At 39.0% G+C, this 144,179-nt stretch overlaps 1 long non-coding RNA gene across 1 annotated transcript; it reads right to left on the reverse strand.

Annotated features, from left to right (window-relative positions):
- Window positions 1-8,999: 8,999 nt before the first annotated feature.
- Window positions 9,000-68,681, reverse strand: LOC129658748 (uncharacterized). The gene is made up of 3 exons (XR_008717505.1): window positions 68,558-68,681; window positions 49,552-49,651; window positions 9,000-9,891 (listed from the first exon to the last, which is right to left on the reverse strand). It is a non-coding gene; the product is annotated as an uncharacterized LOC129658748 (long non-coding RNA).
- Window positions 68,682-144,179: the final 75,498 nt, after the last annotated feature.

Genomic DNA, 144,179 nt, shown 5'->3' on the forward strand with positions numbered 1-144,179 from the left:
AGTGAACAACACAAACCAGGTCTTCACTGTGCAAAAGCTTTTAAGTCTCATTAGGTTCCATTTGTTTATTTTTGCTTTTACTTCTTTTGCTTCAGGAAATAGATCCCCAAAAATCATTGGCAAATCAATGGAGGATTTTGAGCAGAAGGGTGCATAATCTGATTTATGTTTCAACTGGATTATTTTTGATACTGTATTGAGAATAGATTGTGGAAAAATAAGGGCAAAAGCAGAGGTCTCTTGGAGACTACTGCGGTTATTTCCCATGAGCTATGATGGTGGTTCACATCCTCTGACAGTGGCCATGGTTGTGATGGGGCTGTAGGTAGTGAGGATGGGAGAAATTTTGAATATATACTAAACTGAGACTTCTCCGGTGGCTCAGATGGTAAAATAGCCATCTGCAACACAGGAGACCTGGGTTCCATCTGTGGGTCAGGAAAATCCCCTGGAGAAGTAAATGGCAATCCAGTCCAGTATTCTTGCCTGGAGAATTCTATGGACGAAGGAGCCAAGCTACAGTCCATGGGGTTGCAATGAGCTGGACACGACTGAGCGACTAATATTTTCCCGTTCACTTTCAAGAGGGCTATAATAAAACTCTGGAAATTTCCAGTATCTTCACTGGGGTGTGGTTTACAGAGGTATTGGAGAAGGCGATGGCACCCAACTCCAGTATTCTTGCCTGGAAAATTCCATGGACAGAGGAGCCTGGTAGGCTGCAGTCCATGGAGTCTCGAAGAGTCGGACACGACTGAGTGACTTCACTTTCACTTTTCACTTTCCGGCATTGGAGAAGGAAATGGCGACCCACTCCAGTGTTCTTGCCTGGAGAATCCCAGGGATGGGGGAGCCTGGTGGGCTGCCGTCTGTGGGGTCGCAGAGAGTCGGACATGACTGAAGCAACTTAGTAGTAGTAGTAGTATACATATACAAACATTCACTGAAGATCTGGGCACTACTTTGGATCATACTTTGATTTCGAAAAAGCAGAAATAAAGAAATGAGCAATAACAAAAAAGAAAAGAAAAAAAAAAACAGAAAAATGAAAAGGAGAAAGAAACATTTTGTTGGGAGACAATAAAACCATCTGTAGATAGCCTTCTGCCCAGAGATAGCCACTTTACTCTCCTTGGGTTTTGTGGTCTCTACAGACCTCTTCAGCTATAATTGTCAATGATTGTTTGAATAAGAGAAAAAAATCAGGTGAAAATTTGGGAATGGCAAAGTAAAGTTAACACCAACTTTTATGGCCCAAGATTATGATTACCAATGGACCCATTAACAAGAAAATGATATTAAGTATAAAAATTCTAAATTGCTGTGTCAAGTCCCCACTTTCCTTATCTGAAAGCTACGGTTACCTTGTGCATCATAACACTGACTATAAATTAGAATCCTCACTTTTACTTCCTACATCTGCAGAGACCAGCACTTAAAGAAGGAGTGCTTGAGATGGATTTTACAATTCAAATTTGGTTGCACAAAACCTTACCACTCTTGAGTAAAAATAAAAAGCTCTCCCCTGCAATTATAATCAGGACAATACCTTGAGTTTACAGATTAGCTCTTTGTGGCTAATTGTAAGTAGAGTGATTTGGCTTAAATTCTGATTCAAACATGGAAGAAATTTCAGAGCAGCTACTTCACTAGCATGTTGTGTGGGAGGGAAGGAGTTGTCGCCCACCTGCAGCCCAGCATCACCTTCTTTCACAGATTCACACAGGGACAGAAATCACAAAGTCATGTTTTATAAGAAGTTATAGGATTGAGTCATTAGACCTTGGCATGATTATGCTTTCTTTTAGATAAATACAGCCTCTAAATTAAGATGAAAAACTAACAGTTGTTGAGCTTGTAACATGTATCCAGGATTTTAACTTCAGTTGTTTTGTTGTTTAATTGCTAAGTTGTGTCCAACTCTTTGCGACCTCACAGTCTGTAGCCTGCCAGGCTCCTCTGTCCGTGGGATTTCCTAGGCTAGAATACTGGAGTGGGTTGCCATTTCCTTTTCCAGGGGATCATCTTGAGCCAGGGATTGAATCTGCATCTCTTCCGTTGGCAGGTGGATTCTTTACCGCTGAGCCTGGGGAAGGCCCTTTTAACATCTCTCTTAACTCTAAAACACCATCTTCAGTTTATAAATGATGAAAGTGTGCCTTGGTGAATATAAACACCTAGCTATTGGAGGAAACCAGGATTCACCCTGGGTGTATTGGACTCCAAAGCCTGTTTTCCTTCCCTGCATCTTTCTACAGGTTCCTTTAAGGGAAGGGACACTGCAATTTTCTCTGCTTTTGAAGTCTCCCACAACTTTAGGTAAATGCTAAAGCACTGGCATAAATACCATACCACAAATCCAGCTATGCAAGAGGCATATTTTGCTTTTAATTTCTATAAATAGAAGTTATTTTATTTTTGCCCTCATTTTTCTATTTGGCAGACATTTGCCTTCAGTCAATTCAAGATGTCCTCTCTTCAGAGTCCACAACCCACCCAAACCTGAGGATGCCCATAGTCTTGGGAGACTGCTGAGTTTGATAACTTGTTATTACCTACTCAGACCGGCTTTTTTTTTTTTCTAGTTTTTTTCTCTAATGTATATATTTTTAATTAAAGGATAATTGCTTTACAGAATTTTACTGGCTTCTGCCAAACATCAACATGAATCAGTCAGGCTAGCTTTTGTTCCATCTTATTGAACCATATAGGTTATAGTTTTGTCATCCAAAGATTAGGACATTCTCAGGTCTGGCTCAATACCTGATAATTCCTTGATCCTTTCTGCTGCTGCTGCTGCTAGGTTGCTTCAGTTGTGTCCGACTCTGTGCGACCCCATAGACAGCAGCCCACCAGGCTCCACTGTCCCTGGGATTCTCCAGGCAAGAACTCTGGAGTGGGTTGCCATTTCCTTCTCCAATGCAGAAAAGTGAAAAAGGGAAGTTGCTCAGTCGTGTCCAACTCTTAGTGACCCCATGGACTGCAGCCCACCAGGCTCTTCCATCCATGGGATTTTCCAGGCAAGAGTGCTGGAGTGGGGTGCCATTGCCTTGAGAAAATTTGCTTTGTTTTCTACATAGAACTGGGCTTCCAAAGCAGTGCCAGTGGTAAAGAACCCACCTGCCAATGCTGGAGACACAAGAGCTCTGGGTTTCATCCCTGGGTTGGGAAGATTTCCTGGAGGAGGGAACAGCTACTCACTTCAATATTCTTGCCTAGAGAATATCATGGATAGAAAAGTCTGGCAGGTTACAGTCCATAGGGTCACATAGAGCAGAATATGACTGAAGTGACTTAGCAGCAGCTACTATGTATCAGCTCAAGGGAAAGCCTGAAGGCTGTCTCTGGCCATGCTGCCATTTTCCCTCTAACAATTCTAATACTATAAGGATGCATATGTGTGCTTTTCTGATGGGGGTTGTTAAGCACAGAAAGATAACTTTGGATCTTGCTTTTATTCCAAGCCCTCTTTTCTTGACTATTTAAACATACCTGGGTGTTCTGTCACTTTTCCCTCCTCACCCTCAGTACAGAAAGTTTATCACCTGAGAAATGGTGGGTGGACAAAGGTAAAGGGAAAGGAAATATATTTGTCAAACAACACATTCCTTCAAATCATTTTTGCCTTCTATGGAGACTGCCATCAGCTCTCTTAAACTGGTTTACCCATAACAACTCTCCTAGAGGCAATGAATGCCCAGTAATGGAAGGTACTAGGGGTACAGGGGTCACCACTGGGTGGGAAGGTGAGGGAGTTTGCATACACTATGAAATAATACATATATATTATCTCCCTATGCTAAACATGTAATCAACACTCAGTGAATACTTAATTAATTGATGTTAATGAAATGCAAAAGAGGCTACATATTTGCCAGGCTAGAGTTTCCAAACCTGAATGAGCTTGAAAATCACCTAGAATACTTTAAAAAATTCATGTATCTAGGCCTGGCTTCCCTGGTGGCTCAGATAGTAAAGAATCTGCATGCAATGTGGGCCCTGGTTTGATCTGTGGTTGGGAAGATCCCCTGGAGAAGGAAATGGCAACCCACTCCAGTATTCTCACCTGGAGAATCCCATGGACAGACGAGCCTGGAGGGGCTACAGTCCATGGGTTGCAAAGCGTCAGACACGACTGAGCGACTAACACTTTCACTTTCATACTTGGAGTTTTAAGCTTAAACTTTGAGGAAGGATTGAGAAATTCTTAAAGAAAATACTCTTCCTCAGGTATGGAAGAGTCCATACTCTTACAAGTCCATACTCATACAAGTGTACGTATCCATGAGTATGGACAAATATGAGACCTACTGGTTTAACAATCTGATTACTTAAGTTTATCTGGTATTACCCTGGGAAGTACAGAGCAAGGGCCTAAGGAAATGAGACATTAATAGACACATTTTGGTAGTAGAAGAAAGAACATGAGTTTAGCAGAACATTTATGGAAATGGGTTGGCCAAAAAGTTTGTTGAGGTTTTCTGAACTATCTTATGGGTAACTCAAAGAAACTTTTTGGCTAACCCAATATAATATAAAACTTCTTATACAGACACAGCTCATTTGTACAAAAGAATGGATTCATCCTAGTGGTAGCCCTACTTCTTCAGAGACTCATTGCTTCTTGGTTTTTAATCCTCTCCGCACACTGAAACTGGAAATAATTCACTTTAGCAATAAAACTAATTTACATACATTGTTAATTCCCAAGTCATTTGCATTCTAGCATTTTTTTTGGTCTAATACTGAAGTAAAAGGTTTGCAAAAAAGTTTTAGTAAAAAGTTTTACAATTAAATGTATTTCAGTAATTTTGGTTTATATATGGTGGTGGAGAGGAAGAGGATACAAGGGTTGGGAAAGCAAAAGCCTAGAACAATCCCACTTGCTTCTTTCCTTTCATGTCAGTTAATTTCAATTCCTGTCATTCATTTCTTTATCCAGCTGCTAGATATTATTGCCAGTATTTAGAATCAAGAAGATCAGTAAGTTATGGTCTTGACATGGGAGAACTCAGAGTCTAGTGAAGGAGAAAGATACATAAATGTTAATTTCAATAAATCGTGAGTGGTATGATAGAGATCTGAATAAAGTAAGACATTGAGCCCTGTTCAGGAAAAATAAGGAATGTTTTCTAGAGATGATGCATCTGAATGGGCTCTTGAAGAATAAATGAGTTTCCAGGGGAGCGAAAGAGGGAAGGGCACTCCATGAAGAAAAAACTGTGTGTGCAAAGGCAAAGGTTATGAAAGTAAATGGTGTTTGTTTAGGGAGAGTATCATTAATTCAATGATAAATTGAATTAACTAATGGGAAACCACGGGGAGCTTGGCAGGATGTAAGACGGAAAAGGTAGGTTGGTGCAAATTTAGGAAGGGCCTAGTATCCCATATCACTGACATTAACTTCATTCACGGACAAGAAGGCAGACATCAAATATTTTAAGCAAAGGAATGACATAGAAGGTTTGTATCTTAGAAAAAACGTACTCAAAGCATATAAGCGATGGTTTAGAGGAAGAAGGTGGTAGAGTCAGTGAGACGAGTTAGTACAGGAACCAGAAGATGAGTGCTGAAAACACAGCAATTACAGAAAGGGGTCGGGGGAGGAAAGAGTATTTGGGAAGAAAGTAAAGAAAGAGAATTGACAGAACGTGGCTTGAAAAAGTTTCTTCTTAATTTAGGTTCTCTCAGAAGCAGACGCTGAGGCGAAGACTCGGGTCGATAATGTTTAGATGACGTAGGTCGGGCAGTGGGATGTGGCCAGTGAAGTGGATGCAGCCAGGGAGCAGTGTCCACCATGGGTGACCACAGCCTAACCTGGGGCAACTCTGGGAATCTGAGGAAAATACTTTCCTTGGACTGTACTTGTGGAGTGAAAGACTGGGGTATTGATCCCTCCCTTTCTCTTCAAGTGGAACAATGGAGAGGCAGAAGCCATACTGTATATTGTTTTGCAGAGTAAATAGGATGCATGGAAGAGATAAAATCTGTTAAAGCTATTGCTGAGGACAGACAGAAAGCAGAGCTTGAGGAAGGTGCAAGACCAAAAAATTAAAAAAAAATATTTTGGAGATTTTTTGGCCAAAGGGAATGATCAGTTGAGAAGAAAATACTGAAGATGAGAAGATTGTGATAATGGATAGAAAAAGTTTCCAGAAATGTTGGGGGTACAGGGATCCAGAACCAGTTTTGGCAGTTGGCAGTCGATCCAAGAGGAGAGAATGGACGTTCCTTCCTCTGAAGTGGAATGGAGAGAAGTAAAGATGGAAAGGGAACAAATACATTCTGAGGAAGAGAGAAGGTTTTTTTGGGGAGCTCATGTCTGACAGCTTCATTTTCTGTGCAGCAAAGAAAAGAACATGGATGAACTGAAGAGTTTTGTCTTCCTTACAGATATTAAGATGTGAGAGACCTGAAAATTTGTTTGTTCATCACTATGTCTCCAGCATCCAGCAGTATGTTGCAACATAGGAGACTATAAAAATTAGTTTTTAAGTTGAATCAATTAATTAAAAGAGCATGGTATAACAGCGGAAAAAGAGTCAGAAGTAACTGGGTTCAAATCCCACTTCACTGCATCACACTATATTACTTAACTGTTCATTCTCAGGATTCTTGTGAGGATTACATGAACGAATGAATGCTTAATATTCAATGCACATAAAAATAAAATCAAAAGTAATTAAACATTAATTTTATACTGCATATTATCACAACTCCCAAACACTACATATATCTTGATTTTAGGATATAAACTTTTTATTTTGTCCCATTGTAAAGGATGGCTAATATTAAAGCTTCACTTTTTAGTAGATTATTCTTAAATGTTATAATTTTCTCCAATGAAGCAAGAGCAAATTATTGGAACACAAGAATTTTCCATCCTAAGGTAAAATATGCATTCACATGTTTTCTCATATAATTCAAATTAAATATAGCATCCAAAATTTGAAAGGGAGGTTATTCAATGTTGCTGGAGATTAAAACTTTCCTAAATGTTACCCAGTGCCAGGAGGGACAGTTAATACCACAGAAAACAGAATTAATATACAGCAGGTTTCTGAGAAGTTAGAGAAAGGACAGGAATCAATAGAGTGAGGTTTAATCAAGATAAATGAAAAGTAATTCACTAGGGAAAGACCAAATTTGAAGGAAAAAAAAAGTGAAAGCCAGAAAATTGTAGGTTTAGAGTCACTAATATAAAAAAGTGCTAAGGTGGTAGTTGTCAATAAATTTTATATGAATTTATAATAAGATAATATTGCAAACAAGGGTGAGTATTTTATCAGAAATTATTAACTGGTATATATATACATATATATATATATGACTAGGGAATAACAATTCTCTTTTCTTCTAACTACATGGATGAATCCATATGTAAAATACAATACATATTCAGTTATTCTATGGCCCTTAATTTGTGTTCCTTGAAATGGCTCTAAGGTTAGAAAAATAAAAACAGACAAGCAAACAAAAATAATCCATTTAACTGAAGAATTATAAAGCTTGTCACATACACTGGATCATCACTCCTCCTCAAACTTCATCCTTCTGTAACCTTCACTATTTTTACTACATCTACATGGATCAACTTCCTCCATTCTGTGGTCATATAAATTCAATCCATTCATCTGGGCCCACCTCAGATGTAATCTCACACTGGTGAAGTCTTGATTTCTGCTGCTAAATCCAAATGTTATACAGCCCCTGTCTGATTTCCCTCCCATGAGAAGCAGGATATGGGTTGGGAAAGTTCTAGTATGAGAGGGAAAATAGAGGGGGCTATGGGTGTGACCTGGATAAGACTGGGTCCAGAAATTGAGATTTCAGAAACATCTACATCTAAGTATGGATATGATTTCAAAGCAGTGAGAACATGCTTTGAGAGATGTTATGGAGGTTAGAAAGAGATGGTTTTTAGCAGAGATGGTTTCAGGCATTAATGACCTGAACAGACCTCACTGGAAGTATATTACTAGGCCTTTTCACCAACTATCAATGTATTTACTGTCTGTCAGCTCAAATTCTTGAAAAAGGGGGCCAGATAGTGAGACCAGATAAGCAAAATTCATTTGCTTAGTGACTCCTTCTTGGAGCGTGAGGTTAATATTTCATCAATGACCTCAGGAGATGGGGTGCACTCTTTTCTTTTTCCTTTTCCTGCAGTATTCTCATTCCAGTTTACTTATCACAAGTTGTACATATTTCCTAGAACTATATTGGCTTTAGGTAGCAGAAATTCATATAGGTACCTTAAGTTAAGCAAAACAAGGTTTGATATGAAGATGCTGAATGGTATCTTGGAAACTAAAGAGCACTGAGAACCATTGGTCCAAGGATAAAATTCTAGTAACACTTTCTCTAGATTTCATCTTTCCTTCTGTGATCACTTTCCATCTCTCATCCTTCTCTTTTTTCTTCCCTCCCTCCTCTTCTCTTTCTGACCAGCCCCCTTCGAGTCATTCTGTTCTGAAATTGCAGACGGTAGAGTCTAAAACAAAACTCTCATTAGTTCTCAAATAGCATCTCTTCTATGGTGAAACTAACCTGACCGATCTGAAAGTTTGTCCAAGTCTACATTAACTGGGTAACAAGTTTATTAGCCCAGCTATTTTTTCACCCATGGTCCAGTCATCTGTGACCCATGCTGGAGTCATATAGTAGCATAATCATGGTTACCACATAGATTAGAGTAGAAAAATGTTTCTCTCCTCTAGAGAATGAGAGAAGTGAATGCTTGTATGGTGTCAGGATGGGGCAGGTAGTGAGCAGTAGGGAGGAGATGGATGGACAGGCAGTTCAGTTACCAGATTTGGACTTATTTTCATCTAGTATGGATATTTCTATTTGTAATACCTGGCTCTTTAAAAATGTAAACAAACCACTGGGGTGCATGTATCTTTTGTAATTATGGTTTTTCTGGATATATGCCCAGGAGTGGGATTACTGGATCATATGGTAGTTTTATTTTCAGTTAAGTTTATTGCAGCACTATTGGCAGTATCCTGGAAGAATTACAGGACCTGGAAGCATTAACAGATGAGTGGATAAAGCAGATGTGGTACATACAAAGAATGAAATACTATTCAGTCACAAAAAAGAACAAAATAATGCCATTTGCAACAACATGCATGGACCTATAAATTATCATATTAAGAGAATTGTCAGACAGAGAAATCAAATATCATATTATATCACTCATATGTGGAATCTAATTTTTAAAATGATACAAATGTACCTATTTACAAAGCAGAAACAGACTCAGAAATATAAAAAATAAATTTATGGTTACCAAAGGAGAAACATAGTGGGGAAGCATAAACCTGGAGCTTCGGATTAACATACACACACTGCTGCTGCTGCTGCTGCTGCTGCTAAGTCGCTTTAGTCGTGTCTGACTTGTGCGACCCCATGGACTGCAGCCTACCAGGCTCCTCCGTCCATAGGATTTTCCAGGCAAGAGTACTGGAGTGGGGTGCCATTGCCTTCTCCGAACATACACACACTACTATATTTAAAATATTAGTAAATAATCTAGGAGGACTTACTGTTCTGTAATAACTACTCAATATTCAGGAATAATTTATATGAGAAAATATAAAAAAGAATGGATATATGTACAACTGAATCACCTTGCTATACACATGAAACTAACACAACATTGTAAATCAACTGTAATCCAATAAAATTAAGAAAATATATGAACAGAGCAGAAAAGTAGAGAGTTCAGTCTTCAAGAAACACTGCTGACCAGGTTCTTCCTGTTTCTCATTGCCGGCTTCCCGCCTCTCCACGTTGTAGAAATGACAGCTTCCAGTTTCCCTCCTGCCATTGCCAATTCCCTCCACTCTCTCTGCACATGTATTGATTGGAATTTGGGGTTTCTAACTGAAAATAGGGGATGAGTTACTGGTGGGTAAGAGTATATCCTAGGTCACTTCAGATATTTGCAGGACTTGGAACAAAATTTTGGTTGTTTCAAGGCATAGACAAAGGGTACGATAAGGAGGGGTATTTCTACTTGTATTATTTTTGGGGAGGTGGTGGCATAGCACACACGGCTCCTGGGTGTTTTTCTATCTAGTTCTAGTGGTCTTGTTATTGATGGACATTTATTACTGACTTAGTTAACTTTCACCCCTTTTTTACAATATTGTACATTTTCACCTTTTTATTTTCTTCATATTGTGAAAGTGGTAATGAAGCTTGTCTATACCAAAAAAGACAATGAAATAATGATTACAGTAAAAATCTATGCTTGCTCCTTTTGACAATGGAGTTTCTTTTCTCTCTAATTTACATCTGTTGGAAATCCTTAGCTAATTGGGAAGGACTGTTTATTTTTCTATTAACTTGATTTGATTTTTCCTCATATTCAATTTCTAAATAGCAGAGTATTTTTAAACATTATAATTAAAAATAAAATAGGTTAAATAATTCAAAAATCTATGTATTATTAAAAATAACCAGGATATCTATCTGTGCTAGTTAAATACATAATTTGTTTTAAAATGTGAGCATGAAAAACATAGTAATTTAGAAAATCAGCATGGGAAATAACTGAAAAAAAATTTTAAATAGGCTTTCCCATTTGATTACTATTTTTGAAACCCTAGCAGGATATAAAAGGAAATTAGTATTTAATAAAGAATTAGAAACAGTGGGTAGAGATTTAGTTAAGTAAATCAAAGAGAGGATTTTGAAATATGAATGAAATAGCATCAGTAGTATTTTGTGGAATATTAATAAAATCTACTAAGCGATTTCTGAAACATTTTGTGCACTTTAAGGGCTGTTGATTCTTTTAGGTAATAATGCTCCATTATATGAAGAGTCAGTATTTGGATGATACATGATGAAATAGTAGATTGTCTGAATTGGCCTTGCTTATTTGACTTGCAGGATAATATCCCCTGAATTGAGAAGCTGTATTATTATTCATTTTGAGTTGAAGTGCTAAATTAGGCTAAAAACCCAAACTCAAATGTAGCAATGCAAATTTGGAAGCACAAGAACCATTTACAGGGTCAAGAAACAATAGTAAAATCCATGCTAGCCAGTAAGTTTTTAACTTGAACTTCTCTAGTGGGGCAAAACTGGAACACCGAGATGAGAAATTCATAATTGAGGAAAGATATGTAATAAAAGAAGAAATCGGAGAAAGCTTTGGCAGATATATTTGAAACTGGTACTAGGAGGGAGGTGGGAGGGGGATTCAGGATGGGGAACACGTGTACGCCTGTGGCGGATTCATGTTGATGTATGGCAAAACCAATATAATATTGTAAAGTAATTAGCCTCCAATTAAAATAAATAAATTAAAAAATAATAATAAAACAAACGTATCTGCAGCCATCACCATTGTAACCTAAAAACTTAGCAAAAGACTTCTCAATGCCATTGCAATTCCAAATATTTCTACCAGTAAGAGCCCCCCATTGTCCTCCATCCCAGTGGACTGAACTGAATTTTGCTACTATTCTCTTGTTTCTCCTTAAAATTTTACAACATACACATTCTTAAAACAATGCATTATTAGGTTTTGTAGTTTCTGAATTTTTAAAATTGAATTCATAATAAATGAGACGTTTGAAATTTGCATCTTTCACTCCACTCCACATTTTAAAGATTCAGTCATGTGGATGTATAAACCTATAGTCCATTAACTTTCACTGTAGTATAAGAATCTACTTTGTGGATATGTCATAATTTATTCATTCCTCTGTTGACAGAACTTGTTTAGCTTTTATCATTTTTAAAAATCAGAAGCAATGCTCTTGTGAAGATTCCTGTATATATTTACTGGTGCACACCTGAAACAGTTTCTCCAGAGCGGCACTCTAACCAGACTTGCTGTACTGAAGGAAATGTGCTGTGTACACTTCGTAACATCACAGGCAATACCTCTATAGGGCTTCTGAGCACTTTCAATGTGTGGTTAGTACCACTGAGGAACTGAATTTTTAATCTAACTTAATTTTTTAAAATGGACTTTATGCATTTAATTTCCTGTCCCAACTCTAGAATCAGCCATTTCTCCAAGGAGCCTGGTTCCTTTATTTAGTAAATGGTGTTAGAGACAAGTATTTGGGTACTAGGTCTGCTTGTTACTATTGGGTACTCTAATTTTCCAATAGTCGTGTACGGATGTGAGAGTTGGACCATAAAGAAGGCTGAGTGATGAAGAATTGATGCTTTCCAATTGCGGTGCTGGAGAAGACTCTTGAGAGTCCTTGGACTGCAAAGAGATCAAACCAATCCATCTTAAAGGAGATCAACCCTGAATATTCATTGGAAGGACTGTTGCTGAAGCTGAAGCTCTAATGCTTTGGCCACCTGATGTGAAAAGCTGATTCACTGGAAAAGACCCTGGGAAACATTGAGAACAGGAGGAGAAGCGGGCAACAGAGGATGAGATGGTTGGATGGCATCACTGCCTCAGTGGTTATGAGTCTGAGCAAACTCTGGGAGATAGCGAAGGACAGAGAAGCCTGGTGTGCTGTAGTCCATGGGGTCGAAAGAGTCAGACAGGACTGAGAGACTGAACAGAGAACAACTGTTTCTGAAGTATATGTACTCACTTACACTCCCAGTAGCAAAGTTCAAGTCTTGGGAGCTCCACATTTCACCAATATTTTGTAATTTCAGATTTTCAAGCTTTTCCAGTATGGTGACATCTTTATTTTTAGCACTACTGCTTTCCTTCTAGAAAGCAATTTAGGGGGGAAGTCTTTCTGGATTTTTTTTTTTAACTTTTATAAAGATTTGTACATTAGTATTATAAACAGATAAATTTTTAACTGCATATTCATATACTGGCTTTATTTTGAAAAGGCTTGAAAGCAATTTTGTTGTTGTTCAGTTGCTCAGTTAGTCCAACTCTTTGTGACCCCATGGAGTGCAGCATGCCAGGCTTCCCTGTCCATCACCAACTGCCAGAGTTTGCTCAAACCCATGTCCATTGAATCAGTGGTGCCATCCAACCATCTCATCCTGTTTCATCCCTTTCTCCTCCCGCCTTCAATCTTTCCCAGCATCAGGGTCTTTTCTAATGAGTCGGCTCTTCACATCAGGTAGCCAAAGGAACTTCAGTTTCAGCATCAGTCCTTCTAATGAATATCCAGGAAAGCAATTACAAGACAGTATAAAATAGGAAAGTACTTATTTTGGCCCAATCTACCTCCAGAAAGAGCTCTCTTTTATCCAGAGAAGTAATTATTTACTATAATTGTCTTACATCAGTGGTATTTTGAAGAAAAGGAAAAAATCAAAGCAGTGTCCTTAATTAAGTATAGAAAGTGCCTGCATTACAGGAAAGCAAGGTCATCTATTGACTGAATTAATTGGTCCAAAACAGAAATTTTAGAAGCATTCTTGCCTTAGAAATATAAGTTCTTACATATACATCCATTTCATTTTCTCTAAAATTTGGAAAGAGTAGAAAGAATTGTTTCCTGCAGCAGGCTAGGCTGGATTCTGAGGGAATAGCATTTGAAATTCACATGATGGGATGATGTCAGCCATCATCAGCTTAAAACGTTCATGATAGCAACATAAAACAACATTGAAAATAAATTGTTGATAAAGTAGGGAAAAAGTGAAAGTTGGAGTGGGAAAAATAAAATGAAGCAAATGTGAGTATAAATCAATGAAGTATTTGTACCCCTCCCACCCATAAAATCACCTGGGAGTTGTGTGTGTGTGTGTGTGTGTGTGTGAGCTCAGTCATGTCTGACTCTTTGGGACCCCATGGACTGAACTGCTGGGCTCCTCTGTCCATGGAATTTTCCAGGCAAGAATACTGGAGTGGTTGCCATTACCTACTCCAGGGAATCTTCCCAACCCAGGGATCGAACCTGAGTCTCTGTCTCCTGCATTGGCAGGTGGATTCTTTACCAGCTGTGCCACTTAGAAGTTGGGAGGTGTTTCTCCTCACCTTTCTCAAAATTATCCTCTAAGTTATTGCTATGGTTCATCCAATCCCTTTATTATTTGAAATTCTGAACCTACCTTATGAAACACAGTTCTAAGGGAAAATGATTTAGCCCTGCTCGGTTGATACAAAGGAAGGGGGTGATATAAGTTTTGAAAATAAGTATTCAACAGATAAAAATTCAAATTCTTTATGAATCTCTGCTCTGCTCAAGGCATTACTACATGAAAAGATATTGCACTTAAGAAGGAAATCAATATCAGCCTGTAGAAAACCCAAGTGAAAACATCTTGAAGGAAGTCTGGCATTCAGTAGAAAGTTCACATTTAAAGCCTTCTAATTGTCCAGTGAAAAGAAATACTGATACTTGACCTTCTTTAGATCATAGCCCATTAGAAGGGTTTTATAACTGTGATCACAACAGTAAGGATAAAATAAGAAAGTGTTTCCTAAAGTTAATCTGTATTATATAATGCTATAAGAGACTAGTAATTGACATGAAAGTGTGTACAATGTACAAAACACATCTATGCATTAAAGAACTTCATCTTGGAGAATCTTTTTGGTTTGAATTTGCAAAGGGAATTCACAGTTCTACTTATGCTAAAGTCCTTAAAGTGAAGGTTTAATATTTCCTCATTTTTATATTTAGAAGTCTTTCAAAGTTTTATCATTATGTTGTTCTTATCCCAATTATGTCCAATTTCCTTTTCCGTCTCTTTTAACCTGATGTTATCTGAAAAATATACTGGAAAAAACAAAACAAAATTCATTGACATAATTTTTTTTCTTTTTTTCCCTGTTTATTTATTTATTTATTTTACTTTACAATATTGTATTGGTTTTGTCATACATTGACTTGAATCTGCCATGGGTGTACATGTGTTCCCCATCCTGAACCCCCCTTCCACCTCCCTCCCCACCCCATCCCTCTGGGTCATCCCAGTGCACCAGCCCCGAGCACCCTGTATCATGCATCGAACCTGGACTGGCGATTCGTTTCACATATGATAATTTACATGTTTCAATGCCATTCTCCCATATCATCCCGCCCTTGCCCTCTCCCACAGAGTCTAAAAGACTGTTCTATACATCTGTGTCTCTTTTGCTGTATCACATACAGGGTTATCGTTTCCATCTTACTAAATTCCATATATATGCATTAGTATACTGTATTGATGTTTTTCTTTCTGGCTTGTTATAATATTTTTTTAAAAAGAAAACTTTAAAAAAATTATAAAGTTTGACCTTACCTACTATGTATTATTGAGGATGTTAGAATGACAAAAAATCTCTTATGTATATGATAGAGGTATAAATCAGTAAAAGAGTTTGAGGAATAATTTGGCTATATCTAGCAAGGCTGAAAATAACCCTATAACCAGGAATTACATCATTCCTGCCCATGAATTGAAGGATATATATAGAATATTCATTACTATGCTGTTTGCAATAAAGCTGAAAACACCAAAAATACCCAACAATAGAAGAATAGGTACATTGTAGTATATTCTTATAAGTGATTAATACTAATAGCAGTTAAAGTGAATAAACCAGATGTATATCAATATGTATAAATCTCAAAAAACAACTTTGAACAAAGAACACAAGTTGTATAAGGCCACATAAAAAATGAGACAATTTATACATAATTTGGATAGTTTGAAACAACACTATATAGTTTAAGAACATCCAGTTTTTGGTGGTGTGTGTGCTCAGTCCTGTCTGACTCTTTTGCAACCTCATGGACAGTAGCTCACCAGGCTCTTCTGTCCATGGAATTTTCCAGGTGAGAATGCAGGAGTGGGTTGCCATTTCCTACTCCAGGGGATCTTCCCAACTCAGGGATAGAACCTGCATCTCCTGCATTGGCAGGTGATTCTTTACCAGTGAGTCGCCTAGGAAGTCCCACCCACTTTATTGTCAAAGTAGAAAAACATGAAAGGAAAGAATATGTCAAATAAGGGAAGTAATTATCAACAGAAAGGAGAAAGGTGCAACATTTATATTTGTAAATTTTTTTTATTATTTTAGTACACCTAGTTCAGTGTATTATAACTTTCTACATATATTTTGTACGACTGAAAATATTTCATAATAGGAAAAAAATCTTTTTTGGGGTTATTCTTCTATAGTGTTTGTTGCCCAAAGTAAACCTGTTCACTTCACAGAGAGTTAATTCTCTGGTCTTTAAATATGAAAAACCTACTTTTTAAAGATGTTTACCCTAATTGTCTTTTTTTTTTTTTTTGCAGTGAAATACTGTGTGTTTTGAGCTCATGAACTCCAAATGTTATACTCCCCATCTCACTCACTCATCCTAAACTTACTTAACTTTCCTGTTCTTTCCCTCCCTTCCTCCTTCCTTCCTTCCTCTTTTGTGAAAGTTTTTTTGTTTTTATTTTCTTTTTTTACTGCTTTGAGGTATGCTTTCTTGCTGTTTTATGTCTGAATGTCTCCAATTATTTAAAAATTACCTGATGAGTTGCAACTTCAGAATTTTTTGTCATTATTATGTAAACAATACTCAACAATGAAAATTATTTTAAACTATTTATCTCATGGGCATTATGGATAACTGATAAATTAGAATTTTCCCTTGGTATACAAATTATACAATATGCACTGGTAGAGATAAGTTTCTTTCTTTGAAGTCATAGAATTTTAGAAATGATTTGGAAATTAAAGAGAAAGAACACAGTGGAAGTAATGGAAACAAAGTGGATTTCTGCATCAGATTTGTTTGAATTTCAGCTCTTCCACTCATTTGTTGTATGTTTTTTGGCAAAACAGCTTATTGTTTTACTATTCTGCCTTGCCTTGTGGGCATGCTAAGTCATGTCTGACTCTGTGAGACTATTTAAAGTGTATATACCAAGGGAATATTTCATGCAAAGATGGGCATAATAAAGGACAGAAAAAGTATATGGACCTAAGAGAAGCAGAAGATATTAAGAAGAGGTGGCAAGAATACACAGAAAAGCTATACAAAAAAGATCTTAATGACCCAGATAAATGGAGAAGGCAATGGCACCCCACTCCAGTACCCTTGCCTGGAAAATCCCATGGATGGAGGAACCTGGTGGGCTGCAGTCCATGGGGTCGCTAAGAGTCAAATACGACTGAGCGTCTTCACTTTCACTTTTCACTTTCATGCATTGGAGAAGGAAATGGCAACCCACTTCAGTGTTTTTGCCTGGAGAATCCCAGGGACGGCAGAGCCTGGTGGGCTGCCGTCTATGGGGTCGGACACGATTGAAGCGACTTAGCAGCAGCAGCAGACCCAGATAACTACAATGGTGTGATCACTCACCTAGAACCAGACATTCTGGAATGTGAAGTCAAGTGGGCCTTGGAAAGCATCACTACGAACAAAGCAGTGGAGATGATGGAAGTCCAGTTGAACTATTTCAAATCCTAAAAGATGATGCTGTGGAAGTGCTGCACTCAATATGCTGGAAAATCTGGAAAACTCAGCAGTGGCCACAGGACTGGAAAAGGTTAGTTTTAGTTCCAATCCCAAAGAAAGGCAATGCCAAAGAATGATAAAATTACCTTACAAATGCACTCATTTCATATGCTAGCAAAATAATGCTCCAAATTCTCCAAGCCAGGCTTCAACAGTACATGAACAGAGAATTTCCAGATGTTCAAGATGGATTTAGAAAAGGCAGAGGAACCAGAGATCAAATTGCCAGCATTCCTTGGATCATAGAAAGAGCAGGAGAGTTTCAGAAAAACATCTACTTCAGCTTTATTGACTATGCCAAAGCCTTTGCGTGGATCATAGCAAACTGGAAAATTTTTAAAGACATGGGAATACCAGATCACCTGACCTGCCTCCTGAGAAATCTGTATGCAGGTCAAGAAGCAACAGTTAGAACTGGACATGGAACAATGGACTGGTTCCAAATTGGGAAAGGAGTACTTCAAGGCTGTATATTGTCACCATGATTATTTTAACATATGTGAAGGGTATATCATGCAAAATGCCGGGCTGGAAGAAGCACAAGCTGGAATCAAGATTGCCAGGAGGAATATCAATAACCTCAGATATGCAAATGACACCACCTTAATAGCAGAAAGTGAAAAAGAACTAGTCTCTTGGTGAAAGTGAAAGAGGAGAGTGAAAAAGTTGGCTTAAAACTCAACATTCAAAATTGAAGATCATGGCATCCAGTCCCATCACTTCATGGCAAATAGATGGGGAAACAATGGAAACAATGACAGACGTTATTTTCTTGGGTTCCCAAATCACTGCAGATGGTGACTGCAGCCATGAAATTAAAATCCACTTGCTCTTTGGAAGAAAAGCTATGACAAACATAGACAGGATAAAGCAGAGACATTACTTCCTGACAAAGGTTTGTCTAGTCAAAGCTGTGGTTTTTCCTGTAGTCATGTATGGATGTGAGAGTTCGACCACAAAGCAAGCTAAGCACCAAAAAATTGATGCTTTTGAATTGTGGTGTTGGAGCAGACTCTTGAGATTCCCTTGGACTGCAAGGAGATCAAGCCAGTCATTTGTAAAGAAAATTTGTCCTGAATATTCATTGGAAGGACTGAAGCTGAACATAACACTCCAATACTTTGGCCACCTGATGCAAAGAACTGAGTCATTGGAAAAGACCTTGATGCTGGGAAAGATTGAAGGTGGGAGGAGAAGGGGATGACAGAGGATGAAATGGTTGGATGGTATCACTGACTCTATGAACACGAGTTTGAGTAAGTTCCAGGGGTTGGTGATGGCCAGGGAAGCCTGGCGTGCTGCAGTTCATGGAGTCACAAAAGCCAGACACAACTGAGCAACTGAACGAAACTGAATAAAAATAATAAGTGTTTTTCAAATTTGATCTAACGCAGCATTTTCCAAAGTGACTTCACTTAAATCTAAAAAGAAATAGTTTCATTGTCAAATTAACGTAAGAAACTTTAGGATGACTAGTTTTGCAGGTTTAATTTTCACTGTAGATTTTCTTAGATGTTTTAATATCTGAATGTGTTTTGAGAATCCTTCAGTCAGGGAACAGTTTGAAGCAGTTCCCAAATCATCTAATTCCCCAATCTTGTTTTTTGAAAAGAACCTTTTGGAAACTTCAGCTCCAAGAATATATTTTTGGAATATACCTATTTAAAATTTAAAAATAATACATTCAAAATTTTTGTACTGATTTAGGTACATAGTAGTAGTTTCTATTGCTATTATAATCAACTTAAAAATATAAAATAAAGGGCTTTGTAGGAGAACTAAAGGGTGTCAGAGAAGAGGGAAGGCAAACAATAAGTAATTAATAAAGAAACCTTTTCCCAATTGGTTTTAGGAAAAAACCTTACTCAATACATGGGCTTTAAATTGTAGCAAAGATTTAGAGAGTTTAAAAAGTGAATGTCAGAGGTATTAGCTTTCAACACAGATATATTGAATTTCTCCTGTCTTTTCCATCAAGGTCCCATGTGCGAGTGTATTAGCTTGAGAGTAAAGAGCTCTAAATAGTCTGTAAGCACAAAGAACAAAGTGATAGAACGAGGGCCTCAATGACAAGGAAGAGGGCAGGCATTATGAAAGCAGGCATGTTGAGAATGGGATACTGAAAAAAAGATATTGGTAGGTGCTATTTATCCCTCGAATTTGATATATTTGGTTTTGTTTTTCCCCCACACATGGACAAATTCTGGTGAAAATAATGATCTCTGCTGATAATTTTTTAATTCAGGACATTTGCTTTAAAAACAGTAGGAGACTTGGATTATTTCTGGTATCTTCTAATTGTCTGGTGCTTCTGATATTATTCTATTGATTGCATTTTTCCATTGTGTGTCCCAAAGGTAGAGAAGGGCAAACAGCAATCATGAAATATGAATGAGATGCCTCATTAACCTTTGGGCTTTTGAGTACTTGGAAGCGTCTAATCTATGTCCTAGAGAAGAGAAGCCTGGAAGCACTGCAGGGGGTTGAGGGGAGAGAGGAAGGACAGCTCACTCTGTGGCTGGCAAACTCCTCTATGCCAAGTGCTGGCGTGGTGCCTGCCCTGACACCGCGGGATCCTGCATTACACTAGAGATGCTGACATTTTAGTGAACATAAATGTACTACAGGAAGCTTGTTGAAGTTCAGAATATCAGGCTCGTCTCCAAAGATTCTGATTCAGCAGCCTAAGGTAGATTTCAGGAATCTGCATTTAACAAACTCCCAGGTGATGTGTATGCAAGTGATCTGTGGACCACACTTGGAAGAACATTATCTGGCTGTTGCTCAGTCACTAAGTTGTGTCCGACTTTTTGCGACCCCATGGACTGCAGCACATCAGGCTTCCCTGTCTTTCACTATCTCTCAGAGTTTGCTCAAACTCATATCCATTGAGTCAGTGATGCCACCCAACCATCTCATCCTCTGTTGCTCCCTTCTTCTCTGGCCTTCAATCTTTCCCAGCATCAGGTCTTTTCCAACAGTCAGTTCTTCACATCAGGTGGCCAAAGTATTTGAGCTTCAGCTTCAGCATCAGTCCTTCCAATGAATATTCAGGGTTGATTTCCTTTGGGATTGACTGTTTGATCTCCCTGCAGTCCAAGGGACTCTCGAGAGTTTTTTCCAACACTAAAATTCAAAGGCATCAATTCTTCAGCTCCCAGTCTTCTTTACCTTAGATTCCCTTCAAAGGAGGAATTAAACTAACTAAATTTAGATTTCTTGTGGTTTTTACCAGGACATGAAGAACTGTTTTTATTTTCGTTTGAAATAAATTTCCAACCGACTTATGTAACATTTGGGTTATGGCTATTATTTTCATATCATCAGAAGCTGCTGTATCAACAGAGGTTGTCATTCAGACTGTTTAGGGCTCTTCCCCCCAGAATTCAGTGTAGACTTGCAGTTGTATTTGATGTTCACAGTCACTCTCTCCTATCCGACTCTTTGCAACCCCAGGGACTGCAGCATGCCAGGCTTCCCAGTCCTTCACTATCTCCTGGAGTTTGCTCAAACTCATGTCCATTGAGTCAGCGATGCCATCCAACCATCTCATCCTCTGCTGCCCCCTTCTCCTCCTGCCCTCAATCTTTCCCAGCATCAGGGTCTTTTCCAATGAGTTGGCTCTTCACATCAGGTGGCCAAAGTACTGGAGCTTCAGCATCAGCCCTTCTAATAATTATTCAGGGTTGATTTCCTTTAGGATTGACTGCTTTGATCTCTTTTCTGTCCAAAGGACTCTCAAGAGTCTTCTCCAGCACCACAGTTCAAAAGCATCAATTCTTTGGCGCTCAGCCTTCTTTATGGTTCAACTCTCACATCAGTATATGACTACGGCCATAGTAGTCTTGACTATATGGTCCTTGGTTGGCAAAGTGTTGCCTCTGCTTTTTAATACACTGTCTAGGTTTGTCATAGTTTTTCTTCCAGGGGCAAGCATCTTTTAATTTCATGGCTGCAGTCACCATCTACAGTGGTTTTGGAACCCGAGAAAATAAAATCTGCCACTATTTCCATTTTTCCCATCTATTTGCCATGAAGTGATGGGATCGACGCCATGATCTCTGTTTTTTGAATGTTGAATTTTAAGCCAGTTGTGTAGCCATAATTGTAAGAGACAATTCAAGAAGTTAAAAATTTCAATCCATTACAGGAAGAAAATTCAAGAAGCTAAAATTTTCAAATGTTAACAAAATTGCTGTATGACTCTGGTAGTTGACTATCAGATCAGATCAGATCACATCAGTCGCTCAGTTGTGTCCAACTCTTTGTGATCCCATGAATCGCAGCACGCCAGGCCTCCCTGCCCATCACCAACTCCCGGAGTTCACTCAGACTCACGTCCATCTGTCATCCCCTTCTCCTCCTGCCCCCAATCCCTCCCAGCATCAGAGTCTTTTCCAATGAGTCAACTCTTCACATGAGGTGGCCAAAGTACTGGAGTGTCAGCTTTAGCATCATTCCTTCCAAAGAAATCCCAGGGCTAATCTCCTTTAGGATGGACTGGTTGGATCTCCCTGAGGAGAGAGTCCAAGGGACTCTCAAGAGTCTTCTCCAACACCACAGTTCAAAAGCATCAATTCTTCGGCACTCAGCTTCTTCACAGTCCAACTCTCACATCCATACATGACCACAGGAAAAACCATAGCTTTGACTAGATGGACCTTTGTTGGCAAAGTAATGTCTCTGCTTTTGAATATGCTATCTAGGTTGGTCATAACTTTCCTTCCAAGGAGTAAGCGTCTTAATTTCATGGCTGCAGTCACCATCTGCAGTGATTTTGGAGCCCAGAAAAATAAAGTCTGACACTGTTTCCACTGTTTCCCCATCTATTTCCCAGGAAGTGATGGGACCGGATGCCATGATCTTCGTTTTCTGAATGTTTGAGCTTTAAGCCAACTTTTTCACTCTCCTCTTTCACTTTCATCAAGAGGCTTTTTAGTTCCTCTTCACTTTCTGCCATAAGGGTGGTGTTATCTGCATATCTGAGGTTATTGATATTTCTCTCGGCATTCTTGATTCCAGCTTGTGTTTCTTCCAGTCCAGCGTTTCTCATGATGTACTCTGCATATAAGTTAAATAAGCATGGTGACAATATACAGCCTTGACGAACTCCTTTTCCTATTTGGAACCAGTCTGTTGTTCCATGTCCAGTTCTAACTGTTGCTTCCTGACCTGCATACAAATTTCTCAAGAGGCAGATCAGGTGGTCTGATATACCTATCTCTTTCAGAATTTTCCACAGTTTATTGTGATCCACACAGTCAAAGGCTTTGGCATAATCAATAAAGCAGAAATAGACTATATATGATATCAAAGTGAGTGAGTGAGTGAAAGCCGCTCAGCTGTGTCCAACTCTTTGCAACCCCATGGACTGTAGCCTGGCAGGCTCCTCTGTCCACAGAATTTTCCAGGAAAGAATATTGGAGTGGGTAGCCATTCCCTTTCTCCAGGGATAGAAAAGTGAATAGTACAATAGATCAGACTATTAGGATTCTATGGAGAAGGCAATGGCACCCCACTCCAGTACTCTTGCCAGGAAAATCCCATGGACGGAGGAGCCTGGTAGGCTGCAGTCCATGGGGTTGCTAAGAGTCGGACACGACTGAGCGACTTCACTTTCACTTTTCACCTTCATGCATTGGAGAAGGCAATGGCAACCCACTCCAGTGTTCTTGCCTGGAGAATCCCAGGGACGGAAGAGCCTGGTGGGCTGCCGTCGATGGGGTCGCACAGAGTTGGACACAACTGAAGTGACTTAGCAACAACATTATGATTCTATAATGTGACAAATAGACCATAATAACAACACAAGAAGACAAGAAGACGGGAAGCTCAGTTTCGTAGGGATCCCATGAAAATGCTTAATATACAAGAAAGAGGGAATTGCTTCCAATCACTTGTCCTGAAACAGGGCTATAATCTCCTCTGATTCCCTCAGAAACCACCCATAGTATCTTGAACTGATGGTGGCTGGGGTTTGACTCAATGTCTTCTTCCTACTGTAACTGAGCAAGACACTATGGGACTTTCCCAAGACAGACCCCTCTCCCAAGTCCTCTGCTTTAGCTCCTCTCTGAAGTACCCAGATAACAGTATCTAATACACATTTTAAGAGTTGTTTTTACAGATGCTAAAAACCCCACCAAATGGGAAGAAATAACTACTTGATGACCATGAGCACACAACCCCCAGACCTGCTGGAGTCTAAGGATTGATAATGTTATCTCTGTGACACCTTCCTGTTATCTCATAATCAACCAATCAGAGAATTGTGCACAGGCTCATCACACACCCTGGGATGCCCCTCCCTCACCTTCCCTTTAAAAATGTCTTGCTAAAACCCACTGCGGGGTTTGGGTTTTTTGAGCACTAGCTGTGCTAGGCTTCTTGTTTGGCACCTGTACTAACCACCACACTTTCCTTCACTACAACCTGGTGTCAGTAGACTGGCTTTACTGTGCATGGGTGAGTGGACCCAAGTTTGGGTCGGTAACACTGCCTTCTCTTTTCTTTGTCTTTAGCAATCCCTGTGATCCCATTGATTTTCCTGTTATAGCCAAATGTTTAGTCAATTCCCTGTAAACAGTTACTTTCCTGTAACATGAACACATGCTGCTACTGTCATCTGTACTCCCTTCTTCCTTGCTTTCCTTGCACTCCTGTCTCATGCTTTGGCAAAATTTATAAACACCTTTGTCTTTCTTTCTTCACTTGAGAAGGTCAAAGAATAACACAATTGTCAAGCACAAAATTTATGACAGAGAGGCATATTATAACAAGAAAACAGAAAGTCGTACATTTTGAAATATTAGATATAATAATAATAAGAGGAAGTACATCTGTCATCAGGATACAAAAGGTCTTGGAAAACCTCAGAACATTTTCAGAATTCCTAAAATAGTTTTCACCTACTAACTCATTTTCCACTAATTAAAATTACTTTGCCTCAAGGAGCTGCTTCAAGATAAACTATTAATATGTTTGATTAGATAAGCTAAGTTCAATTCTATTGTTTTCAGTTTTATTCAGTTCTCGAGTTGGGCTGCTTTGTTTTTGTCTCCCTCTCTCACACACACATTTTGATTTGTTTTAACACATTAAATTCAGGAAAAAATAGGTTTTATTTGGGAGTAGTTGAGATTTTGCTTCATTTGAAAACATTGACTCTGCAGGGATAAAACTTTCTAGCTCTAAATGCTATCTTTAATGGATTTCTGCACACAACATAGAAAAAAAAATCTCAGAGGTTAGAGAAGGACATAAAAAGTCATCTAACTCAGCTCCTTCATTTTACAGAAATTGAGGTTCAGAAAGGTTAAAGTCACATCAATAATTAGTGGCAGAGCAGGCATTGGAAACCATCTCTTCTAACATAATTTCTTTATATTATGCCTTCAGTTCAGTTCAGTTCAGTCACTCAGTCATGACCGACTCTTTGTGACCCCATGAATCGCAGCATGCCAGGCCTCCCTGTCCATCACCAACTCCCGGAGTTCACTCAAACTCATGTCCATTGAGTCGGTGATGCCATCCAGCCATCTCATCCTCTGTCGTCCCCTTCTCCTCCTGCCCCCAATCCCTCCCAGCATTAAAGTCTTTTCCGATGAATCAACTCTTTGCATGAGGTGGCCAAAGTACTGGAGTTTCAGCTTTGGCATCATTCCTTCCAAAGAAATCCCAGGGCTGATCTCCTTCAGAATGGACTGGTTGGATCTCCTTACAGTCCAAGGGACTCTCAACAGCCTTCTCCAACACCACAGTTCAAAAGCATCAATTCTTCGGTGCTCAGCTTTCTTCACAGTCCAACACTCACATCCATACGTGACCACAGGAAAAACCATAGCTTCGACTAGACGGACCTTTGTTGGCAAAGTAATGTCTCTGCTTTTGAATATGGTATGTGGGTTGGTCATAGCTTTCCTTCCAAGGAGAAAGCGTCTTTTAATTTCATGGCTGCAGTCACCATCTGCAGTGATTTTGGAGCCCCCAAAAATAAAGTCTGCCACTGTTTCCGCTGTTTCCCCATCTATTTCCCATGAAGTGATGGGACCAGATGCCATGATCTTTGTTTTCTGAATGTTGAGCTTTAAGCCAACTTTTTCACTCTCCAGTTTCACTTTCATCAAGAGGCTTTTTAGTTCCTCTTCACTTTCTTTTAGTTCTTCTTCACTTTCTGCCATACCTTTGTACATTAGGCTTGTCTATAGAGAGATTGTGTTAATTACTTGATGCAGAGAGCAAACATTTATCATGCTCTTATTATGTGCATGAGTCTGTGCTAAACATCTGAAATACCAAGATGGGGAAAACAAAATAGTTTCTGCTCTCATGTTTCTCACAATGATATTTATATTATTATTATTTTTTCAGATAAAAAGTGATCTGTATCTGAATGTATTTGTTCTCAAGCAACCACTGCCAGAGTCTAATAATGAATAAATCCATGTTCAGACAAAATTACAATAGAACCCTGTGCCTTTAGGATACTGCATAGATTTTTTTTCTTGCCCATATCGTTTTTTTTTTTAATTTTATTTTTAAACTTTACAATATTGTATTGGTTTTGCCAAATATCAAAATGAATCTGCCACAGGTATACATGAGTTCCCCATCCTGAACCCTCCTCCCTCCTCCCTCCCAAACCATCCCTCTGGGTCGTCCCAGTTCACCAGCCCCAAGCATCCAGTATCGTGCATCGAACCTGGACTGGCGACTTGTTTCATACATGATATTATACATGTTTCAGTGCCATTCTCCCAAATCATCCCACCCTCTCCCTCTCCCACAGAGTCCATAAGACTGTTCTATACATCAGTGTCTCTTTTGCTGTCTTGTATACAGGGTTATTGTTACCATTTTTCTAAATTCCATATATATGCATTAGTATACTGTATTGGTGTTTTTATATCATTTTTTAAACATGATTTGATCAATTAATTAATTGTCTACCCTTTTCTAGAAATGCTGTAGTTACATACAAGCCATTTCTTCTTCATTTTTATAAAAGTCTAATGTTGCCAAAGAGACATTTGGAAGAAAGTTTAACATAACTGGGGGCTTTCCTGGTGGCTCAGACAGTAAAGAATCTGCCTGCAATGCAGGAGATCCGAGTTCAATCCCTGGATTGGGGAATGGCTACCCACTCCAATATTCTTGCCTAGAGAATTCCATGGACAGAGGAACTTGGCAGGCTGCAGTCCATGGGGTTGCAGAGTCAGACAGGACTGACTAACACTTCACACTTAACATAACTGTGTTAAAATTCAGTCATTCACTTTACAAATACATATCAAGCACCTATTATATTCCAGGGATTCTCTGTTTGTAAAAAAGACAAAGAACCCCCCTTTTTCTGGAGCTTGTACTCCAGAGGTAGAAACATATGACAACATACTTAAACAAAGAAGATACTCTCAGACTCTAATTGTGTGATTTAAGTAAGAAATGTAATGTAGTGAAGACAAGGAGAAATAAATGAAAAATCTCTTTAGATAGCACGTCGAGGGAGGATATCTGAGAATCGACATTAAAATTGAGATGTGCAGGATAAGAAGGAACCAACCAGATGAAGGCCTGAGACAAAGGACGATCTGGGAGTATGATGGCAAGTGTGACAACATGAAATGGGGAAGGATGCAGTTTACTAGGAATCCTGTGGCTCCAGCTTACTGAACTATGAGATGAAGTTGGAGACAGAGGCAGAGGAAATCCCATGTAAAACTTTATAGGACGTGGAGATGAACTTATATTTTAACTGAAGTGCTGTAGAGGCTATTGGAAAGTTATTTAAAATTTAGGTACTGTAAAATATACTGTTTGTGGTGTACAGTCCTATGGATTTTGGCAAATACATGAAGTCATGTGCTCACCTTCCCAGTCATAAAACAAACCACTTCATTATCCCCCCAATCCCTCACACTGTCCATTTGTGGTCAACTCCTTCCATCTCTTTTAACCTCTGACAACCATTGATCTGTTTTCCTTCCTATAGTTTGTCTTTTGCAGAATGCCATGTAAATTTGTTTTTGTTCAGTTAGTTGTGTCCTACTGTTTGAGACCCTAGGGGGTGCAGCATGCCAGGCTTCCCCATCCTTCACTATCTCCTGGAATTTGCTCAAATTCATGTCTGCTTTCTAATGCTGTCTAGGTTTGTCAGACTTTATTTTTTGGGGCTCCAGAATCACTGCAGAGGGTGATTGCAGCCATGAAATTAAAAGATGCTTACTCCTTGGAAGGAAAGTTATGACCAACCTAGATAGCATATTTAAAAGCAGAGACATTACTTTGCCAACAAAAGTCCGTCTAGTCAAGGCTATGGTTTTTCCGGTAGTCATGTATGGATGTGAGAGTTGGACGGTGAAGAAAGCTGAGCACCGAAGAACTGATGCTTTTGAACTGTGGTGTTGGAGAAGACTCTTGAGAGTCCCTTGGACTGCAAGAAGATCCAACCAGTCCACCCTAAAGGAAATCAGCCCTGGGTGTTCATTGGAAGGTCTGATGTTGAAGCTGAAACTCCAATACTTTGGCCACCTGATGAGAAGAACTGACTTGTTAGAAAAAACCCTAATGCTGGGAAGGATTGGGGGCAGGAGGAGAAGGGGATGACAGAGGATGAGATCGCTAGATGGCATCACTGACTCGATGGACATGGATTTGGGTAGACTCCAGGAGTTGGTGATGGACAGGGAGGCCTGGTGTGCTACAATTCATGGGGTCGCAAAGAGTTGGACACGACTGAGCGACTGAACTGAAGTGAACTGAGGTTTGTCATAGCTTTTCTTCCAAGGAACAAGTGTCTTAACTTCACAGTTGCAGTGACCATCTGCAGTGACTTTGCAGCCCAAGAAAATAAAGTCTGTTGTTTCCATTTTTACCCCATCTATTGCCATGAAGTGTTGGGACCAGATGCCATGATCTTAATTTTTTGAATGTTGAGTTTTAAGCCAGCTTTTTTACTCTCTTTCACTTTCATCAAGAGGCTCTTTAGCACCTCTACACTTTCTGCCATTAGGGTGGTGTCATATGCATGTCTGAGGTTATTGATATTTTTCCCGGCAATCTTGATTCCAGTTTGTGCTTCATTCAGCCTGGCAATTTGCATGATGTACTCTGCATATAAGGTAAATAAGCAGGGTGGCAATATACAGCCTTGACATACTCCTTTCCCAATTTTGAACCAGTCCGTTCTTCCATGTCCAGTTCTAACTGTTGCCTCTTGATCTGCATACAGGTTTCTCAGGAGGCAGGTCAGGTGGTCTGGTATTCCCATCTCTGTAAGAATTTTCCACTGCTGCTGCTAAGTCACTTCAGTCGTGTCCGACTCTGTGAGACCCCATAGACGGCAGCCCACCAGGCTCCGCCATCCCTGGGATTCTCCAGGCAAGAACACTGGAGTGCGTTGCCATTTCCTTCTCCAATGCATGAAAGTGAAAAGTGAAAGTGAAGTCACTCAGTCGTGTCCTACTCTTCGAGACCCCATGGACTGCATCCTACCAGGCTCCTCCATCCATGAGATTTTCCAGGCCAGAGTACTGGAGTGGGGTGCCATTGCCTTCTCCAAATTCATTGTTAGGGAGATTCAAGAAAGAGGGGACATATATACACCTATGGTTAATTCATGTTGATACATGACAGAAATCAAACCAATATTGTAAAGCAATCATCAATCAATTTAAAATAAATCAATATTAAAAAATTCATTGTTAGGAAAGTTGATCACTTTTAGAGCTATGTAAATGTCAAAAGAAAGGAAATAATTATGATGGAATCTAGAATAAGTACAACTGTTGAGTATGATTATTTTTTAGCATTATTGCACATAGTTTCTTTTCTTCTTCCCTTCTTTCCTCCCATCCTTCTTTCCTTCAACCTTCTCTTCCCTCTTTAACATTCATTAAGAGCCAACTACATGCCTTACCACATTTACATAAATGATAGTGTCTTTACCTTCAGAGACCTCATAACTTAGCTAGAAAAGACAAATTAATGGAAAATGGTAAAATAAAATATGATAAAAATAAACACTCAGAGATGGGCAGGAAGAATATTGGGTAAGGAGGCTTTGGGAAGGTCATATTCCAATGCAGCTTTGAAGGACATGTAGGAAATATGCAGGAAGGAAAGGTAAGTCTGATCCTTATTATTCTGCCTTGCTCAGAAGACAAGTATCACTTTCATGATAAGAAAACTAAATTAAAATAATCTTCCTTATTTTCCTGTGTTTTTATTCCCTGGTTAGTTTTATTATTATTATTATTATTATTTTTAACATTTTCTTTCTATTTTGGGCAAAGAGATAGAACTAGGATGACTGATCTGAGATGAGGGGACAGAGACTTTTTTTTATTACCAATTAATGTGTTCAGCTTTTAATTTATAATTTTTGTTTTGTTTTGTTGAGTCAGTGAGTCTTTGAGGTCTAAATTTTTTATGGATTAAAATATGGTTTCTATATGAGGAAAACTTCAGGTGAAATTTGGGTACAGATTCAATTTTTGATGGCCAAATGATTCTTTATATCCCACAAAACCAGCTACTTCATAGGCTCTAGCATGATTGCAGAAACCCTTGAGGAAAACATGCCTCCTGCACAGAAGAAGAGAACATTTGATCAGCTTGGGTTAAGACACTCTGATATTCCATCTGTAACAGACAAAAAGAAAATGTAATCTTTGCTGAAGAAAGAGAATTGAGAGTTACAGGCTGAAAAAGTCTTGAGGGAGGAAAAAATCTTGTAAACTGAAAATAATTCTATTTTAAGTCCCATGTTGAACAAGTGAACAGATGTGGGAAAGGGAAGTGTTGAACAGAGAGGTTATGAGAATGAATACTTCATAAGCTTTACTGATTAAAAAGGTAACTCTTCATTTCAACCTACTGGCAGAGCTGAGAATACTATAATTCAAAAAAACTTTTTCAAGACATTTGGACTTGAGTAAAATATTAAAAACTTTTCCCATTACAGTCCTTCATAAGGGCAAATCGATTCACTGGAATACAACCTCGTATTCCTTGAAGTTTTGATGTCCATTTTATTGGACAAGTGGTCCTCATTTTCCAAGTCCAAAAGAACAAATAGCAATCTATCTCCTGTGTGAGGAAAGGCTACATTGTGAAAGAGGCACGCATGAATGCTTCAGTATTTTTTTTCTTCTTAAAGCTATGATGAACTATACAAGCATAATTAGTAATTAACATAATCCAGAAGAGTGCTTGGTTTACAGTGGCATTCAAAGGTTTCTAAAGTGCACAAATATGCAAATAAATGCCAACAAAGCAGGTTCATTTCTTTGGATTAATTATCATTTTTATCTCCAAAAACTATCTTTTTATTTAGGTTCATAAACTATTGTTACTTTACAAAAAGTCCAATGTAATATCCTGGGGACTTTATTAGACATTTCAGATTATTTAGGTCCTATTGTTTACAATTATCTTGCATCTTAAATAATTGTTTAAAAAATAAAATATTTTTACTGAAATCCAAAAAAAGGAATATATGTATTATATATGGATAGCTGATTCACTCTGCTGTACAGCAGAAACACATTTAAAACAACTATACTCCAATAAAATTAATTATGTAGATGACTGATTATCATCTTTTCTTAAAGCTCTTTTAGTATATGATATATCTGTTTTAATTTTGATATATAAAATAATTTTCTACAAATTTTAACATACAAAATGAAATGGTTTTAATCCTTTTATATTTTATTATCTGTTATTGCTTGGATTCACTTCTCATTAGATAATTATTGACTGATTCATGTTTTCTACTGCAAATTCTGTTACAGGTTGGCCAAGAGTCTGTTTCTTACAAGTGGAAGCAATAGTATTCCATTTACTCAGCTGGTCTGAAGATATTCGTACTAGGAGTTCTAATGACTCTTCTTTTCTCCTATCTATCTTATCCTTTTATTTTTAAATTGTAGTTGCTATACAATATTACAGAAGTTACAGGTGTACAGTACAGTGATTCATAATTTTTAAAAAATATACTCCATTTATGTTGGTGTTTTAGTGGCTAAGTTGTGTTCAACTCTTTTGTGACCCCCATGGAATGTAGCTCCCCATGGAATGTTCCTCTGTCCCTGGGATTTCCCAGGCAAGAATACTGCAGTGGGTTGCCATTTCCTTCTCCAGGGGATCCTCCTGACCCAGGAATGAACCCCAGTCTCTTGCATTGGCAGGCAGATTCTTTATCACTTAGTCACCAGGGAAGCCCACATTTATAGTTAGTATAAAATATTGGCTATGTGTTTTATATAGTTAGTATAAAATATGGCTATTTTACATATTGTAAAATATGTCCTTGAAGCTTAATTTGCAGCTAACAGCTTGCACCTTCTCAACCCCTACCCCTGGCATTACCCCTCCCATCTTCCATCTCCTGACTCATAACCACTGTTAATTCTCTACATCTGTGAGTAATGACTCTTTTTTAAAAAGCATTATTGAGTTACAATTCACATGCTATAAAATTAATTCTTTTACAGTGTACCATTCAACGGTTTAGAATATATTCACGAAATTGTGGATTCCAGAACATAGTTATTCCTTCTCTGCACTGCCAAAAATTCATAGCCCTGAACTGTAGCCTGCCAGTATCTTCTGTTCATGGAATTCTCCAGGCAAGAATACTAGAGTGAATATTCTAGGGGATTTTCCCATCCTATGGAAGGAACTTGGGTCTCCTGCATTGCAGGTGGATTCTTTGCCATCTGAGCCCCCAGGCAAGCCCTTTTTCACTTACCACAAAAAAAATCATACCAATTAGTAGTCACTTTCCATTTCTCCCTACCTCTAACCCTTGGTAACCATTTTGTCTCAATGGATTTGCCTATTCTTGAAATTTCAGAGAAAGAGAATTTTACAATATGTGGTATCTTTTGTGTCTGGCTTCTTTCACTGAGAACAAAGGTTTCAAGATTTATCCATGTTGTAGCATGTGTCAGTACTTTACTGCTCTTTATAGCTGAATGATATTTTGTGACGTGGCATTGCTGCTGCTGCTGCTGCTAAGTCGCTTCAGTTATGTCCAACTCTGTGCGACCCCATAGACGGCAGCCCACCAGGCTCCCCCGTCCCTGGGATTCTCCAGGCAAGAACACTGGAGTGGGTTGCCATTTCCTTCTCCAATGGATGAAAGTGAAAAGTGATAGAGAAGCCGCTCAGTCATGTCCAACTTTTAGCGACCCCATGGACTGCCGCCTACCAGGCTCCTCCATCCCTGGGATTTTCCAGGCAAGAGTGGGGTGCCATTGCCTTCTCTGGATGTGGCATTAACAAGGTACTAAAGGGATTTGTATGAAATTATAATCTTTTTTCCAAGATGAGAGATATTGGCTATGTTTATGTACTATATAATTTTCCCTTGGGGTGGAAGGGGACAATGATATTATGAGGTTTACAAAGAATCAAAAGTGGTGTGGCACAGAGCACAGTAGGAGAAATGAGAAAATACTTCATCTGCAAGAGGGTAAACATATCGTGAGGGTGGGAGGGAAACAGCAGAAAATTGAAGTGGCTGTGCTTGATGGTCTTTACATCTCTGTGATATGGGAAGCGTGATGCTTCTCAGAGGATGCAAAAAGGAGAGTTGAATATATGAGCTTCCAAATAGTCTTCAAGGGGGAACTTGGAGGGGCTACTCAAGGCTATAATCCATACATTTAGAACAAAACGAATCTGCCTAGTTTTGAGTTTTTATTCAGCAAAGCTCAGCAGCCAAGTATTGGGGCAGAGAAGGAATGTTACTGGGTTGATTCTATTTTTGTGTCCTGTAGATTTAGAAATAGTTCTGTGGGAAGACTTGATTACAAGAATTTGAGATCCTTGGCAAACAATAATTCTGTAGAACTTTATGGGACATAGGCTAAAAGAGAAAGAATGGAATACAATGGAGAGATGCTGATTGGGGAAAAAATGGACAGTTGATGCACTGGACATGTCAATGACTCTAAGAACACATGAAGGGAAGGGAAGGTGATCCAAGCTCTGAAAGGATCAGAAGTTGCGATAATGGGGCTGGTATAGGATTAAAGCTTTTCTTCCAAGAAAGCTATGACCAACATAGACAGTATATTAAAATGCAGAGACACTACTTTGCCCACAAAGGTCTGTCTAGTCAAAGCTATGGTTTTTCCAGTATTCAGGTATGGATATGAGAGTTGGACTATAAAGAAAGCTGAGTGCCGAAGAATTGATGCTTTTGAACTTTGATGTTGGAGAAGACTCTTGAGAGTTCCTTGGACTGCAAGGAGATCAAACCAGTCAATCCTAAAGGAAATCAGTCCTGAATATTCATTGAAAGGACTGATGCTGAAGCTGAAACTCCAATATTTGGCCAACTAATGTGAAAAACTGACTCATTTGAAAAGACCTTGATGTTGGGAAAGATTGAAGGTGGAAGGAGAAGGGGATGACTGAGGATGAGACAGTTAGATGGCTTCACTGACTCAATGGACATGAGTTTGAGCAAGCTCTCAGAGTTGGTGATGGACAGGGAAGCCTGGCGTGCTGCAGTCCATGTAACATGTGCAAAGAGTGCAAAGAGTCAGACATTACTGAGCAACTGAACTGAACTGATAGGATTAAAGGATTCAGAGGAGTCTGGAGTGATGGCAAGGTCAACTTGGAATCATGGGAATGAATGGAGGGCAAAGTGAATTCTGTTCAGTTAAGAAAACTGAGAGTCATCCAAATGAATCTTGAATTTTGGCCAACTCAATAGATGAACAGGATGAATCAGCTGCCAAAGTTATCCTCTATAGGTTAAGTTCATCAGTTCAGTCACTCAGCTGTGTCCGACTAGTCATGACCCCATGGACTGCAGCATGCCAGGCTTCCCTGTCTATCACCAACTCCCAGAGCTTACTCAAACTCATGTCCATTGCATAAGTGACACTATCCAACCATCTCATCTTCTGTCATTCCCTTCTCCTCCTGCCTTCAATCTTTCCCAGCATCAGGGTCTTTTCCAATGAGTCAGTTCTTTGCATCAGGTGGCCAAAGTATTGGAGTTTCAGCTTCAGCATCAGTCCTTCCAATGAATATTCAGGACTGATTTCCTTTAGGATTGACTGGTTTGATTTCCTTGCAGTCCAAGGGACTCTCAAGAGTCTTCTCCAACACCACAGTTCAAAAGCATCAGTTCTTCGGCACTCAGTTTTCTTTATAGTCCAACCCTCAGATTCATACATGACTACTGGAAAAACCATAGTTTGACTAGACAGACCTTTGTTGGCAAAGTAATGTCTCTGCTTTTTAATATGCTGTCTAAGTTGGTCATAGCTTTTCTTCCAAGGAGCACGTGTCTTTTAATTTCATGGCTGCAGTCACCATCTGCAGGGATTTGGGAGCCCAAGAAAATAAAACCTGCCATTGTTTCCATTGTTTTCCCCATCTATTTGCTATGAAGTGATGAGACAGGATGCCATTATCTTAGTTTTCTGAATGTTGAGTTTTAAGCCAACTTTTTCACTCTCCTCTTTCACTTTCATCAAGAGGCTCTTTAGTTCTTTCCAAGTGTTAGACAAGAGCCCACTTTTGGGCCCTGGAAGGGGTCCCCGTTCCTGCAACATATCCATCTAGTCTACCAAGAAATCAGTGAGACATATGAAATGATGTGTTTGATTGTTCAATTAATGTGAAATAATTTAAAATTCCTGCTGGGTGGTTGAAAGAAGAGAAAGGTCACATGACATCTGCTCCAAACTCAGAGCAACAAGATCCTGATAACTGTTTATTTCAATCTGAAAATTCCCAAAGTCTGGAAGTTGAAATTTCCATTGAACTGAGGTAGGCAATAAATTTCAGAGTTTAATTTCTTCAAGACTTTGCTGACTCTTAGGACACTGAATCAGTCATTGGTAAATCCAGTTTCACCACTAGATATTATGTATCTTTGTGAACTTTACTGCAGTTCTATAAACATCACCTACCTCTCTTTTAAATGAGTAACTTAAACCATCTTATTTGTGGGGTCATTGTGTTCTAAATGTTTAAATTCTTTATGCTTAAACTTTCTTCAAGCTCAGTAATGAAAGCTAGTGAATCTCTGTATGTGGATGGCCTGTAAAAGCAACTACTAGAACTGTGTGGCATTTAATAGGATGTGGACCAAGAAGAAAAAAGATTGGTCTGCAGAGATAGAAAATAATCAAACAGATGAAAAATAAGCCAAGATGAAGGACTTCAATATCTTTTTTTTAAGCACAAATTTAATCTGAAAATGGCTATGTTCATGCCCTTACTATTTTTATAATTATTCTTTAAAATATGCTGGAGTTGTTTTCTGATACTGCAATTAAAAAGTCTCAAATAATACATACTTAGATTAAGGGCTTGTCCTGGTTGGAGAAGACAGCAAAAGGGACACTCTGTCAATTTAAAAGGAGTGAGAGATGAGAGAAGGGAAAGACTTCATTGATGGTAGCTGAGTTTTGAATGATGATAGTGTTAATCCATTGGATAGACTGGGAAGTTAGGAAGAGAATTGTAGACACAGTTGGATAGAAAAGCAAAAACCCAGAACTTGACTTAGTGATTCTGCACTCTTCTATCTGCTAATCCTTAATAATCTTAGACTGAATTTTAAAGTTCCTGGGTATATAGACAGCATTGAAAACAATGTCTTTAAAAGAAAAAGAAAGTGCCACTCTTTCATTACATGAAAGTGCTTGCTGGAACCTGAATGATGGGTTCTGGTAAGGAACAAAATCCAGCAATTAAATCAAATCACCACAATGAGTTGAAAGGAGAGTGCATTTTATATCTATGGGAGTAAAAAAATGAAAGAAAGCCCACAGAAGTGTTTTCCATTCATGTCCTCTGCAGATATAATTTTTAAGCTTTGAAATATCTTGTTTCATTTCAGTAGTTATAAAAAGCCATGCATTTTAAAATGAAAGAATTTCCAGTTTACCCCACCATTGTCCTAATTGTTGGAACTTGAAGTTCTTCTGGAGGGGTGGTCTTTGACTCAAAGAGTGAGCACTGCGGCTTTTGTTAACCAGGTCCTCTGCTGGACCCTGCCTGACTTTCCATCTCTTATCATCTAATGAGTTGTTTCCAGATGAGAAGAAATCATGGCAACCCTTCAACCGTCAGCAATACTCTAGCTCACAGGAGGTCTTATCATGTACAAGCTATTGCTCTTCCAGTGATTACCAGATTCTGGTCTCTAGCATCATACATTACTACACGTCACAGAGTATGATGTGGCAAGATAAGATTTATGTTCACTTATCTTTTTCTGATTCATGTTCATTCCTGAATGAGGAGCATTTTTGGAATAAATATGAATAATGTAGTTAATTTATGCTGTGAAAGGCTACCAGTCTTTATTTTATGTCCTATAGATTTTCTACTCTTGAAGAGTCTCAATATCTCATCTTATTCAGTAACTCAATGAATAGATCCAGCTGTAGACTCTCTTATGTAACTTACAAAAGATGGAGCCTTGATTCCTATCATCAAGGAAAAATAGAAAGACTCAAGGAACATAAAACAAGGAGAGAAGATGGAGAATGATCTGAGTGAAGTAAGTACCATTTAATCATCAGAGGTGCATTTCTATGGACTTGAGATGTTATCTGCACATTCTTATAATCTGTGTTTCCATCACTATTTAATAGCAAAGGTGTTTGCTCTTCATTGCAGGTCCCTCCACAATTTTTAGCACTAAAAAGGGATTAGATTTCTGTTCTTATGTTATAGATCTCATTCCTGCCTGTCTTCAATCTTATGTTTTACTCCTGCCTTGTTGGAATGGTCAAGATCTGATCAAACTGATTGGCAACCAAATAGGTAGCATCAGTAGATATTAAGTTTAATTTAAACTGATTTTATCATTAAGAATGCCCATGAGGATATCACAGTTTTATTGCCATTTTTAAAGCTATGCACTTGCAAACTATAAAATGTTAACCAATCTGATAGTAACTTATTTTAATTTGCATTTCTATAAAGTTAAGATTTTTCACATCTTTTCAAAGGTGTATAGGCCATTTATTTTTCTCTGTGTTTAGTTTTTCATGTTCTTGATAATATTTCCTGTTGCTTTTTTTGTTTTTTTTCATTTGTTTGTAAGTCTTTTATATATTAAGAAATGTATCTATACCTGTCATTTTTGTTACAAATTATTTTTATAAGTTGTTTTGTCTTTTGACTTATTATGGATATACACTCAGATATAAATCAGTAAAGATTAATATGAAAAGATGGTAAGCTAACTGGATAAAATAACCTTATAAAATTAATTAGGCTTTATCTACATTGGAAATGATTTGTTTGTATTGAAAATTAAAAAATAAAACAGTGAAAAAACTATATAATGCTGTGGGATAAACTTAAAAAGATAATTCAGTATTACTGTATAGAAATCTACACATTATACTAAGGGATGGAAGGTGATCTGAACAAAGTTCAAAGCATACCAAGTTGCAGGTTGTAAAAAATCAATTTTTGATTCCTAAATATATATATTTAACAAATTGCCTTTTCATATTATTTTGTTTGTTTGTTCTTGAAATGGGATACCAAATCTAAAATTCAAATGGACAAATACATATTGGATAATAGCACCCAAAATTATGAAACAGTCAAATGCTGAAAGGCCTATCATATGTCCCAAAATTCTCTGAAATAAGTAGAGTGAGAGCAAAGAAATAGATAAATAGGCCAGGAGATAAGAGCAATATCCATAAATACATCCAGTATATACAGAAAGGATATATGTGACTAAACATGGTGTTTTAATTCTGTTCTGGAACAGGGTGATTCATTCAATGTACTGCTGGTGAAAATGGCTCTCCATTTGGAAAAGTACAAGTATAGACTTCTCATCACATTATGGAGAAAGGGAAATGTAGCATAGATAATAACAAACATTAAAGCAAAAAGTTTGGAAGAAAACACAGACAAACATTTAAAAGTCATAGAGTGATTCAAGCAAGCAGGAAAAGCCAAAAACTTTACAATGAGAGGCATATTTGACTATATAATGATTGAAATGTGTGCAAATCCAAAGAAATTATAAGTAAAGTTAAAAACAATAGTGTGGGGGAAATGTCTACAATATTATGTCAGATAAAGGTTAATATACAGAATTTACAAAGACCTCCTATGTACTAATAAGAAAAATAGAAGTCAGTCCATTAAAAAGAGGCTATATATATATATATATATATATATATGTATATATAAAAACAGGCAGCTCTGAGGAAGTCCAAATGCCAGTAAAAAGATTAGTGAAAAGAAGCTTGACTTCCATTGTAGCAAGTGTAAATTAAAAAATATAGATTCTACTTTCTCCTTTTTAGATTGTCAAAAAATAGAGATAAAAATTACTGCTGTCAAAAATGTGGGCAAAGGCACTTACATAGTACTAGTAGTAGCTGTGGGTTGTCATGCTGTAACAATTAAAATTAGTAAGAAATATGCATATATATATACCCTTACATGATATATATATATACACACATGCACACACACACACACACCCTTATGTATCTGTGTATGTATGTATGCATGTATGGGTGTGTATGTATATATACATATACATTCATTTATATAATGACTATCAGAGATGGGATTGCTATATAAAAGGGTGTATATATATATATATATATATGACATATACATATGTGTATACACACACACACACACACATATCCTTTTATATAGCAATCCCATTTCTGGTAGTCATTATATAAATGAAAATGCTAATATGTAAATATGTTACCCTATAATATTTATTGCACTATTTTTGTGGTGACAGAAAACTGGAAACAATATCCATTTATATGGAAATAGCTAGAAAACTGCTCAGCATATTTGAGAATCAATTAGAATTAACCAGTTTTCTTTTCTGTTTTTGATTTTTGCTTTTGTTTGCAGAAGATCATTCTAACACATCAATATCGAGGCCAAAACAATTGCTTTTCATCCCCCATTATTATATTGAGATATAATAATTGACACTTAATTTCTAAGTATTTCAAATGTTGTTAGCAATTCTATGGGCTATTACATAGCTATCATAAAATAAGTTTGATCGGTATTTATTGATCTGAAAGGATGCCCATAACATGTTTTTGAATAGGAAAAGTTAATTTGTTATGGTAAAAACATAACTAATTTGTTATGGTAAAAACAAAAGATAGAAAGAAAACTAGACAGAATTGGAGATGGAGGCTAGGAAAAGACAAGAGAAGGTGAAGAAAGGGAAAATGCTTTAGCCAACTGGAAAAAAAGGGTAGAATATTAAGAAGTGGAAAGTCTACCTATGTTTACTCCCTTATGTGCCTTTGGACAAAGACTAGAAGGTATACAATGAGGAAATGGAGAAAGAATGTTAGCATGTTTAAAACTCTTGAGTTTTTGCACACTGAAGATGACAAGTCCATTTGATTTAATCCAACACTTCTCAAACTTATTTTACCATAGCATCTTTCAAAAAAAGTCAAATAACATTTGACATCCAGTTGAAGAGCATGCTGCTGAATATGGTGCCCTGGAAAGTGGGCACCATATGATGCTTTCCCACATGCCCAAATTCCAAGGAGAAATCCTCCAACCAGCAGGCATTCATTAGTGTTTTTCAGTGACAAGCTTGTGTACACCTTTCAGCCTCAGAGTGACTCTGAGCCCTAACACAAGCCATACATCAGTCATCTCCAGCAACAGCAGTGCAGCCTGGGAGCCAAGAGCACAGCGTTCGGCTCTTAATCTCTCTAAATGTTAGCGTATCTGTAAAATCAGGATGACAGTATCTCAGTGTTGTTGTAGGGTTTCAATAAAGCAATGAAACCCTTCACTGACACACAGGAAGTTGTCAGAAAATAACAGCAATTGTTGAGATATATTTATTATGTCTCCTTGGTTGTATTTGCAACAGTTTCTGAGAGGAGAACTCAGGGAAAGTTCCTGTCAGTATTTATCAACTCCCCTCTCCATGGCACCAGTTTTAATGGCCAGGTATCACACGACAGATGGAGAAGGGAATGGCAACCCACTCCAGTACTCTGGCCTGGAGAATCCCATGGACAGAGGAGCCTGGCGGGCTACAGTCCATGGGGTCACAAAGAGTCGGACAGGACTGAAATGACTAGGCATCACATGACTGAGAATAAACTGAATAGCTGGGTTGGGCCTCTTGTTGTGATGGGATCATTAACAATACTTTATTGATAACGAGCTGAGTCTGACTGCTGTTTGCTCAGTAATATTTGCTATCCTTTATCCTTATTAAACAATTCCAGTCTTACTCTGCAATGCAACAGGCCCAGCTGTATGGCCACTCTGCCCAACCCCTCCTTCACCATCAGGGCCTTGCAATTCTGTCGAACTGTTATGAATGACTTCTTTAAGTCTACCTAAAGGGAACTGGCTCATCTGGAAGAAACATTTCTCCTGCTTTCTCCTCCTATCTTTTCAAATAACAAAAGTGCTTATACAAATGCTGTAACTCCAATGATCTCATGAGATAATTTTATAAATAAAAACCACCCATGGAATGGTATGACAAAATTTCAAGGACTCTATGCTCTTTATTGCAAGGAAGCTGCCATATTAACTCTGCAATGTTTATCTCTGGATGCCTTTCATACAAAGAACAAATAATCTGTATTACTTAGGCTGTTCTTTTCTTGGGGTTCTTGTTATATGTAACCATACATAATGTAACTGATATTTTCACTTCCTTAAGTTCTACAGTTTAAAGGCTTGTCAGGAGTGAAGAAGATGTTTAAAAAATGGTATTTAAATTTGTTAGCTATTTTCTAAGATAAGTAAAATAAAATTTTAAAATTATGATATCATCCTCAATAACTCATGGCACAGTTTTGATAAAAGTGTTGGATATATCAAGGTTGTCAGTAGAGCAAGGTTTTGACTAATTTTGTCACAAAATTCCTAGGAATGTTCAATTTCAGGTCAAGGCTTTCAAGCCAATTGCAAAGCCACAAAGGTTACTGCATACTCAACTTCAATAGCCAATGCCATAATGTTACCCAAAGCTTCCAAGTGCTTAGGGGGCAGAAAGAGAAAGGGAGAAGAATATAAGAAAGTGAAAGCTTTGGGGGTGAATTAGCCTAAACAGACAATCAGACTGATTCACGTCTAAGAACAACTGAGAACAGTTACAATGAATAAATGGAAACTTGGAACCTAAATAACAATAGAAGAAATTTTATTAAGCTAATTGGTTAACACACCAGAACTTCTAAGAGTTTAAGAATACAGATTCTTGGGCTTCAAGCTATATCTATTTAATCATTTTCTCTGAAAAGAGAGTCTATGAATTTTAAAGGAGTTGAGCTATTTCAAATCCTGAAAGATGATGCTGTGAAAGTGTTACACTCAAAATGTCAGCAAATTTGGAAAACTCAGCAGTGGCCACAGGACTGGAAAAGGTCAGTTTTCATTCCAATCCCAAAAAAAGGCAATGCCAAAGAATGCTCAAACTACCACACAATTGCACTCATCTCACACACTAGTCAAGTAATGCTTAAAATTCTTCAAGCCAGGCTTCAGCAATACGTGAACCGTGAACTTCCAGATGTTCAAGCTGATTTTAGAAAAGGCAGAGGAACCAGAGATCAAATTGCCAACATCCGGTGGATCATCAAAAAAGCAAGAGAGTTCCAGAAAAACATCTACTTCTGCTTTATTGACTATGCCAAAGCCTTTGACCGTGTGGATCACAATCAACTGTGGACAATTCTGAAAGAGATGGGAATACCAGACCACCTGACCTGCCTCTTGAGAAACCTATATGCAGGTCAGGAAGCAACAGTTCGAACTGGACATGGAACAACAGACTGGTTCCAAATAGGAAAAGGAGTACGTCAAGGCTGTATATTGTCACCCTGCTTATTTAACTTCTATGCAGAGTACATCATGAGAAGCGCTGGGCTGGAAGAAGCACAAGCTGGAATCAAGATTGCCGGGAGAAATACCAATCACCTCAGATATGCAGATGACACCACCCTTATGGCAGAAAGTGAAGAGAAACTAAAATGCCTCTTGATAAGAGTGAAAGAGGAGAGTGAAAAAGTTGGCTTAAAGCTCAACATTCAGAAAACAAAGATCATGGCATCTGGTCCCCTCACTTCATGGCAAATAGATGGGGAAACAGTGGAAACAGTGTCAGACTTTATTTTTTTGGGCTCAAAATCACTGCAGATGGTGACTGCAGCCATGAAATTAAAAGACGCTTACTCCTTGGAAGGAAAGTTATGACCAACCTAGATAGCATATTCAAAAGCAGAGGCATTACTTTGCCAACAAAGGTCCATCTAGTCAAGGCTATGGTTTTTCCAGTAGTCATGTATGGATGTGAGAGTTGGACTGTGAAGAAGGCTGAGCGCCGAAGAATTGTTGCTTTTGAACTGTGGTGTTGGAGAAGACTCTTGAGAGTCCCTTGGACTGCAAGGAGATCCAACCAGTCCATCCTAAAGGAGATCAGCCCTGGGATTTCTTTGGAAGGAATGATGCTAAAGCTGAAAGTCCAGTACTTTGGCCACCTCATGCGAAGAGTTGACTCATCGGAAGACTCTGATGCTGGGAGGGATTGGGGGCAGGAGGAGAAGGGGATGACAGAGGGTGAGATGGCTGGATGGCATCACTGACTTGATGGACATGAGTCTGAGTGAACTCTGGGAGTTGGTGATGGACAGGGAGGCCTGGCGTGCTGTGATTCATGGGGTCGCAAAGAGTCAGACATGACTCAGTGACTGAACTGAACTAAAAGATTTTGAAGCACAGCCAGTAGAGAGTCACTTAGTTAATTCGATTTGTTACTGATTATTTTCTCTTATTTAAGTCTTACAAAAACCACTGTAGCTGCTTTATTTTGTCCATTTTAGAGATAAGAAAAATGGGCCCCAAAGAAATTAAGTGACATATCTAACAATCCATAAAAAGTGACTTTTTGCTGTTTTTTTTTTTTTTTTTTTTAAACATGGGTTGTTTGTCTCGAATTTTTTTCAAGGGGAGCAGGTTACACTCAGGTTCAATCTCTGGGTTGGGAAGATCTCCTGCAGAAAGAAATGGCAACCCACTCAGTGTTCTTGCCTGGGAAATCCCATGGACAGAGGAGCCTGTTGGGCTATAGTCCATGGGGCCACAAAGAGGACAAGACTGAGCAGCTGAGCACAGCACACGTTTATGAAGTGTTATATCAATTTATTAGATATTTAGGGGAGAGAAGATGCTGGATTTGTTGTGGAAAGTCAAGAGTAAAAATGCAGTTTTACCAACTTTGGCATTTTTTTTCAATGAGGGTTATCTCTTGTATCACCTTTTGGTAGGTGCCCAGATCTGATGAGGGGCTATGATAAAAGAGGACAAGGAAAGAATACAATTTATGGAAGACTGCTTTGTTGTATCCTATTTGTTAACGGAAATTACAAAGCAAAGAAATTTTAATTTAACAGAAAAATTTTACTTTGTCTTATGGCTTGTAATCTAGTAAAGACGGTGGAAACAATACACACACAAATGTGCACAAGAAAATAAGGCTGATATCACTAAACATCCAAGTGAGGCTATAAAGAAGAATTACACTTACAAATACATAATGGATACTTGTAACTAAGAATGGACAGTGATGAGAAAGATTTCAACCAGACAGGTTCAGTTCTCACCCTCAGTGAGTAAATCAGGTAACAGTTTTCTACCTCAGATATGCAGATGACACCACGCATATGGTAGAAAGTGAAGAGGAACTAAAGAGCCTCTTGATGAAAGTGAAAGAGGAGAGTGAAAAAGTTGGCCTAAAGCTCAACATTCAGAAAACTAAGATCATGGCATCTGGTCCCATCACTTCATGGCAAATAGATGGGGAAACAGTGGCTGACTTTATTTTTCTGGGCTCCAAAATCACTGCAGCCATGAAATTAAAAGATGCTTACTCCTTGGAAGGAAAGTTATGACCAACCTAGATAGCATATTCAAAAGCAGAGGCATTACTTTGCCAACAAAGGTTTGTCTAGTCAAGGCTATGGTTTTTCCTGTGGTCATGTATGGATGTGAGAGTTGGACTATAAAGAAAACTGAGTGCTGAAGAATTGATGCTTTTGAACTGTGGTGTTGGAGAAGACTCTTGAGAGTCCCTTGGACTGCAAGGAGATCCAACCAGTCCATCCTAAAGGAGATCCAGTCCTGGGTGTTCATTGGAGGGACTGATGTTGAAGCTGAAACTCCAATACTTTGGCCACCTGATGTGGAGAGCTGACTCATTTGAAAAGACTCTGATGCTGGGAAAGATTGAGGGCAGGAGAAGGGGACGACAGAGTATGAGATGGTTGGATGGCATCACCGACACAATAGACATGGGTTTGGGTGGACTCCGGGAATTGGTGATGGACAGGGAGCCCTTGCGTGCTGCAGTTCATGGGGTCACAAAGAGTTGGACATGACTGAGCGACTGAACTGAACTGAACTGAATGCCCAAGTGTGTTAGCTATTTTCATCAGGGAGATCATCTCCTACACATGTCAGTAACAAAACCTCTCTCCATCTGAGGATGAATATTCCATTGTCTGAAAGTCTCAGCTCATATTGAGTTACATTTTAACTATTTTCATAAAATATCTTTAGTAATCTATTTATACATGAGGACTTTGACCTCCATGGAGAAGAGGCTACAAGTAAAGTTGTAGCTTTAGCTTTGGTGTTCCAAATGCTATGGAATGACTTTCCATATTCAAGGTTAACCAAAGCACAAAAACCTAGTCTTCTTAAATGTGAGTCATTTAATTGGCAAAATCAAATATTAGGTCAAAGATAAACTTGCACTTGTTATTTTTTAAAACATACATTGACCATTAAGCAATCCAAAGGCTTTAAGTAATAAGAGGAAAAAAAAATCTATTGAGAGCATGTTTCTATAAAGAGAAATTCAAATATGTAGAATTCTCCTGTTTGTTATACACAATAAGAGCAAATAGCAGAAGAGTACAAAATTACAAATTGATATAAATTCAAGAAACAAAACACTCTCATGTAAACATATCTCTATATCAAACTAGAAGTCATTAAAATGAGAAATAAATACATTTTAGAAATAAAATATTCTTTATGATATAATTAATTCCTTATCTTCTTTTGTTTCCTTCTTTTATTATATGCATTTCTATTTACTAGTACAGTTTAAGAGAAACTTCCCTCTGGCATTTTAAGCAAATAGAGGTCTTTTTTCTGATTATGACTCTTGAGTTATTGCTTTCCATTCATAGTACCAGTTTCTTAACTTGCTCTGTTTATTTTATGCAATATTCTCCAAATCAAGATCTTCAAAGAATTCTTCATGTAAATCAATTAAAATATATTTTCTGATTTCTTTGGTCCAATCAAAACGTAGTATTATTTTACATTTAATGATAGATGAGATTATTTTACACAGTTTTCAGAGGGGGTTGTATGACAATTATATATACCAGAAGTCACTGAAAGTTTTAGTGTAATGAAAGTCAATTAAGTTAGTCCTTTCTTTTTCCAGCTTTATTGAGATATAATTGACATATAATATTGTGTAAGTTTCAGAGAAGGCGATGGCACCCAACTCCAGTATTCTTGCCTGGAAAATCCCATGGATGGAGGAGCCTGGTAGGCTGCAGTCCATGGGGTCGCAAAGAGTTGGACACGACTGAGCGACTTCACTTTCACTTTTCACTTTCATGCATTGGAGAAGGAAATGGCAACCCACTCCAGTGTTCTTGCCTGAAGAATCCTGGGGGAGCCTAGTGGGTTGCAGTCTATGGGGTCACACCGAGTTGGACAGGACTGAAGTGACGCAGCAGCATTGTGTAAGTTTAAGTTGTACAATGTGATAATTTGATAAATGTATATATTGTGAAATGATTACTGCAATAAAGTCAGTTAACACATCCATCATCTGACAAAAATGCCCTTTCTTCTTGGTGGGGATATTTGAGATCTACTCTCTCAGTAACTTTCAAAAATAAAATACAATATTATTAACTATAGTCATCATTTTATACATTAGATCTTAAGAACTTATTCATCTTAAACTTGGAAGTTTGTACATTTTCCCCTAATATCTCCTCATTCCCCACACCCCCAGCCTCTGGCAACCACCAAGAAAATCTTTATTTCTATGAGTTTGGCTTTTTAAGATTCCACAAAAAAGGGATTTCATACAGTATTTGTCTTCCTCTCAGTTCAGTCACTCAGTCGTATCCACCTCTTTGCAATCCCATGGACAGCAGCATGCCAGGCCTCCCTGTCCATCATCAACTCCCGGAGTTTACCTAAACTCATGTCCATTGAGTCGGTGATGCCATCCAACCATCTCATCCTCTATCTTCCCATTCTCCTCTCACCTTCAATCTTTTCTGGCATCAGGGTCTTTTCCAATGAGTCAGCTCTTCACATAAGGGGGCCAAAGTATTGGAGTTTCAGTTTCAACATCAATCCTTCCATGGAACACTCAGGACTGATCTACTTTAGGATGGACTGGTTGGATCTCCTTGCAGTCCAAGGGATTCTCAAGAGTCTTCTCCAACACAGCAGTTCAAAAGCATCAATTCTTTGGCACTCAGCTTTCTTTATAGTCCAATGCTCACATCATGACTACTGGAAAAACCATAGCCTTGACTAGACACATGATGCCCTCAAGGTTCATCTATGTTGCTGCAAATGGCAGTATCCTTCTATTTACAAATACACTCAGTTATGTGTAAATCACATTTTCCTTATTTCTTTATTCACCTGTCAATGTACACTTAGGTTTCCACATCTTGGCTACTGAGAATAATGTTGCAGTGAACGTGTGTGCCAACATTTTTTACAGATAGTGAGATTTCAATTATACCCAGAAGTAGGATTGTTGGATCATACGGCAATTGTATTTTTAATTTTTGAAGAACTTCCATACTATTTTCTATAATGGCTAAAACAATTTACTTTCCTAGTAATGGTAAAATGAGGGTTCCCTTTCCTTCCCAACCTTGCTAAAACTGGTTTTTCTATTTTTTTTTTTTTTTTTTGGTTTTGATAAAACCATCCTCATAGGTATGAGGGGATACCTCACTGTGGTTTTGACTTGCATTTCTCAGATCATTATGATGTTGACCACTTTTCATGTACCTACTGGCAATTTGTATGTCTTCTTTGGAAAAATGTCCAGTTCTTCTGCGCCTTTTTAAAAACTTTAAAAAAAACTATTGGAATATGGTTGGTTAACAATGTTGTGATAATTTCAGGTGTACAGCATTATTTTTTACTATACTGTTGTAAATGGGATTGTTTTTCTATTTCTTTTTGAGATAGTTTGTTAACAGTATACAAAAGTGTAACTTATTTTTGTATATTGATTTTGTATCTTTCAACTTTACTGGTTTATTGGTTTTAACATTTTGTATGTGGAGTCTTTAGGACTTTTTACATATTCTATCACATTTTCTGCAAATACAGACAGTTTTCCTTCTTCCTAATTTAGACTCTTTCAATGTGATTTGACTGTGCATGTCAATGTTAAAAGTGGAAGTAAGTAGGAGGGTACCAGGTTGATCTCAAGAATGGCATGATTTACTATGGCTTGCAAATGCAAACTCAAGAATGCTCTCCACAGTGACATAGCTTATGTTCACCTGAATGATATAATTTTAAGGCCTTGGTCATACCCCTTTCACAGAAATAGTCCTCCAAGAGCTTATCACGGATGCCTGACATTCCATTGTTGTCAGATAACCCCTGTAGTTACTAAAATAACAGTTTCTGTTTGAAATACATACACTCTTGAGAAGTCATTTGAATAACTGTAAGACATTTTTAAATGAGAGACATAAAGATGATAGGTATGGAAAATATAGGAAGGAGGAAAAGAAAGGCCGTTTGTACTTGAGAAAGAAGAATCAATAGTAATGCTGTGTGCTACCAGATTCTGTAGCTTTAAGAGACCTCAGTCTATGAGTTACCTCACTAAATGTGACCCTTGATGCTTACCATACTACTAACTATTCATATTGTTTAAAGCATTTGGAATGCAAAAGAGATGTGTTAATACATGGTGGTCACTCACAAATCCAAAGATTGGAACGGTTCAAACTTTCTCCTAAATTCTGTAACTGCGTTTCCATACGTCTTCAGACACCTCTACCAGGATGATGTACAGATACATTAAACTGAAATTTCCTTTCTCAAACTTTGCATTTCAAATGTCTATTACAACATTTTTTACATAATACTTGGTTTATATTTCTTGAATTAATGAGTATAAAACTTTTGTTGAAATTAATTTGCTTGCACCAGAGGTTATTATTGAATGACATGTGGACCTGGTTAATCACAGAGGGTCAGATGTATAGAAGATCCTCTCCATTGTCTAGTTCAACCCACAGTTTTTCTTTGAGGAGAAGATGGCACACTTGGAAGCAAAATAAATTTCACCAGGGAGCAGAGGTAGGAATAGAACTCAGGTCTTCTTGACTCTCAGTCACACGTACTCTCAAGTTTCAATTCTACATAGGAAATTGGATCATTTGTTGCCTAATTACTTTCTGGTTTAATCCTCCTTTCATACCCAAAGGCATTCTTTAGCTTCATAGCTAATTTATATCAATATCAACTTATTAATCCCTTTGCTGATTTTAGATTCAATTAATGGCATGGAGTTTTATTTTTTTGCACTATTTCCCATTTCAGAAAAAGCACAATTGAAACTGTTCAGAATACTCCTTATTTAACACAACACAATTTTTGAATACCTTGCAGTCAACCGTCTCCCTAGGAAATATGCTCAATTTAAATGGTACTGATTTAATCTCAATGCACAGAAGTCCTTGTCACTTTGTAAAATATCTTGTGCAGTGGGAATCACTTTTTAAAAAGGTCAAAAATCTTTAGGGTTTAGTGAATCAATACCATCTATTCAAGGATGAACTCGTGCCCACCTATTCATGACAGAAGATGTACACATTTATAAAAGCAATAGAAGATGCCTGTAGCAGAAGGGTGACACATTTTAATTTCATGTAGAGTCAAATACAAACTTGCCACACTTGAACAGATGAAGAGATAAAATGTCATTGCCAAAGAATTTTGGAGAACAGGAAGCTTTAGCCGGTAGAAAAAGAGGGATAAATATTACAAAAGAAAATGGATTACAACTCACCTCTGAAACTGTGATCACATCTTCTCTTGCAGTAATCTTAGGTTCTAAGCATATGCTGGTGCTGTGCTTCATAAACTCTAAAGTGGGTCATCAATGAACTCTGAAAAATATGTTGATGTAATAGAAAATAAAGTTACAACATAAATGATTTATGATTAGTTGGTATCCAATTCTTTGAACTAATATAAGGTTTAACTTTTAGCTGTTTGTCTCAAAAAGAGGTAATGAAATTATTTGTTAATAAATAAAGTGTTAAACTTAATAGTATTTTGGAAGTAAAATATTTAATTTTTGTAGTCTATTGCACACATTGACTGCTATTTTAAAATTCTTAAATAAATTCTCTTTAAATTCCTCAAGGGGTTACAAAGAGAATTTTCTTCAGAGTTAAATTCATGTTTCTATGTCCTATCATAAAACTTCATCCTGTTAGGTCTAACACAGAACAATATTTAGAGGTCAATGTCAAAATTCAGGGGTAGGTATTCCTCTTTGCTTTACAATTTTTGGTGCATTGCCTTCTCAGATCACCTAGTGTTTTCTGAGTGTCTACTCCACGTACATGAATTATATTTTGATTAAAGGACTTAGGCTGACTCTTAGCAAAAAAAAATTAACCTATTAAAAATCTTTGCTACATAAATAGTAAATTTAAATTATAGGTTAAAATATAACTCAATGAACTACATTTTTTTTTTTTTTAATGTCTAAATTTCCCCCAGCTTTTAGAATCATGGGCCACACGGACGGACAAGAACTCTGTGGTTTGCATCCTTTCTATAAATTTCAGATTAGTTGTTGTCCAGCTTCTGCATGGACACCCTAAGTGGTGGGAAACTGAGGAGTTCTTAAACAGGCTCTTTGTTCTTCACACAATTGGTATTTTGGATATGTCTTTAAAAAAGCAATCATTGACCAAATAGTGGTCTAATTGGGATTTTGTTTAATCTCTGAAACATATCAGAGGTTATTTTTCTTGTTTGAGGCTGAAATGAGATACAAAAAAAGAAAATTTGGATTTACCTAGGGATTGGAATTACTGTAACACTTCAGTTCAGTTCAGTCGCTCAGTCGTGTCCGACTCTGCGACCCCATGGACTGCAGCGCTCCAGGCCTCCCTGTCCATCACCAACTCCCAGAATTTACTCAAACTCATGTCCATTGAGTCGGTGATGCCATCCAACCATCTCATCCTCTGTCATTCCCTTCTCCTCCTACCCTCAATCTTTCCCAGCATCAGGGTCTTTTCAAATGAGTCAGTTCTTCGCATCAGGTGGCCAAAGTATTGGAGTTTCAGCTTCAGCAACAGTTCTTCCAATGAACACCCAGGACTGATCTCCTTTAGGATGGACTAGTTGGATCTCCTTTCAGTCCAAGGGATTCTCAAGAGTCTTCTCCAACATCACAGTTCAAAAGCATCAATTCTTCAGCGCTCAGCTTTCTTTATAGTCCAACTCTCTCATCCATACATGACTATTGGAGAAACCATAGCCTTGAGTAGACAAATCTTTGTTGGCAAAGTAATGTCTCTGCTTTTGAATATGCTATCTAGGTTGGTCATAACTTTCCTTCCAAGGAGTAAGCATCTTTTAATTTCATGGCTGCAGTCACCATCTGCAGTGATTTTGGAGCCCCCCAAAATAAAGTCAGCCACTGTTTCCCCATCTATTTGCCATGAAGTGATGGGACCAGATGCCATGATCTTAGTTTTCTGAATGTTGAGCTTTAAGCCAACTTTTTCACTCTCCTCTTTCACTTTCATCAAGAGGCTTTTTAGTTCCTCTTCACTTTCTACCATAAGGGTGGTGTCATCTGCATATCTGAGGTTATTGATATTTCTCCTGGCAATCTTGATGTCAGCTTGTGTTCATCCAACCCAGTGTTTCTCATGATGTACTCTGCGTATAAGTTAAATAAGCAGATTTACAATATACATCCTTGACATACTCCTTTTCCTATTTGGAACCAGTCTGTTGTTCCATGTCCAGTTCTAACTGTTGCTTCCTGACCTGCATATAGTTTTCTCAAGAGGTAGGTCAGGTGGTCTGGTATTCCCATCTCTTTCAGAATTTTCCACAGGTTATTGTGATCCACACAGTCAAAGGTTTGGCATAGTCAATAAAGCAGAAATAGATGTTTTTCTGGAACTCTCTTGCTTTTCTTGATGATCCAGCAGATGCTGGCAATTTGATCTCTGGTTCCTCTGCCTTTTCTAAAACCAGCTTGAACATCTGGAACTTCAGAGTTCATGTATTGCTGAAGCATTACTATATAAATAATGCTAAAGGAATCTAACAGATTTGATCAAATACAGCTTCTTTTCCTTCAAATATGCATGCACTCTGCTGCTGCTGCTGCTAAGTTGCTTCAGTCATATCTGACTCTGTGCGACCCCTCCTCCATCCATGGGATTTTCCAGGCAAGAGTACTGGAGTCGGGTGCCATTGCCTTCCCCTATACATGCACTCTAGACATTTATAATTTACAGATAAATATTGCTCTAGTGAGTTCAAGAACATTCTCTGGAGACCAGAGCGGCATCAATACTTCCTGGAAGACTTTCCATCTTCCCTTCCCTAAAGACACTACTACCTCTTCACTGGCTGCTCGACAGGCTATCTAGAGGCCAACCAGGCAGTCCAGTAGAGCTCTCACATCTCAGCCCATGCTGTCTCCCTGTTTGAGTCTCCTTTTCCTAGTTAAAAGCAATTCCTTTGTTCTTGAGCAGAAAGAATGGAATAACTTTTGTACATATACGTCAGCACCACCCTACATTTAGAATTAACCTCTTCTTTAGGCTTAGTGTCTTCTTCATTTTCCCCATTGTTTGTCCCCTTCTCCATCCTAGGATAGTAGGGAAGTTCACAGCTTCCCAGCAGGAGCTTAGAAAGTGCCAACCTCTAGAGTGCCGGCAGGGAGCAGGTGATAAGCAAGTGGTGGCAGCCTGGATGCAGAGAAGTGGGATTCCAGAGGCTGACCTCCCAGGTACAAGAAGGGCGTGAGGATGGAGGTGCTCCAGAGGGAACTGGGGTGTGAGGCTTTTGGGGTGCTCTTGCTGGTGGGAAGCTTTTGAGGCGTGCAGGTTTCTATGGTAAGCTCCTACTAGGTGGAGGTTGCAAGGTGGCCCAGGCTCTGGAATGGCATCTCAGGCCTAGCTCTGTCCCATGTCCTGACATCTACACCATGGCAATGCCAAGCTGCAGCCAGAGATTGAAGAAGGGCCTTTCCCTTTACAATGTCCCTCCCAGGTCCTGGAAACACTGCTCACTCTACAGGAGAAATGTTCCAAGGGATTCCATCATTTATTATGGAACAGCTGCTGACATTTGCATTTTGAGCTGAGCCAACGGTTTGATAATCAGCAAGGAAGAACCAGGTGCGAGTCAACCTCTGGCCTTGCCCCGTGGCCTTGTACAGATTCAGGGCTTCTGACTACAAGCCTCGCCTTCCTTGGAGGCCAGCACAAGGCCAGAATTGGGCAAAATGTGAGCAAGACAGGAACATATTTGAAAGTCTGAGGACAGAACATGAGAAAATATGAGAGAGAATTTGCTGGTTTGAATGCATCTTAGCGAAAGAAATGTACATTTCTTTGATTTTTGAAACATCAACAGAAGACCTTAATGATAGTGGCTAGGTCCATGACAGTTCCGGTTGTAAAACAACAGCCTATGCCCTTAAATCTGACTTTGTGGCTTAAGATGTGAGTCAACTCACAATAGAAGTAACAGTGTTACTATGAGGAAAGTTTCATGTTTAAAAATAAGTTTATAAGTAGAATACAGTCAAGTTTTTAGGCTGGGGGATGCTTTTAGTTATCAATTAGACATACAATTGATGTGGTTCAAGTTTAAATAAAAGCTACCAAAATAACAATGCAATAAATATCAAGTTGTTATTCATTAAAATTTGATTTGGGAAAATATCATGCATTGTTTTATGGTGGTACAGGTTCAAACAATAACATAATTATAATGATTTATAGGGGCATCATTAAAACTTCAGAATGACTTTCCTTCATGAAATAAAGGTTCCAAACTTCTCCATAACATGTTGTTATTATTCTGAATGACTTCTTGCTGCCATTTTTAAGCAGTCTTTATCCCAAAACAATGTAAGAAAGAAAACAATCTTTCAAGAAGTAATAAAGCTGTATGATGAGTAATATATAAAAAAAATGAAAAATTCTAAGATGCCATATTATTGAGTCCAAGCATTCAAGTTTAAATCATTGAAAAACCTCACCATTAGAGAAGCACAAATTTAGAAATTAGAACTCATGAAACAAAATTTAATATAGATATTGTGGAACATAGATTCTCAAATTGTATACATAAATTGCACTATGGTAATCGGGAACATGATGGAGTGAAATAAAAATGATTTGTTCCTACTTGGAATCTTACAGTTGTATTGCTTCTTGTCATTTCTAGATACAATAGAATATAATTTTCCAACAACTGATGGCACATTTCAAAGGAATCTTTCATGTCTAGAATTTAAGTTTTAATTACTAAAATTTTATTTCTTTATTCTTTCAAAAACGTTTTTATTTTGAAATTGCTATAAATTCATTTTTATATTATAAGAACAGTACAAAGTGTTTCTGGTACCTTTAGTCAGTTCCCCAATGATTCCCTCTTACATAGTTATAGTACAGTATTAAAACCAGGAAACTGAAAGAAGTACACTGTATGTATATAGTTTTATATCATTTTGTCTTATATGTAGATTCATGTAAGTACCACTGCAATCAAGATATAAAACTACTCCATCACTACAAAAGACCTACCGCTTAGTCACACCCATCTCTCCTTCCTCATCATCCCTATTTGGGGAATGTCATATAAATGGAATCATACAGGATATGACCTTTGGGATGCAGCGTTTTGCACTCAACATAATGTCCTTTTGATCCGTCTAAGCGGTGTGTATTAATAGGTTGCTCACTTAAAATTGCTGAGTAGAGACTCATTCATTCTCACAATGGCTTTTGACTGATACAGATTTTGGTCCCAGGCATAGTCTCTCCTGTTATAATGAGGCATAGGAAAATTACCTAGATATCACTACCTCATGAGAGGAGTACAGTAGCCAGAGAAAGAAATACCAAGGGAAATCGAGAGATGTTCAAAAAATCTTTCAGGTTTGTAAGGCCAGAGTACTTGCAGAATAAAAAGTCATATGTAAATATTTAAAACAAATTTTTCTTTGAAACTTAGAATTAAAAATCTGTTAGAAAAAGTATTCTATATAGTGCGAGAATAAAAAACAGGGTTATATTAAGCAGTTTTTGATAACAAAGATTAATAAGAATGATGTCATATTCCCCTTAGAAATTACTTTTCAAAGAAAAATGCTCACTTAAATGGGAATTGTACACCTTACTATGACATATTTAAATATTTAGACTCTTGAATAAAACATTTCTTTTCATAAATAACATGAATAGAAACATGAAAGGATAAACATTGTGTCTCCTTCCCAACATGTAATTTGCAGACACAACAGAACTGATACCAAGACTTACCGCCTGGTGGCAGTATTTCCCAGCCACATCCTTCAAGTGGGTTGGGATTAAGAGTGGGGTAGGAGAGAGAGGCAGGTTTAAACCTGCCAAACTTAAAGCTCAGAGGTAGTATAGACTTCACACTAGCTAGTTGTGGTTGGCTAGGTTGTTCCTACCTGATTAGACGAAGGAAGCTGGAGACACTGTACTTTCACGGAGAAAAAGTTTTGAAAACAATTCTGGTCCCCATTAGTTTTCCAAATTTCAAACTTTTACACTGTGGTGGAAAACTTACAACATTGTTGGAACTAACAATACTGTTCTTTTACTTAGCATTTCCCAATATGTTATGGAACCATGCCAAACTATAACACAATAAAAGAACTTAAGAGTGCAAAAATAACACAGCTTCCCCTACTCCCTCAGAATACTAAAGATATATTTTCTTTTTTTTAAAGATTTATTTTCTTTCAGTTTAGTTCAGTTCAGTCGCTCAGTCCTGTCTGACTTTTTGTGACCCCATGAATTGCAGCACGCCAGGCCTCCCTGTCCATCACCAACTCCCGGAGTTCACTCAGACTCACGTCCATTGAGTCAGTGATGCCATCCAGCCATCTCATCCTCTGTCGTTCCCTTCTCCTCCTGTCCCCAATCCCTCCCAGCATCAGAGTCTTTTCCAATGAGTCAACTCTTCTCATGAGGTGGCCAAAGTACTGGAGTTTCAGCTTTAGCATCATTCCCTCCAAAGAACACCCAGGGCTGATCTCCTTCACAATGGACTGGTTGGATCTTCTTGCAGTCCAAGAGACTCTCAAGAGTCTTCTCCAACACCACAGTTCAAAAGCATCAATTCTTCAGCGCTCAGCCTTCTTCACAGTCCAACTCTCACATCCATACATGACCACAGGAAAAACCATAGCCTTGACTAGACAGACCTTTGTTGGCAAAGTAATGTCTCTGCTTTTCAATATGGTATCTAGGTTAGTCATAACTTTTCTTCCAAGGAGTAGCGTCTTTTAATTTCATGGCTGCAATCACCATCTGCAGTGATTTTGGAGCCCAAAAAAGTAAAGGCTGACACTGTTTCCCCATCTATTTCCCATGAAGTGATGGGACCAGATGCCATGATCTTCACTTTCTGAATGTTGAGCTTTAAGCCAACTTTTTCACTCTCCTCTTTCACTTTCATCAAGAGGCTCTTTAGCTCCTCTTCACTTTATGCCATAAGGGTGGTGTCATCTGCATATCTGAAGTAATTGATATTTCTCCCGGCAATCTTGATTCCAGCTTGCGCTTCTTCCAATCCAGAGTTTCTCATGATGTACTCTGCATGTAAGTTAAATAAGCAGGGTGACAATATACAGCCTTGATGTACTCCTTTTCCTGTTTGGAACCAGTCTGTTGGTCCATGTCCAGTTCTAACTGTTGCTTCCTGACCTGAATATAGGTTTCTCAAGAGGCAGATCAGGTGGTCTGGTATTCCCATCTCTTGAAGACTTTTCCACAGTTTATTTTGATCCACACAGTCAAAGGCTTTGGCATAGTCAATAAAGCAGAAATAGATGCTTTTCTGGAACACTCTTGCTTTTTCCATGATCCAGTGGCTGTCGGCCACTTGGTCTCTGGTTCCTCTGCCTTTTCTAAAACCAGCTTAAACATCTGGAATTTCACAGTTCACATATTGCTGAAGCCTGGCTTGGAGAATTTTGAGCATTACTTTACTAGCATGTGAGGTGAGTGCAATTGTTCTTTAGTGGGGTGAAATACAGGGTTTTTGAAATGGGCAACATCAGTTGGAATTGAAAATGGATATACTATATTGAACATTGATTAAGTGAATATGCGCAATATGAAGCTGATAATCTCTAGTCCCAGTTGCTTACTTTACTCCTAGAATTGAATAGTCAGTCTTTTATTCTTTGAACAGGAGAAGAGAAGAACCTTCTTTGGAGAGTCTTACCATTTCAAGTGGAAAGTTCTAAAGGTATTGACATTCCTAGTTCTTCAATAAAATGGTTCTGTCTGCCCTCCAATGATAAAGTTAATGCTTGAGAGACTTAACTCATATACTAAGTGAATCAACTCTTCATTTCTTACTCTTAAATAAGAACAGACCACTGAGCATTGCTGGATAACTGATGTAAACCCCTTATATAAACAAAAAATAGAGATTAAACAAGGGAAGGAGGGAAAAAAGAAATTTTGAGGCAACAGATTATACAGAAAGGAAATGATTTAAAAAATACCATCATGAACATTCTTAGAGAGCTAAAGAATACACTATCATATCACAAGAGAAGAACAGATGCAGTTAAAAATGGTCACGCAGGAAACAAAGAGCTTCTCAAAATTAAACGTGTGCTAGCAGAAAAGAATAGTAATGCAACAGAAAGTGTTGAAAAATAAATTTCCCAGAAAGCAGAACTAAGAAATGGAAAAACAGAAAAATAAGTTAAAGGACCAGGACCACAGATATATTGTCTGAATAACAGAAATTTTATAAAGAGACAACACAGGAAATGGAAGAAAAGAAGAATTATGAAGGCAATAATTGAAAGAATTTTCCCAGAATTGATACTCATGAGTTGTCAAGAAAGAGGCCCAGTGAGTCCCTAGAAAAATTGGCACAATTTGGCCCTTACCAAGGCAAATCAGTATGATGTATGGGAATAGCAGAAGCAAATAAAACGTCCTAAATGCTTCTTGGATTCCATTGTCCAGTAAGTAGTCACTACCCATGTGTGGCAATTGAGTGCCTGACTAGTCCAAACTGAGATATGTTACCAGTGCAGACTTTTCAGATTTAGAGAACTTAAACAAAAAGACTGTAAAATGCATTATGTTTTATATTATTATTATTAAGATGGTAATATTCTGGATACATTTGATGAAATAAAATATCAAATTTCATCTGTTTTTTAAAAAAATGTTTTAATGGGGCTACTAAAAAGTTTAAAATTACATATGTGGCCAACATATATGGGTCAGCAGAAATTCCTATTGGACAATAATGCTGCCCAAGAAAAATTGAAAATCTCAAACATAGGATCAGGAATCTTATGGGTTCTCTAAGACACTGGAAACTGGAAAACAAAATTCTTAAAGAAATGATTTCTAATCTATAATTGTAATGATTTCTAATCTATAACTCCCTAGTGGTTCAGCAGAAAAGAATCTGCCTGCAATGCAGGACACCTGGGTCAGGTTTGATCACTGGGTCGGGAAGATCCCCTGGAGAAAGAAATGGGAACCTATGCCAGTATTCTTGCTGGGAAAATCCGATAGACCGAGGAGCCTGGTGGGCTGCAGTCCATACGGTCACAAAGAGCTGGACAGGATGGATGGACTGAGCACACACATAATTCTGTATTCAGGCAAATTATCAGTGGAGTATGAAAAAGTAAAATTTAAAAGTAAAGCTTAAGTTTTCAAAAATTTACTTTCAAGGCATACTATCTTGGAAGACACTGGAAAATGTCCTCTGCCAAAATAAGGAAGTAACCCAAGAATGAAGAAGGTATAGGATTAAAAAAATAGGAAAGCCAATATAGAGGGGAGACAAAGGAAATCTCCAGGAGGGGATGAAGGCTTTGCAAGCATCCATATGAAAACACCTCAGATAACTCCAGGATACACTTGTTAAAGAAGATGAAATGGACAGACTACTATATTCATTTGTTATTTACCAAGGGGAGATACAGGATTGGCAGAAAGTTAAGGGGTAAATTAGTGATAATTATCTAGAAAAATGAACAATTGTACAATTAACTCCAGGGAAAACAAAGAATTGTGCAGTAAACTCAAGCAATCATGGTTTATGGCATAGCTCAGTGGAGAACAGTGTTCACACAGTCCTATAAATGTCAATGTTGAATAATGGTCTATTTTAAATTATTACTATACTGGGAGGCTAGGAAGATGAGGAAGAGGCAAGTGCAGAGGGCTAGGGAGAAAATGAAGCTTCATCTTTTGTAATGGGTATTCTTTTGAAAAAACTAAAACGTACTCAAGATTAGTAAACATGTTATTTAATGATGTTAGCTTTTTTTTTTTAATGACAGTTTGGAAATAATTGAATGTGAGGGCGTTCAGATCAAGATAGCGGGACTAAGAGGACGTGGAGCTCAACTCATCCCATAAACCCATCAACAATACATCTATATGTGGAATAATTCTCATTGAAAATGAACTGGAAGCTGGCGGAAGTACTCCTCTACCACCAAGGTTGAAAGAAAAGCACACAATCAGGCAGGAGGGAAGAAAAGTGATTGGAGTGGGGCCAGGGCCCCTGGGAGGGGTCTCAGAGGAAAAGGGGGGATTATATGGGTGGACACCTGGCCTGGAGAGGACGTAGTATGCCCCACTGATTGCGCACCCGGTCCTGGGAAACTATGAGCAGGAGACCAGCCACCTTGGCTGGTTGGAGGACCATTGAAACTCACAGAAGGGCTGTGGGAAGCCTGGACTCCACTCTTGAGACTGAGGCAGTGCAGAGACTGGTCTGCTCTATGACCTGCTGGACTCTCTGTGATCACCTTGCTGTGCCCGGGAGCCAAGCAAATGCTCCAGCCCACCCACTCCCCATCACAGTACAGCCCGGATCTGGCAGGGTGGTGGAGGGGGCATGATCAGGGAAAAGAACTCAAAGCCCACTGGGTCCTGGGCAGACAGGTGAGGCCGCAGCAGCTATTGGTGATGAGGGAGAAGGCGGCTTGTGCCTGAGGCTGCGTCTGAGTGGAGTTGTGGTGCCCACACAGGCTGTGCTCCAGAACATCCGTCTATGGCCTGCACAAGCTGAGAGCCCACCAAGCCACACTTCCTCCAGCATGCCTGCCCTCTGGGGCAAAGGGCCTGGTGCAGGGAGAGGGGTAAACACAGCCTTAAAGGGAACAGAACCAGCTCAGACCTGATCCTGGAATATTCCTCCGCTGTTAAAAAAAAAAAAAGAATGAAATTCTTTCACGTGCAGCAATGCAGATGGACCTAGAGAATAGTATGCTTAGTGAAGTAAGTCACAGAGAGAAAGACAAACACTGCTTAATACAACCAAACTGTGTAGCGAAATAAACAGACTCACAGACGTAGAAACAAACCAGTGGTTACCAGTGGGGAGAGGGAAGGGGCCAGAGGGCGGTTCAGTTCAGTTCAGTTCAGTTGCTCAGTCGTGTCCGACTCTTTGCGACCCCATGAATCGCAGCACGCCAGGCCTCCCTGTCCATCAACAACTCCCGGAGTTCACTCAGACTCATGTCCATCGAGTCAGTGATGCCATCCAGCCATCTCATCCTCTGTCGTCCCCTTCTCCTCCTGCCCCCAATCCCTCCCAGCATCAGAGTCTTTTCCGATGAGTCAACTCTTCGCATGAGGTGGCCAAAGTACTGGACTTTCAGCTTTAGCATCATTCCCTCCAAAGAAATCCCAGGGCTGATCTTCAGAATGGACTGGTTGGATCTCCTTGCAGTCCAAGGGACTCTCAAGAGTCTTCTCCAACACCACAGTTCAAAAGCATCAATTCTTTGGCACTTAGCCTTCTTCACAGTCCAACTCTCACATCCATACATGACCACAGGAAAAACCATAGCCTTGACTAGATGGACCTTTGTTGGTAAAGTAAAGTCTTTGCTTTTGAATATGGTATCTAGGTTGGTCATAACTTTCCTTCCAAGGAGTAGCGTCTTTTAATTTCATGGCTGCAGTCACCATCTGCAGTGATTTTGGAGCCCAAAAAAATAAAGTCTGACACCGTTTCCACTGTTTCCCCATCTATTTCCCATGAAGTGATGGGACCGGATGCCATGATCTTAGTTTTCTGAATGTTGAGCTTTAAGCCAACTTTTTCACTCTCCTCTTTCACTTTCATCAAGAGGCTTTTTAGTTCCTCTTCACTTTCTGCCATAAGGGTGGTGTCATCTGCATATCTGAGGTTATTGATATTTCTCCTGGGAATCTTGATTCCAGCTTGTGCTTCTTCCAGTCCAGCGTTTCTCATGATGTACTCTGCATAGAAGTTAAACAAGCAGGGTGACAAAATACAGCCTTGATGCACTCCTTTTCCTATTTGGAACCAGTCTGTTGGTCCAAGTCCAGTTCTAACTGTTGCTTCCTGACCTGCATATAGGTTTCTCAAGAGGCGGATCAGGTGGTCTGGTATTCCCATCTCTTGAAGACTTTTCCACAGTTTATTTTGATCCACACAGTCAAAGGCTCTGGCATAGTCAATAAAGCAGAAATAGATGTTTTTCTGGAACTCTCTTGCTTTTTCCATGATCCAGCGGATGTTGGCAACTTGATCTCTGGTTCCTCTGCCTTTTCTAAAACCAGCTTGAACATCAGGAAGTTCACGGTTCACATATTGCTGAAGCCTGGCTTGGAGAATTTTGAGCATTATTTTACTAGCATGTGAGATGAGAGGGAGGTTAGGGATATGGGATTAAGAGATACAAATGTCAAGGTACAAAATAAATAAGCAACAAGAATATATTATATATCAGAGGGTATGGAATATAAAGTTGTAAAATTACTGAATATCTAATAATAACATATCTAATGAAATACAAACTTGTAAAATACTGAATCATTACTTTGTACATCTGAAACAAATATAATATTGTAAATCAGTATGCATGCTTGCTAAATTGCCTTAGTCGCTTGCGATTCTGTGCGACCCTATGGACTGTAGCCTGTCAGGGTCCTCTTCCCATGTGGTTCTCTAGGTAAGAATACTGGAGTGGGTTGCCATGCCCTCCTCCAGGGGCTCTTCCCTACCCAAGGAAGGAACCAGTGTCTCTCATGTCTCCTGCCTTGGCAGGCAGGTTCTTTACCGCTAGTGCCACCCGGGAAGCCCCAAATCAAGTAAACTTCAATAAAAAAAAGAAGAGTGGTAAGAAAATGAATGAAGATGCTAGATGGATGAGGGGAGCTAAATTTTGGAGGGCAAATGTATAGAAGTTATAGTTATACAGTATAGCAGAAAGGCTACTAGCTCAGAAGTCCTGGGTTTGGATCCCAGTTGTACCTCATCTAGTATTGTGACTTGAGCTAGTAAACTCACTTCTGTGGGTCTCAAACTATTTATCTATAAGAGGAGGGTATCAGATTGTTACAATTTCAAATGGCCTCAAAGCCACAGGAATCTTTATAGCACTTTGTGTGAAAGTATAGCTACTAGAAGTAAAGGAAGCCAGCCACATGAAGACAGCCGTACATGATGCCCTAGGGAAGATGACGATTAGATTCTCCTTTCTGTGTCCTCTCACCAAGAGTCTGCCTTGATGTTCATCAATGTAACAGCCTCTGTTTATTAGGCAGGTAGAAGACAGTCATGATATAACTGTCAAATATTATCCTTCCACGTATACCTTTCAGTATGGTTGTTTAAAAAATCTGTTATGAAATATTTCAGCAAAAGATATAGTATAAAGAATAACATATAAAAATAATGTAGCAAACTATGTACCCAATACCAAGATTAAAAAACAAAACATGAATACAAAAAAATTTCAATGTGGCTGCTCATGTAGAAAAGGAAATGGGGAAATGGAATTGATGAGGGAAATTATTGTTTTATATAACAACATTATGAAACTACTTAAAATACAGGCATATATATTCTTGAGAAAAATGAATACTTATAATTAAAAGGTAGAATTGGGGTCATTTGAGTAATAGCTGTGTCCAAAGTCTACATGTAGTTCTAATGACCCATAAGCTTGAGAAGTATGCTACTTATCAAGGAGAACAGTAGAATGCATTTTAGACAGATTGTATAACAAATTTCACAAGTCTACAAATTTGGTAGAAGGAAGTAGTGAGTTGCCCTTTTAAAATTTGCAGTGTCCTGTCCTTTGCATGTAAGCAACTGGAACCAAGCCAATATTGGTTCCAAGAAATGACCAGCCAACCACCAACGCTCAAAAGTTCAGAGAACTCCTTGATCAGTTCTTGGGTTAGGAAACCTACCCCCACCTGATTTTTTTAAAGGTTTTTAAATAAAGCTTGGAAAAGGCAATGGCAACCCACTCCAGTACACTTGCCTGGAAAATCCCATGGATGGAGGAGCCTGGTAGGCTACAGTCCATGGGGCCGCAAAGAGTTGGACATGACTGAGTGACTTCACTTCACTTTATAAAATTAGAGAGCGTTGCAGGAACTTAGAAAGCAACTTGCATCTGTAAAATTGAGAGAATATGCATTTGTCTCAGTTGGGAAACTATGCATGTATTATAAAAATCTCTTTTTGTAATGTGACAACTTCTTGGTAAATAATGGGATCCAAAGTCCTTTAAAGTGAATTATTTAGGAAATATGATTCTTCTCAGGGATTTTGGAACTGTCTTAAATAAATTAGTTACTGTGAATGTAAGTAGAAGTTCTTTCAGATCATCAGGAAACATTTGAACAAGTTTTGTTTTTAGAGGAAAAAAAAATCCAGTAAGTTGGTTAGAAGCATTAGGCCAAAGGTGTAGACTGAATCCATGTATAGGTCACTTTGTATCCCCTTCTATGCCCTGACAGTTACTTTGGGGGAAATGAAGTGGAGGAATATAAATGGGTCAGCACAGATACATCAATATTCTTCATGGATTGGGAATGTTCTATTAGAATGTATATTCCCTTGGAAATGAGAATAACTTTGAGGTCATTGTTATGGTCTTGAATGACAGGTTCTGTTAATTCAGCAAAGTTTTGTGCTTGTATTTACTACTATTCATAGAAACTAGCCACTGAAATTTTTGTAAAGCTATTTTTTTGCATCCCATTAAAGCTTACATTTATATACAACAAGAGTCAGTATTTCAGCACATTGAGAGATTTTTTTAAAAAAAGAACAAGATTAAGATTTGTTCATTACATTATAAACTATTTAAAAAACAAAGAGACAACTATTAATACTTGAACCTGGTAGTCTTCCCACAAGGAAAATTGCCAAGGGGTTTCTTCTTAAGAGGCAACACAGTTATTACAGATTCCTGTCCCCTATAGCACACTCGCTATCTGTGGTATGTTTCCTAAGTATTCAGTGAAGTTCCTGCAGAGGAAACTCTGCCTCTATTACTGCTTATTAGAAATAATGGTGAAATTCGAATCAGGCTGGGTTGTTGTGTGATCCTGGCCAAATTATATAGCCTCTCTGGATTTTTAAGAAACTGAAAAGCCACAGATTGGAAAATATAATTTCAAAATATCTATCTAGCAAATCACTTGTGTTAAGACTATTAAATACTCTTACAAGTCAGTAGGAGCCTGGCAGGCTACAGTCCATGAGGTCACAAGGAGTCAGACATGACTGAAGTCACTTAATACCAGTAATAAGACCAAAAACATGCAAAATACTTGAACAGACACTTCGTTAAAGAAGATACACAAACAGCCAAGAAGCACATGCAAAGATGTTCCTTGCCATTGGGCATTATAGAAATTCAAGTCAATTCAGTGTTAATGCAAGATTCCAGAGTAGGTTCAAAACAGAGAAACAAAGTAACAAAGTGCAGAAAATCAGGGATAATTTGATTATTATCCAGACTCTGGTATATTAATTGTCTTTCAGTAATTCTATCCTTCCCAGAAGAAAATCCAATGGTCTTTTAGAATGAACACCTTCACCCACCCAGTTTTGATCTCAGGATTTTCCTAGAAAAATCCAAAAAGCAAGGCCTAAAGTGAAATGTTTCTCTCTGCTCTCTAGGTTCTGATATGTTTTCCATCCTGGGACTGTCTAATATAATTCACAAAAAAAATAAGACTCATCTCCCAGAATATAGATAAAGTTTTCATTGGAAGCTTCACCTTTACTCACCTAATGAGTGAAAAAAATCACTGGATTTCCACACAGGGAGAACTGTGTGGTGAGAAGGGAATTGACACAATCAAAGAAATTTATTGAGCTTACAAGTGTAACTAGAATTTGTCTCTATGGTTCCTCTACTGTATTACCAATCATAAGTAATAAACATTCAGGTTTATTATCACCTGGTCTCTGTAGGTTTCAGGCCAGGGGGAATGACTTGAGAATCTTGTTTGAACTACGAGTTGGCAGAATCCCCAGCCTCTTGGTACATGTGTATAGCACATGCAGAGATGAAAATGTCGAGGCATCCCTTTTTCTGCATAAGGCTTGGACAGTTAGAGATTTTTAAGAAGAAAAGCCTATCTGGTAAGAACTAAAAAATTTTAAGGGTTAACATATAGGTTAGAGTGTATGACATAAGTCTGTTTTTTAACTTTTATTATTATGAGGTATGGAGTCTGAAGTTCCACAGGTGGCACAGTGGTGAACGATCTGCCTGCAGTGCAGGAGATGCAAGAGATGTGAGTTTGAGCCCTGGGTTGGGAAGATTCTCTGGAGGAAGAAATGGCAACCCACAGTATTCTTGCCTGGAGAATCCCATGGACAGAGGAGTCTGGCAGGCTCTAGTCCATGTGGTTGCAAAGAGTCGGACACACACACACACACACACACACACACACAGACACGCTCACTGTGGAGTCTAGGAGATGTGTTTGGAAAAGCCAGAAAATAAGGATAAGGACAACTATCAAAGTTAAACCTTCCCCTTCCCCTATTTTTTGATGATTTAGACTCACTATGTAGTTTACACATAAGTGGATCAAGGTTCTCACCATATATTATGAAAATATATAGAAAAAAATGAGAGGAGAGGAGCAGTTGGGAAACTAAGTTATAAAAATCTGTAAGAACATAAAATATTAACAGAAGAAAAGTTAAACACATGAGAGTATATTAACTCATTTTCTCTTAAACACAGCAGAGTTGAGAATAAGGAAGTTCAGCATGTAAGCTAAACTTTTAGATTTCAGACAAAATAGATTCAATTTAAAATGAAAGACTAAAACCAAATCCTAAAAGCATTAGTACAGAAGTAGTAAAAAAAAAAATTAAGCAAAATGATAAAAAGCAATGAGATGGAAACCTTAACTGTTATTTGAGATGGAATTGAGGATAAAGAAGAATTAAGAGCTAAAAATATGAAAGTGGAAAAACAAAACGTTAAGGGAGAAAAAAATGCGAGAATATTTTAAATGAAGTAGAAAATAAATCACTTGGACATATTACCACCAGAATTATTCTTCAAAATGGAGTAACTGTACAAGGGTTTATAAAATTACCAACCTTTAAAAAGTTTCAGTGTGTAGTAACAGAAGGATGATTTGCACACATATGCTGTGAGCCACTGGGCTGTGAATGTCAGATCACAGATGTCAAGGCCCCCAACCCAACCCATGCAGACAGAGTGGTAGGCTCTGGGTGGTGTCACACAGAGGAGAGGGGGGACCTCCTGGAGTCTTCCCAGACTCAGAAAGGCTGAATTTGTAATAACTATTGATAGATTTTATATTTAATGGGTCATTACGTACCAATTCTAATGCAAAGAAATGATCTATTTTTAATATTCTCTATATGCATTCTATTTCTTAGTTCATATCATGGGAAAAAATTAAAACAACATAAAGAATACTCCTAGAATGTGTTTGTACTCACCCATGTCTCTTTTTCTAGTATTGTACCATTTTGGAGTTGATCTCAAAACCCCAGAGGTATCCTTAAGATAGAATTTGGTTCCAGACATGTGGGTTAAAAGTTTACAGTTGAGTTTGGGATGGATGTGTGCACACCGCTATATTTAAAATGGATAACTGTGTAGCACATGGACCTACTGTTTAGCACATGGAACTCTCCTCAATGTTATGTGGCAGCCTGGATGGAAGGGGAATTTGGGGGAGAATGGATACATGTATATGTATGCATGAGTCCCTTCGCTGTTCACCTGAAATATCAGCTCTTTGTTGTTAATTAGCTATTTGTTGTTGTTCAGTCGCTCACTTGTGTCTGACTCTGTGAGCCCCTGGACAGTAGCATGCCAGGCTTCCTTGGTCCTTCATTATCTCCTGGGGTTTGCTCACAGTCATGTCTATTGAGTTGGTGATGTCGTCTAACCATCTCCTTCTCTGTCGTCTCCTTCTCCTGCTTTCAATCTTCCCCAGCATCAGAGTCTTTTCCAATGAGTCAGTTCTTTGCATCAGGTGGCCAATGTGTTAGAGCTTCAGCCTTAGCATTAGTCCTTCTAAAGAACATTCAGGTTTGATTTCCTTTAGGATTGATTGATTTGATCTCCTTGCAGTCCAAGGGACTCTCCAGAGTCTTCTCCAATACCACAGTTCAAAAGCATCGATTCTTTGGCACTCAGCCTTCTTTATGGTCCAACTCTCACATCTGTACATGGCTACTGGAAAAACCATAGCTTTGACTATATGGACCTTTGTCAGCAAAGTGATGTCTCTGCTTTTAAATACTCCAATATAAGATAAAAAGTCTAAAAAAGAAGTTTCCAGCTGAACAAGCTGAGCTTTTGATGAGAGATTAACAGAACCACAGAGAGCCAGACAGAGAGACACAGGTCATCTGCGATGTAAAAAGAGGGAAAAGTGAGGAGAAGAGATGAAGAGAGAAGTGAAGGGCGAATAGTAAAATCCCTGGAAACAGAGTTGGGCCAAGATTTTATAACTGAATTCCCTGGTTACACCTCCATCTACACACTAAGATGTTTGTTGAGGCAGAGACAGAAGATGCCCTACAGCAGTTTTATGACTGCTTTCTTATTCTGTGTTTTTTTTCTTAATGGCTCCTGGCCTTTATCAGCAGTTACTTATAAAGATAGGGACTGAGATTTGATGGAAAGATGGGGGAGAAGGAGGCAGGGAAGAAATGCTGGTTTTTCAACACAAACAAACAGATGCCTTTTCTGGCGGCACGACTAGGGAATTAGGACTTTTCAGTTCATTTGCAGAATTTGTTGTAGAAGAGTGACCAAAATCTAAATATTTAGTGTGCATAAAGAAATCAAACTGTCAATAACTAAAAATATATTTTTTTCTGAAAACACTGAACAAAGAGAAAAACTATATAACTATGTCATTAGGACAGTTGTGAATAACAAACAATTTGCAGAAGCAAATACACATCAGGAAAGTTATTTAATAAGGCTGTATTGTATAGTGCTGTCTATTTCAGAAAGCCTACATTTTTTAAATTAGCCCAACAAAATTGTGAAATGCATGCAGCTGTTCTTCAGCAGTTCTGACCTCTCCATTTTTGAAAACTCCTTTGTCCCCTTGGGGATATTCTATTCTGCTTTACACTGTGTTATGGCACCCAGTGCCCTCAAGATCCCAGTCCTGGGAATTTCCTGGTAGTCCAGTGGTTAAGACTCCACACTTCAGGGTTCAGTCCCTGGTCGGGGAACTTAGGTCCTGCATGCAGCTTAGTGCAGCCTAAATACATAAATAAAAATAGAAATCAAGGGGGGAAAAAAAGTTCCAAATCCTTCTCAGTTCTGCTCTCCCCCTACACAAAATATTCATTTTCAGTAACCATACTTTTTTTGTACAAAGGAGTTAAAAATCAGTCTCAACTCTATATTTTTAGACATGTACATTTGTGAATAAAACATTTGCTCCTGTCAAAGAACTTTTACTCACCTATGAACAGTTGAGCAGAGGGAATTTCAGAAAGCTGAGAGCATTTTCATCGTACCTAAAACTTTATTTCAACAAGAGTTTGTTTTGTCAGTGATGAAGCCTGGCAATGGGATTTCTACTTTCTGAAAAGACAACAAACAAGAAAATATCAGAGGATTTTGTATAAATAAATATCTAGAAAATGTATACAGGGTATATATTATATATGTGTGTCCCTGCTCAGTTGCTCAGTCATGTGCGACTCTTTGTGACCCTGTGGACTGTAGCCTTCCAGGCGTCTCTGTCCATGTGATTTTTCAGGCAAGAATAGCGGAATGGGTTGCCATTTCCTGCTCCAGGGGATCTGTTCGACCCGGGGATGGAGCCCACGTCTCCTACATTGGCAGGCGGATTCTTTACCACTGAGCCATTGAGGAAGCCCCATACATGTATGCATATGTGTAAATATATATTTGTGTAGGTGTATAAATATATACATGCATGTGTGAACATTTGTGTATGCAGATATATGTACACATATACACATGTATGATGACAAGTTGGTGTTCTAGGTAGTCTACCCAGAGGGTTATGCTGAACAAGTTATTTAGTTTCTTGGGGCTGTAGAATCTATCTCCGTGTTCTGCAGAGGCAAGAGGCTCAGCTGAAGAATGTCTGACTTGTATTTGGCACCGGGTTTGGAGCAACGTGTTCAATGCCAGCATACACTCCTCTGCATCAAACTGCTGAGTGTACTCTCAAGTTTGAAATGTGTCTTAAATGTCACGGTAACAAAATGGTGCTTTGAGGGAGGTGCTCCAGAAGCACTTCATGTTTAAGAAACAGATTTCCAGGCCTTGCTGTATATACAACACGAGAAGCGCTAGACTCCTTCTTCGAATTCTTCACCACAGCCCTTCCAACAGCTTCCCGACTCCCTGCCCTTGCCCAGGTGCCTGCGAGGTGCTGTCAGCCCCCTCGTCTCTGCACTGTGATGGGATATCAGTTGGTTGTAAGGCTCAGAATGAGGCCAAGCTAAGAAAGAGCAGCCCGAGTGCTGTTCACATAACAGGACAAACTGTATGGGGTGCCTATGAAACCACATTCAAAATATTCACTCTGCAAGTAAACGATTAAGGAAAAGCCACGAGGAAAATTTTATCATTAGTGCCTATCTTTGTTGTGTGGGAGTTCACTTGAAGTATCTCTTCCTGGGGCATCTTTGCTCAATTACTCTCCCCTCCATCACCCCCACACACATTAACTCAGCTTCTTATTATATTGATAGATCAGTGAATTCAGGTTTTTAGTTAAGGCTTATTACAGGGCCAGTGCTGTGCTAGGGACTGTGGAGGTGTTTTAGAAAGTCAAATGATCCATTTCCTTGCCAAGGAAATTGGAGGCCTGTTGGGGGAAGAAAGAGCCATTTCTAGACTCCCCTTAGATCTTATTTTGCGTATCAACCGGTGGGAACTCCGACAGTTGAGTTGCTCTTGACTGTCTATTTACATAATTGTCCCTTGCCCTAAGAGGGATAGGAAGAGGCTGGGGAAAATGTACAGAGTCACCCTCTGTATCTGCAGGTTCCACATCTTTGGATTTAACCAAATGCAGATAAAAAGTATTCACAAAAAAATTTCAGAAAATTCCCCCAAACAAAATTTGAATTCGTTGTGCTCCTGAGACTATTTATACATAGCATTTATACCATTTTAACAACCATTTATATAGCATTTACATTGTATTAGGTATTTTAAGTAATCTAGAGATTGTTTTAAGTACATGAGACAAGGTGCATAGGTTACATGCAAATACCATGCCATTTTATTTAAGGGACCTGAGCATTTGTGACATTTAATATTTGTGGGGATTGTGGAATCAACTCTCAGCAGATATGAAGGACTGTACTGTGAATTTCCATGGGCTCTGATTATCTGAGTTGAAGATTAAAGAAAGAGCTATGACTGGATTCCTCTCAAAGGTAACTTTGCCCTCTTTGCCTCCTAGGACTTGGGGCTCTTTCTATTATAGTGGAAAGAATGCTGGAGACTAAATCTCCTTTGCTTGCACATGTGGGATTCTTGACAAGTGTTGTTGCAACTAGACCACATTTTGGCTCATCAGCTCTATTTCTACCTGGTGCCTCAGCCTTCACTGGCTTTAAGACGGTGGTTCTCCAAGTATGGTTTGTAGATTCCTGCTGGTCTCTTGGACTCTTGGTCCCCAGATCCAAATTTTCATAATAATATAAAGTGTTATTTTCCTTTTCATTCTGTTGATATTTACACCAATGATGCAGAAATCAATGGCTGGTAATTCTTCTAGTGCTTTAGCACAGGCAAAAGCAGTGGGCCCATCTTGTATTCACTCTTCTATATGATATATCTTCCCTACCACCAGACACTCAGTTTTAAATGTCCTGATGAAACAGAAAACATACCCATTTTTGGTCTTGCAAGCAGTGTCATTCATCTCACTGTTTTGAAAATATGGTTATTTTCCATAAGGTGTTATTTGTTTTAATATTTAATGAGTATTTTCCATATTCTGTGTGATGAAAGGAGATTATGCGTGAAGTACTTCTGCTGCATATCAAAGTATGAAGATTGTGTCTAGGAGAGTACTGTGGGGCTAAATTACTCCAGTCTCTTTTCTACAGAATATCACTTTTGCTTGAAAGAACAACCGATAGACACACTGTGGTTTTCAGACAGGGAGATCTGGCAGGCATCATCTCAGAAAAGAATGAAGGGAGCCTGCAACTCTAAGGAAATAACTGACAGAATTTGTTGCCAATGATAAAATTCATGTCTCTATGAACAATTAAAATTCTAGAAAACATTAAACTGCCCTGTGACAGCTTCTCAATGCTGAAAGAACTTTCTTGGGAGATGGGTGATAAGAGTAATGAATGTGATTTTTTAATATTGCCTAATGAAATGTGTCGGTAATTGGAAGATGTTATAAAATCAAGGATGGATAAAAAGATCCATTTGAAGTGCAATAGAGACAAATGGACTTTTAAGTATCTAAGTATGAAAAGTTTGTTGAGATGATTTCAGATTCCAAGTTGCAACTAATGTTTAAATAGTCACTAAGTATTGAATTTTGGTGTAGTATCAAAGGACAGGCACCACAATTATTTGAAAAGTATATAAAAATATTTCTGCCTTTTCCAATTATATATCTGTGTAAAGCAGGATTTTCTTGAAATACTTCCATTGAAATAAAACATTTCAACAGGTTTAATACCAAACACGTGGTATACCTCAGGTATACCTCTTTAGTTTAAAGAACTAAAAAGTTTAAAGAATCTCTTTAGTTCTTTCTCCCTTAATGGTTCTTTACTGTATGGTCTGAGTTTGGCCAGATCCTAAGTATATCCATTCTAATTACACATTAATCAATGGGGACCCATTGACCCACTGTGATATCTTCTTGGGCCAGGGTTTAATTTATCTTCTGGCCTCCATAAATCCTAACTCTAACAGGCAACATGATGGCCTTTGGGATTCCCAGGTATTACTGTCAGATTAGGCATTGTATCCAATAACTCACAAAAATGTTTGGGTAGTCCCCTTCTCAGTTATTCTGGAGATAGCAGAAGGCCACTTTAGGGGAAGATTAGGGCAAGATTGATGTTTATACTTTATATACTTGTAAGAATATTTCAAGTTCCTTTCTTAAAGGAACATTGTCTCCTTTTTATTAATGGGTTCTGGATCTGTAAACTCACTCAGATTTAGTAACAATGAGAGATCACAACTTTCCAATGTAGTAATTTACATTAACAATTCTGTTTTTTTTTCTTAAATAAGACAAATAATTGGTTTCCCACATTTTTAATCCCTAGGAACACCATGGTCTATTATCCTTGGTTATAAATCTTTGTGGATCAAGGCACCTTGGTTGTCAACATAAATCTTGCTATCCATTACAGTAACTACGTGTCAGGTTAGGGATTTCCACCTAGTCTCTGCCATTCCAGAATCCCATCATTCCTACTGGTTCTACATATCTTAGTTCTAGGACAGCCATAATCCAACCATCAAAATGAACAAGCCATCTGCACCTGAGCATCCTTCACTGTGCTGGTGAACTGTTTATTCTCTGAGCCCTCCTGCGAAGTGTGGGCAGATGGCAAGTTCTCCAATCTTATTGTAATAAATGCATTTTAACATTCTTATACTCCGGAGTTTTCCATTAATAACTTTAAGACATTTCTGACATCTCTACAACATTTGTTGTAGGTTAGTGTTGTGTCCTAACTTTAAGGAGTCCTCTCAGAAACATCGCTGGACTGGCACTCGGTGTCCTTGGTGAATCCTGAGCGAGTCTTCCTCATGACTGCTGCCAAAACACAAGTCTACGGGCCTGATGCACAGTGAGGCCAAACAATGCCAAAATGTCAGAGTCTGGAACAGAGAAAGGTTTATTGAGGGCTCTGCAAGGAGATGGGTGACTCATGCCTTAAAAACATCCAACTCCACAAAAGCTCTGGGCTGAGCCCTTTTCTAGGTGAGGGAGGAGCATGGTGAGTTGTTGCAAAGTTTTGCTGTCAGATCCTGTGTTCTTGAGGTCAGGTCATGGTCAGGTAACGATGTTTCTGTAAATACCTATCTCACAAATGTTATCCTTTGTTCTGACAAGAAAGGGCAGGGTCTCCAGGCACAACTTTCACCCTCTGAGGTCCAAATCCTGGCTGAAGAGGAGGCAGATTTCAGCTGGCAGCTCTCTCAGGGCCGGGTCCCCACAGTGCTTTCTATGCAGACTGCCGCTGCCATCAGGTTGCAGAGGCAGGGACGGGGAAGGGTTCTTTGCCGCCTTAAGGTCTGGGCTGAGCCACTGGGTGGCCCTGGCAAGGGCTGTGGAGTCTGGCAGGACACAGCCCCCAGCTGTTCCCTGTGGCGCCCCAGTTCCCCCTCACTGACTCCAGTCCGACTCTTTGCGACCCCATGAATCGCAGCACGCCAGGTCTCCCTGTCCATCACCATCTTCAGGAGTTCACTGAGACTCATGATCATCGAGTCAATGATGCCATCCAGCCATCTCATCCTCTGTCGTCCCCTTCTCCTGCCCCAATCCCTCCCAGCATAAGAGTCTTTTCCAGTGAGTCAACTCTTTGCATGAGGTGGCCAAAGTACTGGAGTTTCAGCTTTAGCATCATTCCTTCCAAAGAAATCCCAGGGCTGATCTCCTTCAGAATGGACTGGTTGGATCTCCTTGCAGTCTCAAGGTTATCTACTGGCAAATCAGCACACAGAATGGCTGCGCACAGCCACCCCGACTCCGTGGAACTGAACTTGCTCTTGGGATCATTCACACAGGCTCCCCAAGCAGCAGACTCCGGAGCAGAGTGAGAGTTCAGTGCAATTGAGAACAAAGTGCTGTTTGATAACCCATCCTAAGAAGGATGGCACTATTGATGGCTGGTGCACATGGCAGAAGCGTAAGATGGGAGGTGAGGCACAATGGGTGTTCAACACAAGACTTTAATGCTCTTTAGGGTTTATTTTTTTCTTTCCGGTTCTGTCTCTCATGACCATAGCCCTGATCTGGCCATTGACTTCACCTGTAATTGCCTTACCCTGAAACACTTAGCTCCCATTTCGAATTATTGAAAATATTTCAAAGTATCTTTAACCAGTATTCACAGTATAATGCCTCTTGATAACATAAAAGAGGTAATAAAGCAGTAAATAAAACTACAAAAACAAACAGGGTTCCCAAAGGGGAAAGATCAGAGGAGGGATAAATTAGGAGCTTGGGATTAACGTATATACAAAATAATCAAGATGGACCTCATGTATAGCGCAGAGAATTCTACTCAATATTCTGTAATGATCTATATGGGAACAAAATCTGAAAAAGAAGGGATATATGTATATGTATAACCGATTCCCTTTACTGTACACCTGAAACTAACATGTTATAAATCAACTATACTCCAATATAAAATAAAAATTTTAAAAAATTAATACATATCCATTGGTATTGGGAGCTCTTTAGGAAACACTTTTAGAGCTCCCTTATGTTATTATTTCCCAGGCTATTATTTAGTGAGCTTGGCTTTATTCATTCATCACATGTTTAATACATAATATAAGCCAGGCACTATGCCAGACACATGAGTCCAAAGATAAATATAATAAGAAACAAGAAGTTTGCAGTGCTGAAACTCTAGTAAAGCATAAATGTGAGCACCTAAATAGTGAAGGACAGGGAAGCCTGGTGTGCTGCAGGCCACAGGGTCACAAAGAGTCAGACACAACAACTGAACAACAGCAAGCACCCAAATAAACCATTTCAGAAGACTGTGAGAATTCTTAGTAGATAAATATGCACTAGGCTGTGGGATTAGAGAGGAAAGAGAAACCTATATTGGTTAAAAAGACAGAAAGTTTCACTAAAGAGTTTAATTTTGAGGTGATTTTGAAGGATAAGTTGGACCTGGAAGGATGGAGAAGTAAGAAGGACATTTGCAAAAGCACAGACTCATGAAGAAATGTGCCATGCTCACAAAGTGGGAATTGAAGCAATATTTTGGGGGTGGTGTCAGGTGAGGGCAGAAATAAGTGATTTAAAATAAATATTGCATGGGAGGTTAGAAGTGGATTGTGACAAATCTTGTATAGTAATATTAGGGAGTTCTTTTATTGTCAAGAAATGACAGATTTAAATTTTGGCTTTGTGATAGAGAGGAAGATAAATTGGAGAAGAGGGCTGAAGCTAGGAGACTGGTTAGAAAATTGTTAAGATAAGTCAAGAAAGAGAAGATATATGAACCAGGGCAGGAACAGAAAGAATATAAAATAATGGATGGAGTTCTAAGATACATATGAAATAGAATCAATAGAACTTGCTTAATTGATTGATTCGCTTGACTCTCTTTCATAAGGACTCTTGTCCCAATCTCAATAATTCTATATTAAAGTATGGAAGAGTCAAAGTTTTCATTTGGATGACTGATAGGTAATACCATTAACTAAGATTGAGATATCAAGGGAAAATCCATATGTGGAGGTGATGGGAAAAAATGAGCTATTTTTGAGAAGTTTCAGGTATAAATGGGGCAAACCAGTGATGATGCCAGTAAAGAACCACACTCAGTTTCTAGAAGAGCTCCTCTACCTCTGCTATCTCAGTTACCAACTGTAGGATTAAAATTACCACATTCATATGTCCAGGAAAAACAGCCCTTTGAAATTCCATTGTCTTACAAGCATCTCAGGCTCATCATATCCTAACCAAAACCTATTTTCCCCTAAATACTGTCTTTATCCAGTGTTATTTGTATTAGAAAATGGCATTTATTTATACTAGAAATTGCATTACCATTCAAAAGATTAGGAATTTTATGTTTATTCAAGAAATATGTACTAACACGTGCCAGGCACTGTTTTAGGACACTGAAACAAAAAGCAGTGATGATTGAAAGCAAATGTGTTCTTATATGCAAAAAAGTAAAACCCAAAAAACAAACTGAACTAAACCCCTAAACCCACAGATGAATAATAGGCACTAAGAGAAAGCCAGCTTAGGGGCTAGAGGGTGAGAGGAGTATTTTAGATGCTAGGGTTAGGGAAAATTTCTCTCATGAAGGAAGAGTTGAGCAGAGTTCTCGAGAAAGTGAAGTGGTTTGCTTGTGAGATTTGTACACTGTTATTAATACTATTTGTACTATTACTAATATTTAGTTCAGTTCAGTTCAGTTGCTCAGTCGTGTCTGACTCTTTGTGACCCCATGAATTGCAGCACGCCAGGCCTCCCTGTCCATCACCAACTCCAGGAGTTTACTCAGACTCACGTCCATCGAGTCAGTGATGCCATCCAGCCATCTCATCCTCTGTTGTTCCCTTCTCCTCCTGCCCCCAATCCCTCCCAGCATCAGAGTCTTTTCCAATGAGTCAACTCTTCTCATGAGGTGGCCAAAGTACTGGAGTTTCAGCTTCAGCATCATTCCTTCCAAAGAAATCCCAGGGTTGATCTCCTTCAGAATGGACTGGTTGGATCTCCTTGCAGTCCAAGGGACTCTCAAGAGTCTTCTCCAACATCACAGTTCAACAGCATCAATTCTTTGGCGCTCAGCCTTCTTCACAGTCCAACTCTCACATCCATACATGACCACAGGAAAAACCATAGCCTTGACTAGACGAACCTTTGTTGGCAAAGTAATTTCTCTGCTTTTGAATATGCTATCTAGGTTGGTCATAACTTTCCTTCCAAGGAGTAAGCGTCTTTTAATTTCATGGCTGCAGTCACCATCTGCAGTGATTTTGGAGCCCAAAAAAGAAAGTCTGCCACTGTTTCCACTGCTTCCCTATCTATTTCCCATGAAGTGATGGGACCAGATGCCATGATCTTCGTTTTCTGAATGTTGAGCTTTAAGCCAACATTTTCACTCTCCTCTTTCACTTTCATCAAGAGGCTTTTTAGTTCCTTTTCACTTTCTGCCATAAGGGTGGTGTCATCTGCATATCTGAGGTGATTGATATTTCTCCCGGCAATCTTGATTCCAGCTTGTGCTTCTTCCAGCCCAGCATTTCTCCTGATGTACTCTGCATATAAGTTAAATAAGCAGGGTGACAATATACAAGCTTGACGTACTCCTTTTCCTATTTGGAACCAGTCTGTTGTTCCATGTCCAGTTCTAACTGTTGCTTCCTGACCTGCATACAAATTTCTCAAGAGGCAGATCCGGTGGTCTGGTATTCCCATCTCTTTCAGAATTTTCCATAGTTTATTGTGATCCACACAGTCAAAGGCTCTGGCATAGTCAATAAAGCAGAAATAGATGTTTTTCTGGAACTCTTGCTCTTTCCATGATCCAGCGGATGTTGGCAATTTGATCTCTGGTTCCTCTGCCTTTTCTCAAACCAGCTTGAACATCAGGAAGTTCATGATTCACATATTGCTGAAGCCTGGCTTGGAGACTTTTGAACATTACTTTACTAGCGTGTGAGATGAGTGCAATTGTGCAGTAGTTGGAGCATTCTTTGGCATTGCCTTTCTTTGGGATTGGAATGAAAACTGACCTTTTCCAGTCCTGTGGCCACTGCTGAGTTTTCCAAATGTGCTGGCATATTGAGTGCAGCACTTTCACAGCATCATCTTTCAGGATTTGGAATAGCTCAACTGGAATTCCGTCACCTCCACTAGCTTTGTTCATAGTGATGCTTTCTAAGGCCCACTTGACTTCACATTCCAGGATGTCTGGCTCTGGGTGAGTGATCATACTATCGTGATTATCTGGGTCATGAAGATCTTTTTTGTACAGTTCTTCTGTGTATTCTTGCCATCTCTTCTTAATATATTTTGCTTCTGTTAGGTCCATACCATTTCTGTCCTTTATCGAGCCCATCTTTGCATGAAATGTTTGCTTGGTATCTCTAATTTTCTTGAAGAGCTCTCGTCTTTCCCATTCTGTTGTTTTCCTCTATTTCTTTGCATTGATCGCTGAAGAAGGCTTTCTTATCTCTTCTTGCTCTTCTTTGGAACTCTGCATTCAGATGCTTATATCTTTCCTTTTCTCCTTTGCTTTTCGCTTCTCTTCTTTTCACAGCTATTTGTAAGGCCTCCCCAGACAGCCATTTTGCTTTTGTGCATTTCTTTTCCATGGGGATGGTCTTGATCCCTGTCTCCTGTACAATGTCATGAACCTCATTCCATAGTTCATCAGGCACTCTATCTATCAGATCTAGGCCCTTAAATCTATTTCTCACTTCCACTGTATAATCATAAGGGATTTGATTTAGGTCATACCTGAATGGTCTAGTGGTTTTCCCTACTTTCTTCAATTTAAGTCTGAATAGTAATTATTAAAATAATATTAATAATACTAATTGAATTATTAAAATAATATTAATAATACTAATTGTATTATTAATACTATTTGTACACATATTAATACCTGATATTAGGTATTAATACCTAATTGATACCTGACTGACTCATTGGAAAAGACCCTGATGCTGGGAAAGATTGAAGGTGAGAGGAGAAAGGGACAGCAGAGGATGAGATGGTTGCATGGCATCACTGACTTGATGGACACGAGTTTGGGCAAGCTCTGGGAGTTGGTGATGGACAGGGAAGCCTGTTGTGCTGCAGTCCATGGGGTTGCAAAGAGTTGGACGTGACTGAGTGACTGAACTGGATTGATTAATACATTTTTATAGCTGCTGTGACAAATTACCAAAACCTTAGTAGCTACAGCAACCCACTCCAGTACTCATTTTTTATTTTTTTAAATTTTTTTCAATTTCATTTTATTTTTAAACTTTACAAAATTGTATTAGTTTTGCCAAATATCAACATGAATCCGCCACAGGTATACATGTGTTCCCCATCCTGAACCCTCCTCCCTCCTCCCTCCCCATACCATCCCTCTGGGTCGTCGCAGTGCACTAGACCCCATAGATGGAGGAACCTGGTAGGCTACAGTCCATGGGGTCACAAGGAGTAGGACACAACTGAGTGACTTCATTTTCACTTTCACTAGTAGCTCAAAGCAACACAAATATCTTACAGTTCTAGAGTTGGAAGTCCAAACTGGCTCTTCTTGGGCTAAAATCAAGAGGTAGGTTTGAAGTTCATTCCCTCTGGAGGCTGAGGGAAGCTTTGCTACTTGCCTTTTCCACTTTTAGACATTAGCCATGTTCCTCAATTCATGCCTTCTTCTCTTTTTCCAGCATAACACCTCCTGCTTCTCTTATAAGGATGCCTGACTATATTGGGTCCACCTGAGTAAGTCACAGTAATCTCTCCAGCTGAAGACACTTAATTATATTTGCAAAATACCTTTTGCTATGTTAGGTATTCATAGCTTTTGCAATCTAGGCTGTGGTTATCTTTGTGTGTGTGTGAAGTTAGGATTATTCTATCTAGTGTATACACTAATGTGCATTCTGGGCAGTGGGAGGGTAACATGATAAAGCTTTGAGGTAAGAGTACGCATGGGGCCTTTGCTAGGAAGCTAGTGTCTTACATTTAATCATTAAATCTTTTCAATGATAACTTCTAATTCTTTCTTGATTTTGTATACTTCTCTCCATATTTACTTCCAGAACCTCTGATCAAAACACAACAATCATTTATGTGGACTAACATAACCATCTCTTGAATCCATTCTTGACTCATAAATCTATTCTCTTCACAGAAGTAAAGATCTTTTCAAAATGCAAATTGAGTCATGTCAACTGCCTACTTAAAGTTCTTATGTGAATTTATGGTTGTCCCTAAGTTAATTGGCCATCCACATCCAAATTTTCTGCACAATCTCTGGTATGCAGGCCATTCAGTATGGTTGTTCTTTTGCTCTCTCTATATCCTGTCAGACCAGTGCCTACTTCACCTCCACCCAACTCACAAGACTGACCTTCCTGCATACTTGACCCAGGACCGAATAGTGACTTTCTTAGCAAAGGGGCAGTGAGCAGGTGTGCCTCTGCTGGTTTCCCTGATAATTATGGGCCCACCTGATAGTAATTCCCCTACAACTAGTAATCTCCCCTCCTCCCCAGGAGCGAAGATCGCTGTCATGTCCTGCCCTGCCATCTCCCACCGCCAGTTGCATAGGATAGGGAGTTGCTCCAGAACCTTCTTCAGAGCTGTAAATCCCCTCAACCATTAACCACTAATGTCTCTGTTGCTGACTCTGAGCTCTTTCTTTAGTCTTGAAGCTGGGCAAGTTCAGGGCCCATGGAGTGCAGCCCAGCATCGCCTAAAAACCATTCAGTAACTTGAAGGTATAGACAAAAATATCCACTGTGTAAATAACAGCAACAGTATCATTGGAGCCCCTGATGCTATGACCAGCCTGCAGGCATGGGGAGTATGAAAGGATGAGGTGAATGGAAATAGAAGACTGAGAAGCTAAGGACAGGGACCAAGCACAGTCAAAATCAGCCCTGGAAAGCCCAACACTGAGTGTTCAAATACTAGGCACAGCACTGGTTACAAGCAAGGGTCTCAAGAGTGTGTGGATCTGAGTGGCTGTGTCAGAAAAGCAGTGTTTCCAAGTTTCTTTGTTTAGTCACTCAGTTGTGTCCAGCTCTTTGTGACTCCATGGACTGTAGCCCACCAGGCTCCTCTGGCCATGAGATTTCCCAGGCAAAGAGTACTGGAGTGGGTTGTCATTTCCTTCTCTACGGGATCTTCCTAGCTCAGGGATGGAACCTAAGTATCCTGCATTGGCAGGCAGATGCTTTACCACGGAGCCTCATACTGGAGTGGGTTGCCATTTCCTTCTCCAAGGGATCTTCCCGACCCAGGGATCAAACCCAGGTCTCCCACATTGCAGGCAGACGCTTTACCCTCTGAGCCACCAGGGAAGCCCACCATGGAGCCTCTGCTGCTGCTGTTGCTAAGTCGCTTCAGTCGTGTCCAACTCTGTGCCCTATAGATGGCAGCCCACCAGGCTTCCCTGTCCCTTGGATTTTCCAGGCAAGAACACTGGAGTGGGTTGCCATTTCTTCTCCAATGCATGAAAGTGAAAAGTGAAGGTGAAGTTGCTCAGTCGTGTCCAACTCTTCATGATCCCATGGACTGCAGCCTACCAGGTTCCTCCATTCATGGGATTTTCTAGGCAAAAGTACTGGAGTGGGGTGCCATTGCCTTCTCTGCCATGGAGCCTCAGGAGAAGGTAAATAGGAAGGGTGGGAGGACTTCCCTGGTGGTTCAGTGGTTAAGGATCCACGCTTCCACTGCAGGAAGGATGTGTTCCACCCCTGGTCAGGAAACTAAGATCCACATCCCCTCCAGTGTGGCAAAAAAGAAAAAAGAAAGAGGGTGGAGGCATTCTTTATAAACATGTAGTGGGAAGGACAGAGAAGTTCAAAGAGAATGTCAGGGATACTGAAGAAACACCAGAGAACCACATGAAAAACCAACTTGCCTCTACTGCTCACCATGTTGTCCAAGAATGAAGGTGCCCTTCCCCTTAGTAAAAGGCAGTACTTTTGATCAAGAAATTCTGTCCATAAAATAAATTGGAACAAGAAAAAGCCTATCGCATCCATACAGAGTTGCAGTAAGAAGAGAAAATGAAAACATAAACACTAAAGCCGTTGAAATTTCCCCCACAAATCTCAAGCACAAAACAGAATGAAATGATAATGCTATACTCTAAACTGAATGAAACAGCCTCAGACAAGCATTTCACGATTTCTACTATACCTGGATGTAAGTAAGAACCTAACTAATTAGGAAGAAAAAACGCTTCCTTTTAGTAGAATGCTAAATAGCAATGATGAAGCTAGAAAATTGCTGTTTTGCAACTATCACAGTTATAAGTGGGGCAAGAATTTTCAACAGGTTTTAAAACTAGTGGGTGGGAATTTTGAAGAGAAGCAGCATATTTGCATAGAATCAAGAAACTTATTATTACATAAAGAAAAACAGTAACTCAGTGGAGGAGACTAGTGGTTACTACTTTAACCTAGTGATCTGAATTGGCATCTCTAATAAAGGTTGTTGGTTTAGTCGCTAAGTTGTGTCTGACTTTTGTAACCCCAATGTAGCCCATCAGGCTCCTCCATCCATGGGATTCTCCAGGCAAGAATATTGGAGTGGGTTGCCATTTCCTTCTCCAGGGCATCTTCCTGATCCTGGGATCTAACCTGCATACCCTGCATTGCAGGTGGATTCTTTACCACTGAGCCACTAATAAAGGTTACATTGATGTTATCTGTATCCTGATGTAATACAATGAGAAGACACATCGGTTATTCAGAACTCAAGCCATACATACATACACTGCCTTAATCATGAGGAAACATTAAACTCAAATGAAAGAAATACCATCCAAAAATGTCAATGTTAAGGGGAAAGAAGGGAGGGGAAGGAAATATTTCAGATTAAATGACATCAAGGAGACGTGATAAATAAAATTGGTATAATGCTTGGTCCTGGATTGGGCCCTAGATAGTAAAAAAATGATATTATGTAGGACATTTTTGGATGTCTGATGGTCAATTAGACCCAACACAGCAGCACAGTGGCTACTGAGGTCAAGAGGTTCACTCCTGCACCTGTCGGGTTGACCTGCCACGCTACCGGGATGCAGCCAGTAAGGAGACAACAAGCCCAAATGGATTCAGGCAGTTCATTCCTGACACCACATACATGAGGTCATCATGGGGTCGCCCCCATGTCTCTCATCTCACAAGATGATGCCAACTGGAGGGCCCAGTAACAGGTGGCCAATTGTAAGGTAGACCGGGGAGTTAAGCAGATTACTCAGAGGCCTGCAGCTGTGTCACAGGAGGTGGGGGAGAAGAAAGTCTTGGGCTCAGATGAAACTATGGACAGAGATGAGACACAGCTCCATGGCAGCTCCTCTCAAGCCTGAGTATCTCCCCTTGCTCCAGGAGGGGTCTAGGATGTCGCCAGGACTCATGTGAGACTGGTCAAGCCTTGCCATATAGGACTACGTGAGGCCAGGCAAGGTGTTAGGCTGCTGAATGGCAGAACGACTGCCCTGTGTTGCAGGCAGACCAATGCTCCCCTCTCACCCCTTTGATGTCTTCACCCTAATCCCAGACCTGTGACTATGTCACTTTACAAGGCTAAGAGACTTCCCAGCTGGGATTAAGGTTACAGATCTTCAGGAGAGATTGTACTGGGTTATCAGCATGGGTTCAGCTGCATTAACATGAGTCCTGAAAGGTGAAGAACCTCCCAGCGGTTAAAGAGGGAGACGCAGCAGTTCCTGACCCACTGCTGCTGGCCTTGAAGACGGAGGAAGAGGGTCATGAGCCAAAAAATGGCAGTGGTTTCTGGAATCTGGGCATGACTGTCATCCTGCAATCAGCCAGGGAACAGGGACCTCGGCCCTGCAATACCAAGGAACTGGATTCTGCAAAACCCAAGCGAGCAAGGTAAGAATTCCCTCCTACAGTCTCTGGGAAGGTGCCTCTCTGTGCTCCAGTGAAAATTCTAACAAATTTGTGACCTACAGCATTATTAAAAAAAAAAAAAGTGTGTGTATTGTTTTAAGCCACTTAATATATGGTGACTTATTATAGCAGGGGTAGAAAATGAATATAGCCTACAATGTGTTAATTGGCTAAAAGTTGAAATACAGGCTCTGGTGTAACCCTGACTATTCCCAGAATTTGATACTATACTATAATTTCACGGGGAGTTCTTTTGTTCTTAGGAAATTTTATGGGGAATTTAGAGGCTTGGGGATATTTATTGCAGTTTACAGTCGAATGGTGTCAGAAATGTGACAAAATGTTAATGGACTGGTGAAATCTGAGTAAAGGGTACCACCATTCTTGTATCTTTCTTGTGATTTCTAAGTTTTAAATTATTTCCAAATAAAAAGGCTTTTTTTTTTTGGTACTAAGCAATATCATCTGTGTTTCTCCTATATCAGCCTTAATTAACATGACCTACCAGCTCTGTGGGCTTTGCTGGTGGCTCAGATGGTAAAGAATCTGCCTGCAATGCAGGAGACCTGGGTTCTATCCCTGGGTTGGGAAGATTCCCTGGAGGAGGGCATGGCAACCCACTGCAGTATTCTTGCCTGGATAATCCCCATGGACAGAGGAGCCTGCTGGGCTACAGTCCATGGGGTCACAAAGAGTTGGACACAACCGAGTGACAAAGCACACCAGCTCTGTGACTCCAACTTAGCTTTTTAGCCTTATAATATCTGCTTCACCCTCCCTCTCTCTGAGTATGGTCTAGCCACACTCCTCTTGCTCTGAGCTTTCACACAGGTGGGTCTCCCTGCCTGGTCTCGCTTTGTCCCTTCTTGTTTGAAAGCATCCATTCCAAAGAAAGATAAAGCAGAAAAGAATACAACAAAACCCTTTCAACCATTAACTATGAAAAGTATTAGTGGCTCAGTCATGTCCTACTCTTTGCCACCCAATATAGCCTTCCAGGCTCCTTGATCCATAAAATTTTTCAGGCAAGAATACTGGAGTAGCTTGCTGTTTCCCTTATCAGGGGGTCTTGAACCTGGGTCTCCTGCATTGCAGGCAGATTCTTTACTGTCTGAGCCACCAGGGAAGCCCAAAGACAAAAACTGTAATACTTTAAAAGACTAAATAAAATTTTCAGTGCATTTAAAAACTGAAATACTTAACTTAGGAATAAACAACTCATATAAGGAACAGATGTTTTCCCAGCTAAAGCCTTGCATTTTCTATACAGAATGTTTGTTGTAAAACCTTACCTTTAATAGTAAGGAGGAAGGGGTGATGTTAGGAGAATATTATTTCCTGCAGAATGAGACTGGAAAATGCTAGGCCCACACTTGGGCAGAATGGCTTTCTCTGAAAGTACCTCCTCAGGGCTATTCGAGCCACACATAGACTCAGGAGAACAGGGTCATGTGATGTTACATTACAGTGCATACAACATTGCAACTTCACATTCACTCACTCCATTACAGCTATACCTTGGTGGTGGTGGTGGTTTGGTAGCTAAGTTGCGTCCTACTCTTGCAACCCCATGGACTGTAGCCTGCCAGGTTCCTCTGTCCATGGGATTCTCCAGGCAAGAATACTGGAGTGGGTTGCTATTTCCTTCTCCAGGGAATCTTCCCAACACAGGAATTGAACCCGGGCCTCCTGCACTGCAGGCAGATTCTTTACCAACTAAGCTACAAGGGAAGCCCACACCCATACATTACACAGCATAATATCATCTAGGGTCATACAGCATTACACTCACAAAGTTCAAGGTCCAGTCTCTATACTCTGGAGCATCTTCTCACATCCAACTTGGATAATAGAGGTTCATTTCTTCTTATTCTTATTCACTGAACAAATACTTACCTGTGACAAACATTTGCTTTCTTATATGTCCAATACACTATATGTTATAAAGAAATGGTGATTAGAAAACAAATATATGTCCACATATAGTTATCAAATCAGAAGATGTGTGAATCCAAAAATGAAAATAATTGTTTTAATGTACTTAAGATTTGCCTTTATTAATTTTATCCTGAATGCAAACAGAATCAAAGACAGATTCCTTATTAATTACACATAGTAAACAAAAAGTGGGGCTTCCTAGGTGGCTCATTGGTAAAGAATCCGCCTGCTATGCTGGAAATGCGGGCTTGATCCATCCCTGGGTGGGGAACATCCCCTAGAGAAGGAAATGGCAACACACTCCAGTATTCTTGCCTGGGAAATCCCATGGACAGAGGAGCCTGGTGGATTATAGTCCATGGGGTCGCAAAACTCAGACATGACTGAGCCACTGAGCAATAACAAAACAGGTGCCTCTGCCCCCTGCTCCAGGCCCTGCTGCCTGATCAGCACTAGGGCAGATGGAAAGCGGTGAGGAACAGAGAACAAAGCGTTAACAATGGACGGTTAGATAGGCACCCTCTGTCCCTCCTGAAAGGAGGAAAAACTCTCTTGTTCTTTTGAGAAGAGATGGAAAGAATCTTGGATTCTCACTCTAACCACTTTTAAGGTAAATATATCTTTCCTAGATAAACCATGGGTACCTCAGACTTTTATGGCCTAGGATGTCTCCAGGGTCTGGGTTTCAGATCTTTTGAAATATAAATGCCTCAGGAGATAGTTCCTGAGATTTCCCAACACCTTGGGAGCTTAATTTAGGGACCTACTCCAGGCTGTTTAAGAGAAGTTTGATTCTCCTTTCTGATCTCTGAACACCAAAATGGATGCAGACCTAATTCTGACAGCATGTGAAGAGTCTAGGGAAGGTGTGACTTTTATAGAAACACAGAAATCCAAGGAGTTTTAATTCCCTCCCAGATGTTGATAAAGAAGTTCAAAGACAAGAGACATAATAAAGGATTGTGATGATATGATACGTAGGTGATATGTAAAATCTTCAAAGAAAATTTTCTTTTGATTGAAGGTTAAATGGTGGATATAATTTCAATAGTGCATATAGGAGATGGTGATGACTTCTTATAATTTATACATAGTAAGTTTGATTTCTTATAATTTATATATGCTGCTAAGTCGCTTCAGTCATGTCCGAACCCATAGATGGCAGCCCACCAGGCTCCCCCATCCCTGGGATTCTCCAGGCAAGAACATTAGAGTGGGTTGCTATTTCCTTCTCCAATACATGAAAGTGAAAAGTGAAAATGATGTCGCTCAGTCGTGTCTGACTCTTAGCCACCCCATGGACTGCAGCCTACCAGGCTTCCCCATCCATGGGATTTTCCAGGCAAGAGTACTGGAGTGGGGTGCCATTGCCTTCTCCATAATTTATATATAATAAAGTAGAAATTTAAGAATTACTGTTCATTTATAAGGGTTAAAAACAATGCAAAATTTACAATTGGTCCATTTTTTATGCTTGTATACCTAAATAAACTTTGCAAAACAAGAATCTTAGCAATCATACATCAACTTTGTATATAAAAAAATAAAATGAATGATCAAAAACCTTAGGTAAAAAAAAATCTTAAACTTTATTCTCCTGTGATATCATTTTTTTGGTCAGCTCATCAAATTGAACTCTTATTCATATTTCCATTTGGGATTACACTGAAGCAAGATAGATACATTTTTATTTTCCCTAATTAAGAAGCTGGTATGAATAGTCTTCTAGCTAATTATGTTTTTCTCCTTTCACTTTGGCATTTTTTTGGATTACGTAGAGAATGAGAATATTGTTCTGGATTTAGTGCTGTAAACTACTTCAGATGACAAAGCATACACTGTGAGAAAAGGCGTGTGAGAGGATGGTCAGTACAAAACAAAGATCAGTTTTTCTCTAGAAATTGAGGAAAATATATCATCATATAATATTTAAGAACTTTCTTATGGCTAAGTAATTATTCAATGCAAAAGACAGTTATTATGAACAGGTCCAAAGAACAAATTACACGGCTGGTTGTCAATGTGGAGGCTAAACACCATTTGAAATTGAGCATATCATGCAAGATGAAATATATGTTCTTAAATATGACCAAATTTACACGTACTACAAAAAACATTTGCACTTGAGTATGCTTCTCTGGTGGCTCAGAGAGTAAAGAATCCGCCTGCAATGCAGGAGACCTGGGTTTGATCCCTGGGTTGGGAAGATCCCCTGGAGAAGGGAATGGCTACCCACTCCAGTGTTCTGGCCTGGAGAATTCAATGGACAGAGGAGCCTGGGAGGCTGCAGTCCATGGGGTCACAAAGAGCTGGACATGACTGAGAGACCTTCACTTTCACTTTTTTTCATGAAGTATTTAGTCAGAAATTTAAAATCAGAAACATGACACACAACTGAACTTTCATTCACATCTCTTGCTTTTTATTTCCTTAAACATTATATATATTATGTTGTTTAATTCAACAAAGCAGTAATAGATGCAAAAACCATTCCATTTGAGAAAATACTTCTAAATTTAGTTTCTTAAAGTGGAAATTTTATGTTTGAATATTTAGTTAAAAGCTATTTTAGAAATAATAATGTTGATTAAATAATCTGATTTTTTGCCTATTAAAATTCAACTGTTTTGTTCAAAAACCCTCTTACACTGTTGGTGGGAATGCAAACTAGTACAGCCACTATGGAGAACAGTGTGGAGATTCCTTAAAAAACTGGAAATAGAACTGCCTTATGACCCAGCAATCCCACTGCTGGGCATACACACTGAGGAAACCAGAAGGGAAAGAGACACGTGCACCCCAATGTTCATCGCAGCACTGTTTATAATAGCCAGGACATGGAAGCAACCTAGATGTCCATCAGCAGATGAATGGATAAGAAAGCTATGGTACATATACACAATGGTGTATTACTCAGCCATTAAAAAGAATACATTTGAATCAGTTCTAGTGAGGTGGATGAAACTGGAGCCTATTATACAGAGTGAAGTAAGCCAGAAAGAAAAACACCAATACAGTATACTAACGCATATATATGGAATTTAGAAAGATGGTAACAATAACCCTGTATATGAGACAGCAAAAGAGACACTGATGTATAGAACAGTCTTTTGGACTCTTTGGGAGAGGGAGAGGGTAGGATGATTTGGGAGAATGGCATTGAAACATGTATAATATCATATATGAAACGAGTCGCCAGTCCAGGTTCGATGCACGATACTGGATGCTTGGGGCTGGTGTACTGGGACGATCCAGAGGGATGGGATGGGGAGGGAGGAGGGAGGAGGGTTCAGGATGGGGAACACATATATACCTGTGGCAGATTCATTTTGATATATGACAAAACCAATACAATATTGTAAAGTTAAAAAATAAAATAATTAAAAAATAAATAAACAAAAAATATTACTTAATATTCTTTCAATATGGAATTTACATTGTATTGTATGTAAACACTACTGTATTTTTAAAAATAAGACATTTGCCTTTGAGATGAATATGAAATTTCCCTCTTATTACAAGGTGCTTTCTATAAATGGAAAGCTTAATGTTCAAAAGTTATCAGGAACATTCAAAATTCATGGAGAAATAAACAGTAAACACAGCAAGTCCTGCAGGGTTTTAAGTATCTGTCTTCTGAACTATAAAGCTTTGTTGACTTTATATGAATTGCTCATCCCACAATCCATTGGTGAAATATCAGTCCTCCTCTGCAGGCTGTTTTAAAATCCTGAATGATATATAGTGCAATGATTACATTTCCTCTTTGCTATGCGTGCTTCAAAAAACCCCACTAACACGGAGATCTAAAGTGCCTGCTAAAATCTTTCTCAAAGATTGTTTGATCTTAAACTGTATTTAATGCTGAAGTGAAACATATTCCATGTCCAGGGAAATCATTCTAGTGATGAAACCCTTCGAAGCTTAAAACAGTATGGTAAGAACCTGCCTGCCTTCCAGAATTAGACTGTATGGAGGTAATTGAGCCAAATGGCAGTTTTATCCCCAAGTGAAATTACTTCCCCTGCATAGAATATGAAGCATCTGAAGGTTTATCTGACATTCCTGATACCTCAGCAGTGACACTGATATTGAATGACACATTTGACATCAGGGAAGGATCATTTCTCTTTAGAATCCTCTATGTTTGTTAATTAAATGATCATTGCTGGGTGCATCTTCTTCATGAATATAAATTACTAGCCCAGGAAAGGACTTATATTTGTATGGCATCTTTTATTATGAAGAATCTTCCAGGGTGTAATGAACCCATTTTACATTGCCATTTGACATGTTTAGAGGCTGCTTCATTCAGCACTGTGACATCATCCTTAAGTTGCTGTTACATTCAGGATATAGTTTAGTAAGTAGACCAGTCTTCTGTCATGTGGAAGTTAATTTTTTTCTCTCAACTAGGCACATATTGCCAGCAGATTTCTGCACACTCAGACTTTTGATAATGGGCTACGATAATTATCCATATTTATTTCAAGACCCTATTGACAATTGCTGATGTGTTATTAAATTTGACTGTCAATTTTAATTTCGTGTTTGGCACTATTATTTAAACTGAATGTGATTTCTGAATTACAGACTATGCTCCCATGGCTAGGTTTCTTATCAGACTATCAGCTTCATGAGGGCAGAGGTTTTTGTTTATTTCCTATGTATGTCAATGCATCAAACAGTGCCTGGCGCATAGTAAATGCTCAAAAGTTTTGGTTGACTGAATTGATGATATAAACAAGAAATATGTATATTTACAATGTTATCTTTATCAAAATAAAATGGAGTAATGGAGTAATTCCAAACTATATACTAGAAGTAATTTGTAACCTAATGTAGACTTCCCTGGTGGATTCAGTGGTAAAGAATCTGCCTGCCAGTTCAGGAGATATGGGTTCCATCTTTCGGTTGGAAAGATTACTTCAGTATTCTTGCCTGGAAAATCCCACCAACAGAGGAGCCTGGTGTTCTACAGTGCATGGATGTGACTAAGTGAGAACACATACAAACATGGAATAAATATTACAGAACTACAAATAACTGGAAAAAGTCTAATAACATCCCCATCTTAGTGGGCATTTATCATGCTTTTGTCATTCAATTTCTCTTTCTCTTTATATTGGGAACATTCTCATGAGACTATTTAAGAGTCTCATTTCAAATCTAGTATTTCCCACATTTTAGCCTCTTTTTCAGATATATTGTGAATTGTGTTTTATTGTCTAGAACACAGATTATTCCATTATACTATTTGCCTCATATATTTAAACATATTTTAAAAAATTATTTTTTATAAAGAATAATTGCCCTACAATATTGGTTTCATTTCTGCCATACATCAACATGAATTAGCCATAGGTGTACATATGTCCCCTCCCTCTTGAGTCACCCTCTCACTTCCCATCCTTTCCCTACCCCTCTAGGTTGTTACAGAGCCCTGGTTTGAGCTCCCTGAGTCATGTAGCCAATTTCCATTGGTTGTCTGTTTTATGTATGGCAGTGTATATGCTTCCTTGCTACTCTCTCCCTTTGCCTCAGCCCCTCCTTCCCCCAACCCGCCCATGTCCATAAGTCTGTCCTCTATGTCTGTGTCTCTGTCGCTGCCCTGCCAATAGGTTCATTAGTACCATCTTTCTAGATTCCATGTATACGCATTGACATACAATGCTTGTTCTTCTTTCTGATTTACTTTACTCTGTATAATAGGCTCTAGGTTCATCCACCACCTTAGAACTGACTCAAATGCATTCCTTTCTATGGCTGAGTAATATTCCACTGTATATCTGTACCACACCTTCTTTATCCATTCATCTGTTGATGGACCTCTAGCTTGCTTCCATGTCCTAGATATTGTAAATGGTGCTGCAATGAACATTGGGGTACAAATGTCTTTTTCAGTTTTGGTTTCCTCAGGTATATTCCTAGAAGTGGTATTGCCGGCTCATATGGTAGTTTTATTCCTAGTTTTTAAAGGGATCTCTATACTGTCTTCCATGGTGGCTATATCAATTTACATTCCTTCCAGCAATGCAAGAGGGTCTCCTTTTCTCCACACTCTCTCCAGCACTTGTTGTTTGTATATTTTTTGATGATGGCCATTCTGATCAGTGTGAGGTGATATCTCATTGTAGTTATGATTTGATTTCTCTAATAATGAGAAATATTGAGCATCTTTTCATGGTTTATTAGCTATCTGTATGTCTTTGGAAAAATGTCTGTTTAGATCTTTTTCCAACTTTTTAATTGGGTTGTTTTTCTGGTATTGAGTTGTATGGGCTGCTTGTATGTTTTGGAGATTAATCCTTTGTCAGTTGTTTCATTTACTATTATTTTCTCCCATTCTGAGGGCTGTTTTTCACCTTGTTTATAGTTTCCTTTGCTGTGAAAAATATTTTACGTTTAATTGGGTCCCAATTATTTATTTGGTTTTTATTTCCATTATTCTAGGAGGTGGGTCATAGAGGATCTTGCTATGATTTATGTCATACAGTGTTCTGCCTATGTTTTCTTCTAAAAGTTTTATAGTTTCTGGTCTATATTTAGGTCTTTAATTCATTTTGAGTTTATCTTTGTGTATGGTGTTAGGAAATGTTCTAATTAATTCTTTTACATGTAGTTGTCCAGTTCTCCATTGTTATATTTTTATTGTAGTTGGTTTTTGTATTAACTTTGTCTCATCCTCCTTTTATACTTTTTTTCTACAAAAGTATGCAGAAAACATTTTCTTCAATGTTTGATAGAATTAACAAATATAACTATCTGAGCCGAAAGTTTTATTTTGTAGAGTTTTATTTTTGGTCTCTTTTGCTGAACTTAACTATTGATATAAATGGGTGTTCTGCATTCATCTAAGTTACTGTGAGAGTGGCATCGCAGTGTTCTGCTATGGTTGTGGAATTGTCTATTTCTCCCTTTAATTTTTTCATTTTTAATTGTTCATGTAGTTTCAGTTCAGCTCAGTCATGTACAACTGTTTGCGACCCCATGGACTGCAGCACGCCAGGTCTCCCTGTCCATTACTAATTCCCAGAGCTTGCTCAAACTCATGTCCATTGAGTCAGTGATGCTATCCAAACATCTCATCCTCTGTCATCCCCTTCTCCTCCTGCCTTCAATCTTTCTCAGTATCAGAGTCTTTTCAAATGAGCCAATTCTTCACATCAGGTGGCCAAAGTATTGGAGTTTCAGCATCAATATTCCAATGAATATTCAGGACTGATTTCCTTTAGGATGGACTGGTTGGATCTCCTTGCAGTCCACACGACTTTCAAGAGTCTTCTCCAACACTATAGTTCAAAAGTGTCAATTCTTTGGTGCTCAGCTTTTTTTATAGTCCAACTCTCACACCCATACATGACTACTGGAAAAACCATAGCTTTGACTAGATGGACCTTTGTTGGCAAAGTAATGTCTCTGCTTTTTAATATGTTATCTAGGTTGGTCATAACTTTCATTCCAAAGAGTAAGCGTCTTTTAATTTCATGGCTACAATCACCATCTGCAGTGATTTTGGAGCCCCCAAAAATAAAGTCTGACACAGTTTCCACTGTTTCCCCATCTATTTCCCATGAAGTGATGGGACAAGATGCCATGATATTAGTTTTCTGAATGTTGAGCTTTAAGCCAACTTTTTCACTCTCCTCTTTCACCTTCATCAAGAGGCTTTTTAGTTCCTCTTCACTTTCTGCCATAAGGGTGGTGTCATCTGCATATCTGAGGTTATTGATATTTCTCCCGGCAATCTTGATTCCAGCTTGTGCTTCCTCCAGCCCAGCGTTTCTCATGATGTACTCTGCATATTAGTTAAACAAGCAAGGTGACAATATGCAGCCTGACATACTCCTTTTCCTATTTGGAACCAGTCTGTTGTTCGATGTCCAGTTCTAACTGTTGCTTCCTGACCTGCATACATAAATCATACATTTTATGTTTACTAAATGTTGCTCTTTATTTCTGGTGTGCTCATGCTAGTTTCTCAGTTGTGTCTAACTCTTTTGTGATCCCATGGACTGTAGCCCACCAGGCTCCTCTGTCCATGGGGTTTTCCAGGCAAGTTTACTGGAGTGGGTGGCCATTGCCTTCTCCAAGGGATCTTCCTGACACAGGGATTGAACCTGTATCTCCAGTGTCTCCTGTAATGACAGGTGGATTCTTTACCACTGAACCACCTCGGAAGCCCTTCTTTCTGGTATCACTCTTCTTGCTGAAGTTAATGTCATTTAATGTTACTGTATCCTTTTTATGTTTGTAGTTTACATGATATATTCTGTCACTATCTATTTACTTTTAACCTGTTTTCATTTTGTATTATAATGTGTCCCTTCTAGGCAACTTGTGAATAGGTTTTTCATTTTTAAAAACTCTGCCAATCTCCACCTTTTAATGGAAATGTTTAGATCAATGACATTTAATGTAATTTTTGATATGGTTGAGCTTAGTTCTACCATTCTTAATGTTCCATGTGTATCCTCTATTCTTCCCCTTGTTCTCATTTAACTGTCTTCTTTTGAATTATTTGAATATTTTTAATATTCTATGTTAACCTGTCTATTGGATATTTTGCTAAATATTTTTTGTATTACATTGCAATTTATTAATACCTAAGTAAACATGTACCATCTACTTGGAATTAATATTGTGCCATTTATTTATTTTTTACAGTTATTTTATAATTATAGCTTTTAGTTTATAGCTTTGTTTTTTGTTATTTTAGTTGTATACCAGCTATAAAATTAAAAATTTATTCCTACATTTCTTTTTGTTGTACCACTCATTTAAAATGTAAAAATGTTGCAACGAGATGGGTTCCTTTACCCCCACATTCCACTGACTTTGTTATACTTTTCATATGTATGACATCTACAAATATTAAACACCTGATAATTTTTTTTTCTTTTTTTACTTTACAATATTGTAGTCATATATATTTTGAACTAAAAATAATTTTATACTTAACTGTTGGTGGCAATTTCTCTTGGTTTTCTTTCACTGAAAAGTATCTTTACTTTGTCTTCATTTCTAAAATAGATATACATATTTGCTGGATATAGAACTCTATGTTGAGAGTTTTTCCTTTTTTGTTTCTATTTTCCAGCATTTTAAAAGATGCTAGTCCAGTGTCTTATTGCATCCATGATTTTTGATCAGCAATCCACAGTAACTCAAATTGTCCCTTTCTTTACTCCTCATATATAATGTGTTGTTTTCTTGCTGCTTTCAATATTAATTTTTAAAAAATTTTAGTAGTTTGATTATGATATCTCTAGTAATTTTGATTTTATCCTGATTAGGATCCACTGAGTTTTTTAAATCTGTAAATATAACTTTTTCACCAAATTGTGGGATCTTTAAATTCATATTTCTTCACATTTTGGGGGATATCAATCTCCTTCTCTTCTTATTCTGGGACTCCACTTACATATGTATTAAACCATTGATATTGGCCTACAGGTTCTCAGATTTTGTCCATTTTTTCTCAATATATTTTTTCTCTCTTCCTTCAATTGAATGATTTTTGTTTTATCTTCACACTTACTGCTTATATTTCCTGACATGTTCATTCTGCTCATAGGTAAAATTTCCATTTTGTTCTTTTTTACTATTTTTTATTCTTCAACTAATATTTCTTTTCTTTTCATTCATTTGAAGTGTTTTTTCCTTTACCTCATGGTTCATATTTATAGTAGCTGCTTTAAAGGTTTTACCTGATAATTCTAACAATTTGGATTTTCATTGGATTCATATGTGTACTGTTGCTGTCCTTGGGAAAGGGATATGTTTCCTGGTTATTTGCGTGTGGAGTAATTTTAAATTTTTTATTGGACAGTTTTAATGTTTTGCTGTATAGAGTCTGGATTGAGTTATAATCTTCTAGATAATATTGATGTTTTTTAGAAGGCAATTAAACAGGTTTATACAATGAGATCTGTCTCTCACTCTGTGTATGGTGTTCAAGCTTCAGTTAAGCTTTTATTTTTGGTTTGGATCTGTCCCACACATGTGTAGTTCAAGTGTTAAGATTGTTACTTGTGCAAGTTCATGTATGAAATTAGGGGATATCCTGTTATTCCGCTGGGTATTTCTTCTTTTCTGCTCTCAGGGCTCTCCCTGATTCCACTCAGAAGTATGGTGGGGCAGCTATTGGAGTCCTTGGCTGGGTAGAACTCTTCATCACTCTCCATTACTATGACTGACTCTTAGGGCAAGTCATGTGAAGAAAAAAAAAATCTGAAAATCCAACACTGTGCAAGTCGATTCTCTAAGTTTTGACTCACTTGAAGAATCAGACTACTTTTTAAAGTTTTCATGTTGTTTGTTTTGAATTTTGTCTAAAATTTATAGCTGAAATCAGAAGAAAGAATGGACCATAGGAAGTTTGTACCAATTAAGTGGGCTACCCCGGTGGCACTAGTGGTAAAGAACCCACCTGCCAATGCAGGAGGTGTAAGAGACGCACTTTCATTCCCTGGGTCTGGAAGATCTCCTGAAGGAGGGTGCAGCAATCCACTCCAGGATTCTAGCCTGGAGAATCCCATGGACTGAGGAGCCTGTCAGGCTACAGTCCATGGGGTCACAAAGAGTCGGACATGACTGAAGCAACTTAGCATGCATGCAGGCATGCACCCCTAAAGCAAAAGCAAAACTCCTATGTCTTGTCTCCTTAACCTCGGCCATATTTGTACTTTTGTATCCCTTTTCACTGGAGGTTTTATATATTTCTGTTTTTCTTCTTAATGATGCAGGATATTTGATTGTTAAATATTTTTCAAATGAATCTTTATTTTCTATTTCTTTAATTTCTGATTTGTTCCTCTCTATCATCCTTTACTGCTTTTTCTAAATTCGGAAAAATATTCTAAAATGAGAGATGTAGCTAAGTAATTTTAACTCTTTCCCTGGTGACTCAGATTGTAAAGAATATGCCTGCAATGCAGGAGACCTGGGTTCCATCCCTGGGTGTGGAACATCCCTTGGAGAAGAGAATGGCTACCCACTCCAGTATTCTTGCCTGGAGAATTCCATGAACAGAGAAGCCTGATGGGCTATAGTCCAAAGGGTTTCAAAGAGTTAGGCATGACTGAACCACTAACCATATTAAAGTACAAGCATTTAAATGATAAAGTTTTCTTTTTTAGCAGCTTTATTGAGGTATAATTGATAAACAAAGAGCTGTGCATATTTAATATGTGCAATTTGATAGGTTTGGGCATATGAAAACATCCATCATTGCAACCATATCCATCATAGATATGCTCAACACCTTCTAGAGTTTCTTTGCATATCTCCCATTTTTTTTTGTAGTAAGAATACTTTACAGATTACTCTCTTAACAAATTTTGAAGAGCACAGTGTTAACTAAAGACACTGTCATACAGCAGATCTCTAGAACTTACTTATCTATAGCTGAAACGTTAGACATTTTGAACAATTGTTATGTTTCCTTCAACCTCCAATTCCTGGAAAACACTATTGGATTCTTTGCTTCTATGAGTTTGAATGATGCTTTTGAACTGTGGTGTTGGAGAAGATTCTTGAGAGTTCTTTGGACTGCAAGGAGATCAAACCAGTTCATCCTAAATGAAATCAGTCCTGAATATTCATTGGAAGGACTGATGCTGAAGCTGAAGCTCCAATACTTTGGCCACCTGATGTGAAGAACTGACTCATTTGAAAAGACCCTGATTCTGGGAAAGATTGAAGGCTGGAGGAGAAGGGGATGACAGAGGATGAGATGGTTGGATGTCATCACCGACTAGACGCACATGAGTTTGAGTAAACTCCAGGATTTGGTGATGGACAGGGAGGCCTGGCATGCTGCAGTCCATGGGGTTGCAAAGGGCCAGACATGACTGAGTGACTGAACTGAACAGGTATATGAAAAGATGTTCAACACCACTAAACAACAAGTAACTACAAAAACTACAATGTGATATCACCTCAGAGCCATTAGAATGGCCATGATCAATAAAAGAGACAATAAGAAGTGTTGGGAAAGATGTGGAGAAATTGGAGCCCTTGTACATTATTGGTTATGAGAAATGGTGCAGCCATTATGGGAAAAAGTATGAAGGGTAATTAAAAAATTAAAAGTAGAATTTCCATTTGATTAGGTGATCCTTTTGAATATTTATCCAAATGAATTGAAATCAGGATCTTCAAGATATGTTTTTGCTCCCATTGTCCATTGCAGAATTATTCACACAAGCCAAGAAGTAAAGATCTAAATGCCTATTCATGTATGAATGAATGAAGAAAATGTGGTATATACATACAATGGAATATCACTTGGTCTTACAAACAAGGGAATTCTGTCATATGCTACAAAAACATGGATAACTTAACTAAATGGAATAAGCCAGTCACAGAAGGACAAATACTACATGATTGCACTTTTGTGAGTTCTCAAAGTAGACAAGCTCATAGAAGCAGAAAGTAGAATGGTGATTGCCAGCGGCTGGCAGCGGGAATTTGGGGGAGATGCTGTTTAATGGGTTTAGAGTTCCAGTCGTGCAAGGTGAAAAAATTCTAGAGATTTGCTGTATAATACTCTGCATCTAAAACTGCATTGTACTGTATTCCTTAAGAAATGTTAAGAGGCTGGATTTCATGTCATGCACTATTTATTATGCAGAAAGTAAGATCTAAGATTACTGAATGAAAATAACATCATTGTATTTTGCTCCTTTTTCACAGTACTTTGGATAATTTTAGGCCTGTACTAGCTACTACTTGGATACTACAGAGTTCTTAGAGTTTGTAAAACATGTCAGTGCTGCCATATTTTATTAGGTTGGCCAAAATGTTCATTTGGGGTTTCCATAGCATCTTATGTCATGGATGTTGTTGATGTTAACATCTAACATCTTATGGAAAAACCCAGATGAACTTTTTGGCCAACCAGTAGCCATAGATCCAGAGATGAAAAGAGATTCATTTCAGGTCTATAGTGGCGCTAAGGGTAAAGAACCCACCTGCCAACTCAGGAGACGTAAGAGATACGGGTTTGATCCCTGGGTCAGGAAGATGCCCTGGAGAAGAGAATGGTAACCCACTTCAGTATTCTTGCCTAGATAATCCCATGGACAGAGGACCCTGGTGGGCTATAGTCCATGGGGTCAAAAAGAGTCAGACACAACCGAAGTGACTTAACATATATGCAGTCAACTCTAAAACTGTAGAGTTTTTCCTTCAAGCTTTGTACTTTTTCTACTGTACCATCAATATCTTCTTTTCTAAATTGCTTTAAATGAGGCAGTCTAATTCTCCAACTGGTAAAAGTAAAGCATTCTGGTACCACTTTTGGCATCAATTACTCTCTTCAGAAATTGCAAAGAAAAGAAGGTGCAAAGAAAAATAGAAATTGAGATTATAGTCTTATACAGTAGTCTGAATAAGAAAAAACTACTTAAATTCAGAGGAATGATTTTGTGTGTGTATTTGTGGAGACTGGTAGAAGGAATTTGAATCTAGAAAATTAAAATATGTAAATGAATTATAAAGATATCTTTCTTTGGTTTCCTTAGGACAGGGAAAGCATAAAAAGTGTTCATGTGAAACATTATGAAAAAATTCTCATTTTATAGTTGCCTATCATTAAAACTTAATCAGATGGGAGATTGTATTAGACAACAAATATGACTTGTTTTTAAGAAATATGATCAGTAGAGAAAAAAACTACCTTTTGATGTTGATTATTTTCAGTACTGCTTGGCAGTACTGATGGTATCATTTGATATCCCTCTGATTTTTCTTTATGTCTTAGAAGAAAGATTAAATGATTTCAAGTCCTTCTCTCATATTTTCTCAAATATATCCACAAGTTAGGCTAAAGAATGGGAAACGTTTCTGGAAGGAAGATAACCTTCAGGCAAAACTTTTGAGATTGATTTTTTTTCTCATGTACTAGAACAATAAATCTTATGAGACTTATGTCCACATAAGGACTTGTGTCCTTTTTATATGAAAACATTTCTTCTTCTAAAGCTGAATAATATTCCATTGTGTATATATATGCCACCATTTGTGACTACATGGATGAACCTGGGGGACACTGTGCTAAGTGAAGTAAGCCAGAAACAGAAAGAAAAATACTGCACAATCTTACTTGTATGTGAAATCTAAAACAGCCAAATTCATAGAAGCAGAGATTAGAATGGTGGTCCCCAGAGGTGGGGAGGTGGGGTAAGTGGGTGACTGTTGGTCAGAGTGTCCAAAGTGGCAGTGATATAGGATGAACACAGCTTCAGAGACCTAATTTACAGCAAGATGACTAGAGTTAGTAATAATACTGTATTGTAGGGCTACCCTCATGGCTCAGAGGTAAAGAATCTGCCTGCATGAGACATGACTCTGATCCCTGGTCTGGGCTGATCCCACAGGCCACGGAGAAACTAAGCCCATGTGCCACAACTGTTGAGCCTGTGCTCTAGAGCCTGGGAACCACAACGACTGAGCCCATGTGCTGCAACTACTGAAGCCCGCGTGCCCTGGAGCCTGTGCTCAGCAAGAGAAGCCACCGCACTGAGAAGCCCGCACACCGCAGCTAAAGAGTAGACCCTACTTCCCACAACTAGAGAAAAGCCTGTGCAGCAATGAAGACCCAGCACAGCCATAAATAAATAAATAAAATAATACTGTATTGTATACTAAAAGTTTGCAGAGAGTAGATTTCAGATTCTCTTATCACTACACACACAACAGTGACTATGTTCAGTTCAGTTCAGTTGCTCAGTCGTGTCCAACTCTTTGTGACCCCATGGACTGCAGCATGCCTGTCCATCACCAACTCCTGGAGTTTACTCTAATTCATGTCCATTGAGTCCGTGATGCCATCCAACCATCTCATCCTCTGTCGTCCCCTCCTCCTCCTGCCTTCAATCTTTCCCAGCATCAGGGTCTTTTCAAATGAGTCAGCTCTTCGCATAATAACTATGTAAGGAGATGGGTATGTTACTTAGCTTGACTGTAGTAATCATTTCACTATATATATCAAAACATCATATTTCACACCTTAAAAATTACATTAAAAATAAATGAATAATGGGAAAAAGTACTCTTTTTGCATTCATATTGAAGGAGAGCCCCTGGTATTCTGAATATCATCGACCATGACTAAGCCTTGACTACTTATGGAGGGACAGAATTAAGAAGAGGGACCATGTTTTTCTGATACTACTTCCTTGTCCACTGTTGTTCATAAAGCAGGGGAATGATTTCCAGATTCTCTACCAGATGCCTGAAATGTTATCCTCAACAACACTCTGTTAAGAGTCTCTTTGGCATCATGTAGCTGCTGTGTTCCCAACAAACTGGGCTTCCTGCAGCATTAGCTTTGCTTAAATAAACAGGTTAGCATTGGCACCTGAGGCACAGAATATCATGGAACATATGGGCAATCAGCAAAGCATGTTACTTAGTAAATAAGTAGCACACAAAGATGGAAATAGAATAGACAGAAAAGTAGAAAATAAAAATATTAGGGCTTGCTGAAATAGATGTGCATTTATATGTACATCTATATTAACATATCAATATCTTCATACATTTAGGAGATAAGAAAGAAAAAATAGTTTTTCTCTTTTCCTCTTAATGACAATGAAGTGGTCCAGATGTGTGCATTCATCTCTGATTTGAATGAAAGATGTGGATATATTTTCAGGAATAAAGCATATTTTATCTCAAAGAGCACTGTCTTATCATTCATACATTTATACCAGGGAAAATGCACCAGACTTCCACTTAAAATTCAGTATATGTGGGAGAAATTGTAGAATTGATCATCAGAATTTTCAGCAGATTGTAAATTTTTCATTTGAATTGGTACATGCTATTTCTGGCTATTATAGCCACCTCCTCTTCTCTGCCATTTTTATTTTTTAATAGGAAAAAGATTGGTGGAGGAATAGCTGAGTGAATTACTCATTCAGAAAGAATGTCTACTAGACAGACTTTATTACGAGCATACCCATAAGGTCACATCGTAGAACAAAGACCAAAGTTCCAAAACAAGAGTTTCTGTGACCAAGAATACAAATATCTTTGGAAGGCCTGATTGTCTAAAAATATTGTTTTTCATTTATTGACAGTTCACATGTTATCACAATTTTGTCAATGGTCCAAGTGATGGAAAAAACTGCACTGCCATTGTGTCTCACCACAAAACTAAGCACTCGTCAGATATTCAATATAAACTTGAATGAGAAATATTCTCATCAGAATATTTTTAGTGTAATAGATAAAAGTGAAGCCACATAAGTTGTGTTAAAAAAAAAAAAAAGGCAAAACTGATTGGCATTGGTCTACTTCAGGGCTTCCCTGGTGGCTCAGATGGTAAGAATCCACCTGCAATGAGGGAGACCTGGGTTCAATCCCTGGGTTGGGAAGATCCCATGGAGAAGGGAACAGCTACCCACTCCAGTATTCTTGCCTGGAGAATTCCATGGAAAGAAGAGCCTGGCAGGCTACAGTCCATGGGATCGCAAAAGTATACTTCAGGGCTTCCCTGATGACTCAAAGGATAAAGAATCCACCTGCGATGCAGGAGACACAGGAGACGTGGGTTTGATCCCTGAATTGGGAATATCTCCTGGGGAAGGAAATGGCAGCCCACTCCAGTATTCTTGCTGAAAAATCCCATGGACAGAAGAGCCTGGCAGTCTATTGTCCAAAGGGTCACAAAGAGTTGGACGACTGAACACGAGCACAATCAGGCATGGTATACTTCAATGAGATAGAAGTAGAAGATGTTTGAGTATAGTTTGCAGGAAAATTGTGCTTTCTAGTAAAAGGTGCAAATATAACTAGTACTGTGCCTTTAGCCCTTTCTCCTGGTTTGAAGACCTGTGGTGCATCATCTTGTAACTATGAAGAAAAAGTTGAAAAATTGCAGAGAAGTCACTCCTGACATTTTTGAGCTGCTGAACCAAAGAGAGAGATCCCCTAACTTCAGAGAGTCTGAAATGTGAGAAAAATAAACCTTATATTTTAATGCCACTATTAGGCTTTATCTTGCTTATGCTTTAATGCATTTCTGATTGATACAGTGACATATGGAGTGAACAAAAGTTGCCAGTTCAATGGAACACACTGAAAATGTATTAAAGAGGGAGGAGATTTTTTGATAAAGCAGCATCTTGAAAAGACCAGAAAGGATAGAACTAAATAACAGTTTGTTTGTTTGTTTTTTTAAAGAAAAGAATGAACTAAAAGGATAATGGAATAGACATCCCTGATCTTCAGGATTTTTGGCTTCAGGTTCATCAACTGTAAAATGAAAAGGGCTCAGACTAAATGACCTTCCAAGTTCCCTTTATTTCTATAACTCTGTGATTATAATAATAGCTCTACTCTTTCTCTGAGCCTGGAAGTTGTATAAACATAGTGGCATTGATTCTTGGATGTGAAGAAGAAAGTGTATATGGCCTCAGTTTTCTCCATAAAATCAATGCAGGTTGAATAGAGGGATCGCTAGTACCAGTGAAGGTCAGGCTGAAGTTGTACAACATGAATTATTCATGCACTAAGACTGTAGTGTTCTGGTCTTCCTCCGGAAGCACTCTTCAAGGAGGACCAGAAGTAGAGGGGTGAACTGCACAGGGGATTCTCTGACAAACGTGGGTGTAGAAAAATCAAAGTGCAGGGTGGAAGGATATGTGTACAACGAAAATAAAATATCAGAATTGTCTATGAGTAATCTCTACAGTTTTTTTTAAAAAATTATTTGACACTTGAGAATATCAAAAGTAAGGAAAGTTTATTATTATATATTTTACAGTTCTTTTTAAGCATTAAGATGAATGAGGAAAGGATAGGTAACGTAGTATTTACAGATTTTATTTATTTAACACAAGTATATGCATTGCTTACCAAAGCACAATGATGTTGACAAGAAGAATGCAAAGGTAATTGGTTTGGTTTTTACTTCTCTTTTCTCTACTAAAGAAAATTTTCAAAAAAAAAAAGTTTAAATTCTATGTCAACAACAAATAATCAAATAGCAGGATCACACAAAATATACTCACAGTGTTTAATCACTTCATTACTCCGTTTTCTAAGTTCAGGTTTAGTATATGGGAAGAGTCTGATGTTTTAAAGATGGGTTCTCAGAAACTCTAGAAACCCCAGAGGTAAATGGAAGTACTGTTTTAATACTGGAACTAATTGAATGTTCTAATTTATAAGATTATAAACTCAAATTGGAAGTCTTATCAAAATCATCAAACTCTTATTTGGAAAATGCAAATTCAGAAAACTTGAGATCAATACCCACCAAAATTACACAATGTCTTATCCTATAAATGAGGTGAAAGCAAATGGAAAGTGAAGAAGTGAAGATGAAAAGCTGTCATGGGCTCACTAAGAACAAGTCATTACAAACTAATCCATTTATATTTTACTGATACAAATTCTACTCGATTGATACATTGCTGGTGTAGTGGTATAATGCAGGATCTCCAAATTCTACTGGATTGGTAAATTAGCATTAATCCAAATATTTGGCTAAGATTTATTGAGGGTATGCTCTGTGAGAACATGGGGCTAATTTTGAAGTGTGAAAATGTTAGTCGTCCAGTCACATCTGACACTTTGCAACCTTTTGGACTGTAGCCAGCCATGCTCCTCTGTACATGGAATTCTCTAGGCAAGAAGAATACTGGAGTGGATAGCCATTGCCTTCTGCAGGGGATCTTCCCAACCCAGAGATTGAACCTGGGTTTCCTGCACTGCAGGCAGATTCTTTACTGTCTGAGCCACCAGGGAAGCCCCCAAACAGAAACCAGTGAAATTGGTACTCTGCCAGGCTCCTCTCTCCATGGGATTATCCAGACAAGAATACTGGAGTGGGTAGCCATTCCCTTCTCCAAGGTATCTTCTCAACCCAGGGGTTGAACCCAGGTGTCCCACACTGCAGGCAGATTCTTTACCATCCAAGCTACTAGTGCTAGTTTTGAGTAATAATTAATATCACCAATTCTGCCGTTAACATTTCACTACACTGTAAAGATAACTACATGCAGAAAGCACTAAATATTGTGAATTTTTGCAGAAGAAGTGAAATGTCACTATGAGGAATAGAAGATTAACTTTGATTGGAGTAATTATGGAAGGCTGTAAAGTGGTTAGTAGTATAGAAAACTGAGTTTTGAAGAAAAGGACCTACCACCATTTACTATTACTACTATTTCTCTCAGCAGCTGCTGCTACTCTGTGAGTTATGGGCTCCAGCCTGCTGTCCCCAGCCCATCAAGGCCATGTTGAAAGGCCTTACAGCTGTGCTTTCTGGTGACGAGTCCACTTTGCTCTTCAGGGACTGAGTTGAATGTCAGTCATTGTATTTGTTATGGCCTCTGGAAGAGGCTGAGAGCCAGCGACTAAGTCATCTTTAAAGACTAGGAGGCCTATAATGACCTGAAAAATAGGAGACTTTGGGGGGAAATCTACCCAGAATAGAATTCCTGGCTTTCTACTAATAGCTTTGCAGGGAGTTTTCAGGACAGGGCAAGCAAGGTCTGCTGCAGGGAAAGCTGAACACTTGATGAAATTATAATTTGAAAACTCTGACAAGTTATTCTGAAAAACATGTTCCTTATTTAAAGAGTATCACATAACTTTATTCAAATGGGCCAAAGAGAACAATTCCCCTCTGATTAGAAGGATCAGCTCAAGACAGTATAAGTTGCTATTAATAGAATGCTCCATGTCTTGATGCAACTGAAGCCACAGGGGTGTCTGTAGGACATGGCCCATGGAACTGTACTCCCTTATCCCATCTCAGTAGGAAGAGGGTTTCAAGAAAGTTGACAGCACCTTTGGTGGGTCTCCCTAGGAAGGGCTCATTTTGAAATGCAACATGGCTGAGGGGTTGAGCTTGATTTTTATGTAGAGAAGATGAGTGTGGTTATACTGACGATGTCATCAACTCTCTTGCTATACTAAAAAGAATTACTGGGATCCTAGGACTCTGTCTGAAACCACATAGGGATGGGAACAATCAGACTGACCACTTAGCAAAAACAATATTAGGGGACAGTGTAAATGACTCAGAGGACAAGAAGAAAAGGATCAAGGGGTGGGGTGGGGAGAAGGCAGTGGCAAGTCCTTGCTGAACTGATCTCCCTAAGTGTGAATTGGCTTATGTTCCTCATCGGTATGTAGTACACAGTTTATACCAGTGGAGATAGGATGTGGGGTTATAAATTAAGCTTAAGCTTCTTCTTTGATGTGTCTTTCACAGATTGTTGGAGAAGGCAATGGCACCCCACTCCAGTACTCTTGCCTGGAAAATCCCATGGGCGGAGGAGCCTGGTGGGCTGCAGTCCATGGGATCGCTGAGGGTCGGACACGACTGAGCGACTTCGCTTTCACTTTTTGCTTTCATGCATTGGAGAACGAAATGGCAACCCACTCCAGTGATTGTCTAGTGTCTTTCTCAATGTCTTTCTCAGCACTATACTTACTCATAAATTCAGACTCCAAAACTTTTGGAAGGAGTCATATTGTGTCTTTAGGAGAAAATTTGATTTTCTGTGTGTGTGTAAAGGAGGTGAATCCTAATAAGGTTCCTTGTCTTTCTTTGTGAACACACACACATGCACACACACAAACACAAACATACACACACATTCCTAGCCCATCCTTTCCTTTTGAGAATCTCTGCTTTTTATAAAAGTGTTAGGTCAAATGCCCTGTGTATCTAAGGGTAATCAAGCCATTTCATTAACGAAATTATGCTTGCTCAAACTTACGTCCATCGCATCGGTGATGCCATCCACCATCTCATTCTCTGTCGTCCCTTTCTCCTCCCACCTTCAATCTTTCCCAGCATCAGGGTCTTTTTCAATGAGTCAGTTTTTGGCATTAGGTGGCCAATGTATCAGAGTTTCAGCTTCAGCATCAGTCCTTCCAATGAATATTCAGGACTGATTTCCTTTAGGATGGACTGGTTGGATCTCCTTGCAGTCCAAGAGACTCTCAAGAGTCTTCTCCAACACCATAGTTCAAAAGCATCAATTCTTTGGCACTCAGCTTTCTTTATAGTCCAACTCACACCCATACATGACTACTGGAAAAACCATAGCTTTGACTAGGCAGATCTTTGTTGGCAAAGTGATGTCTCTGTTTTTTAATAAGCTGTCTAGGTTGGTCATAGCTTTTCTTCTAAGGAGCAAGCATCTTTTAATTTCATGGCTGCAGTCACCATCTGCAGTGATTTTTGAGTGCCAAAATATAAAGTCTCTTACTGTTTCCATTGTTTCCCCACCCATTTACCATGAAGAGATGGGACCAGATGCCATGATCTTAGTTTTCTGAATGTTGAGTTTTAAGCCAACTTTTTTCACTCTCCTCTTTGACTTTCATTAGCTCACCTACCATTCTGATTTTCATTTTCTTCTTTTCTAGTTTTGGGAAATGTCTCTTATTTTCTTGTAATGCACTTATTGTGCGTGTGCACTCAGTTGCTCAGTCATGTCCAACTCTTTTGACCCTATGGACTGTAGGTCTCCAGGATCCTCTGTCCATGGGATTTTCCAGGCACGAATACTGGAGTGGATTGCCATTTCCTTCTCCAGGAGATCTTTCCAACTCAGGGATTGAACCCACATCTCCTGTGTCTCCTGCACTGGCAGCAGGTTCTTACTACTGCACTACTTGGAAAGCCAATGCACTTATTAGGAGATTTGTCATATTTTTTTTTTGGCAGTTTTGTACCAATAGGATTTTTTTTTCAGAATAACTATTCCAACATGCTGCTGCAAGAGGCAGTCTATAATACATTATTTAAAATAGTTTTATTGAAGTGTAACATACATGTAAAATACATTGATATTACATACATGTAGAAAAATGTGCATGTCATAAGTGTACTGAATGAAAAATCAGAAAATGAACTTAACCCAGGTCAGTTACTGTAACCCAGGTCAGTTACTGGAACATTAGTAGCCTCCAGAATTCCTTCATAACCACAACCTTCTCCTTCTATACAAAGATCACTAGAGAATTGGTTTCTAACACTATAGATGATTTTTTCCAATTTGAATATGATCATACTATATGAATTATATTGCGCTTGGATTTTTTTCAGTACTTAGTTTACAAGAATTATTCATTTTGTTCCATGTGGTGTATTCATTAATTTGCATCGCTGTTGTTTCTATTGTATGAATATATTTATTCACAATATATCTACTTTACTGCTGTTAAAGGGCACTTGAGTCATTCAGAGTTTTTATCATTTAAAGTACTGCTGCTATGAACATTGTTTACATGACATTTGGACATGTGTGTGAGTGTATTTCTGTTCAGTTCAGTTCAGTCGCTCAGTCGTGTCCAACTCTTTGCGACCCCATGAATTGCAGCACGCCAGGCCTCCCTGTCCATCACCAACTCTGTTAGGAATTGCTTAAAAAGAAATGTGAAAATACTGAGTCATAAAGTATCTAATGTTTGGTGTTAGTAGGTAATGCCAAACAATTTCCCTAAATGTTTATATAAATTCACAGTGTGATCTGAAATAAAAGAGTTCCTTTGGCTTCATATTTGCCAACACTTAGTGATTCAGTTAAAATATTTTTTAGCTAATATATTGGGTGTGTATTGGTATCCTACTATAGTTATAATGTGCATTTCCCTGATGTCTAAATAAATTGAACAATTTTCACTAGTTTATTGGATGTTTCATATTGCCTTTTGTAAGTTTCTAATTTAAGTGGTTTGCTCACTTTTTATTAAGTTGTTTTCCCTTTACTTAGTGATTTAAGACTTTATAGTTAGTGCCTTTCAGTTTAAGAACTTGCCCTATTCCTATGGCATGAAAATATCTTATAACCTAGATTCTAGTTTTATCTTTTTGTGATCATATATAACATTGATCTGATATTGATTTCTATACATGTAAATTTCCTTCTTTAGTGGTTTGCTAATAATTTATTTTTGTTTTTGACATGAATTGATGTTGCTATTTATCACTTTTTCTGCACCTACTGGGGTGGTCCCATTTTTTCTCCCTTATTCTCATAATGTTGCAAACTACAGTGAGTTTTTAAATATTAAAACTCCATTCTATTCTTGGAATAAATCCAATCTTGGTTATAACGTATATTCTTGTATTGGTGGATTTGATTTGCTGGTATTTTGTTTAATATTTCTATCTATGTTCAGTTAAGTTTTGTATCCAGATTCTGCTGAAATTTTAAAAGAAATTGAGAAGTATTCTATCCTTTAATTTTTTTTTTTTCCTCAGAAGAGTTTGTGCAGGGTTGAACTATGCCTGTTACTAGAATTCACTGATTAAATAATTTTGGCCTAGAGTTTTATTTGTGGAAATTTGTGTTAAATTTGCCTGGAAAATCCCATGGACGAAGGAGCCTGGTAGGCTGCAGTCCATGGGGTCACTAAGAGTCGGACACGACTGAGCGACTTCCCTTTCACTTTTCACTTTCATGCATTGGAGAAGGAAATGGCAACCCACTCCAGTGTTCTTGCCTGGAGAATTCCAGGGACGAGGGAGCCTCGTGGGCTTCCGTCTATGGGATCGCACAGAGTCGGACACGACTGAAGTGACTTGGCAGCAGCAGCAGCAGTGTTAAATTTCCACAAAATTTAAAATTGTGTTAAATATTGGGCTGTTTCAATTTTCTATTTTTGGGCTAGTGTCTTTAAATTTTATTTTCTTGGAATTTTCTCATTTTACCGAAAACTTCAAATTTGGGGAATAAATTGATATTATTATACGTACAGCCTCTACTTGTTTTCTAATGTCTATAGATGCTGGTGATGTTTACATCCTTAATTTTTGTTGTTTTCTGTTCTCTTTAAAGTTTTGCTAGAAGTTTATTAATTTTAAAATTCCTTTTAAAACACCAAATTTTGCTTTTGTTGATAGACTCTTTTGAAATGGTTTTAATGATTTCACTGATGATTTCTTTTATTATTTTCTTCTTTCTTTGGAGGGAATTTGACTTATTTAACATTTTCTAATTTCTTGAGATGGATGATTGAAGTTTTTTGATTATCTATTGCCTTGTAACCACTCTAAAACTTAATGGCTTGAAAAAACAGTTAATTGTCACTGCTTATTGGTCTGCTAGCTGGCAGGGCGTAACTGGGGTCTTTTGGGCCACTACAGACAGCACCTGGAGCAGGAGTCATCTGAAGGCTTATCTGGGAGGGCTATTTAAGTATCTTCTTGATTTACATGTTTGACAACTCATATTGGGGTGGTTGGAGCAGTAGGGGGCTTGTCGTACATCACCCTTGCCCTACACTGCCTCTTCATTGTAGCTGCCTTGGGCTTGCTCATGGCATGGTGGTCCCTATAGCTGAATTTTTTACACAGTGGCTGGCTTGGCTCAGAGTGAGCAAGCTAAAAGAGACAGATGGAAGAGTTCTAGGAGAGCATGTAGAAGCATACACCAGGGCTTCCCTGGTGGCTCAGAAGCATGCTCTCTTAAGACTTTTCTTGTAAAAAAGAAAGGTAGAAGCTAAAAGATTTTCCATGACCTGAGCTCAGAAATTATGCACATTCACATCTGCTGCATTCTGCTGGTGGAAAGCAAGCCAAAGGGCAAGTCTAAATTCAAAGGCAGGGACCACACAAACTTGTGAATATCAGGTAGCATTTGTTTCATTGTGGGGCCATCTCTGGATTAAGGCTAACACACTTTGTTTAGTAAGTACATTTCTAATGTGTTTATTACAAGACATAAATTTCTTTATAAGCACAGCCTTTCTACATTGTTCAAGTCTGATACATTGAATTTGCATAAGCATTCAGTTAAAAATATTTTCTAATTTCCATTGTGGTTTCTGCCATAACTCACAGGTTATTTAGATATGTGCTTGTTAACTTCTAAATAAATGGAGATTTATAGTTCCTTATTTTCTTGTTGATGTCTAACCTATTTCTGTGTGATCAGAGAACACAGCCTATATAATTTAAATCCTTTGTTTAAAATCTCAGAATTTGTTGATTATCATTAACATTCATGTGTATTTAAAAAGAATGTGTATTTGGCAATTTATAAATGGGTTGCTATATATAATTTAGTTGAATTTTGTGAATCATGCTATTCAAATCTTTTATATCCTTACTGAAGTTTTGTTTCACTAAAAGGTCTCCTGATATCATGGTTTATTTAATCATTTTCCTCTTATGTTGGTTTTTGGTTTATATTTTCTGAATCATATTCGGTAATGCAAATTTGGGACTATTTGCTCTTCCTATTAATCAAAACCTTTATCTTTAGGAAGTGTCCTCTTTATCTCTAGAAATGCCTTTTGCTTTATCTCCAGAGACCTCATTCTGAGATTGGTTTATCCAGGGGTGGGCAGAGATCCATTTGTCAGTCATCTGCCTCTGTCTCATCACTGTGCATGTTTTTCCCATTTATTCCTGCCCAATGTTACCTACACTTGTTGAACAAATTCTTTCAGCTCTCTTTCTCACTTTTGAAGGTATTTTGAAAAATAAACCTTTCCTACATACCTCAAAAATAAGATTGTGTGTTTTATTTTATTTTTTAATAAGTTTATTTAAAGAAATATGGTTGATTTACAATGTGTTCATTTCAACTGTACAGTGAAGTGATTCAGTTATATATACTTATATACATATAAACCATAATGGAAAAGAACATGAAAAATTATATATGTATATTCCATTTATAAAGTATATGATATTTCCCTGTGCTATATGGTAGGACCTTGTTGTGTAGTCACTCTATATATAATTGTTTGCATCTGCTACTTCCAAACCCCTAATCCATCCCTTCCCCACTCTCCCTCCCCCTTGACAATGGCAAGTCTGTTCTCTACAGATCGTATATTTTAAATGATTGAAAATATTTTTATTTGCCTCCTAACAGGTTAAATATTCACCTTAAAATTCTCTTTACATGAGTTTTCCCTTCATAGGTAGAAAAGGTAATTTTCTATTTACTTTTATTTCAATAAATATACAGTTTGAATTAAAGTATTATAAATTAGGCTTATGCCTTCTCAAAGGAATTAAACTGAAACTATGGACCCACAATCCAACAATCAGAAACTGCAATGAACCATGTTTACCTGGTGAATGAAGTGTTAAGCCCACGTATTGCTTTTCCCGGAGAAGGCAATGGCACCTCACTCCAGTACTCTTGCCTGGAAAATCCCATGGACAGAGGAGCCTGGTAGGCTGCAGTCCATGGGGTCGCTAAGAGTCGGGCACAACTGAGCGACTTCACTTTCACTTTTCACTTTCATGCATTGGAGAAGGAAATGGCAACCCACTCCAGTATTCTTGCCTGGAGAATCCCAGGGACAGAGGAGCCTAGTGGGCTGCCATCTATGGGGTCACACAGAGTCGGACACGACTGAAGCAACTTAGCAGCAGCAGCAGCATCATTGCTTTTCCACAACTAAATTGTGAATAGAATCATTATCACAAATGAAAAATGAAACCAAATAAAACTCAAGAAATCAAGTCTTAATGATTTGCCTAATATCCTGATAAACATGAAATTATGAAGTCATAATAAGGCAGCCATTTCATTCCTGGTCAATGAGTTTCAGAGCTTATATGATCTTGAATATATTATGTCCATAGTCTTTTTTTTTTTGGTATTTCCTAATTGGGTGGTAGAAGATGCTGCTGTCATTTGAAATATGTTTCTGTAACATCCCAGAAAACTTAGTATATTTCGAAGATTTGTGAGCTCACATATTTTTAATAGGCAATTGTACACCTTTAACTTTACTTTCTTCTCCTCACCATAAATATTAGATGCTATAATTAAAGAAAGGCATAAAACTGGAGTGTAAAATAGATGGTGTGTCTCCCCAAAGTACAACTTTGAAAGAAAAAAAAAATCCTTGTAAAGCAACGGGAACGTACTCTGTGATTATGTGCTCTGGGGCAGTTACACAGCAAGCATGATGGGAATTACAAATTTGCTTGCTCTGGCAGGAAGGATATGCCTATTAACAGAAACCAGCTGTTCGGAAAAAAAGCCATGCCCAGAGTAGGGAAAGGATGTCTTAATTTAGCTCTGGGCCACATTTATTACTGCTGAAAAAAATTACAGCAACTATCTACTCTATTCAATTAATGACATTCTTGCGAATTTATGTAACACAAAGAAAATATTAAGAATAGTTCATCTAAAGTAAATCAATCTCTATGGTTTAGCAACTTCTTTCTTTCACCACACGATGTCTCTAGGCTTTCTTACTTGTTATTTTTCATCCAGGCCTATGCAAGGAGGGAATTTAATCAACTCAGTAGAAAATGTTTGTGCTTTTCTTCTTGGAGTGATCAACAGACCAGAGAGGTCACTTAGAGCCCTCACAGAGCATTGAGGGCACAAGAGAATTGCATTTAGAGTTCACTGAACATCGAATCTATTTTCTTGCTCAATGGCGTTTGTGCAAATAACTGGTCTCTTCTTAAATTTGAGTGAAGTCATGTTGTGGCTTTTAAAACTATGGTTTTTAGAGATATTTAACTCAAAGATGTATAACAAAATGAACATAGATAGAAAAGGTCTAATTGGAATATGTAGAGTCCAGATGAAAAGCTCTTATTTGAAGCTCTGAGATGTTGGCTTTTCCACAATGATCTCTATTTATTTTGGCATCTAAGACTTCCCTTTAGCTCAGATGGTAAAGAATCCGCCTGCAATGCAGGAGATCTGAGTTCGATCCCTCGGTCAGGAAGATCCCCTGGAGAAGGAAATGGCAACCCACCCCAGTATTCTTACCTGGAGAATTCCATGGACAAAGGAGCCTGGTGGGGTCCATAGTCCATGGAGTTGGAAAGTCAGACATGATTGAGTGATTAACACAATGTGAGGATTTTTATTGAGAACTTATTAATGGCTGAATTATATAGTAAGGACTGTTTATACAACTTTAATAAGATAGATTTCCTTTTGCAACTCAGTTGAGGTGAATGATCAGTGATTACAAACCTAACTGATAAACATTATGTAGGTATAGTATAATAAAAGCAAAGAAAAAGAGCACTTAAAAAAAAGACACTTGACTCAGGCTTGGCTGTGGCGTATGAGTGTGTGCAGGTGTGCACATGTGTGTGGGCACACGTGTGCTTGCAGCACATGTGTACTCTTCCGCAGGAGGTAAACACTGAAATCAAGTTTGAACTGTTAATTGGATTTATTCAACTTAATCTGGTGGATAATACAGGGAAATATCAGGGCTTCCCTGATAGCTCAGCTGGTAAAGAATCTGCCTGCAATGCAGGAGACCTGGGTTCGATCCCTGGGTTGGGAAGATCCCCTGGAGAAGGGAAAGGCTACCCACTCCAGTATTCTGGCCTGGAGAATTCCATGGACTGTATAGTCTACAGAGTCACAAAGAGTTGGACACGAATGAGCGACTTTCACTCTTCATTCAATACAAGGAATGGAATTCTAGAACAAAGAACAAGCATGGGCAGAGATTTCTGAAGGCCCGAGCTTCATAGCTCCTTTAAAGAGTTTGAAATGACTGAGGCAGAATGAAGCCAGGAGGTGTGCAGAGGGTGAGTCCAGAAGGGCTTTGTGAGCATTGTCAAGAGGTTTTAATGTTATCCCAAAGACTGGGAAAACCCTGAAGGATTTTAAGCAAAAACATAAAATTTAAGAATATATACAGCAACCCTCCTTCTCTCTCAGGCTACCCCTCAGCTTAGGTAGGCAGAACTTAGGTGAAGTCTGGACCTCACAAGATCCTGGAGGTCAAGGACTCACCTGTTGAACACTAAGTATCCAGTGGTGGTGGTAGTTTAGTCGCTAAGTCGTGTCTGACTCTTTGCGACCCCATGGACTATAGCCTGCCAGGCTCCTCTGTCCATGGGATTTCCCAACAAGAACTCTGGAGTGGGGTGCCATCTCCTTCTCCAGAGGATCTTCTCCACCTCGGTATTAAACCTGGGTCTCCTGCACTGCAGGCAGATTCTTTACTGACTGAGGCACCAGGGGAGCCTTAAGTATCCAGATCTGTGGTTATTTTCTGAAACTCTGGATAAGTTTGGAAAATATTTTTTGAATGGCTAAATAAATATATGAATAAAATACCTATGAATAATCACCTCTCTTCTCCAGACTTAATAAAGAAGTTGAGTTGTTGCTTGATCTTGACTTTTTCTACTATTTAATTTGCCCCATGCCTCAGTACTGTCCTTGAACAAGCTCTCAAATACCTCAAAGGTTGGTTTTTATCAATTGTTTATTTAGCTTATTACAACAAACATTTCTGAAATTACACCATGCATGTCAGCGTGCCAGATGCAGCAGTCATATAAAGACAGCAATACTAGGTCTTTATCACTAAGCAGCTGGTAATCTCACCTCTTTTCTCCTATAAACATCATTTTTCTAAATCTTTTGTCTTCCTTTTTATATTCAAATGGAATTTTCATTGCATCAGGGTAATTAGGAGCTATCATCTTTATTAAATATGTCATTGTATCAATTTTTGGTATTATTTTATTCTCATGTGTTCACCAACTCTGTATGTTAATTAAAAAACATTTCCTTGTAAGTTTATAAATAAATCAATCATTTAAAACTTGGTTGTGTTTTGCCATCCATAGCATAACATGGTGTACTCAGTGTTAGTTTCATTATCTGTATCGTATTAAAATTTGATTTTTAACAGATGGCAACTGGTAATCCTGCAACTGCAGGGACAAAAGCATATTTGTTTTTGACATTTTAACATGCACAGACTTGGTTTGCTTTATACATGAATAAGCTGATGTTATTCTACAATCTTGGGCTTACCTGGTGGCTCAATGGTAAGGAATCTGATTGCCAAACAGGAGATGTGGGTGCAATCGCTTATTTGGAAAGATCCCCTGGAGAAGCAAATGGCCATCCACTCCAGTATTCTTGCCTAGGAAACCCTATGGACAGAGGAGCCTGGTTAGGCTATAGTTCATGGAATCGCAAAAGAGTCAGACACGACTTAGCAACTAAACAGCAACAACAACTTCTACAATATTAACTTCTGTTCCAGTCATTTTGGGTTTCTTTTCCACAATACAATTTTCTTAACTGCTCTGTAGACTCATAATTTTGAAAGTGACTGTGATTCTTATAACCTTGAATAGATATTTCGGAATCTTCTTTTGGTGTTGCTTATACAGATTAATCGGCGAAGGCGATGGCACCCCACTCCAGTACTCTTGCCTGGAAAATCCCATGGACGGAGGAGCCGGTGGGCTGCAGTCCATGGGCTTGCTAAGAGTCGGGCACGACTGAGCGACTTTACTTTCACTTTTCAATTTCATGCATTGGAAAAGGAAATGGCAACCCACCCCAGTATTCTTGCCTGGAGAATCCCAGGGATGGGGGAGCCTGGTGGGCTGCCGTCTATGGGGTCGCACAGAGTCGGACACGACTGAAGTGACTTAGCAGCAGCAGCAGCATACAGATTAATTGTACTGGGGCTTCCCTCATAGCTCAGTCAGTAAAGAATATGCCTGCAATGCAGGAGACCTGGGTTCGATCCCTGGGTCAGGAAGATCCCCAGGAGAAGGAAATGGCAACCCACTCCAGTATCCTTCCCTGGAAAATCCCATGGACAGTGGAGCCTGGTGGGCTGCAGTCCATGGGGTCGCAAAGAGTTGGGCATGACTGAGCGACTAACACTTCAAAGAGAAAAAAGTGTTAAAGGTATAGATATGGAAATTGTGCAGAAACAGTGAAATATTAGAACAATGGAATGCTTATAATCAATTTTTTTGGCGCTTTCATTTTAGATGCATGAGGTCACAATAGCATGGAAATCTACAGTTTAAATTTACCTTAAAAGCTAACACTTGTAAGGCACAATACTTGGAAAATGCAAAACTTCCATTTTCTAGATTGATACATTATTGTAGAAATTATAGTAAATGTACTAGACTGTACATTGTAGGATTACTACCCCATTACTGTGAATTTTTGAATGTTGAATGCTTATTTTGCCCATTTCAGAAATTTTTTTTTGCATCCATTTTCTTTACAAGTAAGAAAAAAGAAACATTTAAATCTGTAGAAAATTACATGGTACATTCAGATTTCTCAATTTGGGGGCCAAATTGACGTGTTTTTTAGCTATGCCATTAAATAAGCATTAAGCACATTTTATGAATTGAAAAAGAGAGAGTCCAAAACTTTGTGTGTTTGAATGATATCTAGAAGATTTTCTGGGTGATGAATCCTGATGGGCTTCATATATGGATAGAAAGTTGCCCAGAGCATTTAAGAGTTTGGAGTTGGCCATCCTTCTTGCTCTGAGCTAGAGCATTTCCTTATTTTAAAGTCTTTTGATTTAGTCTTTTGATAATGCCGGAGAGGACAGTGAAGGATCTCAGGGAAATTGAGGAGCCTCCTCCTTACTAGACATATATCTTGCATCTCTGTTGAATCCTTTGCTTTCCCACTACAGTACCAGAACCAACAATGAAGGGATGAAGGCAACTGATATGAATTAATGGATTATCAGGGCTTTCCAGGTAGCATGGTGGTAAAGAATCTGCCTGCCAATACAGGAGACACGAGATGCAGGCTTGATCCCTGGTTCGGGAAAGTCCCTTTGAGTAGGAAATGGCAACCCATTCCAGTATTCTTGCCTGGAAAATTCCATGGATGGAGGAGCCTGGTGAACTAATGAAAAATCAGGTGTCAATCTCTGTTGCTTTAAAAATATCACCTCTTTGAATCAGCTAAGTAAAGTAGGTTTAATGTTCATTTTGAAGAAACTAGAGCCTATAGGAATGATGCAAGTTATTAAAAGTCACAAAAGGAGTTAGTAGAGGGTATTGTAAATTTAAGGCTTCCCAGGTGGTGCTAGTGGTAAAGAACCTCCCTGCCGATGCAGGAGACATGAGACATGGGTTCAATCCACATCCCATGCCTTCAACCATGGCATTCGCAGTTTCTCTCTTGATCCTATCTCTTTTGAAGTAGGCGCATGCTCTCCATTTCGCATTCCTCCCCATCACAATCGGGTGATTCCACAGTGTAGTCATGAAATTATCTCAGCATTAAAGTCTTCTCCTAGAGGGAGTTTGCACTGCAATTCTTAGCCAGTTGTCAGCACATTTACCCGAAGTCTCTGAGTTGATTTTATGGGACTACCGATAGAGGGTGGCATCTCTCCCCTCCTTTGCCACTTTTTAAAGGCTTGGGATGTTTTTTACAGCTCTGTCTACATCTTCTCTCTCCTAAATTTCTGATGCAATTCTCCATTTAAGGGAGAAATTCCACCATGGCGAGCCACTGTGTGATCTGTCACTGTGTCTCTGTGCATCCCTCAGGTGTATTAGAACTGAACAAAAAAATAAAATTCTTAAAAACACTTTTTCAGTGTGTGAAAACTGGATAAGTAGTCTTGATTCAGTTGCATTAAGAAGATCAATCATCAGATAATGACATGACGCACTTTTCTCAACAACAGCCTCACTTGCTGATGTAATATAATTCCTGGGCAGCTTCAGCCTTTAAATGATTGACCCTCTCAATCACAGCTATTGCTCAATTCCTCCCAGGGACTGGGTGTTAAGCCTTCTCTGTGACTGTTTCTCTGCTTATGCTTCCTCTCTGGAAGCCAAATATTGTATTCTTTGATGCAGGAAAATGTAAAATCAGAAATGTGATCCTTCCTTTAAAAAAATCAGCTAGGCAATTTCCTGGGAGTGGGGTGGAGGGGAATACTTGTCCATTCAGTGTCTATCTTTTAAATTGCTTTTGAATGCTTCTGTTTATGGGGTCACAAAGAGTCAGACACGACTGAGCGACTGAACTGAACTGAAGAATACTGAAATCTTGACCTAGTTAAATTAGACAACAAAGCATTAGTTGAGTACTAATCTTTGAAGTAAATTTCCCAAACAGGTTTAAGCTTGACAGTGCTCTGCCTTTGGGATGGTGATGGTTTCTCTGCTGCCAGTCAGTGTGAAGAGGCAAGGACGCACCCATTGTCACTTTCCTCAGCTGAAATGTAAGGTCTTGGTACTTCAAACTCATCGCAAGTTTGTGAAATACATTTCAGGTAAACTCGGGAAAATTTTAGAGCCCGACAGTGGGGAAGGAAGTGATAATTTATAGTTTGCTCTTATGGTTAGGAAACACAGAATCAACTTAAATGAATGTATTGTTTTTAAATCATTACCCCATTTCCACACCAACTTCTTTATTGTGAATGCATATGAAAATCTTAGTAAAATTTCTAATGTTTGTAAGGAGACTGATTTCTCGTCTCCAGGCTGCAGACATTTAGAATAAACTTGAAATGCTTCTGACAGTTTTAAATCCAAATTGTAGCGTACAACTTGATTCATATTTTAATGCATACCTCCAAGCTCCATGGTTTTTCACTTCGTAAAAATGTATTAATTTCAATTTCCTCCAACACCTAAGCTGAGTACATCTTTCCTCATGTGTGTAGCTCACTTATTCCTTGGAACAAGCTATTGCTCACAACCTATATGTACTCTTGGATTTGGACATTTTGTTAGTCTCACATCATTCAGTAGGTAAGAGTATTTTATTTGAAATGGGCCTCCTTGATACCTCTGAAATCATGTTACACAAGTAGCTAACTTGTTTTTTAAATAATAGGAAAGAAAATGGTAATTGATGATGTTCACAACCAGACAATGTTAAAACAGGGTGATTTTGAGCAGTTATTATGTAACAGGCCTTCTATTATGTCAGCAAAACCTTTTGAAAACATGTAATCTGATAGTATAATTGGCCAAATTATAAGGTCCTAAGAGTTGGAGGCATATCTGTCCTGTGGACTGTTCTTTCTCCAGTGTTTGACACAGACTTGTGTTCTATCAATATTTATTTATTTATTTTTATTTTAAATTTTATTTTATTTTTAAACTTTAAAAAATTGTATTAGTTTTGCCAAATATCAAAATGAATCCACCACAGGTATACATGTGTTCCCCATCCTGAACCCTCCTCCCTCCTCCCTCCCCATACCATCCCTCTGGGTCGTCCCAGTGCACTAGCCCCAAGCATCCAGTATCGTGCATCGAACCTGGACTGGCAACTCATTTCATACATGATATTTCACATGTTTCAATGCCATAAAATTTTTTTTATTAAAGTATAGTTGACTTACAATGTTGTGTTAGTTTTAGGTATCCAGCAAAGAGATTGTGTGTGTGTGTATATATACATATATATGTATATACATTCTTTTTCACATTCTTTTCCATTATAGGTTATTACAAGATATTGAGAATAATTCCTTGTGCTGGATAGTAGGCCTTTGTTGGTTATCTATTTTATATATAGTAGTGTGACATGTCAGAATATTTTGGTTATCATATAGTACATGGTACCACAGACAGGCCAATATCCAAAGAACTTATGCTGCCACAGTTACTACCATTGGAAGAGGATGTATCAATATATAATTGTTGAATGACTGTTTTCAACCCTGCTTTACAGAGGTGGAGACAGAACACCTGATGCTGCTGCTGCTGCTGCTGCTAAGTCGCTTCAGTCATGTCCGACTCTGTGCGACCCCATAGACGGCAGCCCACCAGGCTCCCCCGTCCCTGGGATTCTCCAGGCAAGAACACTGGAGTGGGTTGCCATTTCCTTCTCCAATGCATGAAAGTGAAAAGTGAAAGTGAAGTCATTCAGTCGTGTCTGACTCTTAGCAACCCCATGGACTGCAGCCTACCAGGCTCCTCCATTGATGGGATTTTCCAGGCAAGAGTACTGGAGTGGGGTGCCATCGCCTTCTCCGACAGAATATCTAGAGGTTATGTAATTTCTCCAGAGTTACATCGTTTATGTAACTATGGCATCACTGACTCAATGGACACGAGTTTGAGTGAACTCTGGGAGTTGGTGATGGACAGGGAGGCCTGGCGTGCTGTGCTCCATGGGGTCACAGAGTCGGACATGACTGAGCAACTGAATTGAACTGCACATAGTTTGTGAGCCCTAGAGCCAGGAGATCCGACTTTACAGCCCAGACTTGGATCCTTCTGTCCTAAGTGTAAATGTAGTTGCACCTTACGCATGCGTGTAAATGCAGTTCTGGTTCTATGTTGTTGCTCAGTTGCTAAGTCCTGTCTGACTCTTTGTGACCCCATGGACTGCAGCACACCAGGCTTCCCTATCCCTCACCATCTCCCAGAGTTTGCTCAAACTCATGTCCATTGATTCAGATATGCCATCCAACCATCTCATCCTCTGTCAACCTCTTTTCCTCCTGCCCTCAATCTTTCCCAGCATCAGGGCCTTTTCCAGGGAGTTGGCTTTTCACATCAGGTGGCCAAAGTATTGGAGGTTCAGCTTCAATATTAGTCCTTCTGATGAAGCACTATGTTCTTTTATGTTAAAAGTGTATGAAATTAGAAGAGTAAGTGAAGAGATACTCCAAGAGTATACAGAACTTACAGTCCTATGGATAGTGCCTTGCCAGATAGAACTTGGGGTTACCAAGGAGAGATGGAGTGAGGGAGGGTTAAATTAAGAGTTTGGGATCAGCAGAAAAAAATACTATATGTAAAATAGATAAACAACAAGGTCGTACTGTATGGCACAGGGAACTATATTCAATATCCTAAATAAGCCATAATGGAAAACAACACATATATTTCAGTATAGCTGAATCAGTTTGTTGTACACTAGAAAGTAACACAACATTTTAAATCCACTATGCTTCAAAACACACACACACACACACACACACACACAACACACAATAAATACAATCAGAAGAGTGGAGACTCTGAGGGATTTGTAATACAAAAGCATAAAAAGTTGATCTCAAACATACAGCTGTTTTCTCTCATAAAAGATAGTCTTCACTCATTCTTACAGGATGTAAAACACCACATCCTGACAGTATTTAGCTAATACTAATGGCTTGAGTTAAGTGGGAAATGGACTTATTCAGCCTGTGTCAAGGGGATCTGTCCATGCTGGTGCGGAAATTCTTTGCATCAAAGTGCGGGCTGTTCTTTATTAATCATTCAAGATCTCTGCCACGGAAAGCTTAAAATGATGTGTGGACGAAACATATTTTCTCAACTGCAAATTTCACAATGCCGTCTCCTGTGTCTCCTACAGACCTAAAGTGTATCAGCCAAGTTTAAATTTTATTCCAGTGATTTAGTTTGTTAGTTTTATATTCGCTGTCTACCTCCTGAGATTGCATGCTTCTCCGTGAGAATTCAAACTCCTTGCAGCCCCAGAATTTCTCTGACATCCCCCGGAACCATCCATCTTCCATTACAGAGAGACAGTAACTCTCTTTCAAGTCTTTTGCCTTTTCCCTGTTCTAGTGAACATAAAACCATTCTGGGAAAAATGTCTTTTAAAACTTGTGTGCTTTTGACTAGATTCAGATCAGTTCTGAACCCCAAAACTTTTTAAAACTTGTTTCCCCATTTAGAATTCAGAATCAGCTTGAGGTTCTTAAGAGTGAACATTAGAAATCTTGCCATGGTTATAGTCTGGCTAAAATAGACTGCAAATTTGAGGAAGAATGAAAAAATGGTAAGCCATCTTTTAAAGTCCCATTGTTTTTAAAAGAGAACTACCTCTCTCACTTTCCTGTTGTTAGAAGTTTAAATATGGAAGTATGCTACTATGAATTAATCAGCTCTCTGAAGACATTAAAAAAAGAGAGATTAAGTGCCTTTGGAAGCTTTCTGTAAAATAAGAAAGATGGACTATTTGTTGAAACTAGAGGCAGATGTTATTGAACTGAGTGGGCTCCTTGGTTAGTAATGAAAAAACATGACTGGTAGAGAAATGTGGGCACCAAATCTGTTTCCTGCTGTGCTGGGAGGAAGCCCTGTCCAAGTGCATCATGGGATAACCGAAGCTTCTATCTGGCAAGGCACTATCCATAGGACTGCCATTTCTGTATACTCTTGGAGTATCTCTTAAGTTGTTTTCTATGTATAGGTCTTCCTGGCATTTGAAAGGCTTCCCAGGTGGCTCAAGTGGTAAAGAATCTGCCTGCTAATGCAGAAGACTCTGGATATGCGGGTTTGATCCCTGAGTCGGGAAGATCCCCTGGAGGAGAAAATGGCAATCCACTCCAGTATTCTTGTCTGGAGAATCCCATGGACAGAGGAGCATGGCAGGCTACAGTCCACAGTGTCCCAAAGAGTCGGACATGATTTAGTGACTAAGCACACACAGTATTTGAAATGTTCATGTAATTCATCAAATTGACTGGGGGAGTAGTGAACCCCAAATCAACCTTGTATAAATTTTACAATCTTGATTCATTCATTTTGTCCAGAACCAGGTGTTGAATCTAATTATTAGGGTACAAAATATAATAGGCCTACATGCTAAGTTGCTTCCGTCGTGTCCAACTCTTTGTGACCCTATGGACCATAGCCCACCACGCTCCTCTGTCCATGGGATTCTCCAGGCAAGAATACTGGAGTAGGTTGCCATTTCCTACCCTAGGGGATCTTCCCAACTAAGGGATCCAACACGTGGTCTCTTACATCTCCTGCATGGTAGGTGAGTTCTTTACCACTAGCCCCACCTGGGAAGCCTGGTATAGAAAGCTACCAGAAGCTTACGAGTTCCTAGGCGTTCATCTTAAAAAAAAAAAAAAAAAAAAAAAATCACACTATCAGATTAAGATGTAGAAAATTCGCCCTGAGGCATTTACTTTCTATTGTAAATGAATACTTTGCAAAATTTAAGGCAGCTCCCAAAGCAGCTTAGTGTTAGACTGAGGTGAGGAATAAGTTTAGATTAATTGAAAATCTTTTGAGTATGCTAATTATTTATTATAACCCTGAGAGGATTTTTTTCTTTGTTTTTAAAAATTGTTCCTCTTCCCGATATCTAAAACCATTTCAGGTATTTCTGTCAAAAGATAAAATAAAGTATGTAGGGAATATGAGACATTTAAATTAAGTTTCTGAGTGTTTGTGGCTGAAACTCTATATTGGCCTGCAGCATCATTTTCTCCATCTTCCTTTTTAATAGTAGAAACCCTAAAGTTTTAGCTCAAACGTGACTGGCCACAGACAACACCTGAGGAGATGGCAGCCACAGGAGGGAAAAAACCTGGTCCCTGAATGATTCTGAATGACCTTGTGGAACACTCATTTCCATTCTGTTTGTTGCAGTATCTCATCCTGGACTCTAACTGATATAGTGGTAGAGGACTATAAATGTAGGAAATTATTTTATCTACAATTCTTAGACTTTAATTCACTTCAGTTTTCAGTGAGAATATAATAGGCTTCCACTTTCAGCTAAGATGGAATAAAAGGGGCTAGATTTACCCTCCATCCTAAAATAACCAAGAAAACCAGACACAATATGTAAAATGATGGTTTTGAGACCATGTGAATCAGGTATTGAGGTAGGATGAATCCCTGAGAGATGGGAAGCAAATGAAGTGAATTCTAGACTGTCCCAGCTTACTGGCTGAAGGAATTTCCAGGTCCCCAGGCTAGGAGGGGAACTCAGGTAGTGCTGGGTAGGATCCCTGTATTGAGGAGCCTTATCTAAGGATTCAAGGAGATCAAGGTGCTAGAGTTTGCAGGGCAGAGTGCCAAAGAAGAGGCAGAGAGACCCTCTGATATGCTGAGTCACCCTTGTGCATTCAGAGTACTATCAGCATATTCACATGAGGAAACTACCCAGGACTAGAAAGAGGACTTCTCCCCTAAAAAAGGAAAATGCATTAGAGGCAGTGCCCTGTACTAGAGCTGATGATAGTCCTGTCTCCAGAGTTAAAAGAGAAAACCTTCTGAGTCACAAGGTACTGCACAGAGTGCAGTGGTCCCGCCTCATCCAGGGGATACCTTCCAGGGCCCCCAGGGGATGCCTGGAACCCCTGATAGTATTGAATCCTATGTATGCTATTCCCCCTACACATCATACATAGCTAGGATAAAGTTTCATTTATACATTAGGCACAGTAAGAGATTACAGCAACAATAATAAAACAGGACACTGATAACAATGTACTATAATAAAAGCTATGTGGATGTGCTCTGTTGTGTTATTTTGCTAAATATCTTACTGTACTGAACTCACCCATCTTCTTCTGCTGATTTGATGTGAGATGATAAAATTCCTTTGTGACATAGCATTAGGCTCCTGTTGGTCTTCTGTCTATATCCAGAAGGAGGCTCATCTGATTTAGGTGACCCTGGATCATCCAGGCATGACAATGTTGATAATTGGATGCCAAGAGATGACAGTGTTGATGGCTGGATACCCTGGGTGGGATGAACTGGACCACATGAAATTTCACCATGTTACTCAGAATGGCACACAATATAACATTTATGAATTGTTTATTTCTGGAATTTCCCATTTAGTATTTTTGGACTGTGGTTGACTTTGGGTAACTGGAAGCATGGAAAGCAAAGCTGCGGATAAAGGTGGAGACTGCAGTCCTCAGAAGTGTCTTGACTCAGCAGCAGGCTAGTTTGATGCTTGACTATTAGCACTGCACTTGTCCCACCTAACAAATCTTAAAAGCGATACCTGAAAGGATCAAACTGCTGATTAATATATATGAGGAGATATTAAAAAGATCCAATATTTAGTTGTCCGTCCATGCATGCTCAGTCACGTCCGATTCTTTGCAACCCCACGGACTGTAGCTCACCAGGCTCCTCTGTCCATGGGATTATCCAGGCAAGAATACTGGTTTGGGTTGCCATTTTCTCCTCCAGGGGATCTTCCCAATATAGGAATCAAATGCTTATCTCTGGCATCTCCAGCACTGACAGGCAGGTGGATTCTTTACCACTGTGCCACCTGGGAAGCCCCTGATATTTAGAAAGTTGCTGAATAAATCAGTTCCGGGACTGGATAGAAGATTATAGATGGGAAGAGTTAAGCAGGCTGGATATATACAGGGCAACCAGAGGTAGACTATGTGAGGTAGAAACTAGAATCTTAATGCAGGGGAAACCAATTTTAATCTTAAACTGGAGCAGAGATTCTCAACCTGATGTAAAAGGATCCTGGTAGATTGTTCCCATATTCTCAGACACTCCAGTTTCCACCTTATTTCTTTGGGCTTCCCAGGTGACTCAGTGGTAAAGAAACCATCTACCAATACAGGACACACAGGAGATGTGGGTTTGATCCCTAAGAGAGAAAGAAATCCTGGGGTAGGAAATGGCAACCCACTTCAATATTCTTGCCTGAAAGACCCTGTGGACAGAACAGCTTGGAGGGCTATAGTCCAGGGGGTCACAAAGAGTCACAGATAACTGAACATGCATGCACATCCCTCTTTATGTATACTTAGTAATATGATTTTTATTTAGATGACAATGAGAAGGTCTAAAGCATACTCAATAATCTTGATGGCCAAGGTATAATCAGGTAGTGCCTCAACTCTTTGCTCTCATTAGTACATGTGTCTGTGATAACTTTGTCCTCAAGTAAGCCTTGAAAGTAATAATTTTAACTGCAATGCTACAATTCTTAACTGAAGACTGGAGCTTTCAAATGCAATTTGGGTACTTTCAAGTTCTCTGGTTCTTAATTAGTGGTCTAGAAATGTATCATTATCAGGCTTTGTTGAATGAATGAATGCATGAATTATGGGAAAATACCACTTATGTGCTAGGAAGTTAACATCTTGAAAGATAATAAATGTTATTATGTTTGTGATGCTAACAGAACATTGTTAGTTTTATACAGCTTCTTGAAAATGTTTAGGGAAGAAACAATTTTTAGTTTCACAACTGGAATGGAAAAGTTTAAAAAGAAACCACAAGAACATAAGAGAACACAAGTTTTGCAGGGTAGTAAAGCATTGTTCCAGTCCCCTGTAATGAAAAGGACATCTTTTTTGGGTGTTAGTTCTAAAAGTTCTTGTAGGTCTTCATAGAACCGTTCAACTTCAGCTTCTTCAGAGTTACTGGTTGGGGCATAGACTTGGATTACTGTGATATTGAATAGTTTGCCTTGGAAACGAACAGAGATCATTCTGTCATTTTTGAGATTTCATCCAAATACTGCATTTCGGACTCTTTTGTTGACCATGATGGCTACTCCATTTCTTCTAAGGGATTCCTGCCTGCAGTAGTAGGTATAATGGTCATCTGAGTTAAATTCACCCATTCCAGTCCACTTTAGTTCGCTGATTCCTAGAATGTCGATGTTCACTCTTGCCATATTCTGTTTGACCACTTCCAATTTGCCTTGATTCATGGACCTAACATTCCAGGTTCCTGTGCAACATTGCTCTTTATGGCACTGGACCTTGCTTATATCACTAGTCACACCCACAGCTGGGTATTGTTTTTGCTTTGGCTCCATCCCTTCATTCTTTCTGGAGTTATTTCTCCACTGATCTCCAGTAGCATATTGGGCACCTACTGGCCTGGGGAGTTCCTCTTTTAATATCCTATCATTTTGCCTTTTCATACTGTTCATGGGGTTCTCAAGGTAAGAATACTGAAGTGGTTTGCCATTGCCTTCTCCAGTGGACCACATTCTGTCAGACCTCTCCACCATGACCTGCCCGTCTTGGGTGGCCCCACACAGCATGGCTTAGTTTCATTGAGTTAGACAAGGCTGTGGTCCATGTGAATAGATTGACTAGTTTTCTGTGATCATGGTTTCAGTGTGTCTGCCCTCTGATGCCCTCTTGAAACACCTACCATCTTACTTGGGTTTCTCTTAACTTGGACACGGGGTATCTCTTCATGGCTGCTCCAGCAAAGTGCAGCCGCTGCTCCTTACCTTGGACGAGGAGTTCCTCCTCACTGCGGCCCCTCCTGACCTTGAACATGGAGTAGCTCCTCTCGGCCTTCCTGCACCCACGCAGCCACCGCTCCTTGGACGTGGGCTTGCTCCTCTCGGCCACCGCCCCTGACCTTGGGTATTGGGTAGCTCTTCCCGGCCGCCGCCCCTGGTCCTTTTCATTATAGGGGACTGGAATGCAAAAGTAGGAAGTCAAGAAACACCTGGAGTAACAGGAAAATTTGGCCTTGGAATATGGAATGAAGCAGGGCAAAGACTAATAGAGTTTTGCCAAGAAAATGCACTGTTCATAGCAAATACCCTCTTCCAACAACACAAGAGAAGACTCTACACATGGACATCACCAGATAGTCAACACCAAAATCAGATTGATTATATTCTTTGCAGCCAAAGATGGAAACATTACTTTGCCAACAAAGGCCCATCTAGTCAAGGGTATGGTTTTTCCAGTAGTCATGTATGGATGTGACAGTTGGACTGTGAAGAAAGCTGAGTATTGAAGAATTGATGCTTTTGAAATGTGGTGTTGGAGAAGACTCTTGAGAGTCCTTGGACTGCAAGGAGATCCAACCAGTCCATTCTAAAGGAGATCAGCCCTGGGATTTCTTTGGAAGGAATGATGTTAAAGCTGAAACTCCAGTACTTTGGCTACCTCATGCGAAGAGTTGACTCATTGGAAAAGACTCTGATGCTGGGAGGGATTGGGGGCAGGAGGAGAAGGGGACGACAGAAGATGAGATGGCTGGATGGCATCACTGACTCAATGGACATGAGTCTGAGTGAACTCCGGGAGTTGGTGATGGACAGGGAGGCCTGGCGTGCTGCAATTAATGGAGTCACAAAGAGTCGAACATGACTGAGCGACTGACCTGAACTGAAAGCATTGTTCTACTTAGATCATTAGAATTGCAAAATGAAACATTTCAGCTGCAGATTAAAAGCAGTTTTTGATTCTCAAAGCATAAATGGGACAAAGCAAAGTACGTATCCTTAAGACAGAAAGGGAAAAAACAAATTTAACTTAGTTCAAGAAAGAAGATAAATAACATATATCTTCTGTCTTGTTTTATACAACTTCTATCTGTATTGGGCTTCCCTTGTGGCTCAGCTGGTAAAGAATCAGCCTGCAATGGGGAGGACATAGGTTCGATCCCTGGGTTGGGAAGATCCCCTGGAGAAGGCAAAGGCTACCCCTTCCAGTATTCTGGCCAGGAGAATTCTATGGACTGTATAGTCCATGGGGTTGCAAAGAGTTCGACACGACTGAGAGACTTTCACTTTATCTATACTGGGCAAGTAAAGTGGATTGGAAAATTTGTTACCATTATTTTAATAGTCTATCTTTTATAACAGCAACTACTATATTATCTGGATCATATATACGGTTCACTGTGTCCAGAGATACTTTCTATTGATCTGACTTGCCTGTTAGCAATCATTATTACTACCTCTTGAAAGATGATGAAATGGCATGAACAGGGCTAATAAGAAGTAATCAGCATTTCTAGGCCTTACCTAGGAAACAAATGTACAAAGTCAGTGAATGACATGGAGCTCCAAACTAGGGTGCCCATGAATATAGTAGTTTCTATAGTCAATACAGAGAAAATGGTATCAGTGGATTTTCTTTTGTTTTACAGAATAGGTCTATAATTTTTAAGTTATTCATATTTGGAGAAATTCTCCAGGATTTTTACAGTGTTCATTTATTAAAATTATGAAGAAATGAGTCTACAAATATTTGATTCAAATATCCAGTTCTTATTTTTGCATTGAAACTAAGCTCCATTCTTAGGTTATAAGGTTATAGGGATTTCAGGCTATGTTTTTCTTTTTTAAAAATCCTAAATTTAATATTCATTTTGGCCTTCTTTGCTCAGTGCCTAGTAATTTTGCATAAGAAAAGAACTGAACATTTTTACAGCTTTGTGACATTCACTCTCTCTTACAATTTTGTCAATTCAAACCTTTAAAGCCTCTAAATTTACATTTCACATCTGCACATCAAAGTGCTCATTTCATCATCCTGTCGCAGAAAGGATTAGAATAACCACAGAAAATCATCACAGAGCACTAGCTTTAGAAAAGATTCCTATAGGATGAGTGAGTATATCTGTTGAGAACACTGCTGCAAGGCGAGAACTCCACTAAGGAGATGGCTTCAGATACTAGGAGTCACTATGCAGGTCCTTTTTTCCTTCTGTAAATTTCTCCATGACTGTAACCTGGGAAGTATTTGAGGACAGATGGTGATTGGTTCTATCAGTTTATCTTTATACCTTGTGATTCTATATACTATGCTGCACCAATATACAAACAATATACAGACTTGGCTAGTGTATATTACCCTTGCTATGTCAATGAGTGGCTTTTTCATATAATCAGCCTGAGGTGTGCGTGCGCACTCACATACACACATTATTGGCTTATTGCAGTGATCATACAAGAGCTGCCTTCTGGGACTTCTCTGTTGGTCCAGTGGTTAAGAATCTGCCTGCCAATGCAGGGGACACAGGTTTGATCCTTGGTCTGGGATGATCCCACATGCCGAAGAGCAGCTAAGCTCTCAGGCCACAACTGCTGAGCCTGTACACTCCAGACTCCAGAGCCCATGCTCCCAACAAGAGAAGCCACCGCAATAAGCCTGCGCACCACGAGGAAGAATGCCTCTCGCCTCTCCACTGCTCGCCACATCTAGAAAAAGCCAATGTGCAGCAACAGAGACCCATTACAATAACAAATAAAGAAATAAATGAATTAAAAAAAAAAAAAGAGCTGCCTTCTTCCTCAGAGGAGATCAAATGACTCTGGATGGAGAGACCTATTTATCCAAGATAAATCCAGAAATGTTTGTTAAAGGGATGAAGTCATTTGGAGAGAAGAAAAAAATGTTTGGTTCTCTGAAAACTGGAGACCACGAAGGAAAGCTCGTGGACTAGTCAAGGAAGAAAGGTTAGTTTAGATGGGGCTGAGCCAAAGAACAAATAAGAACAAGCGCTGGTCCTGGGAGGGTAGCTGCCAAGCCTGGCAGCCTGCTGGGCTACCTCAACTTAGTGACTTGAATACCAACATTTTTCTGAGCTGCGATTTCCTTCAGTTCATCTCTCTGCCTTCTTTGCTTCAGCTGGGCAGATATCGAACATTGTTCTTTCTTTCACAATTCCCTCTAGTCCTATAGTTATGTGCTTGTATCCTACAGTTTTTCCCCCTAGGTTACAACAAGGTGACGATCGTTTAAGAGAGCTGTGATAGTAATAAAATCTTATATCTTTAATGAGCTTTTAACTTTTCCAAACAGTTTCATATCTATTAATTCTTAGCACATTTAAATCTCACAACAACCCAGGGGCTATGTTGTACAGTTATGATTGGCATTAGATCCACAAGAAAAAAAAGTTAAAAACTATAGGGTAGAAATGGATGAGAGATAAGTGGAAATGAAGCTAGTAGTCCATGAGTTTACTTCCTAATAAACTAAGAATGTTAGATGTGAAGGGGAAAAGTGAAAAAAAAATGAAAAAAGAACTGTTTCCATTTCTTTGGTATATGGGCAGAGCTATGAAAATTTCTAGGGAATTTCAGCTCATTGATTTTCTATGCCTTTGAGCTGTATTCTTTATGTGCTTTCAGTGGCTATTTTTTTGATCTTATATTCTCAAACAATACTACAAGATTCCTGGTGGCATTTACAACTTTTGGGATACCTCAAGGTAGGGTTCTGAGGTGGTTAAAAAGATTAAAGGTATCACACAAATAAATAAATAACTTTAGTCTCATTTGCTGTTGCTGCTAAGTTGCTTCAGTCGTGTCTGACTCTGTGTGACCCCATAGACAGCAGCCCACCAGGCTCGCCCGTCCCTGGGATTCTCCAGGCAAGAACACTGAAGTAGGTTGCCATTTCCTTCTCCAATGCATGAAAGTGAAAAGTGAAAGTGAAGTCACTCAGTCATGTCCAACTCTTCGCGAGCCCATGGACTGCAGCCTATCAGGCTCCTCTGTCCATGAGATTTTCCAGGCAAGAGTACTGCAGTGGGTTGCCATTGCCTTCTCCATAGTCTCATTTAGCCAAACAGAAATTAATAAACTACAATAAGACAGTATATTGGGTTATGTTGCCCTGTAGTATTCATCTCTAATTGTAAATTTTGACAGGAGATTGATTCTCATTGAATTACCTTATCAGGAATATGATGTTTGAGACCATATGATCACTACTACTTCCTTCTAGGTCTAATAGTCTCCAACATTTTCTAAAGTTGTTCTTGAAATTGTGGTGGATTATAACTGTAGAAAAAGCAAGCAAGGAAGAATGACATAATTTGAATATTTTTAAAAACTGAAATAAAATTTTAATATATATTCTCAAGACCTTGATACTCAGTTTTTAATAGAAGTAACTACAGACATGTTTAGTCAAAGTCAGGTGATGAACTTGTATATTATAAATGACTATAAACTCTAAGGGCTTCTCTGATGGCTCAGATGGTAAAGAATCTGCCTGCAATGAGAGACCTGGGTTCAAACCCTGGGTTTGGAAGATCCCCTGGGGGATGGCATGGCAACCCACTCTAGTATTTTTTGCTTGGAGAATCCCATGGACAGAGGAGCTTGACAGGCTACAATCCATGGGGTCCAGAGTGTTGGCCATGACTGAGCGACTAAGCACACACAGCCATAAATTCTAAAATTCAGCTAAACAAGGCAAAGTGTAAACAATTCCCTAAATTTAATATATTATGTAAATACTTTCTATAAGAGTGTTTATGCCTGTTGAAAAACAATTTGATGGGTCCAAAAATGAATTCTAGAATACAGAGATGCATGGTTATAGAAGGTTGTTTTAAAGTGCTAGTTAGCTTTTGATAGTAAAAACCATGGTTTTAGCTGGCCCAGGGATTTGATACATTAAAAAAAAAAAAAGCTTCTTTTCGTAGCAATGTAGGTAGATATAGATTGCTGCCAGAAGATAGAGGAAAGCTGATATCCCAAGTAAAAGTCAAGAAATTCAGGTCTGCTATGAAAAAATACTTTGCTTTAATAAAATAACTGAATTTAAAAAATTCATTTAACAAGTATTGTTGAGTGATTGGGGCTTCGCATGTGGTACTAGTGGTAAAGAATCCGCCTGCCAATGCAAGAGGCATAAGAGACGCTGGTTTTGTCCTTGGGTCGGGAAGATCCCCTGGAGAAGGAGATGCAACCCACTCCAGTATTCTTGTCTGGAGAATCCCATGGACAGAGGAACCTGATGGGCTACAGTCCATAGGGTCGCAAAGAGTTGGACACGACCAAAGTGACTTAGCACCCACGCACTCACACACTGAGTGATTAGTATATAATTAGCACTGTGTTTACTAAAGAGAATATGAAAGAAATGCTAGGTGTGGTTACTACCCTTCTCAAGTATTTGGAAAATAATTAGGAAGAAATAACTTATTTGCTCCAAATCATTGTTTAGTAAGGTACGATACTCTTTGGTCCAAATGTCTGAGGTAAGCAATAATTCAACTAGAGATCAATTATTGTTAGGAAAGCAAAAGAACGCTGTTTTGGAGACAATGAAATGAGCTTCAGTTGACTTGAAAGAAATGGGTAGATTGGGGCTAAGAATTAAAACATGGCAATTTAATTTTAGTAAGCAAATGTTTACAGACTATAAAGAGTGTGGCGTATGCAGGAGATCGTGATGCTAGAGTGAGGGGTGTGGGGATTGTATTGAGATTTGGTGGAAATAACAGTAAGTAAAGTAAGGCCAGATAATTGAGAGTCCTGAATGACAGTGAATTTGGATTGTATTTTCAGACAAAGGAGAAACATTGGCAGCTTTCAAGGAGTTGAAATGATTGTTCGAAGCAGATAAATCTGAAAGCAGAATAATATATAGCTGGGTGTGATAGAAAAAGTATTGCATTGTCAGAGAGATTTCCTTGGTTATAATTTTCATTTTGGAGCTCACCAGCTGTATAATGTTATGTAGTTCACTTAACTTTTCTGGGCTTCAACAGAATCGGCTGTAAGATCTGTATAAAAGTGGGTGGGAGGGTCTTTGTTAGATTTTTTTTTTTTTTTTCAGGTTTGCTTCCAGCTTAGCCTGGCTAAGAAGACCAAATATAAAATTATACTGTTCTCCCAAGTGTGAGTTAATAATGAGCTGGGAAAGTAAAAGGATATACAGGAAAGAGGAGATGTAAGGGTCCCCAAAGGCCTCATTTTGAATTAATTGATTTGTTTTTTTTTTTTGGAGTATAATTGCTTTACAATGTTGTGTTAGTCTCTGCTATACATTTGAGTGAATCAGCTATGTATATACACATATCCCTTTTGTCTTAGACCTCCCTCCCACCTCTCCCCCCATCCCACCCCTCTAGGTCATCATAGAGCACGGAGCTGAGCTCCCTGTGCTATGTATACAGCAGGTTCCCACTAGCTATCTATTTCACACTCAGTAGTGTATATATATAAATCCCAACCTTCCAATTCATGGCTTCCCCCATGTGTCCATATATCTGTTCTCTATGTCTGTGTCTCTATTTCCACCCTGCAAATGGGTTCATCTGTACCATTAACACATACATGTGGAATCTAGAAAAATGAATTAGTGGATTTTTAAGACCCATCAGTAGAAGTAAGTTAGAGGGATATGGTGTGAAAATGATTAGGAGAAATTCCTAACTCATCCATTGATTGTGATATGACCTGAGGCCATTCAATTATATCTGACCTAATGTGAATGCGTAGTTTTTATTAAACCCTTAAACAAAAGTATTCCTCTAGGTTATGTTCTTTCCTATTTACCCTACTTTCCCTCACCCCAGTATCTAACCTATTACCTAATCCTATTATCTATCCAAGATAAATACTTGTTCTCTTCTCTTTCTCTCCACCTGATTTTGATGCTAGAGTTTTGGATTACTGCTGCAGACTTTGGGATCAATTGACAAGGAAACTAGTTATATTAAGGGTTACAGCAATCTAAGAAAATTAAGCTAGTATAAGTCACATTGTTTTCATAATATTTCAAGCAATTTAATAGTGTTAAATGATTTAGGGAAACAAGAGAATGTTCAGAGAATATCAGTTCAGTTCAGTCGCTCAGTCGTATCCGACTCTGTGACCCCATGAATCGCAGCACACCAGGCCTCCCTGTCCATCACCAACTCCTGGAGTTTACCCAAACTCATGTCCATTTAGTCTGTGATGCCATCCACCATCTCATCCTCAGTCATCCCCTTCTCCTCCTACCCTCAATCTTTCCCAGCATCAGGGTCTTTTCAAATGAGTCAGCTCTTCTCATCAGGTGGCCAAAGTATTGGCGTTTCAGCTTCAACATCAGTTCTTCCAATGAACACCCAGGACTGATCTCCTTTAGGACGGACTGGTTGGATCTCTTTGCAGTCCAAGGGACTCTCAAGAGTCTTCTCCAACACCACAGTTCAAAAGCATCAATTCTTTGGTGCCCAGCTTTCTTTATAGTCCAACTTTCACATCCATACATGACTACTGGAAAAACCATAGTCTTGACTAGACGGACCTTTATTGACAAGTAATGTGTCTGCTTTTCAATATGCTGTCTAGGGTGGTCATAACTTTCCTTCCAAGGAGTAAGCACCTTTTAATTTCATGGCTGCAATCACCATCTGCAGTGATTTTGGAGCCCAAAATAAAGTCAGCCACTGTTCCCACTGTTTCCCCATCTATTTGCCATGAAGTAATGGGATCAGATGCCATGATCTTCATTTTCTGAATGTTGAGTTTTAAGCCAACTTTTTCACTCTCCTCTTTCACCTTCATCAAGAGGCTTTTTAGTTCCTCTTCACTTTCTGCCATAAGGGTGGTGTCATCTGCATATCTTAGGTCATTGATATTTCTCCTAGCAATCTTGATTCCAGCTTGTGCTTCCTCTAGCCCAGCGTTTCTCATGATGTACTCTGTATATAAGTTAAATAAGCAGGGTGACAATATACAGCCTTGACGTACTCTTTCCTATTTGCAGCCAAGCAATATGAACATACTTAATGAATAAAAAACTGGATAACATGTGCTAAGTACTGTTTTATATATATAATTTCAAGGTTATTAATATAAAAGTTTTGATGTATATGTAACACTCCTATTTCCAGATAAAGAATCTTAGAAAGTAATTCACTAGCCCAGGGTTGCACAGCTGACATATTGCATACCTAGGATTTGAATCTTGTTATTTTAAATTCCAACATCCATGCACTTATCAACACACGAAACTGCTACAGAAAGCAGTTGAAGGTGGGACACTGAATCAAATGAATGTTTGGGGTTGTAGTTGTATATTAAGGACTCTGTAGTCTAAAACTAATAAGTGAAGATTTAAAATAGAACTACTTCATTATGGAAAAGGGAATAGAAAAATTGAAGGAGAGGGCTGAGAAGTGTACCCCAACATTTTTCACTGAACTATGAAACTGAATTTTTACAGTCTATTACACATAGCTGACAGTTGCTTGTGGTACCAATCATTCAGTTCAATTCAGTTCAGTTCACTCTGTCATGTCTGACTCTTTGCAGCCCCATCGACTGCAGCATGCTAGGCTTCCCTGTCCATCACCAACTCCCAGAGTTTACTCAAACTCATTTCCATAGAATCAGTGATGCCATTCAACCATCTCATCCTCTGTCATCCCTTTCTCCTCCCACCTTCAATCTTTCCCAGAATCAGGGTCTTCTCCAATGAGTCAGTTCTTCGCATCAGATGGCCAAAGTATTGGAGTTTCAGCTTCAGCATCAGTCTTTCCAATGAATATTCAGGACTGATGTCCTTTAGAATGGACTGGTTGGATCTCCTTGCAGTCCAAGGGATTCTCAAGAGCTTTCTCCAATACCACAGTTCAAAAGCATCAATTCTTTGGTGCTCAGCTTTCTTCACAGTCCAACTCTCACATCCATACCTGACTACTGGAAAAAAAAATAGCTTTGACTAGATGGACCTTTGTTGGCAAAGTAATGTGTCTGCTTTTTAATATGCTGTCTAGGTTGGTCATAACTTTCCTTCCAAGGAACAAGTGTCTTTTAATTTCTTAGCTGCATCATTACACGTTTCATTTCCTATATGACTCTCCAGAATACACGTCACTTTTTCACAAATCCTATCACCTTTACATCATGAACCAATTCTTCTTTATGGTCAAGATTAACTCCTAATGGGCACCTTCTCTGCTACTGCTGGTACTTCTGAGTGGCAATTTTTTGTTCTAGCAAGTCAAAATAACCACAATTTCTTTGTTCAGAAAACTATATTTCTAATATCTTTATATTCTAGGTTCTTCTGTAAACTGATTCCATCACCTTTCATAGAGATAGTATATTTGCTTCATTGGAGGGGTGGTTTTAAAAGCTATGGGTGGATCTTCAATTTTCTATGTCTGTCTGTTGTAAACTCTTGTTTCTCATTATTACGCAATGTTATCCATAAGCCACTTCTCATCATGCTCTGAATTTGAACTTTCTGCAATCTCTGAAAAACAAGAGAGTTGCACTACATTAGCACTGCCTAACTGGAGAAGGCAATGGCACCCCACTCCAGTACTCTCGCCTGGAAAATCCCATGGACAGAGGAGCCTGGGAGGCTGCAGTCCATGGGGTTTCGAAGAGTTGGACACCACTGAGCGACTTCACTTTCACTTTTCACTTTCATGCATTGGAGAAGGAAATGGCAACCCACTCCAGTGTTCTTGCCTGGAGAATCCCAGGGACGGGGGAGCCTGGTGGGCTTCCGTCTATGGGGTCGCACAGAGTCGGACACGACTGAAGCGACTTAGCAGCAGCAGCACTGCCTAACAGCCAACAGTTGTGTTTTGTCAGTACTGTTAATTCACACAGTAGTGTTCCTTCATTATTTGAATATTTTATTGCATTTGTTCTTATTCATTTATCAAAAAATGAAGTGACAAATAGAAAAAGTGATAAGCCTTAGTCTTAAAAACTTCATAAACTTAAGACAAAGATTGAAATAATTGTTCATTAAAAAATGATGAGTTTTTAGCTCCAGCTGAGTATTCAAGTTAGTTTTGTGCTCAATTATAAGGGAAAAGAATAAAATTAAACATCATGTGCAAAATGCTTCTGAATAGATTGCCAAGATCGAGTCCTGGAATTTTATTATGATTTTTAAATCATAGGAAGCTAGATCTCTATCAACAAGATCTCTGCCTTAAAAGTTTCACTTTTGCCATTGGAATTTTTGTAGGAAGAAATCATAATTGAAAGCAGAGTGTTGCCTCTATTGAGTTACCCTTTACCCCGTTAACCTGTCAACCTTGTTAAGAGCTTTTGTAATCAGGAAGGAAATAATACTCCTTATAGACCACACGAACACTACGCATTGTAGAAATCTTCTGTTTCTACACATTAGAAATACATATATCCGGTATTATATACTATTCTGCTTTATTGTTTGTTTATCTCCATACCTGTCTAAGCTGCTTGTGTGGAGAGTTGTTCTAAGTTAACTAAACTTCAGTAACAGGCTTCAACTTTTTCAGTTACTTATTAGATTTTTGTTTTAAGTATGTCCCATTGACCCTCACTTGATTTTCTTGAGTATAGTTTTGGCTGGTTCCCTTTGATCTGATGTAGTTCGATGATTCTTCTCTCTCTCCCCTGACAAATATTTTTTAAATAATTTACTCATTTATGGGAAACTGAAATGAGTATCTTTAGTCTCTTTTTGGTCTAGGTCACTCTGTACACATTTGTCAGGAAAACAGCCCTCAAATATTGTTTGTATCACGGCATCAGTTTACTCAAAGAAATTCACCCCCTTCCAACTCTCCAGATCTGGATTTTAACACAGTCATTTAACACAGTCAGTCCATACTTCCCTCATCATTCTCTTCCTTACACAGCTTATTTTTCATCTTTTTTTTTTTTTTTTTTTGGTTCATTAATGAAGTCACATTCATCTTCTTGGCAATCCACGTAATGCTATTTTTAGCATTCAGGAGGCAGGAAAGGGAAGGGGGTTGAGAAAGGAGACAGGCAAGGGGGATGTGGGAGAGGGAAGGAAAGCAGAGAAAAAGAGGACAGGAGGCTGGACGGAGGAGTGGACAGGGCACGACTCTGCTGTTACACGTAGCGTCTCAGGATGAATCTGAAGACACCTCTCCTTTGGCGGAGGCAGCCCCAGGCTGGGTACACAGCTTCATGAGAAGAGCATGGACTTGACCTCTGCCTCTCGCTGTGCAGGGAGCTCTTCTGCAGGCACCATTTTGTGCAGCTGCCCATGCTGTGTATCTTGATGCTCTTAGAAAGCACATTGGTCTTCCAATGTGTCAATTCCCTTGCTCCCATGTTGCCTTCCTCTGAATCTACCATTCCTGGAATTCCCACTTTTCCCTCCCTCCCCACGTGCCTAGACCTTATTGTCTTGGTCCCCATGGTGTGCGTTCCTCCCTCTCAGCACTGGCAGCTCACCAGCAAATGCTAAGGCAAAGTGTCCCTTCTCTCTAAACTCCGTCAAAACAAACTTTCAGGTGGGCAAATTGAGTCTGTTTCACTTAATACTGGTGGCAGGGAGGAGACAAGGAGGGGGGCACACAGAATACTGCATTTTATAATACTGCTATGGACCAGTTAAAATGAAACGGATGGCTTTTCCTCCTTATTTTAAACTCCTAGGGCATCCCAAATTTGTATAATTGGATTATAATGAAATAAAAACACTAAAGAAACTTCCTGATATATGGGATAACTTAGAAATCACAACCACTCTTCTAAGTCTATATCATGGAGTTACAATTACATAATCATATATAAAATTCTAGAAGTACCAAAAAAAATTAAAAAAAGAAGAATGCATTTTCTTAGTGTAGGGAAAATACAGTGGTGCAGATGATCACAGTTCTTCACACTTCCTTCCTTGAATCTTAAGGATTGACTTCTCAGAGAGGACAGACAGGGTCTGTTAGGGACGAAATCCAGCCCTGTGATGTCAGACTCATGTTGTTGCACTTCCTAAGTCTCAGGGGAGCATTTGTTACTGTCAGACTATAAACAACTAATAACCCAGAAAGATTTTCCTCTGACAGCTCCTGAAGCTTAAAAATCTTGTCAGAGATACATTTCTGGTATATCGGGACGTCCACTCTCATGGCATGACCTGTTCTCTCACTAGGATTTTCCAAGAAAAGTTATTTTCTAGATGCCTTGCCTATACCAGAGTATATTAGCATCTCTATCTTTATCCATACATTTAATTGCCTCCAAATGCAAAAGTTGGAAAAGGACAACGGAATTATTTGGCCAATATGTCTTCACATCTACTTGAGTTTCTTAAGAGAATGCATTAAAAAGCCAATTCAACCAATTGACTTTATCTTACTACAGACCACATTTACCAAATGCACTTTCCCTTTTTCTTTTATTTGGGTACACAGTACATGCATATGGGTTTTGTGGAGGATAATTTTAAATATTGCAGCATCCACAAAACATCTCCATTTTCAGAGACAAGAAAGAGTCACCTCTTGGCATACAGAAGAGTTTTGACATTGATGCAAAGAAAGAGAAACAAATCAAAGGGGGAAATAATTAAGACAGGTATCTAAGCACCAGGCTTTTGGGAGGTTAAGTAGTTAGAATAAAGACAGGACTCAGGGAATCTGAGAATTATGATAATTTGTATAATAGGGGCAATGACCTGACAAAGAGAACAAAGACTGTGTGGAACTTAATAGAAGAAAAATTTAGAACAGAAGAGGTTGCTTCAGTTCAGTTCAGTTCAGTCGCTCAGTCATGTCTGACTCTTTGCCACCCCATGAATTGCAGCATGCTAGGCCTCCCTGTCCATCATCAACTCCCAGAGTTCACTCAAACTCACATCCATTGAGTCGGTGATGCCATCCAGCCATCTCATCCTCTGTCGTCTCCTTCTCCTCCTGCCCCCAATCCCTCCCAGCATCAGGGTCTTTTCCAAAGAGTCAACTCTTTGCATGAGGTGGCCAAAGTATTGGTGTTTCAGCTTTAGCATCATTCCTTCCAATGAACACCCAGGACTGATCTCCTTCAAAATGGACTGGTTGGATCTCCTTGCAGTCCAAGGGACTCTCAAGAGTCTTCTCCAACACCACAGTTCAAAAGCATCAATGCTTCAGCACTCAGCTTTCTTCACAGTCCAACTCTCATATCCATGCATGACTACTGGAAAAACCATAGCCTTGACTAGACGGACCTTTGTAGGATGAGCCAAATGAGGAAGAACTCGAGGAAGAAGTTCAAGACTAAAAAAAATCTAGTTGGGTTACTTGTCCCTATGGGGATGTTATCATGATTTTAAAACTGAACTCACTTCTGTGTATACCTATTTGTTAACCATTCAAAGAATATTTGTGCATAGTTTACCCAGAATATTTGTTTTACTCAACATCATTTTCTCCAAAGGCTTATCTAGGAACTTGATTTCTCTATTATTCCATCAGAAACACTAGACATGGGTAGACTGAATGACCAACTTTATTCCTGACTAGAGTCTACCATTTTATGCTTTTGTAACACAGAAAAGTAACTTCTGTTTCAGTCATGATAGTATAACCAGTGTCAAATTTACCCTCCTGCTTCAAACAATGATAAAAATGGACAAAATATATGAGGCAACTGTTTTCAGTTATTGAACCTTAGGCTTCTCAGGACTGTGACTCATGTAGAAGAAAACACACCAGGTGAGTTTTCTATTGCTGTCAAAAAAAAAAAAAAAATGGCCATAAACAGAGGGGCTTGAAACAATACCCAGGGTTCACAGTTCTGTAGGTCAGAAGTCTGTCATGGCTCAGAATATCACAAGGCTGAAATCAGGGTCAGTGAGGCTAAGTTCTTGTCTGGAGGCATGGGGGCAGTAAGTGAGGGGGGGGGTCTTCTTTCAGGATCATTCTTATCATCAGCAGAAGTTGTCCATCCTTGCTGTTTTAATAAAGCTTCCAAGTTCTTTGCTGACTGTCAACCAGGGGCTGATCTCAGGTCCTAGAAACCACCGGTGGTCTTTGTCAGGTGTCCTCCGCCATCTTCACGTCAGCAAGTGCCCATCACATCCTTCTGGTGCTTTAAACCTCTGATTTCCTCTTCTGCTGCCATGGATAACATGACTAATCACGAGAGTAAAATCCATCCCCTAGTTTTGGGGATTTTGCAGGGGCTTTCCTGATATCTTAGTGGGTTAAGAGCCCACCTGCAATGCGGGAGACACAGGAGATGTGAGTTCAATCCCTGGGGCGGGAAGATCCCTGGAGTAGGAAATGGCAACCTGTACCAGTATTCTTGCCTGGAAAATTTCATGGACAAAGGAGCCTGGCGAGCTATAGTCCAAAGGGTTGCAAAGAGTTGAAGATGACTGAGTAACTAAGCAAGGTATGGCATATACCTAGCGGATGGGAAATTCTGGGGGACAACTTAGAATTCTGGCTCCTACCCACCCTCTGCTGCCACGCTTCATGAATACACACATGTGCGCACACACACACACACACCTTGGGCCACCTGTCTTTCCACACAAAGTGAATGAACAGGTGGGTGAAAGCTCTGTCACTTTGGAGTGTTTTAAAACTTCTCTGGAGAAGGTCTGCACTCGTGTACCTAGATGGTGTGTCTATGACCAAGCTCATGTGTTTTATCTGACTTTGGATCCCTTATTTCATAAATGAAAAGACTGAGGTCACAATGAGGTCACAGCCCAAGGTCACATCAGAGGGGCGCTGGCAGAGCTGCGACTAGAGCTAGAATCTCAAGTTCATCAGTCTGACGATCTCTGCTTTCTATAGGCTATGTTTGCTTGATAATGCTAAATATGAAAGAAAAAAAACTCTCTCCTGGCCAGCTTACTTGGTGGTTGGTGGGTTAGTCACTCAGTTGTGTTCAACTCTTTTGTGACCCATTGGCTGTAGCCCGCTGGGCTCCTCTGTCCATGGGATTCTCTAGGCAAGAATACTAGAGTGGGTAGCCATGCCCTTCTCCAGGGGATCTTCCCAACCCAGGGATCAAACCCAGGACTCCCACACTGTGGGCAGATTCTTTACCAACTGAGCCACCATGGAAGCATAATTACATTATGCTTGACTACCAGTTACTGGCTTCTTGGGCCAGGAGGGACAGTGGGGGCAGATCCCAAGGAGAGTCCATGTCACCTTGAGAGGGAGCCTTTGGCACTTTCTTTAAGCAAAGGCTGGGGCTCACATCTCCTGTAAACAGGAGGAGCCAGGGGAGAGTGGACCACGTCTGCAGTTTAGAGGGTTTAGGAGCATCTGAAGATTCCAGACTCTGGGGCCATCACACTTGTGTCCATCTCCCGTGAAAGCCCATTCTTTCCCAGCCGGAGCTCTTTCCTTGCCACAAAATGTAAGCAAAATTCAGGTCCAGCTGCCTGACACTCAAAAGCCAATAAAGAGGCAAGGTTGGTGGAAAGGAAAGGAAAGGCCTGCCCTGGATAGGAGTTTAACCACCTTTGGAGCTTGGCTTCTCTTATAGTTAAGTCCTTGGTCTGGTTCTCAGATTTTGCTTTTGTTCTTTTGATGCAGACAAGAACTCCTTTATATGCAATGAAGGAGCATTTTGGTCTTCACGTAACTTTTAATTACTAATCAGTGCACCCAGCATCGGGTTACTCTTTTTAAAAAATTAATTTTATTGGTGTATAGTTGCTTTACAATGTTGTTAGTTTGTGTGACCCTTTTTGAAAGTGTCAATTATACTTAGCAATAGCCACTTAGTTCCATTATCCTTAGACTTACTAATTCCCCCATATTTCTCAAAAGCTGATATATTCTATCAGCTAATACCTTTCCTTCCAATGGTATGTGTGTGCATATGTACTAAGTCACTTCAGTCATGTCTGATTTTTTGTGACCCTATGGACTGTAGCTCGCCAGGTTCCTCTGTCCATGGGATTCTCCAGGCAAGAATACTGGAGTGGATTGCTATTCCCTTTTCCAGGGGATCTTTCTGACCCAGGGATTGAACCTGTGTTTCCTGAGGCTGCTGCACTGCAGGCAGATTCTTTATTGCTGAGCCACCAGGGAAGCCCACTACCAGCGAAAGCTTTAACAATTACATGGATACCTTTTGCCCAGAGATATCTGTGTCCAGGTACCACTGATGGAGTCCCTACTGCCATCCAGGTGGTGTGGGATCCAGCTCCCAGATCTCAGCATTTGCTGTTATGGGCCATGCCTGGGTTGCCTGGGAAGCTGACTCTGAAAGAGATTAGCATGCAAGGCATTTATTCAGGGGGAATCATGAGATTCATACCTAAGGAAGGGAGAAAAGAAAGGAGGAGGAACAGGGACTATTTGAGTAGTGATGCAATTTCAGCAAAGTCTCAGCTGATTTCACAGGAATTTTGCAGTTGGGATGCTCTTTAGAGTTGTCCAAAGTTGGGACTAGGGGAATAGGCCTTTATAGGGACCCTCCATGTCTACCCTTTGACCACTCTTTGAGTGCAGGCATACTCTGAAAAGTGACTTAGTCTTTTCAGAGACTAAGGGTGGGGCAGCTTTACTCAGCTGAGGTTGAAGTTGTGGGCAATCATCCAGCAGTTCTATCAACTTAGAAAACAGGCCTTTCATACCTGGAGGAGGATCTGGGCAGCATATTATGACATCTAGTAAAGTAAATTCCTACTTTAATAAAGATTTGCTGCTGTTGTTCAACTGCTAAATCATGTCCGACTTTTTGTGACCCCATGGACTGCAGCAAGCCAGGCCTCCCTGTCCCTCACCATCTCCCAGAGTTGGCCCAAGTTCATGTCCATTGCATAGGTGATGCTATCCAACCATCTCATCCTCTGTCTCCCCCTTCTCCTTTTGCCCTCAATCTTACCCGGCATCAGGGTCTTTTCCAATGAGTCGGTTCTTCACATCATGTGGCCAAAGTATTGGAGCTTCAGCTTCAGTCCTTCCAGTGAGTATTCAGGGTTGATTTCCCTTAGGATTGACTGGTTTGATCTCCTTGCAGTCCAAGGGACTCTCAAGAGTCTTCTCCAACACCACAGTTCAAAAGCATCAACTCTTCTACGTTCTTAATAAAGATAATTCAGTGGAAAAATTATGTCCCCATCAACTTTAGTTT

Source organism: Bubalus kerabau, chromosome 8, assembly GCF_029407905.1.
Source record: "Bubalus kerabau isolate K-KA32 ecotype Philippines breed swamp buffalo chromosome 8, PCC_UOA_SB_1v2, whole genome shotgun sequence".
Lineage (NCBI taxonomy): Eukaryota > Metazoa > Chordata > Mammalia > Artiodactyla > Bovidae > Bubalus > Bubalus kerabau.